The 103,857-nt window shown below is 42.2% G+C and overlaps 2 protein-coding genes across 7 annotated transcripts; one reads left to right on the top strand and one right to left on the bottom strand.

The window, feature by feature from the left end:
• Positions 1-1,794: 1,794 nt before the first annotated feature.
• LYSMD4 (LysM domain containing 4) lies at positions 1,795-8,583 on the top strand. The gene is made up of 3 exons (XM_058811583.1): positions 1,795-1,869; positions 2,966-3,256; positions 6,602-8,583. The coding sequence occupies exons 2-3, from the start codon at positions 2,984-2,986 to the stop codon at positions 7,106-7,108; spliced, it is 780 nt and encodes a 259-aa protein (XP_058667566.1). The 5' UTR covers positions 1,795-1,869; positions 2,966-2,983; the 3' UTR covers positions 7,109-8,583.
• Positions 8,584-11,964: 3,381 nt separating this feature from the next.
• On the bottom strand, positions 11,965-90,434 carry MEF2A (myocyte enhancer factor 2A). Of its 6 annotated transcripts, XM_058811605.1 has the most exons (12): positions 90,161-90,434; positions 56,518-56,715; positions 51,895-52,098; positions 35,284-35,415; positions 35,081-35,218; positions 31,986-32,205; positions 31,707-31,766; positions 21,843-22,033; positions 20,256-20,279; positions 16,564-16,693; positions 13,358-13,484; positions 11,965-12,949 (listed from the first exon to the last, which is right to left on the bottom strand). In XM_058811605.1, the coding sequence occupies exons 2-12, from the start codon at positions 56,569-56,571 to the stop codon at positions 12,613-12,615; spliced, it is 1,617 nt and encodes a 538-aa protein (XP_058667588.1). In that variant the 5' UTR covers positions 56,572-56,715; positions 90,161-90,434; the 3' UTR covers positions 11,965-12,612. The 6 variants fall into 6 exon arrangements, with proteins under 6 accessions (XP_058667588.1, XP_058667584.1, XP_058667583.1 ...); XM_058811601.1 differs by lacking the exon at positions 35,081-35,218; XM_058811600.1 differs by lacking the exon at positions 35,284-35,415.
• Positions 90,435-103,857: the final 13,423 nt, after the last annotated feature.

Below are 103,857 nucleotides of genomic sequence, written 5' to 3'. Positions count from 1 at the left end.
TTCCAATTATTTGCAATGATGACATCACTCATGCAATTGACCCAGATCCAATATCAGCACTCCCACAAAACAGTTATTTCTTGTTAGACACTATCGAGGACAGTAATCCAGCCCTGACTGAACCCTGTCAGCAAAGCCTGGTTGATTCCCCCACATTTCCAGCATTTCCTCAGCAGTTCATTTTCCAGGTTTGACAGGTTACCCTGAGTAACCTGGATCTGTTTGACAAAATGTGATTATTGCTTGTAACTTTTGAACCTCAGTAGTCACAGAGAGGCTCCAAGCGGCTCAGGGAAGGCATTTTGGCACCTTTCATCTACTCCCTGTGCTTGTAAAGCCCTCACCAGCACATTAAATCCACCATCTGTTGGGCCAGCAAGCTGCCTGAGCTCAAAGTCATCTGCTCCTGGGATGATCAGGCCCAGGGATGGAGGGAAGGAGATCCTGCTGGGAGATGGGGAGCTGGCTCAGCCAGTCCTGCCTGGCCACTGTGCCAGCACCCTTCCATCCCTGCCAAAACCCCTCAGCCCCACCAAGGTGTGTGGGCAGGTAAGAGCTGAGAAGAACAGCTGCTGCTTAAAGAGATTCTTGATGCTTGAGGAGCCTTCTTTCCCCTCAGTGTGTCACATTTATCAACTGATATTGCATCTAATCCAGGGGTAGCCAGAGCTGGACAGGGAATGCCCTCCCCTCCTGCCTGCAGCACTGGGGCTGCACAGGGGAAGGCAAAGGGATGGCAACAACTGCACTCAGCTTTCATTTCATTTAAAGCCGGTTTAATTATTTAATTTCACTTAAAGGCAGGTTTGTCCATCACCTGTAGGGCACAGAGCAGCCAGATCCCAGGCTGTCCCTGCAGGAGATCTTCACCCCGTGGGCACCTGGGGGAGTGCCTGCTTAATTCTGACAGCTGGCAAGGAGAGCATCATTCCTGCTGTCCCTGCACCCAGAAAAGCTTCCAATGTGGGACTTGCCAGCAGCGTGTCCTGAGCTTGTTTTTTAAACATCAGCCATGAGTCAGGATGGGACAAGGCAAGCACAGCTGGTCAGCTCTGCAGGCACCCACAGGGCAGAAATAGGGACACATTGTAAAATTGACATATTGTAATATTGGCAAATTGTAATATGGACACATTGTAATATGGACACACTGTAATCTGTTATTACACATTAATAATGCAGTAACTGAGATGTAACTGTAGCACAGGGCTCTGCAGGGTGTGACATGACCCCTTGTACCCGTGTGTGATGTGTCCTGGGGCAGAGGCTCCTCACCCATGGCTGTACAGGTGTGTGACATCACCCATCATTCAGGTGTGTGGCCTGACCCATTGTACCGGTGTGTGACGTGTCCTGGAGCAGTGGCATCTCACCCGGGGCTATGCAGGTGTGTGATATATCCCTCTGTTCAGGTGTCCCTCTGTTCGGGTGTGTGTCCCGGTCCCCCCGAGCGCTCCGGACTCCGTCCCGGCCCGGCCGGAACGGGGTCGCGGGCCCTTTAACCGAGGCTCCGCCCCCTGCCCGTCCTGGCTCCGCCCGCTCATCTCCTCCCTCCTCACCGCCCCTGCCGAGCTCCCATTGGCCGAGCGGCGCTGAGGTCCCGCCTCCCGGCCCCGCCAGCCAATGGGAGGAGCGCTGGGCGAGACCGTGGCCAGGTTGGTGCGGGGCCGATGGCGGCGGGTCCGTGAGGGGAGCGCTGGTTGGGGGGGGTGGAACGGCGAGGTTCTGAGGGGAACGGGGGTGCTAGGGGCAGCGGGACGTCCTGAGGGGAGCGGGGCCCCTGCGCAGAGCGGGGTCCCATGAAGCGCTGAGGAGAGCGGGGCCCCGGGGGGGACCGGGACACTCTGAGGGGATCCGGACCCTCCTCAGGTGCTGAGGGCGTTGGGGTCACCTGAGGCGCTGAGGGCAGCGAGACCCTGTGAGGGCAGCGGGGACCCCTGGAGGACCGGGACCCCCTTGAGCGCTGAGGGCAGCGGGAGCTGAGGGGACCGGGACCCCCGAGGTGCCGAGGGCAGCGGGAGCTGAGGGGCGAAGGACTCCCGAAATGCTGAGGGGACCGGGCTCCCTTGAGGGCAGGGGGTCCCCCTGAAGTGCTGGCGAGGTCGGGTCCCCGGAGGAGCCTGGGGAGACTTGGGCAGCCCCTGAGGAGGGAGCTGTGCCGGGGAGGCCGGGGGGTCCCACAGCAGCCGGGTCCTGCGGGTTGAGCTCCCTCAGCACAGCCGAGCCCAGCCCGCAGCTGTGCCCGGGGCCAAGGAAATGCCATTAAATCGTAGTGGTTTCACCTGAGGAGTCTCTTAGGGGTAGATGGAGAACGTTAAGGTCAAGGATCCATAACAATGTGGGGTTTGCTTACCTCATCCTAACAACAAATTGTTTGTGGAGTTGAGGATTGAAGAAAAAAAAAAAAAACAAAACGAACCCGAACTCGCAGCTGTAGGCTGAGCAATAATTAAAGTGCTCAGGCAGGTTCTAGGCTTCATGCAGCAAAATTAAGCCTTGTTATTCGGGTTGAAGTTAAGTATAGCATGAGCTGTCCTTACTTTAAAAAAAAAAGTGCTTTTCCAAAAGCTTAAAATGTGGATTGCTAAAGTGTAGAGAGCTAAGGACTTATGAAAAGGATAACTTTGCTCAGTTTTTAATGTCTGTTTGTAGACCTGATGTATGTTTTGACTGTAATTAAAGACCGTTTGCTCAAGGGACTGTGTTGCTTTTTAAATAAAATTATAGAATGTAGCATTTAAAATGTTGAGCAACATAGTTATAAGGTGCTTTTAAAATAGAATTATAGAATGTAGCTTTTTAAAAAAAATTATAGGATATAACGTTTAAAATGTTGAGCAACATAGTTATAAAGTGGTTTGTTCACGGGCAGACAAAAAAAAAAAAAACAAATTGGAAAAAATTACTGATTGCAGAGCTAAACGCTGGTCTTGAGGAAACTGAAAGTGTCTGGGGTTTGTTGCAGGTGCTGCCGGTGTGAAAGATGAGGCTGCACGAGAGCCGGACAAGACCCTTCCAGGCTCCTGCCACTGTGCACACCTTCCCGGGCAGGCAGCTGTTCGTGTTCCCCAGTGGCCGCTCCGACTCGGAGGAGTCCTCGGAGGAGGAGCTGAACGTGATGGAATTGCGGCCCCGGGGCAAGGAGCAGCAGCGGGGCAGCGCCGCCCGGGGCGGGCCGGGGGACGTGGTGCTCCTGGAGAGGGAGCTGACCGAGGAGGACAGCCTCAACAAGCTGGCCCTGCAGTACGGCTGTAAGGTGAGCCTCAAGCGCCCCGGGGCTTCACCTGTGTCTGGTAGCTCTGACACCGGCAGGTGCTGGCCCTGAGCATTGTATGAATGGTCATTGTCTGTAAAACTGGAGAAGGGCAAAAATAACCCCAGACAAACACAAAAAATGGTTGTTCAGCCAAAAGCCTGGGAAGATGTCAGCCTCACACCCTGCCTGACCTGCTTTCCTGTTTAATTTCAGTGACTAAGTGCAGGTTGTACCAAGTTATTTCAGTGAGGGCAAACATTAGGGAGCTGAGCATAGAAATGAGGGCTCTGCTCTCAAGGAACAGTGGAGTTTTTGAAGCAAATTGAGCAGCACAAAGAAACACTGCAGTTATGGGTGGGGTTTTTTGTTTATTTTTTGAAAGGTATCAGCTTACATTTTGCAAGGAAGGTCTGAGTCTAACAGGGGAGGACGTGGAGAGGCACCAAAGTTCAGTCCCAAAGTCCAGGTGCTGTCTGTGTTTGGGTTTTGGTTGTTTGCTGTCATCCCAAGCGTGCACAGTTCAGGTGCCTTGGGCAGGAGGGAGGGCGTGCGCACAGGGAGATTTCTCAGTTGGAACAACCACACAGCACGTTTTCTTTGTTCCAAAAAAGAGCAAAACTGCTGGAAAGTTGAATTACCTGCTCTGAACATTAGAAGCCCCCCGTTGTTCAGCAGTTGGAGCTGTATTTTTAGAGCCCCCTTTATCTGCAAGCTGGACTGTGATTTCAGAGTTCCATGATGAAACAATTGGCCTGTAACCACAGAGGGGATAATGACACAGCTCTGGCTCCAGTGCTGCCCTGCCAGTGCAGTCTGTCTTGCTTAACCACACAGCAGCTGTATGGTGCAGCTGAGGCAAGAGGCCTTAGAGGGATTGCAGCAATTCCTCCCCTCCCGTGCCCTTAGAAACAAAAGCAAAACAAAAAAGGCACCCTTGTAGGTTGTGCTGACGAGCCCGATGCGTGTGGAGAAGCGAGTCTGGTAGGGCTTGAACAGGCCTTGATTGGCCCCAGGAGAGCCTGAGAAGGCAGAGCTGAGCTGTGGTTGGGTGTGAAGCTGTGTGCTGCTCTCAGCAGCGCCTGGGCAGACACAGCAGTTGGGTGAACTCAGAGGAGGGGGATTCTGAGCAGTTCTTTGGTTTATGAAGAGTCTTGCTGTGCCTCTGCACTGTCACCCAGTTCTGTCCCTGCTGGGGCTCAGTTGTGTCCTCTGCTGCTCCATTCCTGGAGTCTTTCAGCCCCTCTGGAGGCTGCTGGGCCTGCCCAGGGGAAAAGCAAGCTGATGAGCACCACATAGTCAGTGTTCTCCTCCTACAGGACAAAAACTGTCCTGCTGCCTCCCTCCCTTCCAGAAAGGGCACTTCTGACTTGTTCCAGTTAAACTGAACAGATACAGAAGTCCTTATGGCAGGAGATTTGTCTACTGGTATCTTTAAAGACTGGCATGACAGTTTTCATGTGTTTTATTTTATTTGCACAATTAAACAGCTCCTGAAAGGTCACCAGGACAGCAGTGAGAACTGTAACCACATCTATATAGGCAAATGTGTGTAAAAATCCAGGAGGAACTTCTCCTTGAAATCAATGAGAACTTGACATTGGTTTCAGAATCTGCTTGGGGAGGCGATAGTAAGGCAGTGCAACAAATAGCTGTGTTGCAGAGATGCAAAACACTTCAAAATTCTCATTTTTACTCTTGACCATTTATAGTCCTGGCTTGCTTTTGGCATTGTTCTTAGGCTGGGACAAGAGGAGCTCACTGCAGCCAAAAAATGAGTACAGAAAATAAGCCTAAATGCTTGTGCAGCCCAAGCTCTCTCTTACTTCCCATCAACATTGTTTGTTGTTTCTGTGTGAGTGCTGCTCCACTTTCTGTTTCTAGAGTCTTAGCACCACACTGCAGTATTTGATTGCAGACACCATGGGGGATATTTACTGTCCCAGTAATTTGTTTTCATTGGAACAAATCCAGAAATTGAAGCAGCACCTCAGTTAGGAGGCTCTGGGTGAGATTGTTATTTCATAACTCAGAAATTTTGCAGGGTATAAGTCCAGAGCTGACACTGGGGCTGGCTGTGAGGAGCCCAAAGCAGTGACTGAGGATTCCTTTTGCCTCAGGGTCCCCAGATCAGGTCCTGGATTAAATGTGCTGTTTTCAGAGTTCTCAAGCTTTGCAGAGTAAACATGTGATTCAGTCCTCCATCTCCTCTCCTCTCTACCTCTGAGCAGAGTGCTTAGGAAGCAAAGTGGTTTTTTTGGTTTTAGCTCCCCAGTTTCCTTGGCAGCCTCAAGCGAGTGTGCAGTGAATGCAGGTCACGCTGTGATTTCTGAAGAGCAAAACACAGTCCCTGTGCTGTGTCTCTGCTGTGATGGATGAGAGGTGCTTTACCTGTTTGTGTTGCCTTTCTCTTTGCCTTGGCTCTCGCTGTTTTATGTGCCCTCCAGCCTTCTCCTCAAGGTTCTTTCACATCTCCTTGGCTGCAGTGGAGAGCTCCTGGCACACGCTGACATCCTGTTCCTTTCCTTTGACAGAGGCTTCAGTGCCAGAGCAGTTGCTGTGCTTGCTGGGTGCCTGTGAGTGGCCACTGGATTAAGCATCTTTTCTTGGTTAATGTTAACTGAGGGATGCTGCCGTGCCTTTGTCCTTGCATTGGCACTGCCTGTGCCTCTGCCTGATGCTGCACATGTGGCTGCTGGGTGGGGACACAGCTCACAGACAGGAACCACCAGAGGTGGTGACAGGAGCACAGAGGTGATTGTCCTTCAGCAGGACATGCTCAGGAGAAACAGGCTGGATGAGCTCTGTCCTGCAGCAGAGAGGTGTTCCTTGAGCAGAGGGTGCTTGTGCCTGCGTGGGAGATCCTCACCTGCTCTCCAGGCTGTGCCCTTGCTTTCACAACTGGTGTGCTCCCAAAATGGAGCTCTGATCACTCTGAAATAATTTCCTGAGCAGGGGATGCTCACACTGGTGTTGTGCTCTCACCTTAAGCACTCATGTAAGGTATGAAAATAGTTTTTAAAAGGATCTGTTAGTTAAAAAGATTCTTCTTGCCTTAACTGAAAGAAGGGCAAAGAAAGCAAGGAGAAGGAAGAGCAGTATGGAGCAGAATACAGCAGGTACAAGAGACGGAGGTTGTAGACTGGTTTCACAGGGGACTGACTCTACCCTGCAGGGCCTGGAGCACCCCTGGAATTGCTGGAGAATCTCTCAGAACATCAAACCACCTGCATCCAGGGCCTGCTTTTATTCCCTGACAGCTCCTTGCACACTGGTTTTGTAGCTGCTTCCTGCCTCACTCCTGGGCCGTCCTGCCCTCACTGTTTGTGTCCTTTCTGGATTCCTTAGGTTGCAGATATCAAACGCGTCAACAACTTCATCCGGGAGCAGGACCTGTACGCGCTGAAGTCCATCAAGATCCCGGTGCGGCCGCACGGGCTGCTCACCGAGGGCGCGGGGGCCCTGCGGCCGCCCCCGGCGGGGCCCGCCCAGCCCGGCCTGACGCGCGAGGAGCCGCCGGAGCCCGAGCCCGGGGCGGGCAGCGCTGCTGGCGGCCAGCGAGTCAGTGAGTACTTCAGGGGCATCGACCAGAGCATCCAGGACGCCGTGCAGGTGGAGGTGCAGCTGAACGCCGAGTACGGCGGGGAGAGGCTGGAGAGGCCCCTGCCCGAGGCGGGGAAGCGGGACAAAGCCGGGAACGGCGCGGACTGCGGAATCCAGTGGTGGAACGCCGTGTTCATTATGCTCCTGATAGGAATCGTCCTGCCAGTGTTTTATATCATCTATTTTAAAACACAAGGCCTGGTGGCCCACACCTCTAACATGACAAACTCAAATGTTTCGTCGGCTGGATAGGAAGGGAAATTACCACAAGACTCAGTTGTAGGAAAAAAAATCCTAAGGTGAAAGGGCAGCCCACTTCAGCCTCTCCAGCAGTGATGCCTGTATGCTCGTGACTGACTCAAGTCCACCCGAGGGGATACAACAATACAGATTTTTATTTTTATAAGTAGCTGATGATGTAATCCTGGCTTTGACTGAAAATGAGGTGATGTGATTTTGATAGAAAAACAAGGATGCTTTGTTGCTTAAAGAGATCATCACCCAGGTGGCTTCAGAGTTGAGAACTCTGTTGAGGGAAAGTATTTTGTAGCAATTTATGCATTATGGTTGCTTCAGGTATTTCTTAATGCTGTGTCTAGAAGCAAATTCTTTGCTGCTGAGCTAGAGAGTGCAGTATTAATGTGGTTGGAAAGTTGGGGGTTGTTTGCATTTTAAGGAAACACTTTTTGCTGGAATAGAAGCAGAGGACACTTTTTCTCAGAAGCGTCATTTTTGTCTCTTGCAGACTATGGTGCTTTTGGCTTGCTTGACCCTTATGATGCCTTCTGGAGCTCTGAGCTGGGTGTGCCAGGGCACAATGATGCTGCCAGCAGCCCACCTTGTCACCCCCTGAGCAAATCTTTGTGCTGTGTTCAATTGAGATGCATCAGGCCCAACCCTGGCAAGGGTGAGCCCAGACCTCTTCCCCTCAGTGAAATTCCTCAGAGATCTCAGTGCAGGATCTGTGCTGTCCCAGGGTGCTGCTCAGCCCTGCAGGGGCTGTTGGATGAGGACAGGAGAGCATGAGAGAGGAGTCACAGGCACTTCTCAAGGGCTCATTTGCTGGCAGGAGCTCTAGTCAGTATTATTTGCTAAAAAAACTAATAATAGTCTGTAGTGGTGCTTCTCAGAGACCCAGGCTCAGGCATGGAATTACTTCCTCGTGTGCAGTCTGAGTGGGAGTGAAGTGGGAGCTGGGTGCAGGTTGCAAGGCCCAGGACAGAAGCCCAAGAAGAAAAAGGGTGAAGCCTTTCTGGAGAGGACTGTGACACTGCTGGTTGTGGCAGTTTCTGTGAACTGAGCACGTGCACTGAAAAGCTTCACAGGGCAGTGGAGGTGTTGGTCAAACCAGGGCTGTGCCCTTCAGGGCCACTCAGCAAACACTACCTGCTGCAAGGGAGCAGCAAGGGAGGCCTTGGGAGCTTTGCTAAACAGAAGAACTTGCCTCAGAAATTGGATTCAGCAAATTCTGGGCCTGTGGGCAGAAGTAAAGGCTTTCCTGGAACCAACCACTACATGTGTGGGCAGGTGCTGCTGGTGCTGAGGGTGAGGGCAGCGCTGGTGGGCAGGAGCAGGAAGCTGCTGTGGCCCAGCCCCATTTGCAGCTGCCCAGCCCAGCTTCCCCTGGCAGCCTGAGGCCGGCTGGGGCAGAGCAGGGGCTGGAGAGGGGCTGTGCTAGGAGCACCTGCTGTGCAGGGGTGGCCTCAGCCTGGCCTGAAGGACACACACTGCCTCTGTGCCCCTGTGCCTCTGCCTGGCACTGTCTGCCTCGACAGGGAGGATCGAAGTGTCTCCAGCAAGCTGAAGACCCCACACCACACAGGCACAACCTTGTGCTGCTACAATGAGAACGTGTGTTCCCTGCAGCTCTCAAAAGTGGGAACCTAATTTTATAAATGAACACTCCAAAGCATCTTATACTGAACAAAATCTTGTATTTTTCTTCTGTGAAGAGGTATATCTCTTTGTTCTGGGGATGGGCGGGAACAGGTTCTTATATTTTTAAATAAAGCCACATGAAATAAAAGCACAAGAGGCACAGCCTGTGCTTTATTTGCTACCACACAGCTGAGCAGCTGCCTTAGAATGAGGGCCCCTTGCAGCCCCACCTCAGGCTGTGCAGTGAGCAGGACTGGGAGCAGCAGGAGGAACTGAGGCAGGAGTGCCCTTGGGCTCTGCACTCCCAATGGACCCTGGTTCATCTGCCAGTTTCTCCACATTTTATAGAAAGGATCTTAGCAGGCATCAGTCCTTGAGTGCAGTAACAAGCTGTGTGTATCCCTGCTGGTGAGCACCCTCATGGCTGCAGTTCAGAACCAGCACCTGGCACCTGCACTGACAGCTGGAGGGGACAAGGACGCGCCGGACGGACGGGACCAGTGCTCTGCAAACACGAGAGAGGCCGGAGTACACAGTAAAAGCCAGTATCTTTACTTTAGTGAATGCAGGATACAAATATTTTACAACAACCTCTAGCATTTTCTTAACCATTTGATAAAAAGTTCACTAGAATATTTATTGTATATTGAAGAAAAAACAACACATTCAGGGAAAAAAATTGAGATTAACTTATTTTTTTTCTTAAAAGATTCGTCTCAAGGATGGCAACAAAGTCCAGCTTGTGCCGCCAAACGGCTTATCAGCATTAAACCGTGAACAGCTTCTTGTGAACTGTTGACTACAAACATTTACCAAATACATAAATCTCTTTTAAAAAAGCCATTTTAAATATAGCAAAGCAGTGTTCTCTTGCACAGCAAAGTGAAGAAAGGTTCTACTAAGATTTAAATGTTTACATTGGTTAAGTCTTTCTTTCACATTCGGATTTAACTTCTGCCCAGGATCAATTGTTAGGAGTTGTTTTGTTCCTTATTTACTATGTATTTCTTGTGCGCACAGTAACTCGCAAGTTTCTGATGCATTAGTGTCCTTGGAGGGAAGGCAAGGCTAAAGCAGTTCTCTCTGACGAGTCCCTGACAACGTGGCGTTCTCAAAACTATCGTGAGAGCTCGAGGATGGAGGTGATTTGTCACAACAGAGATAAAAATCTTAAATCGTTCAGACCTGACTGGGTTCAGCCCAGGATTGGATCCACTTGCACTTCAGTCAGCAGAGATAATTTTAAAAAGTTTTTTTTTTAACCTGTTGAAATATCTGTGCTATGTCATCTCTTTTTTTTATATATAAAACATTTTTACAATTTCTAAAAAAGTATGTTTCAAAGTGAGTTACTCGTTATTAAAAACCAGGATTCCCATGTCCTCGGTGGCAGGAGGTGCTCCCCGAGACCGGAGGGCTGTGGAAGGAGGTTTCTGCCGGGGCTGGGGCAGCACAGGCCACTCCCTTGCCCAGCTCTTTAGAACTGATTCTTTTTATTATTTTTTTTAATTCATTGGTGCAATTTCAATACAAACTCTAACCCTTGTGTAGCTTTGTCTTTAAGAAAACAGTAGTTAAGTACTGTTTAAAAACCTGCATAGAAATAAAGACTATTGAGATACAGTCAGCAAAGCCATCTGATAAGGCACACAAGAAAATAGACAGTAAATGTGAATGCAGAACTCCCACTCGGATGTACAGCAAAGTTCATACAGGTGCATAAATCATGGAACTCACATCACTGGTCAGAGCAGCAAAAGGTTCCAGGGAGCAGCAAGTGGATTGGGTCAGTGGGGACAGCGGCCATGGGAGCGTGTCCCTCCTGCCTGCACCCTCCTGCCGGCCAGGACGGACCCAGGGAAGGGGCAGCGGTTCCAGGGGAAGGGCCCGAGGGCACTGCAGCCCCTGCGGCTTCTAACGGTGCCAGGACAGCGAGCCAGGGCTGGAGGCCACAGGGACCACAGGGACACCCCCTTCCCACCCCTCCCTTACAGCAGCAAGGGATTTTTCCTAACTGGAAAAAAAAAAAAAAAGCCCAAGCAAAAACCATAATAAATATCAGGGCTAACTCTGAAGAGTTTGGGCAATCCCAGGGCTCTGCAGCTTCCACCAGAACCAGCACTGCCAGCCTGGAGGTGACCGGGAGCACTGGTGGGATCACGGCCCTGCATCCAACACCAAACCTGCTCCCAGCCCAGTCTCGTGGCACAAGGGGGCTCTGCATTCCTCCCTCTCTTGGAAGCAGCAAATTTTTCCCAAACCACTTGCCAACTCACAAAACCTTTTGTGCTCCTCTGATATGTGTCATTTCCCTATCATGAGAAATTAGGTCAAGTTTTTCCACTGGTTTTTTTTCCTCCTCAGAAGAGGCAGCTTTAAAATGATGCCTTAAAATGTGTTGTAACAGATTTTTTATATTTATGCAGGATGAACTTAACACCGAATTTTTTTTTGCCACTTTGCTATTTATATACATATATATAAAATGTATAATGAAGCTTAACCATACAGCACAGAGATTACAATTGAACGGCACACATTCACCACCAGTGAGGGGGCCAACCCCTTTATACACCCTCTGAAAAATCTGGATAATAATATTAATAATAATTAAAATCCAAAGAAAGTACAGTATATTTAACAAAATAGTAAATATTAAACAGTGAATACTCTACTTAATAAGGACCTCGCCTTGTTTCAAGTTGGCGTCAATCCACAAAAATATACTTTTTAATCTGGTGACCGTACAATACATAGGTACTTACACCAAAGGTGATAATATATTTAGGATGCTATATACACAAAGAGTTTGGCTCAAATTTAAATTTACATATAAGTGTTCATGGCTTATTTTTCCCCCAAGGTTCCGCCTGCAAGTTTTTCCTTTTCATCTTTGAAAGCAAAAACTAGAAAGTCAAAATAAGATAAAACTATACTCTACAAAAAAGCTACAACATACAGCTTTGGCTTATATAAATAATTCATAGCAGAATGTGTTCAAAAGTACTGTATATAACTTTATATATAGTCTTCAATTCATTAGGGTATTGTTTTCTTTAATATAAAATATACATGAGCTAAAATCCGTTTCTATATTTTTTCAAAGGTATGAACGTAAAAACAAATTTGTCAAACATATTCCAATTATAACTTAATATATTAATTTTATTTTGTTAATGTTCTATTTTCTAGGCTAATATTTTCTGAATATTTCATGCGAGTTCTCTATGCTCTCTTTCACTCATTAAAAAAATCACTTCTTTGACCCAATACACTTTTTTTTTTTTTTTTGCACGTGCAAAACAGGGTTTTTGTTTTTTTTATTTTTATTTCTTATAGCATCAGCCCTTCTCCATGCACCCTCTGCAATAGAGACCCATGCCAGGTTGGGTAATAGAAAGGTCAGTTTATGTACAGTATTGCTTTCTTCTTCCTGCTTTTCTACTGCTCTGCTGCTACAAAGCAATTATTTCTTAACTACGAGTAACCATAGAGCTGACTACACACAGGGACGGTACTACAGGCGAGCCCTCGCTCGGTGGGTGTGGAGGAGGAGGAGACACTGCGGGGACGCCGCTGTGCGCGGGCCGGGCTGGGGTCACACACGAGTCCAGGTAAGTGCCAGACTAGAGCTCAAACCTACGGGATTGTTCTGTTACTTTTACCAAGGGACATCTGCAGCTATACAAGAGTTTGTCGTAAGTGCCTGATGATTGGTGTATGCTACACACACTAGCACATATATATGCATGTGAAGATATATATATGCACGTATGTATATACATATAAATATACTTATTCACGTCCTTATTTATAAATTTAGATATGTCAGGACAGTTCATGTTGAGAACACAAAGCTGCGAGGCGGCACGGCGGGTTTATGTCACCCACGTGTCCATCCTCATGCGTTTTACCGAGGGGCTCTCGCGATCCTCGGCGTTGGGCGGCCGCCCCAGCACCACGGGCGAGTGGAAGTCGCTGCGCGGGTCCTCGCGGTCGCTGCCGTCGTAGGAGCTGCTGGAGCTGCTCAGGCTGTCGACCGGCGAGCGCCCCAGCTCCTGGCGCGACGGCGGCGGCGGCGGCTGCGGCTGCTGCGGCGGGAACCCCGAGGGGGTGACGCGGTCCCGGGGAGGGGAGATCGGTTCCGACTTGATGTTGATGTTTTGGTTGGTGTTAATGGAGAGGTTTGAACCCTGAGATAGCTGGCTGCCAGTGCTGGGGAAGGAAAACCGAAAGGTGCAAATCAGAAAACGCAGAAAGTGAAAACCAAGTGACGATTCACGTGTCTGTGATGGTGAGGGCCTGGGGCTCGGCACAGAAACAAATGCGGTTTACTGGGAAGAGCAAAGGTGAAAAATCATTAAGTAAAGGTCTGAGCTGCGTTTACAGAAGTTCAGAACAAATATTTTCTATTGCCAAACAGTTCAGTTACCACACAGGAGCCCCCTTGGTGAGAAGCTGAGCCTGCAGGGACACAGCTCATTAGCTGGAAGCTGGAGGCGACTGAAGGGACAAACACCCTGACACACGAATGTTTTCCAGCACACACAAGAGGTGAAAATGTGCTGAATATTCCCCTGGTGCAGCTGCTGCAGCCCCCCCAGTGCTGCCCTGGGTACTTACACAAGAGAGCTGAGGGCCGCGGGACGGAGGTGGTGCTGCTGCCAGGCAGACACCTGCCCCAGGGACAGCATTCCTGGGGAGTTAAACCCCTGCAGGGCAGACAGGTCTGCGCTAGTCAAGGAGTAATCTGAGAGGGAGAAACAAATAAACAACAAAATAATATATAGGGGGGTTTATATATATAACACATATACACATAAACAAACACAAAGGCTTTCTGCCCAGAACAAATAAAGGCAGCTGATCCAAAGGAATTCAAACATGAAAACTCTGAAGTCTGGGAGCAATCCTGCCAAGCTCATGGGGAGCTTAACAGTACAGAGGCTCCAAATGAAAAATGTTTGCATTCTGCCTTCAGGTTCTCCATGTTGCTGTCTGGGAGCTTGTTCCAAACCCACAGGTACAACACATTAATGCAGTGTACATAGAGAGGTGTGCACCTTACAGTAAGACTTGGCCCTGTGCTGTCAGAGACCCACACACATCCCTGCAAGACTCTTCCTGAAGGCCTCAGGAGTCCCAGCTGCTCCAGCAGGTGAAGTTTCTTGGGCTGCCTTTTTCTTTTTGCTTCGTTTCTTCTCAGTTGTCACTTCTAGTAAAACTCTGAAAACCCTCACACGTATTTCTGCATAGCTTCAGAAAGGTTTGTCCTAAGATGATTGACCCAAAAAGCCCCTTCTGCAAGACTAAAATTGAATTTAAAAAATAAAGAAAAACTAACAACTGTGCAGCCCCTGCAGTGACCCAGACATGCACTGAGCCTGCAGAGCAGCCAGGCCTCCAACACCTGCCCAGGGCAGCCCAGGCACGCCCTGGAGATGGATGTGCTGGGCTGATGGGATTTGTCAGAGCAGACCTGAAGGAAACACTGATAGGAATTCAGTTCCCATGTCATTTTTTTCCCACTGCAATTACAGCTTTTATGACCATGGACAATTAACTTCTGACACTTCAGACAGAATGTGTCTGGTGCCAGGGCTTTGAGGAGGTATTTTTCCAAAGAGCACACAAGTCACTACACAATTAGCTGCATTATTAATTCCCTAAATAATCCCACATCTGCTGGCAGTGACAGGAGGACAGCCCTGCTGCAGGAGTGACCTGATGTGAGGTGTACACACCAGAGCACCTCGTGCACCACAGAAACCATCACTGCTGTGCCTCCACAAGCAGCACTGGAAGTCTGTACCTCTGCAAAACAACTGACCTGCAGCCAGGAATTTATGGCTTGGTGTGCTCTGCCCGGGTGTCAATTATTAATTAACTGATTGCAAGGGGTTTAATATTTTTTTAAATACCTGGATTGTTTTAGTAATTCAGTTAGTTCTGGCCCTTCCTCCAACAATCTACAGAATACCAAAACAGATTATATAAAATAGGGTGATTGTGGAAAACTGATATCTAACATTTTAATTAAGGATGCAAGAGCTGAAGCTATCCCTTCCAGTCCTGAAAAAAACCAACCTTATCAATCCAGAAAAACAATTAAGGTATTTAAATTTTATCTTAGTCCTTGAATTGCAAAACTGAAATTGTGCTGTAAGTGGAGACTACTCTGAGAATCCCCAGGCAACAATTTGGTTTCAACATCAAATTTCTTCCTGCAAATCCCCTGAAAGGTTCAATCTAATAGAAATGATTCTGAAGTGTGTGAAAACCACTAAAGGCTGAAAGCTTTGCACAAATGATTTGCATTCTCAAAGGAAATGGGCTGGAGTTTAAAATCACAGCCCAGCACTTGTCCATTATGCAGGACATCAGTTCCCAGTGCCTTTGCTGCTTCCTGAGGTTCCAGCCCCCCTCAGCTTTTGGTGTTGCAGCAGCAGCTCCCAGGTTATTCTGAGTGAGGGATGCACCCAGCTGCTCCCTGCAGCAGCGTCCTGGACAGAAGGGCTGTGTCAGGTGAGACTCCCTGAGGCTCGTCTGAGCAGGGAGCACAAGGGTTTGCTCTGAACAGCCCCTGAACACCAGAGCTACCCAACCTAAACCTCCCCTTGTGCAACCTGAGGCTGCCATTGCCTCATGTTCCATCACTTAGTGCTTGACTTTCATGAACTACTTTCCCAATCAGCAAACCACTCATCACTTTTACATTACCAAATGCCTTACATCACACCCAGCCTGGATAAAAAGTAGTTTTAAAGTCCTGCAGACAATAAAAGTATCTGAAGAAGAGAAGTACTGAAGGATCAGCTATTGCCACGTGAGCCACTCCAGTTCCCAGCGGGATTGCTACAGGCTCAGTTTTGATGAGTAAGAGCCTTCATTTGAACTGAAGAGGAAAACAAAGTCAGTGTCACAGAAATGTGAATTTCCTGGGCTTCTGACTCCTGTGTGCAGTCCCAGCCCTGACCCCAGCTGTGGAGGCCAGTGGGCCAAGAGGGAAAAGAATCCACAACGCTCCCCTCAACCCCTCAGGTGACAGCCTCCACTGTTAGGGTGACAAAAAAGCTTCTCCCAGCATGCCCTGCTGTTCCATGTAGATGAGATGTATCCTACTGGTCCCTCCTCTCTGTTCCACCCTGTGCCCTCATCCCATTCGGGTGCTCTGTCCCACCCCTCAAGCTCCCCACATAAACCCCTGCTTGCCCTGCCTCAGGGGCCTTCACCCCTGCACCCTTCTGAGGAAGGAGCTCAACAAAGGCTCTCCCTGGAACCCCACACAGACCCCGTCCCTCCCTGTGCGTGGCCTGGATCCCAGGAGAGCTGAAATCACCCGGTGTGGGCACAGGTGTGAGGTGAGGGCACAGGTGTGAGCACAGGTGTGAGGTGTGGGCACAGGTGTGAGGTGTGAGCACAGGTGTGAGCACAGGTGTGAGCACAGGTGTGGGCACAGGTGTGAGCACAGGTGTGGGCACAGGTGTGAGGTGTGAGCACAGGTGTGGGCACAGGTGTGAGGTGTGGGCACAGATGTGAGCACAGGTGTGAGGTGTGGGCACAGGTGTGGGCACAGGTGTGAGGTGTGAGCACAGGTGTGGGCACAGGTGTGAGGTGTGGGCACAGATGTGAGCACAGGTGTGGGCACAGGTGTGAGGTGTGGGCACAGGTGTGAGGTGAGGGCACAGGTGTGGGCACAGGTGTGAGGTGTGAGCACAGGTGTGGGCACAGGTGTGAGGTGTGGGCACAGGTGTGAGGTGTGGGCACAGCCATGCCCGTGCCCCTGGGCTCTCTCCAGGCCCTGCTGCAGGCAGGCCAGCAGCACTTACCGGTGCTGGGGGTGCTGTCCCAGGTGGCCGTGTACACCAGGCCCTGCGGGGGCAGGCTCGGGGTCGTCACCGACAGCACGGGGGTGGCCAGGGGCTGCGTGGACTGAGAACTGCTTATCCTTTGGGTGTTCTGCAAGGACGGAAACAACAAACCTCGTGAGCCCAGGAGAACAGCGGGAAATGCAGTGCCAGTGTAACAGAGCATTGCAGCCCAGCCTGCTGCTCTGCTGTGTCTGAGTTAGGAACGCATCCTTTTTGTCAGGATTGGTTTTCTAAAAAAGCTAAAATATTTCAAGACAACCGAAACGATCTTGCCAAACTGAAATGAAAAATTAATTGAAGGCTCACTGGGCCACTTCCCAAGCGTGCAGATTTCAACAGTGTTAGCGTTGTGGGACACACAAAAATTAATGCAATTTCTTAGGGATACACACAACAATTCTCAGAAGTTCTTAAGTGATTTAAGAGTTTTGAGTCTTATTTTTAAAGAGGTTTTAGTGCAGATGGTGAGGTGCAGTTCCACCAGAAGAGATTCTCCCACTTCACAGTTGTTTATCCAATTTTCCAAATTTCAGCTGCCAGTTTTGACACTGTGCTGACTACACCTGTCCTGAAAGGAACACAGAGATCTTGTAAATTTGTGTTGATAAGACTTCAGTGATAAAATAATCTTGCTGTTCCCATGGTTCCTGAGAAACTGAGAGAGCACTTGTTATAATGCAGATATGTTTCCAAGCAAATGACACTGGAGTTCACAAAGAGCAACGGTGCTTTTCTGACAGGGAAAAAAGCTAAACTAGATTGTCTCAGATAATTCAACTGTGGGTACAATTTGCCTTTTTAATAACAGTCCTTCCTATATACTGGAATGAACATCTGCAGCAAACATATCACTTGAAATAAGCTCTAACCAAATTTGCTGGTTAGAAAATTAATTAAACACTGTGGTGAACAGCACCAGACAGCAAAGCTGCTGCCACAGAATGTTCTGCTCTCCACAGTGATAACTGCAAATCTTCCTGAAAAATATGAGGTTCAACACCATTTGGCCATGACAAATACTGTCAAGAACAAAATGCTAGGGTTTTATTTTTCAAGAACAGATATTTGCTTTCATCTGCAGAATTCTTAGAAAGAGCAGTAGTTTCTACACCCTGTATTTCTACAAGGAGTTGGGATTCAATCTGCTGGAAATACGTTTTCTTAAAGCAAACTTCTATCTCTGAAAAAATATTTGCTACAAAAGGAGCAGTTTCTCATCTCTTTGGTAGGGATCCATTTCATAACTTTACAAGACTGAAGTTACTACTCCTTTCCTTTATTTCAGACACAGGTATTTCAGGATCTGCAGCACTTAAATTTTTTCTCCACTCTAATCTTGAGAGAACGAGCAGCATTAAAAATTCATCATTCCCTTAAAAATATCAGAATGAGCAGGTACAGAAATGGGGCTGTGTTCAATTTAAGCTTAAATTTATGAAGATGAATTGAGGGTTATCAATCTTGTATCTTTCCCATTTAAAGAAAGAAATATGTATCACAGCTCCCATATTAAAATTAGCCACAGCTGTCACTGGCTGCCAGCTTCTGATCCCTCTTGTGTCTGGCTGCTCTTGAATTCCCATCTTTGAGCCTCCTGAGGATTTGGGGGCTCTCTGGCATTTGTTGCCAAACACACACGGTGGCAGATGTGCCCACTCTGCTTCAGAGCTCCCAGGTTTCAAAGCTCCCAGAGAAAGTCCCTCTGATTTTCTGTAATTGATCCCTTTAAATCACTTACGTACTTCTGAAAATCTCCCCTAGACCAAGTTTATCTGGCATAAAGAGATGTTATTAGAGCAGATTTTTGTGTCTGTCAGGAATTGACCTTTCTCCAAAGCTTTCTTGGATGGCTGCCTATAAAGTTGGGATTACTGCATAATGGAAAAGTAAAGAGGAATATACTGGGAAACAATCCAGACCAAAGGATTTCCTTATGGTATTTTTTTTTTTTTTTGAGTGGCTAATAAAGGTGGTTTTCTGAGGTAAATTCTTTCTGAATATAATTCTTGGAACACGCAGCCACACAAAGACACTAAGCAATACTAATACTTAGATGAGCCCAATATTTGTTGTCCTTGCATGACAAATTTCAGGATTTTTTAAAAAATCTTTTTAACTGGTGCAAATGCAGCAGGAAGAATTCAGTATCTTTATTTCATGCTCTGCTACCGTTGGTCGCTGCTTTTCACATTCAGCGCTCGGCTCCAAGCACAGAGCGAGTGCTCACAGCTGGGATTTGGAGCTGCTTCCCAGCACGGGGTCAGCACCAGACTGAAGCCTGCAGGTGTGGCTGTGTTTGTTTGCCACGTCTGAGGCAGACCCTGCACCTTCCCCTTGTGCTGCTCCTGGCACAGCTGCTCCCACTTCCATCACTAGATGGCCCACGCCGCACGCGGCATCCGCGCGCTCGCGGCACCGGCCAGGGGCCGAGGGCTCGCATCCCAATCCCTACATCAATCCCTATCCCAATCCCAATTCAATTCAACCCCAATCACAATCCCAGTTCAATCCCAATCCCAATTCCAATGATATCTGACCAATTGTTTTTACACTGAGATTTCCTTCTTGCACTGAAAACCAGGCACTCCTCTGTGAAGACAAGAGGAAAGTGGGAGAGCTCTTTCACTGCTCAATTAGCAAGACATCCCAATAATGCTTTAAACTTCAATTTGTATTTCAAAAAACGTTTTCCCTTACTTTTAAAATCTATTCCTCATGTTTAAGGTAAAAATCAACCAGCAGCATGCATTCATCAAGAAATTTATCTAAATCACTAATTTTTCCATGCTTTCATGCAATTAGAGCCTCATATGAGCAACAGGTCCATGTTCAACAAGAAGTCAAGGTCTGCAATAGGTCCATTTATTTCTCTGTGATTCTGACACAGCATCTTGTGCCTGGTTTGTGGCACAGCAGCCAAACAATTTGAAATTTGCTCTAAAAATAAGTTATGAATTATTTTAGCCTTACGTTGATTTTCCAGACAGAATGCCAAATGTTAAAACCTTTAGGGAAAAAAAAATAGAAAACACTTAAATCCCAAGAGTTTCCTTTTAAAAGCAGAATGTCTTTCCACTGGAAAAAAGGTAGAATTATTCATTTGCAATTCTCTGTCCCTTTTGGTAAACAGGGAACACCCCTGTGGTTTGATAATCTCACGCAGGATGAAATAATTCTAACCTCCAAAAAGGTGACCTCACCAGCAATGATGTCATCTCCTTGAAAGGAAGAGAAGTAACACAGGGCTGGTGTTACAATCTGAACTTCACAAGTGAAGCCACTTCCTAAAAATATTCCAATAATTGAGGGGATAGGAAGTGATTATTTGTATTTCATACAGAAGGCAGTACACATCCTATACACATGGACAGTTACTTTGTAAGGCTCTTTTCCAATGTTCCCTCCAAGAAAAACAGAAACATTTTCAGGAAAAAAAATTGGAAGTTTACAAATGGCAAGCACTGACTTTGAACGTGTTTTCAACTTGAATTGGTCGGGTTTTTAGTTTGATAAAACAAATATATTTTTGTCTGCTACCAAGGGAACACTGGAATTATTTAAAATATGTAATGAAACTACAGTTAAAAAGCTGTAGTGAAAGACATTTCCAGCATCTTGCTGTCTCTCAGCAAACAGCAGCCCAAACTCACCAACTCCAATTCATCCTCCTCCGACTGTACTCAGCAAACAAGAGGGATAACACAGTTACTAAAAATAGCATTGCTTTCAAATGAAAGAAAAAGTCACGTTTGTGCTTCAGGATTTTGATTCATTTTAATTAATAATGTGGATTTGCTAGCTGATTCTGTAGATAATACTGCTAGAAATGTAATACTTGATGAAATTGGTGTCACATAGACCCTGCTGTACTGAGAACAATGGCTGTGGGGAAATTGGTGCAGCAAGAGCCTGGTGACCCCAAGGACAGGGGATGTGCAGCACGGCAGCCTCTGCCTGCACTGATCCAATAAACCAGCTCAGCAACAAAATACTTTCCACATACAACCATCATTCCATGCCAGCATCTACTCTGACATCTCCTAATTCCCCCAAAAACACAGACAAACCCAAAGCTGAATATGATGTTGTTCTTCACAACACAACATTAAACAGGTGCCGTGCACCACTAACACCAGAACTGCATTAATGCTTCTATTTCTAATTAAAAGTGTAATTGTCACTGTAATGATCAGCCAGTGTACTTCCTATCTCTCCTACATTTCAGTATTCCTAGAAAAACCTTTTTTTTTTCAAGAATCATTACTCTGAGGCTAATTATAGCTTTTGTTACTTGGATTAATTTGGCATTATTCATCATGAGTACCAGTAACAAATGTAAGCACTTGTTGTAGCTTAAAGACAAATAGGAATTATACAGAGAGTACTTGTGTTGTTTATATCCTGCTCCTCCTGGTTATGGCCCATTCTTCCATATACAGAAAACATCCACAGAGACACTGAAAATTTCTACATGGCAGCAAAAAACGAGGACCAAAGGATTTGGCCAAGTAAATTAAAGGAAAAACAGAGCAACACTTCCTGCAAGACCTGTTCTGGGCTGGAGGCCGTGGCTGCCTCATGGCTGACACAGACCTGTGTGCTGCTCCCAGCCTGGCTGGACAAACAGTGGTGCCAGGGAGCAGAGCAGCCCTGCAGAGCACTCAGGGCCCTTTGATGGCCCTGCTGGGGACACGAGAGCCCCGAGGACAGGCAAGGGCACGTTCCACGGTGCCACATCACAGCACTGCTGCTCTCAGCCCTTCCTCACCACAGAAGCTGCACTTCACATCCCACAGCCATTATGACCCAGGAAAAACAGGTACAAAATGTGCTTTAGGGCACATTAATAGAGCTCACATCACCAATAAGATCAGCCATTCCTCCACGGAATAATGGATAACCCTTTTTAAAACCCACATCCTCCAAACCACCGGAGTTCTCAGTACCCAGTCAGAGGGATGTCAGATCAAAACACCCCAGCCCTGTCTCTATGATTGTGCTCTTACCACATTCAGGTCAGACTGCTGTTTTACAGCTGTAAAAATTCCTTACAAGCTGAACTTCTCCCCACATCACAATCTGTACTTCTGACTTTCATCAGTGGCATTTCAGAATACAAACACCCCTCTATTCCTGCGCCCTATGGTAAGCAGGTGAGCCAGTTTCTCCCTGTACATGTGGGCAGAACAGCCCATTTCCACAAAGCCAGACCCAGAACTGTAAATGTTTGAACTCACCAGTGGTGGCATCATGCCCTTGCTGGAGGGTGGGATGACGACACGGAGGTCGGGTTTGCGGTTGTTCATGCCAAGGTTTCCTCCTCCTGGTGGAGGTGGGGACTTTGTAGGCATGACTTTGCCTAGGCCATTCCCACCACCACTGGTACCAAGTAGACTTGGTGAAGCTCGGGAATTCACAAACCCATTTCCTGAAAGAGGAAAAACAAATGGACTGTAAGACTGAGGAGAAGGACAATACAAAATTTTGGTGCTCACGTAGCAGTTATGAAATATTTATTTTGTAAAACTTCCGATAACAAACTTCCCACAAGGGGCTGAGTATTGAACAATTGAACAAACACAAACCACTCTGGCCAGAGGATCAATATGGAAAGGGAATATCACTTCAAGGGCACGCTGTGGCAGCTTAAACGCTGAGAAGAGCAAATTGCCAAAGAACTATTTCTAATAACATCCGTTGTGTTTAGTTTGCCCTTTGAAGCTCCTCCAGGCTGAGCCTGCAGAAAAGTGAGCGTTTTGCACAACCCCTCTTGGTCCCCACCCCCACAGAGAGAGCATGGACCACACTGAATTGCTGCTGTGAGAACAAAAGATCAGCTCGTAAAGTCCCTAAAATTTATTCTTTATATACCTCCAAGACATGCAGGACTAATTTCAGTATCAATACTTACTGTCTGATGATTATATTTAGCAACAATGAGGGGAACAAATCCTTTCCCTTCAAATTCATTCCAGATACACACATCATTTATGTCCATAGGTTTCTTAAACAAAGTCTTTGCCTCGTTTTAAGAGAAATTGGACAAGCCAAAGCCTACAGGTTCAGAATTCAGCACTGAAATCTCCAAGAGTTGAATACGCTCAAGGTAGAGGCCTCAGCTCACACTCAGAACTGACCAGAAAACAGCACCAAGGCAGTAAATCAGTCAAGTGCCCAGTATTCTATTTTCCCATCCTGACAGAAGCACCAATCATGTTAACCAAAATATAGTTCTCAGAAAAAACTTTAAAGCCACATTCCAATCACAGAAGCATATTTATAGCAACAATTCCCAAAATACACAAACCTTATTCAGCTGCAAACAGAAAAAAAGTTGTTAAGGAGAATTTTGCAACAGGGAACCCCATAGTTCACCCTACAGAACCTGTGTGTGTGTGTATAAATAAACACAATTCATAGTAAGATTCTGTTTGCACTAACACTGCAGGTCTGAAAGCAGCTTTTATAGGCACAATCAGGGAAAAGTCTGTGAGACAAAGTTCACTGTGTGGGAAATTCTCTCTTAATCGCCCATAGCGCCACACTGGCATGAATTTTGCATTATTATTCTAATTTGAATAGGCCCCTATGCCCAATCCAATTTTATTGCATTAAATACATATTAATCTAAAAGCAATTAAAATAAGAAAGTTGTCAGTGTCACATTCTACCTTCTTTAGCAACATTTTTAATGCCTTTAAAAGCACAGCAAGAAGGAAGAACAGCAACATGTCTCAGCAAGGGCAAAAAACTTCATGGAGGTGCCTGGTACCACCAAGATACTCAGCCAGGGCACACTGAGAACCTCAATGGGAATTCACCAGGATGCTGTGAGGAGGCCTCCTCTGGATTTACTCACTATGTGCATTTCCCACTGTGCCAAAAGCCTGACCATACATGGATGATGTGATTTGTCCCCTGAGTTTTCCAAGGTTAACAGAGCAAGGAGGAGTCATTCTAATTTAGTACTTTCCTGAAGCATTTGCATAGGAGGTATGGGAATATGACTTTTAACTCAGAACTTATGGGGGAAAGAAGGAACACAGCAGAAAGTCAAGTTTTTTATGTCAGCATTCTTCCTTCTGTATTAAAACCCGCAGCAGAAACTGATTTTGTGATTAAAGGATCTACATTCCTCAGCAGAAAACAGCAGAATTTATTCAGATGCTTCTAGGTTAGTGATAAAATTTAGGTGGAGTGGTTGAAAAGCTGGGTTGGAGCTGAGAATACGCACTAGAGCTAAATATATTCTTGACTGGTAGGAGAAAACTCTCCACAGCTGGGTCACATGGAAAAACCAACAAGCCAAAAGGAGAAATTTAGTTCTGTGGTACCCTTAAGGTTCCTGAAACAGAGATGGTTTTCGTAGAATCTTGATTTTGTTAACACAGTTATGCATCAATTCCTATCCATTATAAATGAGAGCAGCATGAGCTACAGCCAGCCTGCAGAGATTGAGAGACATCCTCCACAACGGACAGAGTAAAAATTAAATGGATTTGCAAACACTCTAGGGAGGAAAAATGCCAGAAAATGGCATAATTTGCACCAAATTATAGCTGAAACTTTGTTATGGCACCTCCCATTTTCAGCAAAAATGCCAGAGCATTTAAAGAACTTACTGTTACAACAGAAGTAAAGTCTGGGCTTTAATGCAACAATAAATAGCATTTTATTACTCACTGGGGCTGTCAGTGTCACCTTTCCAAGGCAGGGCTGTGAGCTGTGAGCAGTTTAAGCTGCCCAACAGTCCCACTCTGTACAAACAGTGGGGTTCTGTACACTTTGGGCCATCCTATGATTCCATTTCCTGTCCTCTGGTTCAAGTATTTCGGTAGCCCGTGTGTTAAATCTGGACAGTGTCTCTCTTCCACACCCAATCCAGTCATTTCCTGAGCCCTTATTCCAGGGCTCTGCCAATCCTTCAGAAACATTTCATGCTTTTAGTGCTGCTGTCAAAAACAACAAACTCTGCCACTGCCTGCTCTGCGCAGTATCGGGCGGCAGCAGGGCAGTCAAAACATTGCTTCTGACAAAAGGCTAAGCACTTCTCAAAAGGAGTGTTTAGAATAAATTAAAATGAGACAAACAGGAATAAAAAATCTCCTAAGTGTGCAATACCATGGGTATGAATCCAATAGCTGCCCTTTGTGATAAAGAGCTGGCACTGAACACTGAGCAAACACTGGAGTGTCTGTATTGATCACCTGAAGGATCATATGCTGGGGCTGCAATAGGAGTGCAGAATATTCCTTTTTAGTATGAAACTTCAAGCCTTTTTCCTTTTAATAATCTAATAAGAAAATCAAATTACCAGTTAAGAGTGAAAGGATAACTAAATGTGTGGTATTTCTTAGAGCAAGGTCAGGAGCCAGAAAAAGATAATGAGTACAGGATGATGCAACTACACAGCCCTTTGCCAAACCAAGGCCTTAATAACCCCATAAATTCTACTTACTATTTCATATAATACAGAAATTGTTTCTACCTGACCTGCTATAGATCTTCCCCAAAGACAATACTTTATGTTTTAAAATGTTTTCAAACTAGAAATCGAAACAGAATATAAAATCCCACATATGTGTAAAAATACAACTGTTTTTAATTCCAAAGGAAGAGTTTTATTTAACTCTAATTCCTTAAAACAGACGTGAAAGCATGTTCAAAACAGTCCTTTGGAAAACAGACACCAATGCAAATATAAGCTCTCAATTATATGAATCATAATTTAATTAGATTTGATGATAACAAAACCTGCCAAAGTACATTAGCTTACTTCTTGTTTAGTCAGAAAGTGTTTACTTTTGAAGCAACTTCTTTTCTGAAGTGAAATGTTACAACCCACCCATGATACCAACTGGATATTCTGCCTTCGGAGACATAATACAGCTTAATCTCATTTACTGTCCTGCAGCCCAAGACACAGTATTCAATTACATGAGCCAGACTCATATTTCACTGTATAAATCACATCAGCTGAAACAATGAACACACGTGGCTGGAAAGTACTCCATGTACTTATTACTACTCAAGGAATAAATTACAGGCATTGATGCCATTAATCTTTCTTTTTTGGTGGTTTATTTGGTTGGTTTTGGGGTGTCTTTTTGGTTGTGGTTTTTTCTTTACAGTTTTTGGGTTCTGTTTGTTTTTGTGTGGTTTTTTTGGGGTTTTTTGGTTTTTTTGTGGTTTTTTTTTTTTTGGTGTTGTTCATTTTGGAGAAAGACTGAACACAGTTATACACAGTTTTGGAGTAATTGTGGACAAGCAGCTAAGCCATGTAAGATTAAACAAAAGTAAGGATTGTAGTAAATAAATATTTATGCCTCCAGTAACATCATAAAAGCCAACAGACGTCACACAATTAGAAGCAAACTGAAAATCGTGTTTGCAACAAGCCATTGATTCACAAGGCATCAGGAGGCCAGATAAGATCTACTGGAGGAAAACATTGACATGAAGAACCTTGGGCAGGGGGACATATTGCAAGTAAAACCAACAACAGCATTTCTGTGTGCATTAGTTGCTCAATTTGTTTACTTTGGGGTTAGTTTGACAGATTCAAGTGCAAATTAAAAACAGCATATGCCATTCCTACCATTTTCAGCTCTGTACAACACTCACTGCTGATTCTACCATTGTTTCAAAAAGCTCCAGTTCTATATTAGCTTTGGAAAGAATTTAATTCTCAAGGAATCTGAAATAAATGTATTCCTACTGATCTTTACAAATCAATACCTTTGATAGTAATATAAGGTCTTGAAATAAGTCTAACATGTAAGATTTATGTTTCTAAAGGTGTACTTTAGATATTAGAAGGCAGCAAAAAAGAAATACACATGACTAAATGTCAAGGGAATGCTTAGTCATGTTACAGAACTTTAAAAAGAGCTCATTTCCCAGGTTGTTGGAAGGCCTACAGCTACATAAAAGGAGAAAGAATTTTCAAGGATATTTAGAATTTAAAGGGGTGGTTATTGTTCAAAATGCCATAGCAAACCTAAATAAAGGCATATTGCTCTTGTAGCTGAGTGAAACATTACCAACAGCAACTGGATGTCCTTTAGGTCTTCTGTCAATTAGACAGATTACAGTTAATTACATCAGTTTACTTCCTAAACTTGCTGATTTCTGTGTGTCTATACAAAGCCAATGTAAAGAGTGGCAAAGCAAGGAGGAGAGGAATGACACGTTTACAACAACCTGGGATGTGACTGTATCCTGAGCAAGGGGACATTATGTAAATGTTGAGACTTACTTTAACCCAGTTGGGAGATTAATAATTTGCTCTCTGTATAGCAAATTCTAACCAGAATTGTCACGTACCTCTCAGTAAATCAGAAATTTTGGTAACATAACAAATACATACAGCAAGATATGAAATTTCAACTGAAACCAAGGGTAGTTCAGGGGCTGAACTGACCTCATGTCATGCAGATGGGTGGTTTCCAAGGAGAAAGAGCTACAGTAAAAAAAATATCAAATTCTTTCTTTCTTCTTGCCAGCACATTTTTAATGCTGATTTCAGCCACTCATTTCTTGTGAGCTGATTTAATCACAGAGAGATGGATGGATGGATGGATGGATGGATGGATGGATGGATGGATGGATGGATGGATGGATGAGCCTTTGTTAGCAAAGAAAAAGGTTCAGCTCACACCCTGTGGAACAGCTGCTCTGCAGCCCACTCCCACAGTCCCTTTCCTCCAGGAGAGCCTGGCAGCTGCAGCAGTCCACAGGCTGGATGTTCCTCAGGGATGCCTGAGCCCCCTCCCTGCTGCACTGACCTGTCCTGCCAGAGACAGAGCAAGGCAAAGCCACCATGGCTGACAGTGCTGAGAGCAGGAACCTCTGTGTGCTGCATCTGGCAGCAGGTGAACCAACACTCTCAAGTCAGATCCCTTCCACACAGCTGGGAAGTGAGGAGCTCTCAGGGAAACACTGCCTGGGACTGCTCCTACCTGCCACACTGCAGAGGAAGGCCAGACCTGAAACAGCACAGGAGTGCACAGCCTGAAGCAGGAACAGGCTCGCAGGGTTTATTTGCAGCTGCTTTCCTCTGTGGTGCTCTCCCACAGGGCCAAGGCTTGGAGCTGATGCAGGTTAACAGGCTGGCAAAGGGACATTGTGGAAATGTCAGAGTGGGGCAGAGGCAGAAAAAGCTGCTTTCTTAAGGAAGATGCTGACAGCATCAGTGCAGAATATTTGCCTGGAACTGCACAAGGTGTTTCTCAGGAGCCAGCTGGACACCCCTGCTGGGGTGTCTCTCATTCCACAAACCAAATTGGACTAGAAAGGTGTGCACAGAGAGCCTTTCTGTTACTGAAGCCTCTGTGCACTCCAGATTGCTGCAGATTCAGACTTGTGCAAAACCAAGCTCAGAGATTCTTTTATCCTCCCCCATCAGCCAAGCCCTCAAGACAAAGGGAAGCATTTACAGGTGTGGCTATTCCCAGTTCTGTCTTGATCCCTTTCTGGCAACTCCAAGCAGTTTACAGGTGTGTGCAAGCTGTCAGTGGCACCTCTGCAAAACCCCTCCTCGGGCCAGGATAAAAGACCACACATGATCTACAATGACTCTTAGTAGAGATCCAACAGCTCACAGCTTTTCCAGCAGATATACCCTTCAGTTCTGCTCCAAAGAAAATCAGTATTCCTGAGGTTACTTCACATTCTCAGAACATAAAGATTAGTGGGGACATTAGAGAACATATAGCTCTGGAACAAAGAGGAGAAATTCAGTACTCAAGCAGACCAGATCTTTTTATCCATTCTCCTGGTACAAATGTAAGAGGAAAGATAATTTCTTCTTTCTTTCTTCTTTTCCAAAAGATTAACTGTGTCCTTAATCTGCATTATTGATCAGAAGGCTGTTTCACTGACACAGAAATGTACAGACAGAAAATACTGTGCCTTTGTAAACTCATAAACAGCCTCCACTTCCAAAAATTCCTTAAGAATCCCCTGGGACTGGGAAGAACTTAGGTCTCAAGGTTTATGGTTTTCATGCAGCCTTGCCACTGAAAACCAGCTCAGGTCCTTGGCATGGTTCTGGCTCAATAGCACACGTGAAAGGTGTGGAAGAAAAAGCAGAGACTGAGTAACTGTGGTGCAACTTCTGAGCTTTTCTGGTTCTCAGAGTCCTCAGGATGGCACAAGGTCACTGCAAGTGCATTCCACTGGGAACCTGGGGATGCTTCATGGGGTGATACCAATCCAGTGGAACACAGCAAAGCAGCACTCACGGCAAACTGGAATGTCATCCATCCATCCATCCATCCATCCATCCATCCATCCATCCATCCATCCATCCATCCATCCATCCATCCATCCATCATCCATCCATCTCTAAGCCAAAGAAACTCTCCCCTGTATCTGGGCATGTGAGATTCTACTTTGCCTGAAGTGTTCTCCCCATCCTGGTGATCTGAGACTCCTGGAGCACGTTTGATGACCATTGAACATTGACCAGGAGCAACAAGATCATCAATGATCTAGCTCAGAAACATTTAATCTAATTAACAAAAAAAATAAATTAGCTCTAGAGCAAACTCCATTATAATGCTGGACATTTTTTCCCTCTCAAAACTGGTACATTTGCCAAGTAAAAATTTTCAGCAAATGTTTTTTATGTGGTGGGTAGAATTTTAAAAATATTACAAAATGAAAATGCTTTTTCAGAGTTATGACAGCTGCATGTGAAGTAAGCTCTCAGTATTATAAAGTGATCACAAAATTTTCTGTTCTGGATATAAAAAACCACCTACCAATCTTTGCTACAACATGCAGATATTTTTACTCAAAGTTATTTTCCACAGAAAAACTGTTAAGTTGGCAGATTGACTGCTAAAGCAAATCATTTCCATTCCAATCAAGTTACACAGGACTTGAGAAAAGGACTTGTGTGAACTCAATATGAGCCATTTTATGCAACATCTTTGTTTGAACTGGGTCCCAAATAAGCAAGATAACCTTTACTTGCTTGTTACTAAGAGATAAAGGCATGTAAGTGTCTTTCAAGAAAATGAGAACAAAACCTCAGATTCCCAAGAACTTCATAATATTGAAGAAGATGGAGTTTTCCTTTATTTGTAAGAGAATATATGGGAACATGGATATGCCAGTACTCCATCTTTACCTCTGACATCACTCCTATAAATTGTGAGCTGCGAATTTGGCACGTGACCTTTCACTAAACCCACAGGAGAATTCTCCATTCCTGAGAAGTTAAAAAAAAAAAAACAACCTGGAAGCTAAAAGCAGAAAATACATTTTTGAAAAGTGAATTCTACAATAAGTGCAGTAAGAAACTAAAACCATTATTGTCTGCAGACATAATTAACATGAGATACATTTCAACAGCAGCTGTCAAGCTCAAGTTGACAGCAGATTTAGTCAATCTGGTTACGTATGATTTCTTGATTGTGGCTGTAACTGAGAAGGTTCCTGTGCACCTGTCAATAGTTACAAAGTTTTTATGCCAGAACTTACAGCAAGTGGAGCTCTGACAACTTTGGGTACCCCTCTAATTTAGCATTCTGGTGTTAAGCAGGTATTTGAGTTTCACTAAAGATGCTCCCCTGTTCTTGTACAGTCACAACTCTCACTTGCATGACAAACCTTTCTAGAAGTGAGTGGGTATATGTGTAACATCTTGGGTGTGATATTCTGCAATGTAAGAGATAAGTGATGCATTTTGACTTTTTACATAAACTATTAATAAATGCAAGGAGGAAAACATTTTACTGCATTAAATATGTCCCCCAAGCTGCTATAACTGGGCATTTCTAGAGTTTGATACTCTATAACCACTGTTTTATTTGCTTATTGAAGGAAGGAGTCTTAAATCTGAAGGTTCTCTTAATAAAGCCTGATTTGGGAAAAGAGGCCTGAAACAGCCTGATAATGAACTTATTTAGCCTGACTTGAAAAATTCTACGGAAATCAACATCTGACCTCTACAGTTTCTAAAAATAGTAATCTTTTTTCAACTGAGGAAGCTTCCTCCATTTAAAATCTTGCTTACCTGATGGAAACCACTCTTTAATATTTCATATCTTTGCTGCACATAGCCAAGGAGTGGATAAAGAGTGGAAAGTCAATCCTGTGCTTTCAGCCTTGGAGAGTTGCAGCATTTTTTATTCATCAATTCAATTGCCTGACTTCATGTTCAAAGAACTTTTTCCCAGCTGCCACACTAAGTAGCCAGTGGGCAAACACTGAAAGGTCAACAGTTGCTTCTCTAATTCCATGCTATGAACACTTCCCAAGGGGAGCTGGGTGTGTTTGCAAAACTGACCTTCAGCCAGCACGGCTTCCAGAGGCACAGCAGGAATGTGACCAAAGTGGGTGAGCTGTCATTTATTTTGTCTGTCTGTGGCACGACACATTTCAGTGGCTGCCTGCCCCTCTATCAGAGTGCTAAATTTTGTTTAGGGGAGACAAAATATTATTGAAATGAAAAAGTGCTATCATATATTTTTACTGAAGGCCAAAAAATATTGTAGATTTGATTTTTGGCGAGATCTCTAATTTGTTTTCAAAAGAAATTCTGATCAGCATCCAAAACTAAGACAGATCCTAGCTATCAGTTTCCAAGATTTATTGCTTTCTTCGTGTAATTGCTAGAAAATTATTAGCAAGATACACATGGCAATACAAACAACACAGTCTGTATTTGCTTCATTCTGATTGGCACCACAATCAGCATCAAACATCCAGGTCCTGCAAATACTGAAGTTGAGAACTGAGCTGAGCTGCCTTTAGTGCAATAGTTCAGATTTGGCAAACATAAGATGTTTCTAGAATGCGGCAATTACACCTGTAGAGAAACACAAAAGCAGCAGCATGCTACTACTGAAAACAACTAAAATAAAAAAGGCAAATATTACTGAAGTGGAAAGGGCACAGCAGTAAAAAGTTAAATGCCTGATAATAATTTATAAAACTTGACAATAACAGTGCAGCTAAAAAAATTACGACCTTTGTTCTCCCACAGCCACTTTTTCCAAAGAGTCAAAAATAAAAAATTGCTTTTGAAAAACTGAGAAACTGAAACCATGAGACTATTTTTTATAACAAAGACACGGTACTGCACTTACCCACTGGACTGGTACCAGCTCCATTTGGCACTGAGAGATCAGTTGTCCCCAGCATTCCACCTAATCAAAATAAGCCAGAGCATTAAACTGACTTGCCCCATTACAGTACCGTGGAATTCTGTACATCAAAACTTGAGCTGTGCAAATGCACTGGCAGCACTGGGAGCCTGTTACTCAGGAGGGCTCCTGGCAGGGGATGGGCAGGTGTGGAAGGAGGGCCAGCAGCAGCAGCAGCAGCAGCAGCAGCAGCAGCAGCAGCAGCAGCAGCAGCAGCCTCACCTGCGTTGCCGGCGCTGGGCGGTCTCTGCGGCGCCCCGGGGGACACGTTGCGGTGCAGGGTGCTCTGGGGTGGGGACAGCATGGTGGTGTCCGTCAGAGAGGAGCTGGCAGCCAGGGATGGGGACACCAGGGAGCTCCCGGGGTTGCTGTAGGTTAAAGTGTTGGGATTGGACACCGGAACCGTCACCGACATGGAGAAGTTCTGGGCGGGCAGGCCGGGCTGCGGGAGAGAGGACGAGGAACAAGGAGACAGCGCCGTTAGCATGAACTGTGTTTGCAGAAACAGCACATCAGAAAAATTCTGTCATGGCAGTTTCTTGGTTTTTATTAAAGTTAATTCTGTTAGTTTTTAAACTCTGTTAAGCGTACAGTTTTAAAACATCCATTTGTTGTAAAGTATGGTGTTAAATTCTTATACATCACATAATTTACAGTGCCAAAGAATTACTCCAACTTCTCAAATATGTAAAGTTCAAACAGAGAAAACTAAAAGTATTCACATGAATTCACAAGCTTATAAATACAATAAATCTAACAGTTAATTTGGATTATTACAAAGCAATGACAAGCTAAACATGTCTACAAATCAACGAACTGTTGTACCTTCAAAATGTAAGCATAAACATGCACATTACAAACAATTATCACACAAAAAAGAACAAGTTAGTAATAACATTTTCTAGTAATAACTTTGCCAATATATTGCTACTAATCTCTCACACTTTTTTTTTTCAACAGATTAAAAAAATAAACAGATCTTTAGAAAATCACAAAGTTCAATAATTTGAATTTAAACATTTCAGGCTTCCCAAACCCCTGCTTTAATAACCATTCCATCTTTTTTGCAAATCTAATTTTTTAAATTCTAGTTTTTACAGCATTATTTAAAAGGCAACTGTTTTTCTGCACTATATATGTTTGTTATTCAACAGCTATTGAATCAAAAGCTGAGCTGCCTGCCCATCTATGGTACTCATTTGGTCATGACTAACTTCTTTGGCCTTTGTCTCATTCCTATCCTTTGACAGTGATGGGTTTCTGAAACAAAAGGGACTATGTTTTTTTTCACAACTCTCATAATTACTGGAAACAAAACCATGACAGGTATAATTTAAGGACAAAACCCTAGTAGTATTTATTGACAGAATAGAGAGAGGTGATGGCTGTGATTAAGGGGTCAAAGGCAAATGACCAACACACATGACCTAGCAAGTACACTTTAAAAAATGCAATTTCATCATCTGTAGCTTAAAAATCACTTAGATTGATACTTCTGCATGAAAAGTTAGATAATACAAGAAATATAACAATAACTATACTAATTCAGAGAGCAGAATATATTCTCTACAAGAAACAAAACCTCTTACTAGTGAGAGCCAACAACAATGTCCCTACTGAAGCATTCTAAGAATAATCATCAATTTTTGGCACAGATGGAAGGAAAAATTAATGAAGCAGAACAACACAAAGCTAGCAAATCATTCACAGTATCTAACCAATGACAAGCCCTGCTGGTGCTTGTTTTCAGGGGAAACTACTGGAAACTACTCAGTATCTACCAAACCCAGGGTGTTTTTACACAGCACACTGTCAAGCAGCTCAAACTAAACTGGAAATACCTGAAGTATGCTGAACACACTGCTAGGAGGGAACAGCTGGAACATTTTTTCTGTAGGTTTCTCAATACAGAACCAATAAGTGACAGCCTCCCCCCACACCTTACAATGAAGGCTGTCTGCCCATCTATGGTGTTCATTTGGTTACAACCGAATTCTTCACGCTTTGCCTCATTCCTATCCTTTGACAGCAATGAGTGCTCGAGAACAAGAGAAACTGTGTTCTTATACAGCCCCACAAGTACTGGAAACAAACACATAATTGGTCAGATTTGAGTTACAAATACAGAGCTGTAGAGCTAAAAGATAATGTTGCCCTTTCTATTTACACTGATATTCACACAGACATTTGGGCTTCTCCCCAAAAACCCATTTAGCTGTAACATACTGAGACATGAGGCCCAAAGATGTCTCAACAAGGAAATGTCAGATATGAGAATCTTCAAAACAAAGAAAACCCAAAATATATTGGCTTTATATTTATTCATCACGTAACAGAAGTGATGCTGGGTGTCATGACTGTCAGTTTGCTGTTCAGTGCCCAGAGATCTCTTAGGCTCTGAACGATGAAATGATTTCCAATATCAGCAGTCATTTGGAGACACTACTCAAGTGCCCCAGGGTCTGTGCAGATTAACCCACCCAGTTCATCTCCTTCAACTGCTACAAGATTTGCATTCTTAAAATATTCAAAGGCTGTGCCAGAGCCCTGTATTATTTTGCTTAGAAAATACTTAGTAATACTCAACACTAACTTATTTTTGTAGGTGGAAATTAAATGTCACTGTGAACACCTCCACAAAAAACATGCAACATTTCCACTCCTTTTATCCCCAAACTGAAGTTCTGGAGCCAAGTGACTTATGGCTGCACACTGGGTTGGCACTTGGCAGAAAATTTTTAAATATCCTTCAGTGTTCAAGGAAATATCCATTGGAATTTCAGAGGAGCAATCTTTTGAGGCTCTCATTCTGCAGCAGCCTTGATTTTAAATATCTAAATAACTTTCTACATCCAGACTTGAGCAAAATAAATTCTACTAGTTAGATGACAAAATTAATCCAATTCTACGTGCCTGCTTGTCACATACTGCAAAATCTTGATCACCAGACAGATGAAGACCTACAAGATGCAAATAAATGATCCTACACCCCACAACAAAAACCCATCTTGGTAAATATATTTTAGGTAGGATTAGGTAATGCAGTAGGCTTCTGAAATTTTGAAATGTTGTCTTGTGTTCCAAAGGTATGAAAAACTGGGAGTGCAAAATCCAAGCTAGAGATTATTCTTCTTATTCTTTACAATAAAATGTATTTTAACAAGATCAGGTATCACAACCTCATTTTTCCTCAGAAGTCCTTTTTCCTTCTCAAGCCATTAAATCCTCTTGTCTTTGAAGTGGTTTTCAGTGGTAAGCAAACACCATGAAAATTCTCATGCATGTAAGAGAAGCACAAACCATACTTTAGTACTCACTGCGATTTTATGATTCCGCATCATATTATCAAACTCTTCATTAATTTTTTTATATTTTTCTTCTGTATGTGGCGTGAGCACATATGAAGTGTCAGGGTCCGGGCTGTCGCACCCTCTGTGTTCCTTCTTGTTCAGAGCCTAAATAATGAAGTTAATAAAAAGGATCAACAAATAAAAAGTAAAGATAAAATAAAAGTACTTACAGGGCCTCGCTTGAAAATAAAATCACTATCTTCATTTAGTTTGCTGAATCTGTCCTCCGATAGTGGACTGTGCTCAAAGTAATCGTCAGCATCAGGGCTCTCACAACCATTAAGGCCTTTCTTTCTTAAGGTCTGAAATACAATTGGAAAATTCACATACAAATCATACTAACTTGCCAAGAAGTTTTGTACACTACTGAATCATTCAGAGCCCCTGAAACTACATTAAAATTTCACAGACAAAACTCACTGTGCAACAGACAGAATCAGTCTTTCAAGATAGTGGCAAAGTACACAAAAAGAAAAGGTTCACCCAGGTTCCATCTCGCAGGTAACTTCCCCCTACAACCACTTCATCTCCCAGCACTGCAAGCAAAATCATTTTTGGACACTGGCCGATGGAGAGAAGTTGCCTGACAAGGAACATTCATGCTTGTGGCAAAGGAGTTCACGTATTCACTGGTAATTAAAAGCCGGTTTACTGGATCTTTAATGAATTGATTTTAGCAACCCAATTTTAATATTCACATTTTAAAGAGCATACAGTTATATTGTGACAAACACAGTGGCTAAAATTCTGATCCAGTTAACTAACTGCAGAACATTAATATCTGTAACATTCGGTCTCAAAACTTGACAAAGACAGGATCTTCCTGTCATCCTGCATGATAACAAGAACCGCAAAAAAGAAATTACATAATGCCTCTCTAAAATGACTTAGTTTGCTAAATATAAGCTTTTTCAGAGTCCTTCAGACTAACTTTATGGAGCTACTTCCTGTTTTCTGATGGAGAACTCACATCAACATCCCCTGGAAAAAAAAAAAGGCAAGCTTGTCTACAATCCAGCCATTAAAGAAAGGATGTGAAACTACAGGTCTCGTGACCAAATTACAAGATATATTTGTATTTCTTGTTTTTCTTTTATACCCTATTACACAATCAGAAATTTTTCTCTGCAAGCTCTAATTTGTAACAAAACAGTATTTAAAGCACTACCTGTAAAAAAAAATCTTAAATTTTTTTAAGGTTTCAAATGTAAAGCAATAAAGATTTTAAACAGATATATGTTATTCGTACATAAAGCAGCAGTAGGACTGTACAGGGACGAGAGAGTTGCATACTTTCCTTCTGTCAGAAATTTTCTGTATTCCATGAATTTTACATTAAAACCCCTAAAGATCAGAAATCTACAAGCTGCCATTTCCAGTGCCGTAAAAAACCCCCGTGTTTTCCTATAGAAGCAATTTCCATTACGCACCGAAATTCTGATTTACAAAACATTTTAGCTCATAGTATTCACCAGCATTTTTTTACTGTCAACTGATTTTTTAGTACAATAAAAAATACATACTACTTCCTCACTATTCATATATATGCAAAATCCTGCTTATTTCTACCACACTTTGAAAGCAGGAATTGAAAATCCAACTCGCTGCCTGAAATTCTTTAATATCACAGTTCACCATAAGCTGCAATTCCTTCTCAAGTTTCCTGGCTTGCTCCACGTATCCCACACAGTATCTGGAACTCCCACAAAAATGTAATCACTAAATCAGCATATGGGGAAAACAGGTGTAGGCTCCTCCAGCACCTGTCACAGCTCCGATGCTGCTCCTCCAACCAATAGCCGGACACGCAAATGGACTTGGCCATACAAGGGCCGGCTGCTCGGCCTCTCAAGGTCGGAGCCTGTTATCCCTCTCGCAGCCCTTCCTAACAAGTCAGCCTGCCAGTCTGCTACACTTTGATATCAGCAGGGAAAATGTTAACGCTGGGTAATCTGGATTACACTTAACCCCTGCAGCCCACAGCGCTCTGCAAATAGAACCCAAATGTCTTTAGGCGCGTTGGGCGTCAGCGCGCGGTGCCCGGCACACGATGACGGAGCTGCACGGAGGCTCTGCAAAGAAAGGGCTGCAAGACATGCACAGAGTGCAGCTCCTGTGACAAACACGCTGAGGCAACTGAAGTCTTGCAGCGAGGAGCTTCAGCAGAGCTCCTTTCGATTGTCTAAAGCAATCCAGTGAAAGCTTTTAAATGTAATGCTGCCAGCTCATTCCCCCCCCAACGGTAAATTATCCTCCTCCGATTTAAACAAAAAGGAAGAGATTTAAATGTAAAAATGCCTCCTTCCTCTCAGTGACTGTGTGTCATTTTTGCTAACAATGGGGTTAACTCTGCTTTGACTCCTGAGGAAGGAAAATGCCTCAGTATCTCCCGTTTCAGGCTCTGGAAACCGTCACTCCAGATGGGGTTCCTGTCATTGTGGAGGGATTTAAGCCACGGTTCCCTGTCACAGATAATAAGGCTGGGTCCAACAGCCAGAGCTCTGCCTCCTTATCACCAAAACACCAAGTGCCACTTGGAGGACCTGACCATAAAAAGCCTGCGAACTTTTATCAGTGCCCAGTAACACAATAGTAAAACATTCCTGCTCGGTGGCCAGGGCTGCGCACGGAATGCCGCGAGCTGTTGGCACGGGCAGGCGCGGCCGAGGGGAGCCAGCCCCGCCAGAGCCCGGCACGGCCCGGCTGCAGGGAACGGCACGGCCCGGCCCCACAGAGCCCGGCACGGCCCGGCTGCAGGGAACGGCACGGCCCCACAGAGCCCGGCACGGCCCCGCCATGGCCTCACCGGAGCCCGGCCCCGCAGGGAACGGCGGGGACCGGCCCCGGGCTCTGGGAACCGCTCCGGGGGGACCCGGCAAAGCCAAATCCACAAACAAGGGCTGACTCCGACCTCGAGATTCTCCAGGGCTAAAATTTTGTTTCTCCAAATAATGTAAATAACTCGGCTCCCTGAGCAATTTCCAAGATGTTAACACAGAGATCAAAATGTTATTAACTTTGAGGCTGTTCAGAGGAAAAATTTGGTGAGACCAAATTGTGTAACATGAAGAGAGTTTTATTTCTCTGGTCTGATACAAAAGCTTGTTTAGAACAAAATCATAGTATTTGCAGTGGAGACTAACAGAAATAAGGCATAATTTTTTCTTACCACAGCAAGAGGGGAAAAGAACATTAAATTTCAGGTTTTGTTATTGGATGCTCACTGCAATTACCTTCTGGTGTGAAGTCTTGTTTTCCAGATCATGTAAGGGAATGTGTAGCCCTTTCAGTAAATCTGTGTTACTTTCCACTTCCTCTAAGACTTAGCCAAAATTACTGGAAATTGTTCCAACGTGTTTGCCAACACACTGCATTGTGCCCCAGTAACTAAGATTGTGCAGCTTTGATCTCAGGCTGCACTAACTGATGAGAGAAAAATATTGGTTTCACTCAGAAAATAATGCTAAGTATTTACAACAAACCAATGCAGGTGTGAAATCTCTTTTTTAAAAGAATGAAGGAAACACAAAAATACATTTTTGCAACACACAAAGTCACTACACAAGTGTTCCAGACAGTTTTGGTCATCTTGATATTGCAGAATGACCCAGGAGCTGTGAACTGCTTCTATTCCACTCTTAGTCTAGTACTGATTTATTTTGATTCGAATGGCAGAGCTTAGAAAACATTGTATGAGAATGGCTGGACCAGCTATGCTGGGTTTAAATATTGCAGTCAAGCACATGGTACATGAGCCCCAATATTTTCCTGAACTTCCCCACACATATGCAAAGTAGTTTTTAATTGCACTTTGCAATTAAAATTAGCATTTTGCTAATTTAAGAAAAGAACCATGCCTTGGCAAGAAGCATCTAAGGAACAGAAGAAGGGCTTCTTGCAAAACAACAACAGAAATGAATAACTGGCTTCTCTCTATGATTCAATATAAATTTTACTGAAACTGATAATACAAATAGCAAAGAGTATAAAAGCACAAAAAAGTCATTTATTGTTTGATTCTTGAGGAAGCAGAGCTGATATTCAACCATCTCATCTTCCACAAAATCCAACAGAGACACATGGAAGGCAGGAGCCCGAAGGCTGCTGAGCCCCCAGAGCAGGAGATGAAGCCACCACCTCCTCCAGGCCGGTTCCAGCCTGGCTCCCAGGGGCTCCAGACACTGCTCAGGGGCAGCTCTGGGGAGCAGGAACTCTGAACCCACCAACATGGATGGGTCACTGCTTCCAGAGAGCAAGTGACAGCCCCAGCTAGCCCCTTCCCATCCAGACCCCGGCTTTCCATCCCACTCCAAAAGGAAATGCTGCTGATGATTAAAGAGCACAATCAGTGGGTTTTGTGCTCCCATCAGGGAGTTTGGTTAAAAAGCCAAGACTTCTGATATTGTGATCTGGGCTCCTTACCAGCCCTGGCAGAACTGTAAAGAACTTGATTATGTTCATTGTCACGTCAGGAAATGATATTTTTCTGCCTTAAAGCAAGAATTTAGGATGACCTCATGTGTAAAAAGTGTTATGAAGTGTAAAAAAGTGTCAGGTCATTCAAAACACTCAGTGCTTGGTTTCTTGTAATATTGCACAAAAAGGAAATGGTTGCTGCTGTCAAAGCTACCATGTATCATGTTAACAGCTCTATTTTTGCACTTACTATTGGAGCTGGCCAGAGAGGATTTTTGTTGGTATTTCATCCCAAATCACCGGGAAAACCATGTCCAAAATTTGACTAAGACTGAAATGAAAAGTGATTTCCCTTGGAAAAGACAAACCCTTTCACTTAAATCCGGTGGCTAGTTTTTCTTCTGCTCTTGCAATCAGAGCATGGAAAAGCTGCACAGCAGCACAAATTTAGAGTAAATATGTTTTAAATATCATAACTTTTTAAAGTGTAAATATTCCTCAGGCCTGAAGTAATGGAAAAGCCCTACCAGTACTGCTAAGTATTAATGCTGCTCTGGTAGGCACCTCCACCACAGATATCAAAAGGACAAATGATTAAAGTTCCCTGATGCTCTGGAGGTGCCATTCAATAGTGGAGAGTATTTCTGTCTCACTAAAATGAAAAAAAATTCTCCTTGTCCATTCTTTATTTAACTCGGTTTTGCTGGTTTATCCTCATCTGCAGCAGGAATAGGTGGGTGGCCAACGTGTGGGCAGAGGAGGCAGAAGGACTGGCCCAGCCCCGCTGGCAGCAGCAAACCTCAGCCACACCACCACTGACAGTCACATGCTACATTAAGAGCCACACCTTTTTTTTCTGTGATAGTCACAGAAAGAAGGACAAATAAAGCAGTCACAGCACCAGATTCCCACCCAGTTTTCTTTCTTAATACATGAAAGATCAGTGAGACAAAGCAGGGCATATTCCTTTACTGCAGCTCAGCTCCCTTCCCTCAGCAGGCAAGGACCACTTGTATCACTACAGGCTCTGCATGCACAGAAACATCCTGCTGAAAGCAGGACAATTGTTTTATTATTTGCTTCCTGATACATATTATTGCCAAGAAGTTGAGCCTAAAATCTGGCTGTTTTTCTCTTCTTTTCAAACACAAAATATTCCACTTTCATCAGCCTGAACAATAGAAAGGTGTCCCATCCTTTAGATATCATTATGTCTCCCCTATTATGTATAAAACATATTCAAGTACCCAAGGACTATTCTTAGTCACCAAAAGCTATTTTTAGTTTTTAAACTTCCTGCGGGTCAGTTTGCCTACAGAAGCATCATCATTGCTGTTTCTTTTCTCTAAATTAACAACACAGCTCTGCAGAGTCAGACCTTGACCCTACAGCGCCCTGTACATGAATTTACCACTGTCTAAATTCCAAACAGGAGTGAATCCCCACAAACATCAAATGATAACAGCCAGAGAAAAACCAAATAATTCAACTAAGTAATGGTGTTTTGTCTATTTAAACTCATCAACATTTTTTCTGTAGGCTGAAACTCTTTTTTTCACAGATAGATGTAGTGTATTGTTTTATGTGATGTTTACAAACTCGATAGATTTTCCTCAGGCTCTACTAATATTCTTAACTTCAACCACTGAAGCATCTGCAAATTTCCTTATGGAGCTGTTTTCCTGTCCTTTGAGTTGGAAGGCTACTTACATTTAGCCCTAATACTGCTCCTTTCAGTATCCCTGACACATTTTCAATTACATTTTGCCACGCTATCAGTTCAAATTTCACATTCTAATTATAGCCACAAACACATCCATCCCAAACCAGCTCAGGGAAGGAGTGGTGCCCAGCTTTCAAAACTTCCCTGAAACGCACAGGAGGCCAAATTAGATTATGACAGACATTTCCATGAGCTAAGCAACTTGGAGAGCTTAACTTCTTAAAGAACAAGACCTTCCCAATCTTTCTGGCAGGCTCCCCAGCCATAATACTGCATGCTAAAGAAAATCTGAACTATTGACTTACTCTCCTTTCAGCTTACTTAAATAATATTTTCCATACTTATGCTCAATTAGTAGTGATATTTAAAAAGCAAATAATTGACATTATGCAAAAATACACAGACATGAAAAATTCTGAGTGCAGTACTTAAAGTTTGCTACAGCTATTGTATTTCTTGGCCAAATATTATAGCCTGCTATGGAAAAAAAAAAGGAGGTTTAGGATTAATTACTTATTCCAGGGTTTTACAAATAAAAAACTTCTAAAGCCTGCCTAGCATTATCCATACAAATACAAAGAAAAAGAAGAGCCCTTTTAGCCATGCTCTATGTTCAATTTCAGGCAAAGGTATTCAGCATTTACAAATGAAAAATGTTCATGATTTGAAATTTTATCAGTGTCCCTGCTATAAACCACTCTAAGAAAAGACACTGTCTTGTTTCAAATGTTGGACCACTTCCAGTATCTGGCAAATTTTAACATGTATCCCTGGCTTGCCAAACATGAAAGCTAGCTGTCAAATTCCTCCCAGATATGATAAAGATGGCACTCAGGATTCAAACTCTCATTTATATAAAATAACACATACAAAAGGTTTTTAGACTTGATATGGCATGAAGTTTCAATTCTAGCCTGAAGCATCTTTGCTGTGAAACATTATTTTAAGTAGATAACCACAAGCAATTACTAAAGAATTAGAACTTTCTGGGCTATAAAATCCACTCTTCACCCCCAGAATATTACCCAGCTCTGGACTAGAAGCTATGGGAAAGGCAGCTGCATGCTTGTATTTGTGATTTTAGAGAAACACTATCTGTGAACTGTGGACTTCTTAAAGCAGTTGCTGACCTACAAACAAGCTGGATTGCTTGGTCCTAAATGAACTCCTTGACACTTAAAATGATTAGTAATCCATTAGCACTGATAATGCTGTTTCCACAGTGACAGCTTAGTCAAGCTCTCAAAGTCCAATTTTTGATGCATTTGTCTTTGTTTCACTTTCTATCCAACTCAGTAGATCATTAAATTTTATATCACTGAGCAGATTTGCATTTTACCTGTTTTACAGACAGAACCATCAACTAGATTTTCCCATTAAAGAGTACTAAAGTGCCAGTTTAACTCGATCTTTTTCAATCTTTTTATTAAAACAAAAAAGACAAAATAGACTGATATTCATCTTCAAGAAGCAAAAATTACTCCCTTAGCATATAAATTAAACACATTTTATAGTCCTTCCAGGGATTATAAATTTGCCAACAAACAAAACTGATGGTAAAATGGAGCAAAACACAGCTCTATGTTAGAACATTCAAAGAGATATTTCATGATACATAAATGCTTTACTTCAGCCCTCACCCAAATAACAACACATAGAGCTACAAACTCAGCTCCCAAATGCAGATCTTCATGTACTTGCAATGGTTAAATTATAAATCAGCAGCAGCAGTAGCTGACTGAAGGCCTCCTTTCAGCAACAGTGCACTGCAGATAAGCCATATGGAACATGAAAAGTTTCCAAGTGCAGCAATCCATCTGCATAATATCCCTCATAATCTTTTAGAAGTTCTTTAGGAAAAATATTATCTCCTACTCAGAGTTTGCCAAGAAAAAAAATGGCTTAACGCTGATTAGAATTCGTTTAATAAAAAGAATGGGGTTCTTTAGGTCTACCTGCCCATGTAGTATTGCAATTACAGATACCTTTTGTCCTGAATAGTTCTTTACAGCTTTAAAATTGGAAAGGATAACAGAACTGTTTCAGAGTCTTGGTACTCAAGATAATTTAGTGCTATCAAAACAGAAATTACAACACGAATGGCAACCATTCCCAAAGAAAATGTTTCCAAGGATTTATGCTATTGTTAAAACAGCATTCACATGTAAGATTATGGGCACTGGCTACATCTCCCAGAATAAGCTCTAACACCTTTAATATTTGTATGGAACAACCACCTTGTTTCACCAAAGAACACCCCAAAAATAATCCAGCTGAATAAGACAACTGAAAGCAGGTATTTGAAAGCACCAGCTGAGATCAGTGTGTACAACAGGAAACAGAGAGTCTCCCCAAAAATAAGGAAATAGGGTACAAGCAATTACATCTCTGGTTTTACTGAACTAAAATAATGAGAATGTGGGACTTCCAGATACAGCTCTAATAATATCCCAATTCATGTATCAAATGCAGAACTTCGCAGTTGTGTGTCAACACAATACATTTAACAAGTTTTTTCTCCATAGCCTCCATTTAGTGCAAATTATTCAAAAGCCAGAGCACCACTTTGAAGACTGTCCTGACTTGATGTGAAAAGGGGTGGGAAATCAAAGGTGAGACCTTAAGAGGTAGAAAGAAAAGGATGTACAGGAATCAGGGATAGAGAAATTTGAGTAAGCTTTATCATGTAATTCATGTCAACATTAGATAAAACTGGCTCTGGAATGCTTGATTTTTTCTTTTTAAAGTCATTGTAATCAGCAAGCATTGAATTTTAATTTATTTGCAGGAAAGAGCAGGGCTTTAAATGGTACGCATTTGTTACAGTTATAGAAGAGTTTACAATGGGACAATGTATAAAAGCTTTGATCTAAAAAATCTTCACAACATTCCCAAAATATTTGGGATTTTTTAATAAAAAACGTATTATTCACTTCCTGTTGAAATTACCTAGTATTTCCAGTACAATATAAAATTTAAATTAAAATTCACCCTACTGCCAATTGAACTAACTTGCCTAGCATTGCACAGTCTACACTATGACATACAGGGCTCCCATTTGAAAAATCATATCACTGATGTGACATAATAAGATGTACCAAAAAAAACTGAGTAAGTCACTAAACGAACTGGATGTGCACTTGCCTGCAAGTATTGCAAAGAAAAGCGTGTCACAGTTGTGTGTCACCTGTCATATGTGACAGGCTGTCAGGGTATTTAGAGGTCTGTACCCCAGGAACTGCCACCACCAGTATTTTCTTTCCTCAGGTGCAGCTGGTCCCCAAACCACCCCAGGAGCAATCACAAGGGAAGTGTTTTGTCCAGGTGGGTGCCGAGCGTCACAGCCCCCATGGGCCACAGCACCTGCAGTAAAACCTTGGCACGGAACAAGCCCAGACTCCCTGAGCCTTCTGCTGCACAAGCACCATCAGCTCGCGGCCCACACATTAAAATTATTCAAAAGCAACATATTAGAAACTGCAGACATGGTGAGGTGCAAAAGGCAGGGAGTAGTGGAGCACAGGAGATGACCCTCCCCTCCTTTGGGCAGCTCATGCTCAAACACAGAGGAACAGAGACGATCAGGAGGCTGCAGTGCTGCTGTCCCTCCTGCAGGGTGGATAATCCCTGCTACAAAACACAAGTCTTGTAGCAAAGTCAAAAGATGGGATTACATTAAGTGTCCACTGAAATCAAGCCTACCACATAAAGAACAGTCCTTCATCTTGCTGTAGTTGCAGGAGATGCTTTGTTCTGGGTCTATTCTTTCCACGCACAGCTTGTGTAAAGTCACTCTCTCTTGATCAACAGATGCCGTGGTCCTCACTTTGAAATTGCAAAGTAAAAATACACTTTTCTGTCACTACAGAATTTCAAAAGCACCGAATTCTGCAGCAACACAAGGGCTGCAGAATACACGAGACCAGCACAGCTTGAAGAACTTGTTCATACAATAATTATCTTTGTGTGACTGCCTGCATGAACTCCAGCACTAACAAGCAATGAGCTGTTGTGGATTTTCTTGGGAGTCAATTTTCAATCCTACTTGACACAATGTCTCCAGAACAGCTAAACCCAGAACTCAATCTCTGACAAGCGTTTCCCGAGCAATGGGTGTGAGAACTGGACCTTGTGTGTCTGCCCTATAAATTTCAAAAATAAAAGTGTTCTCCTAACACAGAGCAGAAACAGTTGGAAAAACACTGCTTGTGCAGCTGGGAAAAAAAAAAAAACAATTTTCAGACAGAGGAGAATCCAGTCCCTGCCCATTTCAGGGCTGATTCTGCAGCAATTTTTGGTAGAGCACACAAAAGCTCTGTAGCAGTATTTGACAGGGATTTAGGATCCTGGCCCTCCCAGCAGCACAGCCTCCAGAGGAGCATCCGATCCAATCTGAGATTGTAATGATGCACAGCCAAGTCAGCTGCCACTCATCACTCAGTGATCAGCTTTTTCTGGTAGTTTATTAAAAAATGAGAACATCACAGCAAATTTCAGTTCACAGCTTTAAAGTCATGTCACTGGTGTAACTGTGACAGGGCTGGCGTAGGACAGAGAGCACCCTGAACTGCAGCTACATAAAATCACTGCTGGCAATACAGCAGCCAAGTACAGTCATTATTAGCAAGACTTCAGAAATTTCTATAAAAAGATGCATTCTAGACAAACTTCAAATATCTATATGCTTTAAGTAGTGACTAAATCTGGAATTCATCAAAATTCAGAATACCAGCAGAACACGGTAAATTTAAAGCACCGGCAGTGTTTTAAAGAGGTAGAAGAAATAATGTATTCTTAACCCTAAAACACTAAATTTATTCACTGCTTTAGATACAAGGGAAGCACAGTTTTAGATTATTTGCAGGCGAACCAAAGCTGCTTCAAAAAAAAAAAATCTATCTTACTTCTGAAAATTCTTTATATATCAGCAATGAAGGAATGCAAAACATTAACTCAGAACAACAACTTTTTGCCAGTACTGTCAGCTTGCCTAAAGTCACCAGTAATCTGATATTTTGAAATAAATAAATAAAGAGATACCTTAATCATGTGTATGTACAAAGCAATTTCAGCACAGCCAAAGAATTAAAATAACATTGTTGAGTAAAATGGTATTACCAAATGCAAGATATGGAAAAATCAATAACAGTAAACAGCTAAAAAAATACTGTGGGAATTAAGAGTTGAATTTAATCTCCCAAACCAAAAAGAAAGAGGAGGGGAGAGAAATGAGAGACAAAGACATCATCAGGAGGGGCAATTGTTCTGTTCAGCACAAAATGCACAGTTGTCTTCTGTCACAATACTGAAAATAAATATGTGCTATCTTGACCACATTTTAAATTTTTCAAGGTAGATTTTTCCTAAACCATGAGTGGGAACTAAAATCCCTAGGTAGAACCTGTTTATAAGTCAGGTTTATAGCAAAAAATACTAGAAAATTTTTTTTTTTTCTACCAGAACAAAAATAAGACTCAAACCACTATACACAGACACATAAAAATTTACATATGTGTGTGTATATATATGTATGTATACATACATATATATAAAAGCTTTTGATGACTCATTCCAGACCACTTCAGCTTTCAAGCACTTTGCTTCTTTTTAAGGTAAGCTAAAAGAAAATTTTAGTCCTTAACCATACATAAATCCTCCTCAACCACCTCCTTAAAATGTCTCAAAGGTATTTGTGTGCCATCTCAAATTATTTGAAATGTTATATGCAGTATAATTACATTTACATAATCATTTAGCAAATCAAGCCCAATAATGCCTACATTTTCTCAGCATCATGGGCAGATTACCAAGTCTTTTCCTTCCTTCACTGAAATAATTTTTAAGCTTCTTCCTTCTTTTAAATGTGCACCACTTATTCCCACAGTGTTTGGAGAACAAATGAAGTGGTTTGAACTACAAAAATACATAATACTACACCAATACATGTTCTTTTATCAGCCCAAAGCTTTTTTCTTTCTTTATTCCCCCAGGTTTTGCTCACTTCTGGCAGTTCTCCATCTATCAAATAGGCAGGAATGCAAAACAATGTTAACACATCTCAGTGCCAGCCTCCCTCCAATCTCCAGTGTGTGTTTAACCATCAGCATTCCTGGTGCCACCTCACAGTTCTGTAAAGCTGTGCTGACATTTCACAGAGATTTGGAGATTTTAGTCACATACATTCAGTATCAGTTTTCATTTTCTTGGTTGCAGGGCACTTTCTTCTTAAAAATAAATTTAAAAACTTATGGTGTAGCTTGTGTTATAAAACATTTCAAAGGAATAATTATTTAAGAATTTGGCCCAATTTCCACCATCTTACTTTTTAGCTTTGAATAGCAAGATACGGAAGCCCAAATTGCTTTGCAAATCCTTATCTAGATCGGATACACCAGGTATCCACCAAGGAAGGAAACAAGATCAATTAACTGAAGGTCATTCTCATCTAATTTTGTATGTGTGCATCCAAGTATATATTTAGATACAATTCCCAGATCTTCATTTTCACATGAAGTCAACCCAAATTTAAAAAAAAGGAAGCAATGAACCAATTCAAGTGCTACCAAAACAAACTACTACGCACCAACAACAGTTCAAAATACACATTGGTTATTCCCAGCCTGGAAAAGAAGCAATGCTGGGAGGTGGAGAAAGCTGGATGAAAAACAAAACCAGAGAGCTTTTGGTTTATAAACACAGTGTTTCAACACCAACTTTTCTGTTTATGCTCCCCACACTGTTACACTTGTCTCTTGGCATATGCTCCATCTGGCTGGGGAGATGCATCTGCTTCTTCCTGCTGCAGGCTCTCCACGTGCAGCTGAGCTCTCCGTGCTCACTCGGAGCCAGGAGCCAACAATCCCAGCTCTGATCCCTGAGATGTTCCTGACTGCACAACGTGCACTGCTCCTCTAACAGCTCCATTAACATTTGGTGAAAAGGCAGAGATGAAATGGATTTTAATGCAAGAAAACAGCTGATTACAGCAGAAGATTAAACTGGCTTGTTGACCCTGCTGAAAGCAGCAGCAGGGTCATTTACCTGCTTTGGCTGAACTATGACAAATCCACTCTCACACCAAACCATCAAAAATGTTACTGCCAATTATAGCCACCTATTCCCATGGTAAGGTATTTAATAAAAACATCCAAATCATTTGCTGGAATTTACACCAGAGCAGTCCTTCCACAAGAATGAGCATGATTGCAATAATTATGTGCCATAGTTTAAGAGATTTTTTTGTACTTTCTAGTTACAATTTTTATTACAGATCATTACCTATTTCAAGGACAGCTGTCAATATCTGGGGTATAACCTAAGCCTTATTCAGCACATTACTCCACACTGAAAACAGCACTGAGCTACAGAGCACAGGAGAGGCTCATTAACTGACACCCACCCGGAATCCTCCTGGGCACAGATGCCAACTGGGAAAGTAGGTCACATTTTACACAGGCTCCTAAAAATCAAATCACCTCAGTCTGATGAGGTGAGATGAGGAACAAGCAAAACCCACCATGGCCAAGTGTAGGTGAAATAAACCCTTGTTTTCTGTATCAGTCAAGGAAAATTAAAACATGGAAAAAAGATAAAAAGCTGAGCTAAACAGGCAGGAAGAGCCATCTTCAGCCCTTGACTCCCAGAAGTGAGGCTGGGAGAGAGGGAACAACTGTGCAACTGCTGCTTTCTGAGGCCTTACTGAGGGGCAGAAGGACCCAAAATGGAAGTGATATCTTATTGTAAATAGCCTGCAATAATCTTAACATCTTGCACTAAAGAAAATATACAGTGCCTGTTCATCTCCCTCTTTTCCTTTGGATTTAAAACAATGAATGCTCAAGGTCTCAAATTGTCTTTTATACATGAAAACATTTTGATGACCATATAGATACAGAATCCTGATAAAACCTGAAATTCTTCCCATTTTACTTTGCAGAAATACTTCTTTCTTCAGGAAAAATAATTACTTGTCAAGAATAATCTGTTACAGAAAAAAAGTCCGTGAACAGTAAAGCATCAAATGTTTTAACACCTACAGCAAGTCCTTCAAATCACAGACAGCACTTCAGCATAACAATCTACAACTGTGCCATTATGGGTTTGTAAAACCAAATACATGATCCCAGTATTGCAAGAATTCAAAGCACACACTGAATAAAAATTTCATTCTTTTCAATATCTCTATATGGTACATCTATGCTGTGCAAGAGCACTACCTTCCACTCCAGTAACCTCATGAAAGAACAGGTACAGGACAGCAACAGATCATTGCCATCTACAAGAACATGTTCAGTGAAAGACATAACTGCATGCATTAAAAAAAATTTCTAATATTCATTTAAGATGCCAGTGCTCTCCCTCCCACTATGTTTTCACAAACATTCCAGCAGCAACAGAAGACACCAGGCTCTGGGCATATGAAAGCAATTCCTATGCCAAAACCAAGCAGGAGACAACTACAAGGGGATGATGTCTCATCGATTTCACTTAATCATTTACAATATTGCTATCTCCCCAGTACTGGAAATGAGTAGCAGCAGATTTGTTTCCACCCTCACCCAGCTTCTGAGCTGTGTGGAATTACCTTCCTTCTAGCCCAGGAAAACTCACCCTCCTGTCATGCACATCAGGACCACAGTGGCTCCAGAATAGTTCCATGGTGAGCCAATGTCCCAATAAATGCCATTTGTCACATTCAAGGAGGCAAGTTAATTATTAAACATCTATACATTAGCTGTAACTCCATACAATGGAATTACTTTTTATAATTCAGTTTAGTATGAATTTGACAGATTTTAGGTGCTTTGCTGCAGTAATTTTCATTTGTTAAAATAGAATTTCAATGTCATTACAAAAGAAGAGAAGCCATTTTACAGTGTTCTTTCAGCATGTTTCCAAAATGCTGGTGATGTCACTAAACATCTATCACACTCCAAGCACCCATCAATCCAGAAAGAAAAAACCCAAAAATATTTCACAACCAGGCTAAAGAGCACACAGGGCTTATCTGAAAAGATAGGAGGTTGCATTCCTAAATTACACTGTATTTGAAAAATGGGAATAAAGTCCTGAATTTCACATTATCATAAAACATTAAATTCAGAGCAGAAAATTAGAAAGAATCTGCAGATGAGTCCCTGCATGTTCCCCCAGAGCACATCTGCCCTGGGTGCTAAGTGCACTTTTAATGTACCAGTCAGGGGTCAAACTGACTCTGGTAAAAAAACCCACCAACAAAAGGAACCCCAAAAAGCAGCCTTGCACAGAAATATTCTGGAAGAGGTCCTCAGTCCTCGTGATGTGAAGAAGCACCATTACCATGAGTCACAACACAGAGGCCCTGCATGCACAACAAAACCCAGCTGAACTTGCATCCCTGTCTCAAACCCATGTCTGTCACCATCCAGAGCTCATTCTGCAGGAATTAGGTTTTCCCTTCCTCTCCAGTGGCCATCCCTTATTTATGCTAATCCAGTGACTAAGCCTTCAGCTCTTCATGGCTTGTATTATCCCTCTCCTGAGAACTCAGTGCTGAAGACAGAAGTTGGGGAGGGTTTTTTTCTGATCATAAAAGACAGTTGACAAATTAGCAGAGAATCTTCTCAGAAAGAAATATAAAGCATTTGTCTGTATCTCAGTTTTGTCAATCTGATTTTTTGCTTGCACACTCATGTACAAGATCAGCTAGTACCATCCCTGTACTCTGATCCCCTTGGCAATAGACTCTTCAGCTATTCAAGGCTGATCATTATTCTGAAATCATTCCTAAAAAGCGAGGCATTTGTTCAGAAGACAACTTCAGAATTTAAATTAAACCCTTAAGTCAGCCACCTGTTTTGGTCTATTTACAGGACTACTGGAGACATGCTCTGAAATGCAGTTACAGTACATCAAGGCTCCAATTGCCAAGAAAATCCTTGAATTCTACTGCACCTAATTTAGAAATTATGTACTGAAAAGAGTTTCTATTTAAAGCTCAAGCATTATAAAAGTAGATGAAACCAATACCTTGGAGTAAATATATTCATGTTATTCTATTACTGCAGAAACTGCAGTCGTTCTGCTGCTATTTTAATTGTCAGTCACTGGACAACAAATTTAATTAAGTTCGTTTATTCCACAGATTGGCTTTTTTTGGCTTTTTTTTTTTTTGCTGAACAAGGGGCAGCAGAGGTGGTGGCTGATTTGATCCATGTTCAAGATATGACTGGTAAAGTGGCTACTACCTCAGAGGAGAAAAAGGGCCAACTGTATTTGTCTGTTAGGCTGAGGGCACTCTTCTGACCTTTCTCTCCCACTCAGTCAATTTTTTCTCCCCATTAAAACCTTGAACATTTCTCCCTCTCCTTCCCCAGAAAAACAACCATTTTTCACACCTCTATTTCCATTGCCAAATGTGATTGAAATCAAACATGTTTCCCAGAAACTGGCAGGGGGTGGAGGGCAGATGGGAAAACAACATGGCTGTAAAGACAAGTTATTGCCTTAGAGAAACCAGACTAAAAGCAGTAATTTACATTTTATAACACAGTATTAAATAACTTAAAAGCATTTGATTAAAATATCTTAAAATGCTCTATGTTGCTCTATGTTTTAATTATTAAGGAGATAAGAAGACTGATGTGTCTTCTCAGATTGTTACCTCAACAATATCTGAGTTGGTTCTGCTTTCATGGGGCTCGTTGTATTCTGTGTATTTTAGTAGAACTTTGTCCATGTCAGTGCTGGCATACTGAAAGAGTTTGTTAGAGCTGTTAAAAATGATGAGTGCTATTTCACAGTCACAGAGCACACTCAACTCATAGGCCTTCTTCATTAATCCAAACTTCCTCTTTGTAAAGGTGACCTAGAGAAGAAAGAAGAATGATTGATTTATTTTTTTTAAACACATGACAAGGGTTTGAAGGAAAACAATCAAGGTATACACTGACTGAGCCTACAGCATTTACTCCTACTGTAATATGCAGCTTAACACAAGAACTGCCTTTAATATCTGGTGCCAATTTCAGGGCCCAATGTTGTCTATTAGACTAAGTTAAACAATTACAAAACACCCCAACTCTTCCACTGGTAAATAACTACCAAGAAGAGTTAAATTTTAGTTAGAGTTTTAGTTAGAATAGGATAATTTAGCTTTATTTCCTCTGTTTAGTAGACTGACTTTTCCAGGTATCACAATATTTTCTTCTGTAGTACTCAACCTTAATTATTATAAAATCAAAGAAAACAGAACAATCAATGGAAGTAACACTTACTATGCACTATGATTCCTAATTATGTACAGCTAAGAAATATTGCTATTTTGCTGCTATTAAGTCATTTATAATTTGACTTGTTTTCTGCCACCTGGAAACATCAAGAAACAGTTGTTCTGTCCAGTTAGAACTGCTGTGGGGAAACAAATCCATTACAGACCATCACACAGGAGCACCTGCCCATCAGGGAAGGAGAAAGTTATGGAAGTGATCATCAGTTAGGATTAAAAAAAAATTTTAAAAAATCATTCCTTTCATAAGACAGCAGGTAAGGATATAAAAGTGTCACTGCATTTGACACCCCCCATTGCAATTGCAACCACGAGCCTCTGTGACAGGTGAGTGATCCACACGCCCCATGTCCCACAGACAACAGCCAGTGAGATTTTGCAAGAGAGGAATGAAGTAAGACACAAGAAACAATCAAACCTGTTTTCTGGGTGTCTCTACTTTAATTACCAAGCTGTACAGCAAGTTTTTGGGAAAATGGATGGGAAACTTCTTCTGTATATACACACCTGAAGGCTTTTTTCTCCTCATTATCTCACACATATTACTTTTTTAATACCATTAATAATAAAAAGTATATTCTTTTCTTCCCACCATGTTAACTGTCTCAGAGGATACACAGCTGTTGTTCTTCTGACACCTAAAAGGTTATTACCTGAGTACGAGCAGGTATAGAGAGGTATTACTGCTTAGTGTTTGTCAGGAAAAAGGCATCATAAACAAAATGTGTGTGTGCTGTGTCACCTGGAGAAGTCCTCAGACAAAAGAATGAAGGTTTGCTGCCACGGAGGACCAGCAGGATCCTGGACAAGAGCCCTCCATTTCTTTGCTGGAATTTTATCTTTCTCACCTCCTGTAAGGCTGCTTCGCTTGCGAGATTCTCAGCTGGCAACAACTTCTCTCTTGGTGCCTGGACAGTGCTTAGCACAAACCCCTCTACCACAGCACCCTGAGCCTCACTTCAACAAACAGAGATTATTTTAAACTCAGTTTTCATTTCAGAACCCAAAAGCAGTCTTGGTTCTCTAAATTTCTCTTTTTTTCCTGCTCCATTTAGGACCACATCAAACTCAAAAAATATGTCTCATTATTGCAGGTAAATCATTTCCCCAGCACTATTTTAATATTGCTTAGCAAAAAAATGGGTGAGGAGGAGACAGCAAAGGCAGCAAGATTGAGCTCCTTTGATATCTAATTTACTGTGCTGGATTCTCTTCAGCTTAATGAAGATAAATGTCCTACAGCTCATTCAAGAAGATAAAGCTGCTTAATTAATAATACAATGACAGTCTCATGACAATCATAATCCCCCTGAGGAATGGTCTATATATTCTGTTTTGAGCTCACATACAATCCCATCAGAAATAAGATGCTTCTGACAAAACAGTAGTTTTTCTCCCCACACAAGTTAAATGAACTTGCTTTCAGGTAAAGCTCTGTCCCATTCTATTTGCAAACACAGAAAATCTAAACCTCAAACTAAACACCCAACCAGGACATCATAGGCATGTCCATGAGTGACCAACTCACCAGCCAGACATGCCATAGAAAATCTGACAGGACACAGCTGAACTACACTTTCAGTCCAGAACAAACCCTGCATGCCCTCCTTATCTGGATCAATGAAAAAAAGTATCTCCAGTAAATATCTTATAAATGCCCAGTGCACCAGAGCATTCTAATATGTTCATATTCCATATCCTGGCTACCAAAACCACAGGACACCAGTGGGGATGAAGGCCACATATAAAAAGTAAGATTCCACTAACAAAAACTACTTAATCTCTCTAAAACCTTTTAAAAAGATGCAGTGTGTTTTCATCTGAGTTTCCAGAGAAAAAGGGTAAGGCAAGACTAATTCTGCTTTTAAGTTAGAGCTTAAATCCTCTTCCTCATCACTAAGTAGCCCAAAAAGGTGCTAGGCAAAAACCTGTCAGAAACAAAACTAGAATTTCATCTCCCTATTTTGCTTCAGTCACAGCAATGGTGTAAGTGGTCTAAAATTTTATACAAATGCACTGATTCTCTTCCTCTCCATTGTTTCAATCTGAACAATGGGATGGGGATTCAAAAGCAAAAAAAAAAAAACTATTTCTCCTGGGGAAAAAAAACCAAAAAATCCCAAAGTCAGGGTAGAAGTGTAACACTATTTGTTCCTCAAGCAGAACAAAACCAAGGCTGCCCAACTTAATCCAGATTCATGTAGAAAAGGAGTAAGTGGGATCAATTCCCATCTCTTCCATGTGCTTTAAGTTGTAGAGCAAGATCTGAAAAGAACTGAAGTCATTAATTCATCTACTTTTACTACGTGTACTTAAGACATTTATCTACATCAAACATAAAGTCACTGGGTGATTAAAGCTGTTCAAACACAATACTTGGCTTTCTCCCAAACTCCAATAATACTTTTCTTGCTATATATAGACTTCTCAGAGTTTACATTGCTTTAAAGTGATACAGGGAGAAAAACAATCTTGATCTCACCAACAAAACAATGGGCTCTGAGCTGATGTGTCAGCAGCAAGAGAGTCCCGTGGAATTCTGACAGTACCCCAACATCAAGCTGCTGCTCAGAAGTTAAAAAAGGAAATCAAACAGCAGGAAGGGAACAGAACAAAACAGCAGCACAACACTATACAAGTCCATATTTTGCCTGCACCCTGAATTCTGGGTCCCTTGGCCATCAAAGTAATGGAGTAATACTCCAGAAGGTTTCAGGGAATAGGAGCAAGGAGTGTGAAACAAATTCTGTATTGAAACAACTAAGCAGCTACAGCCTGAAAAAACTTACTTTAAGAGAAAATAAGCAAGTGTGGACAGACTCTAGATAGGGAGTCACTGATGGCTCTTCCATACAAGAGCTAAATAACTGGCAGAACCATGACAAAGGGCAAATAAAATGGTGTTTCTTGAAACAACAGGCAATAGACCTGTAGGAGATTCTTGACAAAAGATGTTGTAAATGCTGCAACATTATAAAGGCTCAAAGGATAACTGAACAACTTCCCTGGTGGGGGGTGGGGAAAACAAACAAAAAAACCCATTAATGGTTACTAAATATACGGAAACCACATCCAGCTCAGGAAATCCCTGAGCTAAGAATAGTTAAAAGCTGGAAGAGGATTACAGGGTCGGGCACATGTGCATCTCCAGCCCACACGTATTTGCTCAGGACCATTGCTGGACAAAAGACGTTGGCCCAGCGGCACCTTTGGCCTCAGCCACCAGCACTGCTCTCAAAGACCTTAAGCCATTCCTGTAATAATTTCCCTTAAAAACAACAGCTTCCAGTTATCCCACTACTATATTTCAGTATCCAATTAAAATTTTATTTTGCATCTCATGCAGCAATTCAGAAATTAAGAGGAAATATTACAGCAAGAGTCAGTCATCAATTTTTGGTGCTTTTTAAGTTCACAGGGCACCTCTCTGTTAGGGCACCAGCAGCCAAGTGAGCAGCTTTCCCTGGAACATTCATTTTGAGCCCTCTTCCCTTCTAACTGACAATTTTTAAAGACTTTTGTAGCAAACAGCTCTTACCAGAAATACAAATCGATGCTTTTAAACAGAATGTTAACAGAATTTGTTACTGTATCCAAAGGACTGAGGATACTGCCCACAGCTACCTCAAACTCCTCTGTCAAAGTGCTACAGAAAATATCTTTACTAGATCCTTCCTGAGTGTTCCTAGTAGTTATCAGATCAAGCCATGTGTCTTTAAAAACACCCCTCCACTCTACTGCTAGCACAGCAGGATACCATTTAAATAGGAACAGCAATTTTAAATTTTAAATAGTAAGAGTTATTACTAATAAATAACATTTTTTCCTCAAACAGACAGAAAATCATTGAGGTTTCTTATTCATATTCTGGCAAGGGCATCTGTGGATATATGAAGACAAAGCTCAGCTTTAGAACAATGAATTAGGATGAATGTATTCAAACTTTCCATGAATTTTTAAGATTACTGATGGACCTGTTCATGCAGACTTCTTTCTCACCTGCCTATTCCGTTCATCCATTATTCTCGTGATCTGTATTTTCTTTCTCCCCATTTTCGCCTCTTCTTTCTTTTGTTTAGCAATCCAGAAATAAACTAATCCAAGAAATGTCCCTCTTCAATGTTCTAACACATGATACAGTTTTCTTTTACTTTGTCTTCAGCTTGAGAAATGGTTGCTACTTCTTCTTATAAGCACCTAAAAAAAATTGAAAATATTAATGTACAAATTACTAAAAAGGAAGTATCATTAAAAACCCATAGAGTCAAAAAACATGTGCATCATGAAATTTCAGTGAGAAATCAAGTGTTTTCATTAAAGTATTATACTACACACTGTCTTCTAATTAAACTCCCACTGGTTTGCTGCATTCCACGTACAAACTACAGACTTAAAATGACCAATAATTTCACACACTTCCAACTGAATGCCTCAAAAATACAATTATCAAAGGGGTGGTGCTCATCACTCTAAGCTTTAGGCCTTTAGTTATCTGAGATTTCACACATTTACAAGTTTTGGTAAACTCCATTCAATATTTTAGAAAACCTTACAAAGAAACATTTTGCGTTGCTTGTTTTCTCTTATGAAATTATCACAAAAATAACAAAACAAAGCCATGAGAATATCAAGTTTCTGTCCCTAAGCCAAATTACATCTCCTTTTGTGAGCCAATTCTTGGGGCTCCACTGGGAAACAAAAAGGAGAAGGAAAGAGAGAATCTCCCTACTTAAAAGAGACCAGAGCAAACAGTTTTGCAACAGAAGTATTTCATGGTTACCATGACACCAAGGAGGAGCTGAGACCCAACACAGCTCCTCTCTCTCTCCAATAACCTCCAAGTGCCACATCTGCCAATACCCATTTGCAGCCCAGCACCTGTTTCATGGTTCTATTGTTCACCAAGAGAAATGTGCAGGAAACTTGAAAAGCCTCTGCGCCACCACATTTAAATCTGCACTGAACTACCTGATATTTAACAAACTTCTAATGTGTTTTCAGTAAATAATTGCTAAACCATAATCCAGACATACTGCTTAAATTGTGGACAACATTAGCTGAAGAAAAGTGGAGAAAAATTTAAATCAAATGGTTCCTAGAATATGAAGGATATACTAGAATGTACAAACATGAAATGGGTACAACTTATTTATCTTATTATCACCTAATACTCATTCAAAGGGGTAAAACCAGCCCCAATATTAGCTGATAACCTCTCTAACTTCTCAACCCAAAACATCTTGTGAAGTAAAGCCTTGCGTATTTTAATCTGGGTGTCACCATGCCATATCCTTGAGGCCATGTGTAGAAAGTGGTGCAACCACATCACCATCAGCCAGTTAATGAGCAGAGACAGCAAGAGGCGATTAGTCACAGGCTACACTTCACAATACATTCAATTTACACCGAGGAAACAGACATGATGTTCTTGGGAGGAAAACACAGAGGTGGAGGAACATGACAAAATGAAGGGATGTCATTTTCTATTTACCTGACAGCAACAAAGGACTGCTTTAAAAAAACATCACAAAGCGCCCAAGAGTATTTAGAAATACTATTTAATGAAATTTAAATTAAAACAACGCACAGTATGATGTCCACTGGTCTACAGGATAACACTGTCTATAAAGCAAAGCATTTGAAAACATCCATCAACACTGCACTGCTTTTGTTTTCTTCATGAAAAGGATTTCTTCCAAGGTGCTGCTAAGAAGGTAATTAATAGACAGTGGAGACCAGATGAATCAGCCTCTATACAACCAACAGCACCCAGGGAATATCTTCCAGGGAAACAACAGTTGGCATATCGATTTATCCCACTTTTGGTTAAAAAAAATTTCTCAGCTCATGCTATGATCACACATTAAATTTAGTTCGGGAAAAATCTGGTTGCATCCCTTGAACATACCTAATCAAAGGATCTCTAACCAGCTCTTAAAATTTGTTTTCTCCTGCATGTGTGGCTTCATTTTTTAAACCTCCCATGTATTATTGAAACAGTTCTCTGAGAACAGAATTACCAGGGTCCTTCCTCTGCTTTTAAAAGCACCCCATCATCACCAGTACACAGAAATGGCCACCACACGAGCCAAAGATCCATCTGGTGCAGCATTTTATCTGTGGCTACCAGCAGATATCACTAGGATGGCCAAGGAAGAACACAGGAAGAGTAATAAAAATATAAACCGCATATTAGGTGGTTTTTGAATCAGGAACTTCTGGAGTTTTTCTGCCTCCTGCAACACATACTCAAAAGCAAGTCTATGCAGTGAATAAAATAAGGAACTCTGGGGAAAAGGGAGAGAGGAAGATAAATATGATGTGAGATTATGCAATATATATACTAAAGAACACAAAATAAGAGATGCACAAATGCTTTGTATGAGATAACGGAAGGCACAGTAGCATGGAAGCACTGTTATCTGCTCTGTGCACTGCCACACAAAGGGAAATGAGAAACAGTCAGTCATTTTCACCAACACTCTGTACAGCTTTGGGGTGTCATTTCAGGTCTTTTACAATGCTTATGCTCTATAAGGCATAAAAACCTCAAGCTATTCCCCATTTCTGAGAGTTCAGTGTTCCCTCATCCCAGGGCTGACTTTCCTTAGCCCTCAGTACTTGTACCACTCAGGAATTCCCCACTCCTGTGTGCAGTGCCCAGCCTGCTCGGGCTCTCCTCCCTCTCCCACAGGGTGCTGTGGGCACCAGACCCTGCCTGGAGCCGCATTTTCCAAGGGCAGCCCAGCTCTGGGGTGCAGCACCCCTGCCATCCTGAAGTCCCACTCAAGGTGATTTGCACAGCTCAGAACTGAAACACAAGTTGGGCTTGAGCTCAGGGCACAAAGGACCTTGACACAGCTGCAAAATCATAGAAAACCGTGCAGTAAAAAGGCACTTTCCATGCAAGCCCAGAACATCCCAATGGGAAGTTACTGCCAGTGACAAAGGCGTCTTACATTTCTAATGAGAAGAATGACTTTTCCTTTTACTCATCCTTGATCATGTCACGGTTGTGGTTTTATTTTCTATCCTGACTAGCAACAAAACTATGTAAGATAAAATATAAAACTGGGTCCAACACTGGGTTCCATCAGAAATGTAACTAGCAAAGGTTTCATTTTGCTAAATCATAGTTGCATTACAAACACACATTAGGTGAAGCTCTTAATTCACAAAGCCGTTTCATGTAGATTATAACACACTTTTGCCCAAATAAAGGAAAACCTACTGATATACAAATGAAGATCAATCCACATTTACATCTGAGACTAAATCTGAAACTAACACAAAATAACCTTGATGAAGGTAAAGTTCTACTTCCTGAAGTGACACAATCCAATCACAGCCACCAAAGCTGCTTCACATTACTTGCATGGGCACACAGAAGCAAAAATAAGTTTGTCTTAAAGAAAGACTTCAGGTATAGATTAAACAAAATAATTAGAGTAAGAAGAGAAAAAGAAGGAAAAAATCGCACGTTTCATTACGAACTTCAAATAGAACATAATGTCAGCTTGCAATAAAGGCAAGAAAAATTATATTTGCCTTGTCCAAATAACAGCCTATTTGTTTCAAAGTAAACTATTCCAAATTTTCTGGATTTATTCCCTTCCCCAAAACCCGTGAAAACAGCACACTAATTACTGACAGACAACAGAACCACATGCAGAAACATACCCTCACAACTGCACATCTTCAGGAGCTCATCTGAATTTGTTGTCAAGATTGCTTTCAGTTTCACAGATTGTTGAGAGAGATGTAACTTTAAAGCAAGGAAACTGTATTTGACCTATTTAAAAAGATTCTTTCAAGGGTTCAGTGGAAACACATTATATCTGTGCAAAACTGCACAAGGTCTGGAAGCCTCCTGGCAGAACAGGTTAGGAAAAACTGTGTCAGAATCATACTCCTTCCATTTAATTTCCTTTTATTTCCCTCTGACTCTGTTTTCTTGAAACTTCCATTTCACCACCATGGTTACAGGTTCCATCTGACAGTCCCGTCTCCTCACGGCTCATTTACTGCAATGCACACAAAGGAACGAGTGTCCTGACGTCAGATCATTTGCATGAAAACACAGATCTGCAGAGATGCATCTTACACAAGCCTTGGCTATGCCTTACTAAATAGCACAGAGTCATTTGTACTGAACCAAGATTAATAGGTTTTTGCTAGTCTTAAAGGAGCCTGTGCAGATATTTTTGTAGATATGGCCCCTCAGCCTGATCACAGCTGAATTGCACAGTTGCTGGTTATTCTGACATTTTGCACACTCACATCAGCAGAATATAAAAATTCCCATTCACAGCAGCACGGAGATGAGTCCCACACGTGTTGGCTGCTGCACACCAACAGGGCAGATAACACAGAGTATCTCATTTTTCCACACTACTAATAATGGACAAATGTCAGTGTCCTCTCTCTCTGCCCCACAGCAATGAGTAGAAGTAGCTGGGGAAAAAAAGGAGTCAAAGAGTGTCTTCACCAAAGTAATTTATCTGAAGGTTAAAGGGCTGTGTGGAACACAGCCAAACATGATCCTCAGACTCCATTTCACTGTCCAGAAGTGAGAAAGAACATTTTCTTCTTCAGAATTTGAAAGAGATGCAAACCATATAAAGTAAGTACACAACTGCAAACACCTTTCTTTTCTAAATCCCGTACCAATGACACAAAATATGTTCACTCAGATATGACTGCACAGACACACACTGAGGTCCATGGACGTCACCTCTGTGCTCTAGACATTCCACCAGCCCTGCTCCAAAACTCACTGCTACCACCTGGAAGCTAAATTTGAAAATGAAAATTCCCAGCAAAGGGATTTTTACATACCTTTATGTCTGCTCTTAACAGAGGCACACTCAGATCCTTGCTGGGGTTTTTGCAGAGGTGTGCAAAACCAGTCCCAAAGCAGTTTCCTGCAGCCACATTTCTATAGCCCTGTCACCATACATTGCTGTAAGTAATGTCAGATGTAATTGTTAAACAACCACACAGCTCCCCTTCCAAAACAAGGGTACATGCTGTCATTTATCTCTCCCTACTTGCTGCACCACAATCTTAGGAAATAAATCTTTTTTCCATCCTGAGTTTAGAAGCCATTCTTCTCCATCCAAGCAGAGCCTCTCAGTAAATGAGAGTGGCCTCACAGCTTCAAGGTCCTCTGCCACCAAGTGATACACAAGCATTGTTATAAAACAATAATATAACCCTTAGCCAAAATTACTTTTTTTTTTAAAGTGGGACAATGTAAAAAACAGGAAGCCATAAACAATTCTTTATTGATATTCTGGTTTTATGCATCATAAAATACTTGTTTCTTTCAGCTGGGAAGAATAATGCACATCTCTGGTACAAGACAATTTAAATAAATTGTACTTTTAAGATTTGTGGAGTTTTGCAACCAAACATGGTCTCAGCTTCCACGCTAAAATCAAATCTATTTTTGAGCTCCTGGTTTGTAAGTAACAGAGCTTTTCAAATTATGTTTTGAAGGAATTAGAAAAGATCATGAAGTTTTTTCAAAGAATATTCCTGCTGAAGAACTGCACCTTCCAAGATCTCCTTAAATCGACTGTTGCTGGAAAAGGCAACATCTTTTCTTTCTGCCATTTCCTGCATGCACTCAGGCCTGTCTAACATGAAGTGGAGGAACTCCATTTTCTTGCACACAGAACTACAGAAATCTGAACTGTATCAAAAATGAACGAAGATTCAAATGTCTGTTTTAAAACAAGTTTTATTACTCCTAGAATGCACTTTCAGGTTAGATTTTCCTGACCTGACGGACCAGTTTTCCAGAACTATCAGCATCACCTATGACAGCACATGCATTTCCAGACAATGTGACAAATGTGGCCTTGTCCAGGACCAGGGGCAGCCAGGAACTCTGCTCTGGTTAGTTACTTTCAATTAAATGGCTTAAGATTTAATAATACTCAATACTCAGACTATACACTTTTTCTTGGCCTACTCTTCAGTCCAAAAAATCTCTATCACCCTATTCTGAGTATTTATAATTGATACTCCCTGGAACCAAAGCAGCCATTATCAAGCTATGTACATAGTTACTACATCTTTTCAAGTAACACTAAATTCTGTTTTATTAGTGCCATCCATAACTTTGGCATTTTCTAAACTAATTTATCATTGCATTCTCAAAAATACATTAGCATATAGTTAGAAAATGAGATCTGGAAACTGCTGAGCTAACAGTGGAGAAAGACCACAGAAAGAGAACTAAACTTTCAATACTGGATTAAAATCCAATTTTAGATACAAGTAGAATATAAAATATTAAGTAATCACAAGAATTCTGCTGCCAGACTTCTACAAACAGATTAAGAAAATAACTGCATGACTGAATAGCTGTCTGGAAAACATGCTCCAGAGAGTTTCTCAAGAAACTTGCTCCTAATTTATCATGTAATTTGTTGAAAGAAGTGCCTTTTCCACGGTGTACAAAAATAGCCACAAACAAAGATGATTCGGGACACTGTTAACAAAACAAACCCCAGTATGTAACAGCTGAGGCCAAAAGGACTGATTTCCTAGTGAATGAACCACAGCTTTTACAACAACTACGTCAGTTTGATCACAATTTTAGAACTTTTGATCAGATAAATTCTCCCCTTTTTTTCCATTTACAGCTCTTGGAAAAGTAATGAACTAGATGCAGAAATCTAAACTAAAGTTTGGGTATGATTGCTCCATAACAGAAGAGCATTTGCAGGTATTTAATTAGTGCTAAACTGATGTTTGACAGCTTTCACAATGACAAGCTCAAAGTGCAACTCAAAGCATTTAAACCCAGCTTTTAACCCCATAGACATCTGTACATTATAAGCCACAGAAGGAAGGATTCTTTCCTGAAGCAAAATATACATATAAAACACATTAAATGTTTTTCAAGATCAAAAGCATTTGCCTCATTCTTATCAGGAGTTTGTAATGGCTGTGGAACTTAACTACCATGTGGCCAAAAAGTGGCACCGAGCCACGTTTGTGTTATTACAGCTCCTCCTGGGCTCAAACCAAGGGAGCCACCACAGGAACCTTCCAAAATGGTGATAAGGACACGTCTGCCAGAGATGGCTTTAAATTATACACCCCTGGACCCACAACAAAAAGCTGCCACAAAACAGCACTTCTTTGTACAGGAGACAAACCCCTGTGAAATGTACTTTTTATATTTGTCTTGGGATGGGGATCACCAAACCCTTGCTGCTGTTCTCAGCAGGGAAAATAAATTTCATGGTTTAAAAGCAGCCTAACAATGACTGGGTAAGAGTCAGGTGAACAAAACACCTTCACACAGCACTGGTCATTAACTGAACAACAACTAATAGAGTGATCAATTAAAAGATTAATTCTCATATTTTCCTTCATCTTACAATAAGAGAGAATAAAATACTTACACAGTACTGTTCAGTTTCTTATTAATATATTTACCAACCAGAACGGAACTTTCTGGTTTTGCAACATCTTTATACTTCATTAATCTTCTTCAGGCTCACTGATGCATCTTTAGATAACACTTAACATACCGTTAAGTCATGGCTTTAAGAAAAAATATTATCATTGTGAAATCTCTTTGCAGAAGTCTTCATATTTCATCAGTTACAGCAGTGACACTCAAGCTTTAATTACTGCTACCTTGGCTCATTACTTCTCCCATCTCAATTTAACTTTATCAATAGATCAGAGAATACAGATAATCTTATTTTGCACAGCAACATGCATTTGGCAAAGGTGTAGCTCATTATCTCCGAGTTCTCACAATGGCTCTGCCCCACTTGTCACATCTCTGGTTATCTCCACGGCAATCAGCAGAGCACAGAGCACTGCCATCCCAGAGCTGCTCACTGTACACACACAGACATGGTTCACAGTTCCTGGAACAGAATTCAGCTGCAAAGTCCTAAATTCACCTGGCCAGATTTCTGTGAAATTCTAGATAAGCAGCATACTTTTTTTTTTTTCTTTTTGCCTATGTGGTCACTAATCTTCTTCCTCTCTTTGTAGATAATTAATTTAAAGGTTTGCTCTGCTCTTTTTTTTAAACATGGTCATGCCAGGCTGAATTCAGTGGGTGGAGCATTTTAAACATAAGCAACAATATGTACAACTAAACTTAAATTCAGGTTCCTGGCATTTCTATATAGAAATCCTTACCCACACAGAGCACTGATCTTCCTTTTGTCTCTGAGAACATGATTTAAGTAGATCATCCTTTCTGAGGAGTACTGCAGCTTTTTGTGTGCATGTTTTGGAGGGGGAACACTATTTTACAACCATTTACAATCTCAACCAATAACCTACATGTAAAGAACTGAACCTTCATAAACCAAAGCTAGACAAAAATATCCATCTACACAAGTTCTGACTTATCATAACCACATCTCACACTAGATTATTTTGCAGAAAAAATAAACACACAAAAGCAACACCCAAAAAGCACAAACACAGTGCACTATTTTACACACAGTTCAAAATTAAACAAGGTGCCAACTGAGCTAGATCAAGGAGCAACCTGACATAAGACTTGAAATGCATAGAAATTAAGACAGGCAGGAAAAAATAACTCAGAACACAGACCATACTGTATGGCAATGTTATGAGATCTATTACTCTTATCCTTCAAATACTCTCTTTAACATTGCATTCAAATTCTGCAGGCTGCACTTCACTTTCCTCATAGCAAATGCCAAAGCAGCACTTCTGCAGTCAGGTAAAGCAGAGTCTGGGCTAAGTATATTCAAACTGACTGGTGCATAACTGGTAGAGTTTTCTCAAGGAAAGAGCAGAAACCACAGCAGATTTCTCCCTAGGAAAGGTGTAAATAAAAGGCATTTCTGTCTCTCTTTTATTTTCTTCTACTGGGAAAAAAAAAAAAAAAAAAAAAAACAAAAACCAGAACATAAATTAAGAGGTAATCTTATTTAACACATCATTTCCCTATTGTAGAAAACTGTACCAATTTGGTACCACAGTGAACTGATGTTTTGGATTTGCAGCAGGAGTTCTAGAACTCCATGACGTGTGAGCACTAACTAGTGAGTAAACTTCTAGTAATTCCTTGTTACCTTTTCCGAAGAGGGAAACAGTCCCCTGTGCCTGCAAAGTACAAACTGCTGAGGTAATACAACAAAGAGCCGCAGGACAGCAACTTCAACACATGTTCCTGAACAAACATTACAGCAATCAAAAATATTTACAGCTGACTCCAGGAATGTAATGGGATCCAAAGGCAGCCACAGCATTCCGTGGCTTTGCTTATACCTTATATCCTACAGAGAGCTTCCTCAAGTCAGCCCTCAAACCCAACAATGCCAGATCTCACTGAAGTTCTCAGCAAGGGACAAATGTGAGTAGATGAGAGAATGGAAAATAGGAGGATTATAAACAAGATTCTTCCTTGCACACTGTGCCCTTGCAAGATGGGTTCTGGCTTCCAAGTTGGCTTCAGTCAACAGAGGCTCGGTGACGCAGAGCGCTGCGCGCTCCTGTTCTGTACTTGGGAAACATCTTCCCAAGGTTTGGCTCACCCTCAGTTATCTGCCTCCTCCTGATGTTATAGATCAGCTTCTCCTCATGCTCTGCACAAGCCACAGGCTCCAAGCTTCTTGCACAACTCCCATCTGTGTTGGTTTTTTGCTAGGGTTTTTTTTACCTGCTGTGACAGGCAGTCTCCAGACCATTGCTCTCTCTTACCAACTACACGCTTCCAGTCTTCCCAAGGATTCCATGTGACAGGCACCCCCCTTCAAAGGAAATAGGACAGGAAACCCAAGAAGAAATACAAGAGAGAACACACATCAATGATCTATAAGAAGCTTTAAATCACTGAACAATTATCCAGAAAGCTTTCTTGATAATTTATTCGATGTCTGATTAAATGACAGCATGCAGTCATATTGTTGAAGTGCAACAATTATAAACCAGACAGACACGACAACATAATGCTTCCAGCAGCCTGCATGCCTCAGAAAGACACTCAGCAAACCATAAAGACGCCTACGTGTTTCTAACAAAGATTAGTGGCAAGTTTCTTACTCTGTGGCTGCCACAGCCTTTGTTCAAAAATCAATCTCTGCTTTTAAAATTCAGATACATCAGTTCAAACTTCTAAATAAAAATTCTTAAAAGCTATACTAAGTATATACTATATATATTTAGTATTTCTAAGATATTAAAACCACATTTCAAAGTATGATTCCTGTCTCTGCACTGTTTTAAGCAAATAGTTCCATCACATTTAAATAAAATAAACCACAATTGTTGGTGGTGGGGGAGCTACAGCAGATCACAGAGCAGGTCCTCTCCAGACATGCATGGAGACAGTTTCTTTGTAATCTAAACATTTCAGAATCCAAGGCAGACAGGTAGCAAATAATAAAACAACATACAAGTGAGATGAATCCACTCAGCTACACCCCAGCTGTGATAATCTGCAAAAGGATTCCATACAGGCAGAACTTAGGCAGCATCAAGGAACTGAGGAAAATGCTGCTGGGCACCACAGGCAAGGAACTGCCTGACTCCCACAACCTCTCCAGTGCCAGCAGCCACTTTTAAAAGCAGCCTAGAATGAAATCCTTACAGCCCAAAACATTTTATTGATCCAAGTACAAGTACTCCATCCTAACGGAGTTACTGCTCTCCATTTGGATGTCCATATTCTTAAAATCAATCAAGAGCTAAGACTGTCCTAATCAAGTACAGGTAAGTCATTAAAACTAGAAGTTTAGTACATTAGGATCCATACCCCAACACCTAAACTTATTGTCGTAAACTCCATTTTTACCAAGAACATTATTCAAAATATATTCTGCTCATAAACATCTTTCTTTTTTGGCAGGTGATGTCTGTAGTCTGGGCACTCTTATGCCATTAAGATTAACCCAGCCACCTGGATTCTCTTGCAAAAATGTCAATTTAACTGCACTGATAATAGAACACTGATTTGTCAAATACTTCAAAACTATTGTGTCCTTAGCAAGGAACTAGCACACACAGTTAGTTAATATGGTTTAGTTGAGAAATTGAAATTCAGGCTGCTACAGTAACTCTGTTACTTGTTATTACCTGTAAGACAGGTGAAATAATTAGATTTTACCATTTGCTCTTTCTTGCCAATTGCTGCAAATGGAAAAATTAACTTGTTTGACCCTAAGTAACATCACTGGTTCACAGCAAAGCTATGTGATTCAAGTGTTAGATAGAAACATGTATTCAAATATCTGATTCAACAGCTTCTGCAGTGAAATATTCCATGACTATAAAAAGAAGTGAGAACTCTCATCCATTTGTTCCCATTATTGTATTAATAACAGAAATCCTCAAAACTTCAAAAATATCTCAATTTATTTTCCTGTCAACAAACATCTTACATGCAGAGGGCCACTAAAAAGGTGAATTAGAACATGCAGCTGACAGAAGTTTAAGTGAAGGGCCAGAAAAACTTTAAACAAGGTCTCAACAAGAACCAGTTAAGTGATTCACACATACATATAAATTCCTTCTGATAAACTACTATATGAGTAATGTATTACATCACTGAGGAGCCCAACAAGAGCAAGGAATATTGAGAAAAGAAAGCCACAGAAGTTGGCTCTCAATGCATTTGAAAGGCAGCTGGGCTGTTTTCACAACTGCATTAAGTGGCCAGGAATCTGCAGCAAAAGCTCAGACAGTTTCAGATTATTGTAGACTTCCCTTACTGAAAACCTCTTAGTTTAAACAAGTATATTCATTTCCCTTTGACATGAAACATCAGATGCAAATGTGAGCTGTTTGAAACTGGAAGAGAGACATCTTCATCTTCACCACTTCTCTGGTCAAGCAGTGTCTGATGCAACGACTGCCCAGACCTGCCAATGACCAGGCTGCATCAGGAGTCAGACTGTAACTACAGCTCTCCATCAGACCCTCAGTTACACAGTAAAAATGAGAAAACAAACTGCCAGAAACATCAACCAGAAACCTGACAGAAGAGAACACTGCATGATCTCCTGCACTATTAGGTGGAGATCTCAGCATTTAATTAAGGAATCACTGATTTAAACCTGCTTGGAGCATACACACACACTGCAGTATTTCCACACAGTGCTGGGTCCCCTCCATCCATGCTGTCTTCTTCATCCCTGACAGAATCCCAGCTAAGAGCCCTTAGGAACCTTATTTGAATTGCAAAGCAAATACAAAGCAGTTAGTTGTGAATGACTTCTTGAAGGTGTACCGTGGTTAAGAGCAGTTGCATTCCACCATAAAACCTGGATGCTGCCTGTAGCCCTGGCAGCTCAAAGTGTGCAATGGGTAAGTTCACTCACCTCAGTCAACCCATGAGCTGGGACAAGTGAGATCAAGCTGGCATTAAACTCCTCATGTGAAGTGACAAACTTATGTAGACACAGAAATTATTTTCATTTATCTACCAGTATCATCAGAGCACACATGAAAGCCATCTACAATCTTTTCTGTTCCTTTCTCATAAGATAAGGAATTTTGTCTTTCTGAAAAACCCTATGTACTTCTTTATCTGGGGAAAAAACCCACTCAGATATTAGATATTAAATGCATTTATTAAAGTGGATTCTGCACAGAATCAGATGCTAATTTAATTATTTCACATTATCTCATTTTACTCATTCTAGGTAACTAACCTGTGAACACGATTATATGGAGTTATATGAACAAAAAGTAAACCACAGCAAATTGACACACTTTATACACAGCTTTCAAGAACCTGCTGAGAAGCATTCCTGCACCTGCAAGAAACCCTAACTCCTCTTCAAAAAACTTCATTGTTGAGTACTCTGGGCCTTCAGGACATTAAAGCATTTCTCTCTCACATGCTGACTGGAAGCCTTGCAGCAGCTGAAGCAATAAATATTGACAGCAAGCTGGCAAACAGCAGATAGCAGTGCTGTGCTCTCCAATTTCACCTGCCTCAGCAAAGACCCAGCCTGCAAGGGACAGCACACCCAGGGCCTCTTCAGCTCCATTATTGCTGCTCTGGCCTGTATTGAAAATGTTTTCCCCTCCAGTGCTGGTGTAGCTTTGATCATACCTGCTTTTCTCTACCACCCTGAGAACCTGAATCTGCTCACTGCCACACAGATACACAGCAACAAAGTTTTAACTGGCTACAAATTATACTGAGAGAAACTTCCAGCACCCAGTTCCACCCTGCCCTGCTCTCTGGTGATGCTTTGCAAGTCTTGCACATGAGGCCACACATTGCTTAATAAAAACTGAACAGCCAACTCAGAGCAAACACTGCAACAACCATATGCCAAAATACAAGCTACTCCTGACAGCTCATGAGAATTGGAATTAGTGAAGTGGATTTTAATTAGGAAACTGTATTGATGACTGAGTTCTACTTTTCCCTCAATTCTCACCTCATATCGTCTACTCTGAGGCAGGATTATAGAAGCTGCAAGGAAATGCATTCAGACTTGCCTAAAGAAAATTGAAAACAAAACACTGTGACTACAAAATTCTGTCTTCCCACTGGGAGAAAGGAATCTTTCCAGCAATTCACTCCCTGCATTCAGACGAATTACAGATTGCTAGTTGGTTTTTTAGCAGACTCCATCTTGCTGCCAAGTTAACAGATTTTTAAACTGAGATTTGAAACAAAGACTTCTTAGTACAACCCAGAAAGGTGAGCACTGAGTTGGACCTAGCTCTCAAAACCTGATCTTATGATTTCATCTGGAGCTCATACACTTTTATCCCTGCACAGACACACCTATGATTATGGGCTATGTTTAGATTTGTAAGAATTCACCAACATCCAGTGTCATCATTTTCTCCAGCACACAGCTCCACGGAGGGAGGGGTGGAGACATTCTCCACACTATAAACATTTGCCTACTTTCAAAGGAAGATAGGAATCAAAACAAGCTTACCCTGTACTTCTAGCAGACACCACTCTTAACATGTTACATCAACCAACACTTCTGGAGATTCTTCCTTCTAGCTTCTGGTACGTTTCCTTCCTCTTTGTCTACCACTGAATGTACTTCATTTTGATGGTAATATCTGATTAACAACCTCAGCAAGCCTTTAGAGGTGGCAGGCACTCCCCTTTGTAAGCTTCACTTACCCAAAATAACACAAACCCTTTAGTATTCCACAACAGAAACAGCACCACATAAAATCTTAAGGCCACCATCAGTGTCCAGTTCAGGAAGAGATCTGCATGTATGAACCAGATCCATGCACAGGATAAATAACAGCATTTAAAGCAGCACTGAGCTTTGGTTTAAACAGAGTAAACCAAGAGCTCTGCTCTCACACCCTGCTGCTGCCAAATCGTTCCATCTGCATTAGCTGCAAGATGTCAGCTTGGGCATGGAAAGGAAGAATTATTTAGTGCATTTAGTGAATCCTCTGATTCAAAAATGAGAGGATTTGTGCCCCTGCCTAGGTGGAACAGAAGCCACAATATTCCTGAAGAGGATGGTAGTATCCCCTTAAAATTCCCATACAGAGGAGTGATGATCTTAACACTCTGTGCTTTGTTCTTTTTTCAATTAGTCCAGTTCCTTCAGGGAAAATGCTCACCATGCACGGCTGGGAGAAAGGCAGTAAAGGGAAGAGCAGGTTCTCAAAAGCAGAAGTGTGACAGAGGACAGCAGCAGAAAGAGTTAACAATAAGTTTGCTGTGACATTTTATCTAATTTGATAGCACAGAACAAAGACACAGACCTGGAGTTTTCAATTTAGTAGATTCAAACAGGCATTAAGAAGAAACTGATTTTCATTCACTTTCGAGGATTTCACCTTAAGGGAAGGTCTTTCAAGGATGCACATGGCATTCCTTGGCCTTCAGAAAATTAAATCAATTAAGCACAAGACTCAGTTCTTGTAAAAAAAATTATTTAGAACATCCATGAGGAAAGGAAAAGTATATGATGAAACCAAAGAAATATTTGTCAATAACACTGACTAACCCACTAGAAAGATGCTGGAGCTTTTGCCAGAGGTCTGAGTTTGCACTGGTGGCTCTGCAGTGTCTCAGGTCCAGGCTGCTATGGAAAAAATAAAAGGGAACTCCAAAGGGACCTTGTTGTTTTCATAGGGCATTAACTCAGGAGCACCAACCACAGCTTCCAACACAGCTACACCCTCCAGGGCTAGAAACAGGACATTGCTAAGGTACATAATGGATGCTTTATGGAATAAATTTCAATTCTCCACTATGCTTAAGACATTTTAATGCCACTTTATTATGTGCATCCTTAAAGTACACAGAATCTACTGTGCTTCCTTGCAATTCTTCTGCAAATGCAGTATCTACCAAAACTACAGAAATCCACAGAAAGTATCTTCAATCTTTGAAGGAGTTCACTGGTCCATAATGACAGTGCATCTGCAATACAATAAAAACTCAAAATCCAGCAACCAATTATTCAGAAGAAAGTGCCTACACAGACTTCTCACCAGGAAGAGATGGAAAAGCTGATAGCTGGAAGAGGCATGTTAAATCACAGCTGGGGAAGGTGGAACCCTTCACCCCTCTGCCTTCAGACAAGCCTCACTGGCAGGACATGGGACCACCCAACCTGGGAAGGGAAGGAGCTCCCAAAGCATTGAGAACCCACCCGAATCTTCCAGCTTAAGGAACACAACCACGCAGGCCTGAGACCAAGGAAATCCTTCAGCAATGTGTTGGTAGAAACACCATGTCCCACGTGGAGTATTGAAGCTCCACTCAGCTGCCTGGATCCAACCCAGGACATTTCTGCTCACCTGGGCCCACAGCTGCTGTGCAAGAAGCACAGGGAAACTGGGATTGTGCAACAAAACACGGGATGATGAGCAAATCACCTCACTATGCTCAGCACAAGACATCAAAAACCCCTAAACTGTAAACCAACATCAACATCACACTTCCTGCAACAAATCAGCAGGGAAAACACTAAATTTTATTAGGATTTTGCATAAGCAAGATTATATTCCATTAAAGAGATTATCCACTTTTTAATGTTGTCTTGATAGAGGACTTATGTGTGCCACTCTTCCCTGCTTATCATCTCCCAAATGGTGTCCTGCTAAATCTGCAGAAGGCACATAAGTGACACTTTAGCTCTTAAGCACAGATGATACCAAGACAGTCTGACAATACCACAGCACTGCCAAAATTTACAATTGTGGGCTTTCTTAAAGATTAAGTACCTGAGGATCAGATTACTATTTTCAGATTTCGTTTAGAATTTAATCTTTGGTCATCATGGCAGCAGAAAACTGAACGGCAGCAGCCAAATAAAACACTCCAAAAATTATGGTGGATTAAAAAAAAAAAATCTAATTATTTTGGAATTCTATGTCTCTCACACTGATATGCAGAGACCTTGCTGCAGCATTCCAAATTTTGAGTTGGTTACATCCCAGTTATAAACGCAGTCTCTTTAAATAGTTTTATAACATTTTATTTAATGAACAGAACTCTGAAAACATTCAGGGAAACGTTAACTTTTGAGAGCTTCTCTGTTTTATTCACTTGTATAAGATCACATGGTTACTAGACACATGCATGCTAAATATATTACATGCTACCATGGCAGCAGGTCAGTTCTGCACAAGCTGCTTGTATTAAATTTCTCCTGTAAGTGACATTAGACTTCAGCTCTGCTCCAGCACATATAGGAAGAGGCTTCACATTCCAAACTACCATCTGAAGGGGAAAACTATGCCAACACAGTACAAAGTATGCCTGTGCTACTTTAACCCATTTACTATTTTAACACACACACGCAAGCCTTGCATTTATGTTATCTATATTATGAATTTTTCTGATTCAAGACTCCAAAGCTAATGGCTTTGTCATAGTTTTTTGCTATGAAAATTTAAGGAAAAGGTCACACAATTATAGTCTATAATATGTGACACGTTCAGATTGACGAAACTGCAAACACTAAGTATCATTAACTGGGTAGGCTATTCAACTACATTTGAAATCTTTTTTTACTGGTTTATTAAACTGCCTGGATACACAGTAACTACTAGAACACATTTTAAATAAGCATCATTGCATATTGTTGTAACAATTTCAGAGCAGATGTTCTCCATAAAAGACAGTGATATATTCAAAAATCCCACATATTGTCTGTACATATACATTGACATGTCTAGAAATACACACACTGGCGTATAAAAAGCACAAACAAATCTGAGTTGTCAAAATTAATGGAGCACACCCTAAAAATATTTCATCATCCTCTGTTACAACGCTTTAATATGTCATACTACAAAGGGACACCACTGCAGAGAATGCCAGCATCATGGGGTAAGGAAGGCAAACTCTTCTAAAAGCAGCCTCTAGACCAACAGAGGATCAAGTATTCCACAGCTTCAGATTGGTGCCTTGGAGAATGCAAAGATAAAAGGGGAACAGACTTGATCACAGGGTCAAGAGAGGTTATCTGTATTCTGCTGGAGAAATATGCATTAATCCTCTTCTCTTCCTAAGCACAGAGGAAAGCCTAACTCAAACACTTATCAGTAAGGATGTAACCACAACAAGCTCCAGCTGACGTTGGAGGCAGGGGGAATCATACAGACCTTTGGTAAATATTTAGGCAGCTAGCCCACATAAAAATCCTGGACTCTTGCTTCTCTAGTGCAACCATATCCACAGGGGGTAGGTGAAAGTTCTCACAGACCTACTTTAGCTGCAATTGCCTGTTTGCTGCAACCCAGAAGCACATCCTGACACTGCTCCTCCCAAACAGAAATTTTGTGAGATGGTTCATAGTTGATTGATCTTCCCTTTCCATTGGTGGGGACAGCTGCAGACCAGACAGAACTACCAGAAGGCACCAGCTTACCCACAACAGAGATCTGCTGTGGGCATACCAAGAGAACAGGCTATGAACCAAGGTAGAGGTATGCCTGGATTTGGAGCAGATGATATTTTAAAGTAACTCATTATTCAGTCCTCCCTTAATTACTCTGCAGAGCACACCAGCATTTATCAAATAATACACTGTCACAAAGATACAGAATACCACATTTTTACAAAAGGAAATTATTACAACACTTTTAATTTTATTCACCCAAAGGTTAAGCACCAAACTGTAAAATGTCTGCAGTATGGTCCTGATATATTGACCAGGTTTCATTTTGACATTAGAACTTCTGCTCTAAGGGACCATGCTGGAGGCACAAAATCATTTCTAATATAGGAGGCACTTATTTTTTAGCAGGAGAAACACTTCTATTAGGCACACAGAGAATATGTATTGGTGTAGTGTCACACATCAGCACATGACTGAGAGCCTTTATCCGGTCAAACAGCGTCACATGGACCAAGAGCTAACACAGAGCAGAACTGTGCCTGCAGCTCCAGCACGGAATCTGGGCCATGCCTGCACTTCGGGTTTCTGTGCAGCTGCCGGGAACAGCTCCCCGCCCCCCGACCCAGGGGAGCACGGAAGCTGCCAAGAGCAAAGAAAAAAATCCTCCTCAAGAAGCATTCTTCACCTCTGCAGAGCTGTCACAAACGTGAGCCTGGCTGAATTGCCACGTTCCAAACCTGGCATTGGACTTGCTGCTGCTCGAATATTTAAGCCATCCCTTTCCTACCTGCACCAGAGCTGAACCCATTTTTTCATTACATCTCATTTGGTATTTTTCCCACACTGATGACTTAAGAGGTGCAAACACTGTGACCTGCTATTAGCAAAGTCCCAGCACACCAGGAGTATTCAATAACTCACACACACACTGGATTCCTTTCACAAACACACAGAACTAAACCCAAGAACTGCACTGATAAAGAAACCCCACAGAAAAGTCATTAAATAAGTGAACCAGTCTGCTGGCTCCATACAAAGACAAAACTAGGAATCTACAAAGACAACTTGTCTACAGAAAACATATTTTTCATCTTTTTAAAGAACATGTTTCTGACTGCACAATTCAAAAGCAGCTTCCAAATTTTATCAATACAGTAAAAACTAAAACTAAACAGTGTTTCTTCTGTAAGCAAATAATATTAAGGTGCCTTAATCTTACATATCACATGCAACAAGTTTTGACTAAGAAAAATAAATGCTCAATATTATATAAAGCACAAAAAAATCCCACTGACCTTGGTGAAGGACTTGGAATTAAATTATCTGCAGCTGTGAAGTGCTACAGGTTACTGTTACTTGAGAATCAAACAAAAACCATCAACAACAGGCAGAAATCAAAATCTATCCAACATGATTATCAACCAAAGTAGAGCTTGCATAATGTAAAACTAGGCAGATGCTCTGGCTTTCAGAGCAGATAATAGTTTTATTTCTCCAGAAGTGTTGGTACCTAATCAGTCAGTTTTGGAGCATCTGCTTTTCAAGACCCCAGGTGAAAAGAAGAAACAAAAATCTGTTACTGTAACATACCCAGCTGACAGATGTAGAATTGTATTCATGGAAACACTAAAAGCCATACCAGAAATGGAGGATATTAAGAAAAATAAAATTTATACTTGCCAAGAGTAGAACCCACTATATTTGCTTTCTCAGGAGGAAATACACCAGCACTTTAATAGGTAAATGTGCCAGAGAACTCACCCTCTACCCACCAGGAAGTGAAATGAAAGAAAGCCCAAAAAATAGCACAGAAAACAGAAGGGGGTGTGGTGGAAATACTTCTTGTTTACTGGCAACTATCTTAAAAAAATATACATATAGAGAATAAACAGCTGAAATCCAACATATTCACTCATCCAGATCATCACACCAAAAATCTCAGGCAACACAGCTTCAGCTGCTTGCAGCACTTGCTTTCAGCCCAGTCACACATCTCCCCACACCTCCTGTACTCCTGCCCGGTCTCACTGACACAGGACAGAGCTCAAGATTGTTCAGCTGCACCCAGGAGGGAGATGAAATTCAGGCATTTGCACAGGGCCAGCAAGGAATCCACTACTGCAAAGGCAAGGCACCAATCTAAATGTTCTCAAAGGCAAAAAAATACTCAAAACAAGGCAAATTCTGCCAATGCAGTAACATGCTGCTGATCTAATGGATTAGCAGGCAAGTTTGAGGTACTGAGGCCTTCCAGGTCACAATTTGCACTTTTAATTCAACCTACAGGTATCAACTAGAGAACTGGAAACAAATGCAAAAACACAGCACTTGCACTACAAAATTATTTATCTTTTTTTATCTTGCATATTTATAAATGGCAAGAGCTGATGGAAGTAGCACTTGGCAGAATACAACCCTCAGTTAAAGCTCTCAGAGTCAGGCATCCACTTGGTCAGGTCAAATTACAACAGGCAGAAACTGCCACCATCATCACCCAGCCACTGCCACAGCCCAAGACCTGTATGCTGCACTTCAGAAGCCTCTGTCACACAAATACCCACATTAAATGGAATTATTGCATCCCCTGTTTTTCCCAATTTGTTAAAGGCCATCTGAGCCAAATCCTTCTTAGAACAGAGACATCAATCTAGACCACAGACAAGTTCTGGAACTGCAAGTTTTATTGAAAGCCACAAGCTTCATTGTAGTTTAATCACCTAAATTAAATACATAAACAAGATTTCAGTTTTTAAAAGTATGACTAACTTAAATTTGCCACATTAATTTACTTTTGAAGGCACTCCATGCAGCAACACTTGCCACACCAAAAAACATTAGTATGTTCTCATAACACACAAAAAATGACCAAAACACATCTAATAAAGAAACAAATGGAAAAAGAGTAAAAGTTGGTGGGTGCTGTCATTTGCTTTACTGGAACACATCAAATAATTTCAGCACTGTTCCGCTCGAGATGTAAAGAAGAGCTGAGACAGGAATTCACAGCTCCAAACCACACGAGACCACGTGAGAAAATGCATCCACCTCAAAAAGCAGGTGCACTGCCATGCACATCTTGCTAGTGCAGAATCACAACTGAACATATTAACCCAGTTTCCCAAAGCCTTAATGATGACAAATATGACACTGAAAACATGTTCTTCATTAAGAAACAGGTTTGCCCCATTTAGGTGCTACAACTAACGAGCATTTTGTGAAATGATGGATTTTCAAGCAGGAGAGATAATGAGCTAAATGCTTTCTGTGAGCTATCCTAACATGCCACTGACTGGCACAGGTACATTAAATGAGTTTAAAGGTGTCCTGTATACATCTACCCAGCTACATTTATCAAACAGAGCTTTACTGTTGATCTCAGAGGGGATCTGAGCTCTGAGGGGATCACACAGACTACTTCCCCAAATTTGGACTAATCCAGAAGGCAGATCTAATGAGTAATATTTTTCCTATTGTATTCCCCTTCAGTACAGTGCCCTGCCAAGTCTTTCAAATGACAGTGTTATTAAGATAAGTCCAGGAAGGCACTGTACAGGAAAAATAGGAAGGCCTGTGAATAGGATACACAGACCTCAGATGTGGTTGAAGGATCTTCTAGTTTAGATTTCATACATAAACTGCTTGAGACTAGCAAAAGAGCACTAGAACTCAGAAACACTTTTTAAAATTTTTCTTAAAATGGTATAGATATTATCATTCCTCATTATCCAAATGACTCTGAGCATCTCCAGATTGAGTCCATCTCCCCACAGGTGGAAAATAAACCCCAGGCAGTAAGAAGGCTGAGACCAGAAATTGCAGAACAGCATCTCAACCCACTGGAACCCGAGAGTGGCAAAGTGCAGATCTAAAGCTTTGTTCATTAGATTGAACAGTGAGATTTCAATATTTATTGTAGATCTAAAAGAGAAATGTACAGATTCACAAAGAATGACTGCACACATGCTCTCTAAACAATGCTAATCCAATTAGGTATCACTCATTTAGACAGATACATTTCTTTAATTATGCTCAAATTGTCTCCTATTGCTAAAATGAAAGTTAAATTATTTAATTTTGTATGTGAATACAGCAGAGGAGAAGGAGACAAAGACTTGGATTCAAAAGTCCTTGTGATTGCCAAAAGGGGAAAAAAGACTGCTCCCTACACACTCAGGAACCATTAAAACCCTTCAGCATTTTTTGCCAAACATGGTTTCACGTATTTTTTACAGCGCTTCAAAAGGTTTCGCTAAGGCAACTTGTGTATTGACAATAATACAGGCACCACGCTGCATTGTACAGAAGACAATAGCAAGATCTGAGTAATGTGTATTAAAGAAAACACATTCACTACCATGGGAACCCTGTCAGAATTCACCACTACTGCAAGTCATCCACAGGAAGCTTTTCTGTGCTAGACTTCCCCTCCTAATAATCTCTCCACTAATACCTCTAAGATATAAACATGAACATTATAGCACACAGGCAATGCCCTGGCCTGCAGCATTTTCATCTAAATTGGTCTAACAGACACAAGGAGACAGCAGAAAGAATTCCAGAATAAGATCTCCATCACTTACATCATCAGTACGGCCAAGGATTTCACTGGAACATTGACACTAATTCACTGAAAACTCATTGTAAGCACAGTTAATGAATGCGGGAGAAACCAGGGAAAAAAGAAAGGAAAAAGCCCAACTCCATACACACAACACAAAGAACCAAGCATTACAAGAAATGTCCCAAATCCCACTGAAGTTGACTTTATCTAAAGTAGTCTAGGAAGTTTCACTGGAATAAGTGGACCTTGTAAAGTATTTGTTACTAAGTTTTTAGTAACAAACTACACCAGACTAAAATCATGCCTAGACCAAGCTTTTGGGATCCACAGCTTAAACAGGAAGAGAAGCAAGTGCCCCCTCCCAGCCTCAGTTACAGTGCAACTCTATCTGCATGCATAAGGGCACCAGCAATTGCAACAAAATAAAACCAGAGTTAAACATTAAGCTACACAGAGGACTTGCCTGGCTACAGCCATTTACAGAACAAGCTCAAGGAACACTGCAGCATATGCAAGACATTAATGTACAGTTAAAACTCCTTTTCTCAGCTCCTGCATGGAGGCAGTACATCAAATCCACCTGGAAGAAGAGCTCAAACATTACCAGAAGAATTTGTTTTTAACTATGTCTTGCAGAGTCCAAATTAGTTTTTCAATGAAGGTCTGCAAACTCAAATGTAACAAAAGCATCTCTTAGTAGATTGTTTTGCAGGGTTTGAGAGATGAAAATGCAGAACCTGGAAGTGTAAACACAGAAGTTTCATCAGACTCCAGAATGAACAGGTATCAAGCCAAAGAAAGCAAACCTTCCCTAAAAAGCATTTTACACATAGAAATAACAGAACTAAATTTTCTCCTTGAAGTCAAGACTAGCCAGTATTGGAGTGCCCTAGAATGAGCCACTATTTCAACAAATAGTGAGCTGTGAAATGCTGAAATCCATTTTTAATCAACAAAAAAAAGCATGGTAATGGCACATAAGTTTAGGGAGTTTATGAATTTCAGAAAAAATGCTCCTCTACTGAAATCTAAAAAAAGGGACAGAAAATACAAAACAAATTACATCACAAGCAACATCCTGAATGTACTGTAGATCAAGCTCCTTTCCCTGCATGGTAACAAGAAACAAAAAGTATTCTAATCCCTTGTTCAAGATTGTAGCAACCACAATAGCAACTGCAGCAGCAGCTTTTCCAAGAAAGGCATTTTAAATGTGGAGTTTACCCCTCAGAACTGGTGTACCTACAACAATCTTCATAACACATGCAATTGTGCCCTTATCTAAATTTGTATTTGTCTAGAGAGAGGGAAATGAAGCCAGAAGACAAGACAATTATAGAAAGTATGAAACCCAGAGATACAGTCTCAAGGAAGTATAAATGTTAATGGTCGGACACTGCAAGCTTTAAAGGTCTCAGACCTGAAACACTGCTAAGCCTGAACCAAGGCATCTGAGGTAAAATGATTCTCTCTGAAGTGTGAGCTGATAAACACAGCCAGACACTACAGCTACAAATATAAAAAAGAACCCAAGGAAAGGAACTCAACTGGAACTTTTTTTTTTGTTGTTACCATTCCATTTGTATCTTGGTTGAAACCAAAGAGAAGCTGCTTTCTAGTTACTTGATCAGGCTGTTGCCAAATTCCTGAAGGAAAACGTGTAAATCCTAGCACAGGTGAGCTGAATCATTCACGTTCAAGGTCCACTTCTATCTTCAAAAGATTTTCACCTACTCCTCCCTTCCTGCCGAGTGGCCCAAGCACTGACACATCTCTGTGGCTGACAGCGTGTGCCTGGGGCTGGGCTGGCCCTCATTGTCCCAATACTGCCACCAGATCAGACTATTTTAAGATAAGCTAATTATGCCACTGAAAAATCTTCTAAGCCACTAAGACTAAGCAGAGGAGACCACGAAGAATTAAAAGCAGAGAAGCACAGGTTAGACAGAAGCAAGAACTGGGATCTCAGCTCTTGCAGATAAGCCTGCAGGATTCCTTGTCAGATTGCAACTCTGAATTTTAGGCTGTGCTTACTTTCTCCTGCTTCTACAGTCTTAACAAGCACAAAAGGAACTTCACACAAAAGGCTGCTGCTCCTTACACATTCAGAAAATTAGTCATTCAAGCCTTAGAAAAACAACACACCAAGACCTTTGTGGTTTTCGTGTAGGCATTATCTACATGCATGCAAGACAGCTACAGAAACCAACTTAGGTGCCTTAAAACAAACAGATCTGAAGGAAAATCCTCAACCAGGATTTTGTTGCACAGAAAGATTTCAAGAAGTTTATCAGATCATCTTCTCATTAACATTTCATTCAAGGACTGAATGACTGAAAAGTAGGTAAAAACTTCTTTTGAGAACTACTCAGCCAGTACCCAGCAATATTTTGATAGGTTTTATTCCAGAACAATTCAGCCCTTAAAAAAAAAACTTGTTAAAAAAAATTGGATCCAGATAGTCCTACATAAAGCACAGATATGAGCATCACATAAACTATCTTCCCATACACTTACAAGCAGGCCTCATCAAAATGAAGATACATTTATTTGCTGAATGAATTCCAGCCTAAGATGATATTTAGAACAAATCAAATACATTAAAACCAAAGCAAATTAAGAAACTGAATGCAGTTTTAAATCACCCTAACTTTAAGTTTTATCTTAATAAAATTAAATAAAAACACTTAAAATAAGAGTTTGCTAATATTAGACTAGAGCATCATCAATGATGGCATTAAAACCCTGAAGACAGAACTATTTCCACAGCTTTATAACTTTTTTAATAAAATGAGGTTTACTTGACCACAGTCTATTCTCCCTCATTAATGGTTTCTGATTATATTGGTCACTTTCAGCCAAGTGCTATAGCAAATGCATCGATTATTTCTGAGATTTCCCAAAAGTGCTGCAGAATTTTTGAGCTGGCATTAGCAGAGAAGCCCTGGGCAGAGCAGAGCCCTGCAGTGGCCAGAGGCAGCAGGTCCTGGGGGATGCTGGGGCAGGCAGCAGGCCCCTGTGCTCAGCCCGGCCACAGCTGGCACACATTTAACATCTGTGGAGAACTGAACAGAAACACACTGAAAAGAGGGGGCACTCTAAAAGATCAGGGAATAACAGGAAAGTTGAAAAATAAGGGAAATGGAAATTCTCCAGGTTTTATTATTTACAAAATCACTTCTTTGCTATTACAGTTTGGACTACTTTTAAATGTACTTCCACCATTTCTCCATATTTTAATAACATAAATGAAATGGGCTACAGAATACAGAATAAAAATTTTCATATACACACTGTCTTTGTTCTTCCCTCTTCCCCATACCATGCTCCTCAGCAACCCAGCCATAGAGCTGGAATCCTTTTATCTCAAGCAATCACACTGGTTACGCTCGCCTAGAGCCAGTGTTAACAGGACGGTCTACAGATCCTTTAATGACTTCCATCTCCCCCGAGACAAAAACTAGGTGGTGAAAAGAATAAAACAAAAAGGCAGCAAGACCCAATGGCACCCAGGAGTACCGCCAGGTTGGCTGCAGCCTGGCTCGCTCTGAAGCGGTTCCTCGGTCCGCGGCAGGAGCCGATGGCTCCGCTCACCCGAGGCCCGGCCGAGCCCCCGGGGCTGCACGGGCACGCCGGGATCACCAGAGGGAGCTGCGGGGGCTCCCACGGGGCCGCACCGGGGCTCGGGGCTCGGACCGCAGCTCCTCACCCGGGGCCAGTCCTGCCCTCAGCTTGGGACAAAAGCAGCTTTTGCTTGAGTCTCTTTGTAGGAACCTTCCGATCCCCTCTCAAGGGAATGACTCTGTCACTTCCTGCAGGAATCTGGTGCAAGTTTTACATTAAGCACCTTGTGCTAACACTCGACTGCTCGTAAATACGTGTGTGACAACAACAGGGTGCACGGACTAGTTCAGGGCATCCTCAGGAGAGAAGCGTAGAAACAAGGATGTCACCGCTAGGCTTAACTCGGCAGGACGGGAGTCCAGCTCCTCAGCAAAACCACGAGGGGAAAGCTCCAAACGGGCCCGGGGTGTGCAGGGCGCTGAGGGCGGCCCGGGGAGCCGCAGGGACATGGACGGGGGGCAGCGCGGGGACCGCTGCGGACACGGCTCACACCGCAGCCACCGGAGATCAGCCTGGGGAAACAGCCAGGAGTCACCGGGAGCATCAGAACGCCACGGCAGGAGCAGCAGCTGCAATCTGCAACTCCCCCAGTCCCGTTTCACCTCCTGAACAAACCCTCAGTCCTCTACGGTACTTTCCTCCTATTTTGCATACGGCACCTAAATGACTCCAATAATGAGGAACATTCCGTTTTAAAATCCAGAATTTCCAATCGTTTCACCACCACATTTTACTAGTTTATCGAAGATACTGAGTTACCAGTGATAAATAGAAACACTAACCATTAGCTTTTCCCTTTTTCTAGGGAAAAAAATATAATTTATCAATTAAGATAATTCTTGTTGCTTCTGCCCTCCTCAAATTTCATCTCGTATTAAACCCAATACAAAGCCTGGAGAGTCGTCTTAGATTTCTCTGTGCTTCCCTAAGAACAAGTGCTTTCTACATGATTTTGTAATACAGATTTTATAAAATAGTTTTTAAATTTCAGTTGTTCCAATTGATAATTTTTCCTTTTTTTTTTTTAACAGCTATTCAGGTTGGCAGTTTCTATATTTGTGACAAAGGAAACAACAAGCACCTATTTAAAACTCATGATTATTCTATGACATCCACAGCCATTCCATGTTCCACATGCTCCTTGGGAATTTTCAGGGCATTTGTGTTCATGATTACAACTTCTGCACATCACCCATATTCCATATCTCCAATATTCAACAAATTCTTGCTTCCATCAACTGACCACATGTCTCTTCAGCCATCCACGACTTTGTCTCCTTCCCCTGAAGGAGGAGTTCTAATTTAGTGCTTCCTAATGAAAACCATTAATATTTTTACTGCTGGCACTTTTTTCATAGCCCAACATCTCTCCAAGCAAAGATCTTCACATACATTTCAATGACAAAAATTTAAGACGCCACATTTGGAATGCTATGAACAAAGATAAGGAGGACAACAAGAAGACAAAACATTAAAAACCCCAACACTCAAAAGAAACACAGGAGGATATTAACAAAGTCTCTCGGAGGAAATCCGTCTCCTGCACTCAAAAGCTTCAAATCCCTGAAGCCAACTATTCAAGTAAATATGTGTATTATTAAACTCAGACTAACAAACATAATTTGACAGCCTATAGGCTCAAAAATTGTAGAAGAAAGCGCTTTTCCTTTTTTGTAGGCATCAAATGAAACAAATTATCTTGTGCTATACCTCTGACTTCCCCTCCTTCACCCTGAAACCAAGGGGATTCTGAATATAAATTTAAGACACCTGACTTAATTAAAACCTCATACCATTACACACTAATTTCAACAGCTTCAAGGAAAAATAAAAATTCTGAAAATTTCAGTTTATTACCCTCAGTGCCTGACAAGATAATAAAAGAACAATGATGATGGAACATCCCCTTTTCTCAAACACTCTCAGAAGACTCATTGCTTTGAAAGCTCACACTGGAAGAAGCAACATTTTAAAACTGCTCTATACACCAAATTATTAGCAGTCATTCTTGTCAGCTCACAGCTTTTAAAACAGGATGCATGCACTCATATCAGGAAGAGGCAGTTGCTTGTGAAAGAATGATACCAAAAACAAGATGTCCCTCATGCTGATAACCTCATACAATGCATCTGAGCTATACCATACAAGTTTTCCACATGACGGTCTATTAAATACAATTCAAAACATCTGGAGAAAGATAACCACTTAAAAACAGTCACTTTCTTTGATATCTGAGGGGGGGAAAATATTACAACTTTTTTTTTCTCAGCTCTTGGACTCAATTATTGCAGATTTGGTGTGATACAGGGTGTAAAGTCACATTATCCTGACAGCTTCCCTAAGTTTCTCTAATGGACACTGCCAAGACAAGGCTGTTGTGCCCTTTGTGACCCCTCACCTTTAGGACGTGTGTGTATCTGAGCCCCTGAAGGTTCAGCCTCTTGCTTACTCTCTTCTCTTCCAACTGTTTCTAATTCTTCCATATCATAAAGAACACTAAAACAATCTCCTCTGAATTCTGTTTCTCAATTCTGTATGCCACAGCCCTCAAGAAAGAAATGTGTAACAGCACAGCCCCAGCACAGCTCAGTTACAGACATGCTTACACAATTATACAGCTAAAAGTTTAATAATTTAATCCCCTTGACCTTCCAAACACGAAGTGATCCCACAAAACTAAAAGATCAGGCCTGTGTACATTGGTATGAAACCTCAGCTCTGGTCCTGACCACAGCCTGCAAGTGTCACTGCACGTACAGGTGACATCTGCTTTACATATTCTCACAGGTCTATGGTGAGCTTGCAAACAATAAAAATAACACCAGTCCAGTCCATGAAATCCTAAATTACAGTATCAGAAGCAATCTGGTTTTCAAAAGAAACTGAGTTACACAAACACTCAAGGAGATTTGAAATAAATGGGAAAAAATCCTTCTTCACCTCTATTATCATCATAAAAGTATCACGAGCACAAACCCATCCATCCTACACACCCACTCCTAGGTGATCTCTGACCATGACACATTTCTCTCTGAGTCAATTTGCTCCTGATTAGAAAAAAAGGAAAAGCTGCTTTGTCATCAGTGCCTGGTACACAGACACCTACAGCAAGCACCTTTCCACAGCTCTGCTTGGTGCTAATCCCCAGCACCTACTTTCTATCTTGCTATACTACAAACAGGCATGCAACAATTCTCAGTAGCTCCTAGAGAAATCACAGAGCAATGCAGAACACATTTTCAAGTTTCCAGGTTGGCCCATAAGGACTTTGCCAGAATTCAAAAGCTCTCCAGGGACAGAGGCAAATATAACTGGGAGACCTACCTAATTAAGCATCACTAACATTTTGAATATAAAGTAGTTAATTCCCTGAAAAATAATTCAATTAATCACACTCTTATTAAGAGGGATGTATTTTCTTCTGATCATAGAGGCACGCTTGTACTGCTACAACACATGGAACAAAAAGCAAAGTGCTCCCACAGAAAAGGTTCTGCATTCCCCTGCACTACAATTTTGAAAAAGACTGGTCACAAAATTTAGCCTGCCTTATTCTAATAAAATTCCTTCCTAATTCTTCACTGTAGACATACATTAAGAATAAAATCAGAAAATATATAAATATATATAAATATATATTCTATGTATAATTTAAAATATTCTAACTAGGTGATTATCTTGGACAGGCAGGGGTGAAATCTCAGGAACAGAGGAGTCTTGCAAGATATTAATTCCTCTTTAGTGTCAAATAGAAATGAGAGCACACAGTACAGGGGTTTATATTTCTAAAGAAAGTTATATATTAAATATAAAGAAATCTAGAAACATTGCTGCAGAACAATTAAACAGAAGCCAAAACAATACCATTGATTTAAAAAAAACATCAATGCCTTAATATGGAGGAAAAAAATTTCTTCTTTTCAACTCCCTAAGCAGCAACTTGAAAGATCAAGTGTTAAAATAAGAAAGCACCAGATGAGGGGAGTGGTCAGAGGTAGAAATCTAGATCAGATGCTTACTTTCAAATAAATGAAGCAGAATCTCTTATTGCAGATAGGAGTCATTATTTATGAGCTGGTGCTGTACCTCAGAACACATGCAGGGGGGAGGGAACTGTCATCTCACACAGGCTGGGCTCAACTCTCAGCCATCCCACCTTGTCCTCTTACACTGGACACTGCATCAAGGACCTCAAATGTATTTTCATCAGCTGTCCAAAAAAAATTCCTCAAGTTTTTTACTGGAAGGCCAACAAAGCTAACTCGGGGCAGAAGTGAAAGAATGTCTTGTGTCATCTCCCAAACCACCTTGCAAACATGCAGGGAAAAAGCAGCCTTCAGTTATTTCACATCTGACTGCACCTTAAACCACGGGGATTCTGAGTATAAATGTAAGGCCCCTAAATGAAAACCTCATACCATTACACACCTTCAAAGTCTTTACTGACTTCAGTGGCAGGAGCAAGAGTTAAACTATCCATCCCCTCATCAGCAGCACCTCAGTAACCTGACAGAGCCATCCAGGCCATCACTGCTCACCTTGCAGGGCACAGGAAGGCACACCAGAAAAAGGGAGTGCTGTGTTTATATCCCCTGGTTACTTCACCACAGCTGAAGGAACCAAACCTGAACACAAAGCACCAAATTCACCCATATTATCATAGACAGAGATTCTGACTTTTGTTCCATTTGATCCATTGAAGAACACATTATTACACATGTGAAATAATGTCTTTCCAACACAATAAATCTGAAACCTTAAAGTGATTTGTGCGTTAAGAAGCACATCCATTGCCACAGGACGTGCCAATTAATTCAAAGGAAGATTCGTTGCAATGAGAAGGAAAAGGAGATCCCAGTGCTTTGCACACATTTCCAGGCTGCTGTCAGGACTGAGAAGGCCTAAAGCCCAAGGTTTACCAGAATATTTAGTCCTTTAAAAATAAAAAATTAAGAATTTGGTGAGGCGAGTAAAATGTGCTAATGGTAATTTTTAGAAAACATATACTTTTAAAAATTCAACTAAACCCCACAGACCTCTCTCAAGCTAGGCATAACAAACCACAGTTATAACTAATTCAAGATATTCCTTATTTAGGAAAAAAAGTTGCCAAAGTGATACAGATTTGCTCATTACACAGCATTAAACTACACTTCTTTCAGTACTCTGGAGAACTAATCAGCTGTGTTTTGTTGGGAGAGCATGGCTGGGAGCAGGCAAGGTAGCTTGGCATTGTTCACAGAGCAGAGTGGTGCCTCCAGGCTCCTGAAGCAGCACTTGGGCCCAGAACATACAGAATGACATCAACAAGTTATCTGAGAAACGTGGCCAACATTCTAAAATAAACCCATAAAATCTCTGCTGCCCGCATTAACCAGTTTAAGGTGAACCACACACACTTCAGCTCAAAGGTTCCTAAATAAGATGAGTCTTCTGCTATAATGAGCTGTTTTGTTCTCCAGAATTATTTCAAGTTTTCATGCAGCCATGTCCTCCTCATTGTGCTAGTCCAACCATGACTCAATTTCTCTAAGTTCATAAAACTCAATGTTCGCTTTCTTCTCCATCTGTGGTTTCACAGAGAAAGAAACTCATATTCGAGTGCTCTAAAAGCAGGGATCTGCACACAGGCACAGCATTCCATGGCACCACTCGTCAGAGGTGAGCAGTGACCACACGGGTTTCAACACACTGAGAAAACAGAGCAGGACAAGCCAACAGCAAAAGAGCTGATGTATTCCCACCACCATCTGCAAGTGTCTGCTCACAAACAACCCCCAGGAACGCTGCAACGCTCAGCTGGCTCAGAGAAGGAGCTCCATGCACACCAGAGCTGTCCCTGACACTGAGGGATTCTCCCCCTCTGCCACTGCACGTGGACCACGCCAGCTACAGATGTGGGAGAGAATTCATAGGAGAAAAATAACTGACCAGGGCACTGGGCGATTTTCTTTATGAAATTCCAAACTGAATGTCCTCAGTCAAAAAAGGCTCATCTCCAGCTGCACAGCACCATCATAATCCCTTAATATCTTGACAATTTGTTCCATTCTCTTATTTTTGATTTGCTGGCTTAACAAGTATAGAATTTTAAAATATCATTGAATAATGATACCCTTTAGTAAACAAAGGCACCGACATTACATCCTTTATTATAATTATTATAATCCCTCTAAATTATGTAATTGAATAACATGCCATTTTGCACATATTCTAACACCTCAATGAAAAAAAAATAGTTTAAATGAGGAACTTCACACTTTTCCCCCAAATGCAAATCACCTGTGAGATAGGAGGAAAAAAACCTAAATATTACATTCTCATATGTAAAAGGCATTTTAAATGATTTTAAATAGAGACAGAATAGATGACAGGAATGTTGCCCTGACATCTTTTGCACAGGTATTTCAATACCAGATACCAATAAGAAGACACCAGAATTCTCTAACAAAATATAGCTGGCTACTTCTTAAAAAAAAAAAATTGCATAAGGAACAATTGTGTGTAGACAGTTCACAAAATAAAGATTGAAAGCTCATAGCCCTCTTCATGTTAGATAAAAATTTCCCAGACTGTAAAAACGGTTTAAAATAAATACATTCACATTATCAATTCCATACCAAACCACTTTATTTTCCTTACTATTGTTTACAAATTATTCCTTTTCCTTCCTCCTTTGTACTTCCCAAAACCCCTTTCCCCCACCGCTCATAACAATTTTAGTCATTGTATGGCTATGGGACACAATGTTTTTACACTAAACAATTTTTTAAAACCCTCTTCTTAAATTATCTCTTTTCTCCCCTACACAACTCCAATTTCTCAAAATTAATCACCTGTCAAACAAGGCACTATGGTCAGTTTTTCTGAGCAATTCCACTCTCCTCGCCGCTTAGCATCTCAAAAGCAGGTAAAAATTTATTGTAAAAGACAGCTCCATAAACTTAAAAAAATTAGTCTTCCCAGTCAGCAGCGGACGAGTCCTTTTTCCTTACGACTTCTGCCGCCGAACACAGAATCCTGCCGGCAGCACAACCCCGCTGTACCTTCAGCCTTCTCCCCCCGGACGGACCAGCCTGGGGTTCCACCCGGAGCGCTTGTCCCCCTGCCATTCCCAGCACACCTTCCTGCGGCGCTCACTCAACTCCTGAAGCGTTCCCAGCTCCCCCGGCCGACCCCCGGCCGCTCCCGCATTCCACGGACGGGCTCCCGGGGAGCCTTTTCCTGTCGCTTCCCCGCTCGCTGCGATGTCGCCTTCCCCAGCGACACCCAGCACAAAGGGTCCTTTCCCCGCACCCCGGGCGCTCCAGGGCCGCGTACCCCACCCTCCTCGGCTCCCTCCCGCCCGGTCCCCGGGCAGCTCTACCGGCCTGGCCCGTAAATGTCCATCCCCTCCCGCGGGAAGTTCTGTGGAGGCCCCGGGAACTCGCCCACCCCGGGACCCCGCCGGCTCCCCCCGCTTTGCTCCCTCAGAGCGGGATGGGGCCGGCGGGGGGGGGGGGGGACCCTCCTTCCTTCCTTTCCCCCTTCCCCTCCCGCCAGCCCCTCGGCCGCTGTCCCCGGCCCCGGCCGAGCCTCGGGCTGAGGGAACGCGCCCCGCTGGCCGCGCGGAGCCGGGACCCCGGGACCCCTCGCTCACCGCCGCTCCCCGCTCGCTCCGCTCCCGCCGCGGCTCCTCAGGAGACACTGACACCGGCGCACGGATACCGCGCCGCGCTATTTTTGGGAAACAAGGCCCGACCGCGGCCGGAACTACAGCTCGTCACACTCTTCTTCGGTGTCCTTCCGCACGTTTCTCCGCGCAGCTCCGGCAGGGCCAAGGGCGCTCAACGGCGCCGGGCAGGGGCGGAACGGACCGGGGATGGCGGGGAGGGGCGCGGTGCTCCCGCGGCGGGCGATGGGACGGGCACGGCCGCGCTCCGCACTCGAGGCATCGCCGGATTACTTTGTTGGGCCGGGGAGCGGCCGGGCCTACATTCCTGCCCGCCGACCCGCCCCGGAGTGACGGCGTGCACAGCCAATCGCACCGCCGGCGCGGGACAGCCCGCCAATCAGCGCGCAGTTGGTGGGCGGGGCGTAGCGAAACGTGGACGCCTTGAGTGACATGGGAGCGCTCAATCAGAAAGGGAGGGAGGGAAGCGACAACCAATCAGAGCCCAGTGGGGGCAGGGCCGTTGGGAAGGGAACGCCCCTCCTGCCAGAGCTCGGCGGGCGCGCATGCGCAGAGCGCGGGGCCGGGTGGGCCGGCGGTGACGCAGCGGGCTTGACCCGCCCCGAGTGGCGCCTGCGCCGCCGCGGGGCCTGCGGGGCTGGAGGGCGGCTCTGGGGCAGTAACAGCGAGGGTTTGGGGCAATAACAGCAGGGCTTTGGGGCAATAACAGCAGGGCTTGGGGCAGTAACAGCGAGGGTTTGGGGCAATAACAGCAGGGCTTGGGGCAATAACAGCAGGGCTTAGGGCAGTAACAGCGAGGGTTTGGGGCAATAACAGCAGGGCTTTGGGGCAATAACAGCAGGGCTTTGGGGCAATAACAGCAGGGCTTGGGGCAGTAACAGCAGGGCTTTGGGGCAATAACAGCGAGGCTTTGGGGCAATAACAGCAGGGCTTTGGGGCAGTAACAGCGAGTGTTTGGGGCAATAACAGCGAGGGCTTGGGGCAGTAACAGCGAGGCTTTGGGGCAGTAACAGCGAGGCTTTGGGGCAATAACAGCAGGGCTTTGGGGCAATAACAGCAGGGCTTTGGGGCAATAACAGCGAGTGTTTGGGGCAGTAACAGCGAGGGCTTGGGGCAATAACAGCGAGGCTTTGGGGCAGTAACAGCGAGGCTTTGGGGCAGTAACAGCGAGGCTTTGGGGCAGTAACAGCGACGCCGGGGAGTGGGGCCGGTGCCCCTGCTGAGCCGCTGCACAGCACTGCCCCCGCGGATGAACAGCTCAGCTGGCCCTGTGTGTCACCCTCTGAAACCACCGCCGCCTCCCCAACACACACACACATATATATAGTGTATGTGTATATATAAAAATACACACTCTATTCTCTATAGATACATTTTTATATACGATGTATCTATATACACTGTGTCTAGTATATGGAGTATATATGCAATATATAAAATATATTGTATTATCCATATATACACACTAGGTATATATGTATCTAGTGGATATTATATAATTGTGAAAAATAGCCACTGGTAAAATTGAATAAGGACAAGGTTGTAAAAGCAAAACTATTAATACAAAGTCATTACACTATTAAATATATAAATATATATTTTATATAGTATATATACTATACGTATTATGCATTATAAATACATGTGTGGTATACAGTAAATACACACTATATTAATTCTACTCTAAATATTAATTGTATACTATATACCTAATTGTAAGTATAGTGACTATCTACTGTACAGATATAGATTTTAAAAAGAATTTAAAATAAAATAAAATTATTAAATTAACATTAATTTATTAAAAATAATACTTTTTAAAATAATCAAAATTAATTTTAAATTAAAATTAATTTTAAATGAAATATATTTTCTGCCTGGCTTGCTGTGACTCTCCCAGCTCTGAGGACATGAGCTGTGTCTCCACGTTCAGACAAAGGTGACAGTCCACCTCAGTTCCAGCTCCATGCATCCATCCCCACCTCCCATTATCTCAGCCAGAGCTGCCATTAATTGTGCTCTAAGCAGAGGAGACTGCTCGGGAATCCAGAATAAAAGCCATCAAATGGGCGTCGTTCTCCTTCACAGAAGGCGGCAGCTGAAGAGCAACCCAAAAATAAAATTTTGATGATAAAATGATACTTGCCAAAAATCATCTGCGCTCTACAGCTCTTCCAGATTTATCCTGTGAGATACCCACAGGCTCAGAGTGGAGCGACAGGAGCCATTTCACAGCTCCAAATCACTGCAAAGGGCACATCTCTAATCAGGACACCAGAACCAAGGGGGCTGTATCTGAAAAACAGAGATCAGAGGGGTTCTTTGTATTTTAGAATGGTGTCATTAACTGAACACAAAAAGGTAGCTCCACAAAAGGTTGGGAATAGGATGCCAGGAATGATGACAGAAACTCCCATCGGGGAAGGTGGTGACCATGCCAGGGGATGGGAAAAGGTGGATCCTCCATGACCATTCCCAAAAAGTGAATGTTAATTTCTGGTGTCCATTTCCAGAAGTTTAGCACAAATGGAAACAGCAGTTCTCAGCTTTCAGAAATGCTGGAGTTCAGGGTTTGTAATGTAAATCCAAACAGATTCGTTTGGATTTAAGAGTGCAGCTAGTAAATAAGTTGAACAGCTTCTGAAACATCCACCTTTTGTTCAAAACAGAGGTGCAAGAATAGACACTTCCTGTGGATCTAGGAAAAAGATTGCAAGAAGTGAAAAAGACAACAAAATATAAATATTTCCCATCTACAATCATATTTCCAAGCTGCTTATTGCTGATCTGTAATAATCAGGAAAATATTTAAATCCATACAGTTTTGTTTCAATTTCAAGATGAACAGTCTAAATGTCATTGATTTTCATATGAATAAGATTTATTCTCTCCTTCCTCACTATACCTATCATCCATAATACCTGTAAGGTCTATTACTAGAATCTAATGATTAATACCACAAAATCCTCTCTTGACAGCAATATGCTGAGAAGATGTTAAGATAAAATACTGAATATTTAACTTATAAAAGTCAGTGGGAATCTGAGTAAGACATTGAAGCAAGGCCTGAGCAAGGACTTCTGGATATACTCATGAATTATTTTCAGTACATATTATTCCAAGCTGGCAAAAAATAGAGCAGGAAGCCAAAGAGATAAATAATTGGTTCTAATCTGTCCTTTTCAGTGGCACCACAAGAATAAGCAGAGCATGTGTTGCTCAAGGGATTTCTCTATGAGCCTTGCAAACAATGCCTCAGGGGCACAGAGCAGCCTCCTTCCCACTGAAATGCTTTCCTGCCCTGCTGGAAACACGGCCCTGTGTAACAATTGAGAAAAGGAAGTGCAGAATTCAGGTTGCAGTTGAAATTCCAGATGTTTTTTCCATGTGTGATGATGTGCTGCCGCATCTGCTCCTGCAGAACCCTCCTGGGACTGGTGGGGAACCAGGATGGGTGGTGGGGAGGGCACAGATGTCCTGATGTGTCACAGTGAGTGACAAATGTCACCCCTCAGGCTGACACAAATAAAGTCACAGAGGAGTTGGTGCATCAAAATCCTGAAATCACTCCCTGACCTGATGGTGCTGCAGTGGGTTTGATTTCCAGGACGACTGCAAAGACCAAATTCTCCTGGATAATACGAAGGGTGCAAAACTGTAGGTAATATAGAAAAATGTACACTGCTGAGAAAAAATGGCAATCTTCGTAAGATTGGAGAAGCAGCAACATAAGAAAGCCCCAGAGAACATCACACTGGAGTGTCAATATGACAAGGGAAAAATTACCACAAGCATCTGCCAGGATCACTTGTGAGAGAAAAGGGAACAACCACTGACTGCATTTCTGCCCATCCTAGGTACAACCCAGAGACTGAAAAGAGCCCCCTGAAATCTCTTCCCTTGGCCAAATAGCAGGCACTGCAATTTCCATGATATCCAAAGAGAAATAAACTCAGAGCAGAGCAATAGCAAATATAAAGAAAGATAAGGAAAAAAGATAGCAGTGTTCTTAATTTTAATTGAATAGCCTCAGAGTTGCATAGAGTCATCATCCAGCAGTTGTTATGGCAATAAAGCTTTCCCTTGCATCTCTATTCCAGTGCATTTCCACCCACCCATTCAAGGTATTTTGGAGGCACTACCACCAAAATCAGATCTCTACTAACTTTCAACTTACATTTTAGGACCTTCTTACAATCCACTCCAGAGATGTACCATGGCTTTTCCTCCTTTCAAATGTCCCTTATATTCCAGAAATCAGCTTTTTAATCTTGTGTCCTGGAGCAGAGAATCTGATCCCCATGCTTCTAGAGGTGAATGTTACATAAAACCAAAATGCAGGACTTTTAAAATCATAGCTAAGAGGAGTAGGGGATGTTATGTAGGTTTTGCATGTTTGCCAAACAATTAAGTTACCCTTCAAAGGGAAGGGGGGGGGGTCTAAGAACAAGGTTTTCAGAACAAGGTTCCTACAAATCACAGGCCAGATTAATTCCTAACATTGTTCCTCTTACAATGGGGGAAACACTCTGTGAATGAAGATTTTGTAAGGGACTACTGATTGCAACAAAACCGAATTGTACTCACAGCGTTTCAGGATGGGAACTCGCATTAGAAACAAAGGCGAGGGGCAGGGGGGACTCCCACCTAGGGAGCAGGAAATCAGAGAGGAGCAGATAATGGTTCCTGGCCATTAAGGCTTTGGGTAACCCTGTTAACCCCGTGGTCACCTCAGCACAAGCACTGCCTGTCCTCTCTCGGGGAGCTGGCTGGGAACAAAGTCCCCTGGGCTCCCTGTCTGTGCTCAGGAGTGCTGCTCTTACTCTCTTTGGCTCTGATGTTCCACTACACACAGATAAAATCAAGATTTCCTTATTTTACTGAAGTCCAAGTTGCCTGACAATGCATGAATTAAATTCACTCAATCCAGCCCATAAACTGCTCTCTATAAACCACTCGTATTTCCACATCATTATATGGTATACTCACTAATCTGATTGCCTTGGGAATATTTGTTTTTCCAAAACTTGTGGCCAAGGTACATAAGATTAGATCAGACACAGCTTGTCTAAGAATGATGTTATGTGGGTGTACAGTGTATTTGCTAGTTTTGAGTTACAGGTAAAGGTACTCTTTCAAATTCTTCCAGCCAGGGGTGTGAGCTCAGTTCCCTGAAGTTTTCTGCTGCAGCACTTGGAACTTTACATTTTGGTGTTCTAACACTGGAGGATCAACAGGGAAATGCTGGCGTTGCCTCACCGAGGGCACACCCAGCCCGGACCTCAGCAAAATTTATGATATTTTATAGGTCCCACAAGTCTCTCTGGGATTCACGCTCTTCTGCTGGGATTTTCTCACCATTCTGCATGTTAACATGAACCAACAGCTGGGTTTAGGAGATGGGCTATAAATAGCAACATCATGCTGCGAGCAAGCTTCTTGGAAAGTAAAGAAAATACGTTATTTAATGCACTCTGACATTTGCCTTTCCTCCCCTCATTCCTAAGCTGCACTCCTGTAAACACCCCTAATGACAAATGCAAAGAGGTTGACTTGTTCACATGGCCATAACAAGTGCTGCCTTGAGCCCAGGAGATGATATCCAGAGCCTCTCACCTCTCCCCTCAGCTGGCAGCCCCTGCACAGCAGGGAAAGGAGGCAGAGCGTGGATGGAAATTCCTGCTTCCAACAGCACTCCAGATTACAACCTTTGGTATTTTATTTTCATGGTTGCTCTATGTTGCTTCAGAAACTTCCTGCTTTTGCCATATCTTTCCATTCATTAAAGTTGCAGCTTGCAATTAAACATTCTGACATAACATAGCTGAGATTTTTTGGCAGCAGCCTTAACCAGAGGTTTTCAGAGTTTCCTGCAGACGGCTTTAAATTTTCATATCCTCATGAACGCTTGCCACCTTCTTTTAATAACTTGAAAAAATAAGCCTCTCTCAGGAACTTCATTGTTGCTGTATTTCCCCAGCACTCGCTTGCTGCTGTTAGCAATGTGTCGTGCACATGTATATTTATAGAGGGAGCAAAGCCTTCATATGCACTCTATAGTTTGACATCTCATAGGGAACACACAGATTGCTTAGCAGATCTAAAGAAAAATAGTTATGTTCAATATTTTCATTATTAAAATGTAATTTTCTCTTCTGACAGCATTGTGTTATTTCACCCCTCAAAAACAATCATGTTTACTGCATTATTCAAAACTTACAGGCCCTCATCTGTTAATAATTTTGTAGCTTTATATATATTGTGACTGGTATATATTGCAACACTAAACTATTTGTATTATTTATATGCAACAAAGTATTTCTTAGGATAAATCTTGACCTTTTTCCAAGGAGCTGGAAATCACTTAAAAGGATTTTAAAGCTATTTGCATTTTTAAGGTATAAAACATATTTTATAATTTGGAGAGCTGTTCAAATACTGCTTGCCATTATCTCCAATATAGATTTGAAATTTATTTTAAAGGGGATCTTTTTAATGTTCAAACTGACCTTAAAGTCTTTTTTCTTCTAACATTACCTGGCAAATAAATTCTTAAAGGGATATTATCAATTTAAGAACTATGCTTTAGTCTGGAAAAATTTCCAAGAGATTAAAGAGAAAATGGCTCCTTTTTTCTGTAAGTTTAATTTCTATATTTGACAGCAGTATGTGTGGTCAGTATCTCATGCTGTTAGGAAACAAAAGGGACAGAAATAGATATAGGAGACCATAATACCTGAAACGTTTTTGAACTACTTTTTAAAAGTAGATTTGAAGCTGATGGGGCCTCTTCAAGTGACAAAAGACTTGTGGAACTCTTAAAAGCCAGATAAGTTTCTCCTGACTTGTGCAGAGCACCCTCAGCTCCCTCTGCAATCAGCTAAAGTTGCTCTTAAAATGCAAATTTAAGTGTTATTTTTTTCCCCTGCATTTTGTCTGCTTCACTTTAAACTCACTGACCAAACTGCAATACAAAAAGAATAAAATACATTTTTTTATCCTGATCTGGTAGCCTTCATACCCAGAGCCCACCGTGGCTCTGCAGGATGTTAGAGTGTGCAAGGCACAACAAAGAAACTTCTAAAGCAGTTAACTTATGGAATAAAGATTAATTTTTAAACTTGGGCAGTTTACAAGGTATATTCCGGGGTTTTATAATGGTGAACAGACTCCTCAGTATAAATATTTCATTGGTGCACATCCCATTGATTTCTTTGGGAGCACATGCAGGATGGTTGGTCTGTATCCCAGGATAAAGAGCACCCAGCATCTTCCCTGCTCCCCCTGCCCCTTCCATGTAAAGGAAAAAAAGTCATGGATTGTCTCTTGGAGTCTGGAAAAATCAGCTGAAAATGTGAAGTGTTAACGTGGATCAACTGGTGCACGTTTCCCAGCTCTGAATCCCACCAGGCGTTTGTTACGGGGTTTGTGGTTTTCTTGGCTGGGATTTTGGATTATTGCATACTTTCTCAACCCTTTACTAAAAATATGCTCGGTTCTTACCATGAAATGCGGCAGCACATTTGTTGCAATCTCTGAGGATGGTTTCTTATCTGTCAAACAGTTTAGAAGACAAACTGGCACGGAGACAGCTCACCTGTTTTCTGTGGTTTTCTGTGATAAACTGCTTCTCAGACCCCATTGTGGCATCGAGGCCAAGTGTTCTGAGACAAAGCTCATGTAAACAGGTCACCTCTCCCTAAAATGCCATTTCATTCCCAAGCCAAGCCAGCTGGCTTTGGACAGAAAGTTCTTTTCTCCTTGCGTGGGCAAACTTTATCGCCTTCCCATCCTTTTTCTCTTGCTGTCACATTACTGCAGAGGTGGCGGTGGCTGATAGCAGAGTGAGAAGCAGTGTTCAAAATGTGTCCAAGATAATAATGCCTGGTCCTGCAGCCATGTGTTGAATCCATCCACGTGATCTCACATAGCCTAATCAAATGTCTTCCCCTTCATTATATGAAAGATGAACTGAGATTGAATTCAAGTTTTTGAGTTAGAAAGAAAAGTAACCCAAAGTTCCAGTGTTTGATCCTGCATTTCACTGGTCTCAGTTTCAAAGGGTCCAAGCACATACTGTGTTTGGAGCTTTTGAAACTTTAATTTCAATTTAGCAAATCCTGTTGTGTTCCTTACTGGGAAGAAGTAAATTTTTTCTTGGAAAGTATGACCATCTCCGACATGGGCAGAGTAAGAAACAGAGTGTTATTTGGGAGGAAAGCTGAAAGTTTGGGATTGTGGGGTTTCTCTTTGTTGTCTTGTGGTTGGTTTGTTGAGATGCAAGCCCATTTTAGATTCCAAAATGAAAGGCCTTCAAACTCCTCCATAAAACACTGCTCCAGAAAGTCAATGGAAAGTCTCATCGATTCAAAGATCTGACCTGCACAACTGCACCATTTGAGCAAATGAACAAAATCCACAATAAGTACAGTTTAATTGGTGTAAAAGTGGCTTAAATCTGTTTTACTCCACTTAAAACAAGCTGAACCGCTCTAAACTAGGCTAAAGCCCTGACTGCCGAGGAAGGCAGGCTCTGGATGTGCCATGCCCGAGCTGTACCTTCCCCTGGGGAGGGAGGAGAGGCTACCTCGGCTCACCCGGCAGGTATGCAGCTGGAACAGCTGACACACAGAGCCTCCTTATCCCCGCACTAATTTGTCCGGTGTCCACAGCCATAGTTACACTTGTTTATAGAACAGCAGTTTAAAAGGACACTTTCAGGGGCTGAATCTATGAATGAGCGATCTCATTCAGGTCCTGACGTGCCTGACAACTCACCGCGCATCAGCTGAGCCTCGCTAATTGACCGTGTGTGTTTGCTCTTAGCCCGTGGCCACCGGCGATGGAAGAAACCCGTTCAGACTTCTCTGTTCCTTGGCCTGAGGTCACGCTGACACGTGGAGCTCACGTTTGCTGCGGGAATGCTGCGATTGCGGTGTCCTGATGGTGCTGGCAGCCAAAAGCATCCCCGAGCTCTTGGTCCAAGTGCGGTAACTGAGAGCCTCAATCAGGTGTGAGCTCAGGGCAGGGCAAGTCAGTCAGGGATGGATTGAAGGCAAATTGACCCAAATCGCTCCTAGTCCGGAGTAAGGGTGGGTAGCCAGCGCTAGCTTAACTAAATTCAATACAGCTGAATCTAATGTATATGGAAAAACTTTCAACTGATCATAAAAAGCCAAAAATCTTATGTTCCTTGCTTTAGGGCACGTGCATTCACTTCAAACAACAAATACAACTGGACACATAAAGCAAGCGAGTCAAATCCACAGCTATCCCTGCAAACAGCAATCAGAGAAACAGCAGAACCTTCTCTGGCTCTCCTGGCAGGTTTGTGACACTCGTTTTGGGCTGTAACCTGCTGAAAGTGAGGGTGAATATTCTGTGCTATCTCAGAAGTGTGTGCTCTGCCTTTACTTATAACAAGTATGTAACAACCCTAACACAACCCTGGTAAAAGTCAACTGTGAACAAACACAAAACAGCTGAGTTTGTTTTCATTCCTTGAGCGTGATGAAAAGTATTAAGGATCAGAAGATGATACAGAGGCTGAAAAGTAAATCTAGGTTTCATACATTTTAATATCCAAAATGTTATTAGTAATTTGATCTAGCAGAAAATTCTCTAATTACTAAAAAGCAAATAAAGCTTCATTTCCTCAAATGGTTTTACTCTTCATCTCTAGAAACTGCTGCTTCCCTAGAAATTAGGGAAATATAGCTGGGATTAGTCATATAGGGACAATTTTTTTAATCCTTTACCAAAGGGAGATGGGTTTGAATGAAGGAATGTGGCCCCCTAGTTCCCATTTCCTGGCTGAGTTATCTCTTCTAAGAAATTCTTTCATGGAGAGTGTCCGTGGGAAACTAGTCTGGATTCTTTGTGTTGTGTGAGATTTTAGAGGACTGTTATGGATCAGCATCCCACCAGGGAGGATACAAGATGCAAATGCACAGTAAAATGAGAGTCTTGCCCCTACAACATGCTACGTAGTCCCGGCTGCAGGCTGTGCTCCAGATTTATTCCTCTGTGGCTGTTGAGAACCAAGGAGTTGTCCTGCAGCCTGTGGGAAGGAATGCAGCCCTTTCTCATGGTGGTTACTCGGCCCATTCAAGGTAAAAATACATCACCCTGCACACTGTGGGACTGTGCTGTCCCTGCCCTTTGCCGTGGAGTCACTTTTGCTCCCTGATTTTTTCCCCTCCGTACAGCACTGTACTCACACTGCACAGTTGCAGCAGACCACACATTTTGAACACAGGAAAAAAATAAGCATATTATTATCAGGATAATTGAGTGTTGGAAAGAAAGTTGCCTCCAGCACTCTGTCCAGATTAAAATCTCAATCAGCACCATTATCTGGGAAGTATCTGCAGTGACACGTGCATGCTCTGCATCTCAGTCAGCAATCTGGCCCAAGCATTTGCAGAAGCTTTAGCAATTTCTTTAATGACCCTTACAAGTCCTCCATCTATTCAAAAGCTGAAATGCCAGTCTATGGAAGACAAAAACTCCTAAAACAGCAGATTGAAGTACTCCATGTAAATTGAGCAATTTCTGTTAACACATGTCGACTAAATCAGAGCTGCCAATCAGCCAAGCTGCTCCTCTGTGACAACAAACATCTGAGGTACTGGAGCTTGAAGTTAATCGAAGTTATTTATTTTATCATGCAGAACTAAGCCATCAGCCATTGCTCTCACAGACATGGTTTTCATCTTCCCCTTTAACCAGGGTACACTTGCTTTCTTCAGAGGAAGATAAATGTTATGTACTTAGCCTCAATTTTAACCTTAAAACTTCAGCTATTAAGAGCTGATGTTTATTCTGCCTCTAGTACCAAATTATTCAGGCAGGCATAATTTGGGATCACTGAAAGAAGAAAACCTAAACCACAGCTATTGTCAATTCCAGACCAAGCACTTTTGTTTGTGTCAACATGAAGCAACCACGAATGTAAGCACTGTAGCTAATACTGGTTTCCTCTCACCATGTCAGTGATCTGAAAGGTTCCTTCAGAGGATTATTGTTTAAGAACTGGTTCAATGGAAGAGTAAATACCTCCAGCAAGCAGAGCAAAGCCATTTCCACAGCACCATTTCTATACCCTACCATCAGTTTATTTCTTTTTCTTCTGGTGCACAGTGTTGCTTCCCCATCATCAAGGGTGAAATTATCATTTAGTAACATTTCTCTGACTTTGGACTGATTCCACTGACTGTTGATAGTGGTTGCCTCCAAAGGCCCTGGGGATGCATGTTGTGCTGCATGCTCTGTGAGGCTCCTCCTGAACAATGCAGAGCTGATCCCTCTCTCCGTGCCAGCTCTCTCGTGAGCCATGCGCTGGGGTAACACTTCCAACTTCCTTCTGTGTCCTGGAGATTTTGGCTCCAGCCTTGCTTGTTTGCCATGAGAAGGTTCCAAAATAAGAAGCACATTCATTCCTGCTCCCTTCTTTTCACATGGTTGCATTTAGCCTTTCTTTTAGTGCTTTCTTCCCATCACAAGGCTGGGAGTAGTCGCTGTCTTACTGCTTATGGAAATCATAATTTATGCACTGTCCCAATGATTTGCTTGTATCTGAGCTGCTCTCAGCCGATCTGACTTTGTAGCCTATAGCTTTAGGTGCATCTGATGATTCCCCTTTTCCCCCTCATTGTTTTGGTTCGTTAGTTTTAGCACTGCTGACACAAACAGTGCATTTCAAAAGGCATCTTTCCTGTGGGCTCTGTTTACTCGTTAATGTGGCTAAGTGTCATCTGAAGTCCTGGGTGACAGCTTGCTTTGCTTTACATTTGGCGTTCCCATATAAGATTTATTGTGTCTGAAGGAAAACACAGCTACATCTGTAGGAAAGGGAAGAAAGTCATGGGAAAAGGGGAGTTGCTGGAGTTCTGGCTGTGAGGGGGACTGGGGAACTTGACATTTAGGCTCCTGCACAAGATGTAATTTCCAGCTGAACAGCTCAGGCACTTATACAGCTTCACTTTGGCCCCAGCTGTGCACTAAGTGCAGCCGACATCTCTCTTAAGAGCCACTCACAGCAACCTGACTTGATGTGACTGTTTTGTTTTCAGTAAAAGGCAGGAGGAAAGTTGCTTTAGCAAAGTAGCTGATAGCCCACATGAACTGGATTGGAGCATTTTGTCCGGGCCACTCAGAAGGGAAGCAAAGTCGCTGGGAAAATGGCAGATGAATCTGACAGCTTGCAAATAAAGTTTTCCTGGAAACGTTGCACACTGAGTTGATGGCTGTGTAGCTTCTGGTACTGAATTATTGGTACAATCCCAGTTCTTTCCAACGAATCGCATTTTCCTCACTTCAGGATTAATCAACATGTCATTTAGATGTACTCTCAGACAATAAGCACTATGATATGGATGTCAAACTATTTTAGGTCAGGCAGTTTTCCATTTTTAGCTTATATATTCTGTTTGAGGACTAATGCCTCAGATTCAGAAAAGGCAAATGTCACAAGATCTGAGTAAAATCCTGACTCCATGAAGGATCAGAGTCGTGCCATTGACCGTGATAGGGCCAGGATTTCACCTGATGGGTCTGTTTTAATTAAAGCTTCTTCCTGCTCAAATTATGGTTCTATCCTCAGTAACTGAGACAGTTACTCAAATTTGCTTTTAAAATGCTTCACTGCACCATGACACTGCCTAGCACACAGTTTTTTGCTGTAAATCCTTGAAATCTTTATGTACCATTCTAAGATAACCAAGACTGAATTTTGCATGTGTACTTACATATAAAGATCCCTGTTTTCTTGTACACCGCGTGTGTACATATGCACATGCATGCACACACAGAGACAAAGTTCCTCCTCCATTAACATTGAATACATGTAAAATTTCTCATGAAAAGCAGTCTCCAAAATTGAGAAAGTAAAAAATTTTAGGAATAGAAAAAAAAATTTGCTAATCCAGCTAGCTAATATATGCATTCAAAATGGAGACGGCCTTTCATCTTAGTCCAAATTTGACACATGTAGATGTCTGTCTACCTTCAGAGTTCAGAATTCACCATGGCCCATCAGGTGTCACATTGTACAAACATTTTCTTGCAGAAACTCAGAGCCAGTGAGGACGGAATTCAAACCCTCCCTGTCCACAGTGAGTCCCTGCCATCCCAAACAGAGCAGAAACGCTGGGTATGCCTGCGACAGGGAGAGCCAACTGGAGGCCCACAGAATTTGGATGCAGCTCCCAAAGCAGTTTTCCTTGGCCAGGAGGATCTGGCTGGCTCCAAGGCCAACCATGTGGTGCTGCTTTTTGTGCTTGGGGCAGGGTGCACAGGGAGCTGTGTCTGCCTGATCTTCCTGGGCCCAGCTAACCTGCCCCAGCCCGTATGAAAATGGCTTTCTGAATCCTATACAAGTTGTCTATCCTTGTCTCCATGCCTTTCTGCACACAGAGGAAAACTTATTTCACTCATGGTCTGAGCTGGCCAGAGCCCTGAGCTCAAGCTAATATCCTGCCTCTCAGCAGGCCACAGTAATTTGGGCATATAGCACATTAGCTGCAGCTCCATGGCTTCTGGTTCTCTTGGCCAGCAGCCAGAGTAAGCTCGTATCTGCCTGCAAAAGCCCGTGTAGACATCGCTGCTGAGCCTGGTAGGCAGAAGACCTGTGACAGGAGTGGAAAAATACTGCTCCTGCACAG

The sequence above is a fragment of the Ammospiza caudacuta genome, chromosome 10, assembly GCF_027887145.1.
Source record: "Ammospiza caudacuta isolate bAmmCau1 chromosome 10, bAmmCau1.pri, whole genome shotgun sequence".
NCBI lineage: Eukaryota > Metazoa > Chordata > Aves > Passeriformes > Passerellidae > Ammospiza > Ammospiza caudacuta.
The sequence above is the reverse complement of the archived record's forward strand: the minus strand, read 5'-3'. Positions and strand labels throughout refer to the sequence as shown.

Bases quoted from the DNA above. Each gene is read 5' to 3' on its own strand.
- LYSMD4 (XM_058811583.1), top strand. From the start codon at position 2,984: ATGAGGCTGCACGAGAGCCGGACAAGACCCTTCCAGGCTCCTGCCACT. The intron at 3,257-6,601 runs GTGAGCCTCAAG...TGGATTCCTTAG, and splicing joins CCCTGCAGTACGGCTGTAAG to GTTGCAGATATCAAACGCGT.
- MEF2A (XM_058811605.1), bottom strand. From the start codon at position 56,571: ATGGGGAGAAAGAAAATACAGATCACGAGAATAATGGATGAACGGAAT. The intron at 20,280-21,842 runs GTGAGTTCAAAC...TGCTGAGTACAG, and splicing joins AGGGCATGATGCCACCACTG to TCGGAGGAGGATGAATTGGA. The intron at 13,485-16,563 runs GTAAGTGCTGCT...TCTCCCTCTCAG, and splicing joins GGACAGCACCCCCAGCACCG to ATTACTCCTTGACTAGCGCA.